The sequence below is a fragment of the Sebastes fasciatus genome, chromosome 6 (assembly GCF_043250625.1).
Source record: "Sebastes fasciatus isolate fSebFas1 chromosome 6, fSebFas1.pri, whole genome shotgun sequence".
Taxonomy (NCBI): domain Eukaryota; kingdom Metazoa; phylum Chordata; class Actinopteri; order Perciformes; family Sebastidae; genus Sebastes; species Sebastes fasciatus.
The window spans coordinates 9,055,655-9,199,833 of NC_133800.1; the positions used below are offsets into that span (position 1 = coordinate 9,055,655).

The 144,179-nt window shown below is 40.0% G+C and overlaps 4 protein-coding genes and 1 long non-coding RNA gene across 6 annotated transcripts; 2 read left to right on the plus strand and 3 right to left on the minus strand.

Moving 5' to 3' along the window:
• The first annotated feature begins 1,016 nt into the window (after positions 1-1,016).
• LOC141768956 (uncharacterized) lies at positions 1,017-2,940 on the plus strand. Of its 2 annotated transcripts, XR_012594232.1 has the most exons (4): positions 1,017-1,163; positions 1,266-1,343; positions 2,428-2,573; positions 2,693-2,940. It is a non-coding gene; the product is annotated as an uncharacterized LOC141768956 (long non-coding RNA). The 2 variants fall into 2 exon arrangements; XR_012594231.1 differs by lacking the exon at positions 1,017-1,163 and having other exon boundaries at positions 1,192-1,343.
• Positions 2,941-7,297: 4,357 nt separating this feature from the next.
• Positions 7,298-29,287, minus strand: npr3 (natriuretic peptide receptor 3). The gene is made up of 8 exons (XM_074637512.1): positions 28,318-29,287; positions 14,510-14,632; positions 13,986-14,161; positions 11,946-12,081; positions 10,701-10,795; positions 10,470-10,587; positions 10,268-10,352; positions 7,298-9,218 (listed from the first exon to the last, which is right to left on the minus strand). Exons 1-8 carry the CDS (start codon positions 28,964-28,966, stop codon positions 9,107-9,109), a joined length of 1,494 nt encoding a protein of 497 aa, XP_074493613.1. The 5' UTR covers positions 28,967-29,287; the 3' UTR covers positions 7,298-9,106.
• Positions 29,288-37,800: 8,513 nt separating this feature from the next.
• pdzd2 (PDZ domain containing 2) lies at positions 37,801-84,739 on the minus strand. Its single transcript, XM_074637513.1, is given in 27 exon segments — positions 37,801-38,146; positions 38,149-38,295; positions 39,462-39,596; positions 39,947-40,217; positions 42,075-42,176; positions 42,328-42,445; positions 43,515-46,134; positions 48,991-49,135; positions 49,260-50,170; positions 50,826-50,991; positions 51,828-51,931; positions 52,106-52,193; positions 52,500-52,632; positions 53,112-53,229; positions 53,592-53,814; positions 54,196-54,269; positions 54,399-54,513; positions 54,924-55,043; positions 56,528-56,676; positions 57,046-57,145; positions 57,927-58,079; positions 59,596-59,728; positions 60,538-60,683; positions 64,063-64,579; positions 66,151-66,629; positions 68,001-68,352; positions 84,037-84,739. Coding segments are annotated over 26 exon segments (7,413 nt in total). The 5' UTR covers positions 68,121-68,352; positions 84,037-84,739; the 3' UTR covers positions 37,801-38,120.
• A 2,836-nt stretch (positions 84,740-87,575) lies between these two features.
• golph3a (golgi phosphoprotein 3a) lies at positions 87,576-97,565 on the plus strand. The gene is made up of 4 exons (XM_074637515.1): positions 87,576-88,034; positions 90,748-90,879; positions 92,151-92,265; positions 93,485-97,565. The coding sequence occupies exons 1-4, from the start codon at positions 87,825-87,827 to the stop codon at positions 93,907-93,909; spliced, it is 882 nt and encodes a 293-aa protein (XP_074493616.1). The 5' UTR covers positions 87,576-87,824; the 3' UTR covers positions 93,910-97,565.
• A 1,812-nt stretch (positions 97,566-99,377) lies between these two features.
• LOC141768958 (E3 ubiquitin-protein ligase DTX3L) lies at positions 99,378-105,830 on the minus strand. The gene is made up of 5 exons (XM_074637514.1): positions 105,701-105,830; positions 103,484-104,485; positions 101,596-101,813; positions 99,951-101,453; positions 99,378-99,759 (listed from the first exon to the last, which is right to left on the minus strand). Exons 1-4 carry the CDS (start codon positions 105,809-105,811, stop codon positions 101,384-101,386), a joined length of 1,401 nt encoding a protein of 466 aa, XP_074493615.1. The 5' UTR covers positions 105,812-105,830; the 3' UTR covers positions 99,378-99,759; positions 99,951-101,383.
• Positions 105,831-144,179: the final 38,349 nt, after the last annotated feature.

Genomic DNA, 144,179 nt, shown 5'->3' on the forward strand with positions numbered 1-144,179 from the left:
TTGAAGCCTGGGGAGTATAAAAATATGCAACTGGCTATTAAAGTGGCAGTAGGCAGTGCATTTTTGGCATCATTGGGCAAACCTTTCGGCATATTGTAATTCAAGTGTTCTGAGAGATAACTACACTTCTGCACCTCCTCATGGCTCTGTTTTCAGGCTTTAAAAAATCTTTGACCAATCACGGGTCATTTCAGAGAGAGAGCGTTCCTATTGGCTGTGCTCCGGTCATGTGACCAGAACTTGGCGTTCCTTCAACAGATTTTACAATGGCGGCATCACAAACTTTCTCATTTTTACAGCTAAACTGTGCACTACAAGATTATTCTGAAAACATTTGAGGCGAGAAAAAGGCTAATGCCTTCATTAAATATGAATCAGTATTATGTTACGTTAATACGTAACATAATATTGATTCATATTTGATCAGCGCTGCCTAGTTTGACCGTTTGGTTGGAGTTCACGAGTGATTGACAGCCGGCTCTCATAGACAGCAGACCTCAGATCAGCTTTTACAGCTTGTTTTCCTCCGGTCTGTGAAATCATGCAGATGCCGTTAGGAGTACCGGTTCCAGGTTTCCAGGTTACCTGTTTCATGTACTACTGTCACGATATAGCGACCGTTTTATAAAAATAACTTTTTTGAATCATATTTGCTCCAATCTCGCCTACTTCAGCTTTAAGCTCTTGAATAACTGTGCAATAACACAGCAATACTGTAAAAAAACAATATGGATGTCTGCTGTTTGAACAGGTGGTCGAGCTCTCACACCAAAACAATGCACACATCACAGACTCACATCATGAATGAGATTCACATTATCCCACCTCTATTTTTAGACGTTTCACAGTTCACCTATATAGCTTCTTCTGCTACGATAACACTACTGATTAATGTGAACTTGTGTGAGTAAATCTCTCCTGGGAGCATGATTCCACTCCAGGTGACCCCTTCCAAGTGGTTGTAAATGGTTTTGTTAGAGAACCAATAGCTGTGGTTACGTTGTAAGCAGATGTGCAGATGTTTAGCAGATTTCACTGCTTTTATGAAGATTGCTACATTTGAACATTAAGGACCCTTTCTCAAACTGCTCTCCCTCACTGGCACTTAACTACGGAGTATCTCTCCACATGAAACTACCGTCACAGCTGTGGATTGTTAAGGGGTGGGTATAAATAAACAAGTAAATTGTGGGATACACTCACCGCTCTCAGGAAACATCCATTACCACGGATACTGATAGACGCCTTGCTTCTGTTCCTGTCAGCTCCTGAGCCCAGCTGTTGTGTAATATGTTGTTTTTGCTGTTTCCCTGCAAATGAAGAATGTCTCCAAAACACTGAAGGTATGTTGTAAACTTTTTTAAATGCATGCATGCATAATAACCTTGACCCTTGTAACAAAACTACAAAACTGATGGTTGCACGTAAATTAGGGAGGCAACAAGCTGGATCAGTGCAGAAATGGTTTACATTGGGATGATGGTTTAATGTGAATGAATGCAAACTAAACATAGACAGGAGAATAGGAGAAGCCTAGAGCAGTAGAGGAAGGAATATTTTAATTTTCTGTAGTTTTATAAAAGACAAGAAAGGTGAGAAGGATAAGGAGAGAATTAAAAAAAAATTAAACCTGCTGTAATTCAGCAGCACAGGTTGCCCAGGGACGTGCAGGAAGTCCTTGAATTTTTATGTACTTCACTACTTTCCTTGTAGAGGAGATGTTCAGCAATTTAATATATTCTTGTAAATATCTCCTTACTTACGCACCCTCACTCTTCTTTTCTGTTCTCCCCCATACTGTTTTTGTTAGTTCCCCTCGTTTCCCCTCCTCTGACTCACTTTATTGCTCCACTTTCCTCCCCAACAAGGATTTACAGGATTATTCTGCACCCACAGCCTCAATGTGGCAAAACCAAGCCTCTATGGAACAGCTTTGCGTTGTGAGGTGATTTTGGCATAGTGGCCACACTCTGTATAGCAGCATCATGTGACAGGACAAAAAAAGCCTTTTACCCATACACAATCATTAGAAAACGAGCAACTGACAGTTCATACTTTTTTTTCCGAACATCGCAAATACAGCGACATGATTGTCAAATGACAATTTGATTTGATTTGGTCCAATAAAAGGAGGTCAGCCGGAGTAATGTGAATGCTCTCAATCGGCTTGGCCAGAGAATGACCAGTACACAAGCTCTATGGGTAAAAAATGTTGAAGCCTAAAATTTTCCGTGCATCTGCCTAGTGAACAACTGTTGTAGGAATGAATGGGGCACCATCTTGGAACGCGCTATTCAGTTCCTTTTAGTACATCAGTGGGCAAAACCTACACAGGAACAGGAAACAGGATTTTGTGATAATTTGGGTTGGTTTTGTGTGATTCTATTTTTTTTTGTTTTTATTGGTTGCTGTTTGGCATCCTCTTAGTGCCAAACATGCATCCCCCACTAAAAACCACTGATCCACACCAGAAAAGAGCAGCAGGATGCGGGAGGGTGCACACAGAGCTGACAAGAGCAGAGCAACAGATGGGAAATCCGGGAGGAGGGAACCCAGGAGACAGCGTCTAACAGGTGACTGACACACTGACAAAGGCACTAGCCCAAGGGGCTGAAAGGCAAGTGCTACCTAACATACCATATTGACTAGAAATGCTGCACTTCTGTCTTCTCTCCCTTTCTCTTTGTTCCAGAGATGGCGTAGGAGAAGGCATCGACAGCAGCCGCCAATCCTTAGCTCAGCTGGAGTGGCATTGGGGATCCACCCCCACAAGGAAACAAAGACAGAAGATCACTTCACTTTAGAAGTGAGATCTATCAAAAATAAACATCCATAAACAAACTAAAATATAAATCCAACACATAGATAATCCCAGCGTTTCATCATCGTGTCCGGTTAACTGTTTCATCTCATAATAAAATTGTATTATTGTTCCATAAAGGTGCTTGAGGGGTTTTGAATATGTGTATTATCCTTTAATTTCTGTGCCAAGGGCTCTAAAGCATTCACAAATAATCCCAGTCTTAAAGTGGCAGTAGGCAGTATATTTTTGGCATCATTGGGCAAAAATTCCATTATAACCTTTCAGCATATTGTAATTCAAGTGTTCTGAGAGATAACTAGACTTCTGCACCTCCTCATGGCTCTGTTTTCAGACCTTGGAATATCTAGCCTGTGACAGGAGACTTTGACCAATCACAGGTCATTTCATTGAGAGAGCGTTTCTATTGGCTGTGCTCCGGTCATGTGACCGGTACTTGGCATTCCTTCACCAGATTTCAGAATGGCGGCGGCATCACAAACTTTCTCATTTTACAGCTAAACCGTGCACTACAAGATGATTCTGAAAACATTTGAGGCGAGAAATAGTGATTAACGTAACATAATATTGATTCATATTTGATCAGCGCGGCCTAGTTTGACCGTTTGGTCGGAGTTCATGAGGGATTGACAGCCGGCTCTCATAGACGGCAGCTGGACAGGAGACCTCAGATCAGCTCTTACTGCTTGTTTTCCTCCGGTCTGTGAAATCTTGCAGATGCCGTAAGGAGCACCGGAGGACACAGAGGAACATGATTTTTTTCAGGTTACCTGTTTCATGTACTACTGTCACGATATAGCGACCGTTTTATAAATATAACTTTTTCTAATCATATTTGCTCCAATCTCGCCTACTTCAGCTTTAAAGGGCAGCCTTGTTTTGTAGATCTGTGCAACTGGAATTAATCAGATATGAGGCCATGTTAAAACACAACTATAACGGGTGTCATATAAAGTTCTAATCCATGTAACATTTTTTTGTTGTGTTTTGAAGAGGTAACTCAATTCCACACAATCAAATGCTTTGGCAGATTGTAATGACAAAGCGATTGTTGCAAAAACAGAGTCATGTACAAAGTATTGTAAATTTACCTGTCTTCTAATAGTATCAACTATTTGGGATGAAGCCAGACGGTCTATGAAGATTATGCTTCCAATGACCAATGACAAACGGTTTGCGAGAAAACTTTGCTAGAATCTTTTGGTCATATGGGTTGATGATGTTCTCCAGTATACACTATTTGTTATATTGGTTGAAATGGTCTTTACACCCCGACAGCGATCCATTACTGATGAGCTCTGAAAAAGGACCGGGAAAGAGCCGTCATCTGTAGCTGCTGTAATCCTGTAAAGATGTCAACCAATCACTGCCTCGTGGTCCGCTTGGAAAGAACCAATCAGATGCCTCCCTGCCTCCCTGCTCATACTCTACCCTTGGCGTGATCATTCACAGTGAATGAGAGATATAACCACAGTGTGCCTGGAATGTGATAGGGAGCCAGACACAAATGCATCATTATATACCTCAAGCAATAAAAGACAAATAATATCTTCAACAGTTCTAATTGGAAGGCCATCTAACCTGAGGCATACGTTTATTCACCTGAGGAATTTCAGCGTAGTTTAAAGAGGACTGCATACCGGCACTCAAGAGTGCCTTGTGCGGCGGTATTGAACGCTGACGGCCATGACAAAGCATCAGTATTTGATGCAAAGCATCAGTATTTGATGCCCTAGAAATGCGAATGGGCTGGCTGAGCACTCAACCCTGGGGGGCTCCGATGTTCAACACTTGAGTGGAGGAGGTGTGACCTGTGTGTCTGTTTGTGAGGAAGTCCAATATCTAGTTGCAGAGTATAGCCCAGAGTACTACGTTTGTCAGTTTGTAAGTCTATCCGTTTCATGGGGCTGATTGTGTTTAAAACTAAAATCACTAAACAGCATTCTGATGTAGGTGTTGTTATTTCAACATGTGTGAGGGCTGAGTGGAGATGGTATCCTGTGTGGATCTGTTGGCTCTGAATGCAAACTGGTGAAGATTCAGGCTGGCTTGGATGTTGCTTTTGATGGGCTGGAGCACTTTATCAGAAAGCAGTTCATCAGAATGGTGGTGAGTAATTGTTGTTTAGACTAGACACTGCAGACGTTTTAGGGACAGGGACGATGGTGGCTGTCTTGATGCAGGTGGGAACACTCTCCTATGACAGTGAATTGTAGAAAATGTCAGGAATGGCAAAGTCTAGCTTGGCATGTGTTCGTAGAACACGACTAGGGATGTTATCAGGCCCAGCAGCTTTACTCACATTCACTCTCAGCAGGGTTCCTCTCACAGCTGCTGTGAATACTGAGAGTGGTACTCTGGAGGCGGGGGAGGCTTGACAGCTCCGTCTTCGTTGAAGAGATCAACGTGAGCAAAGAAGATGACGAGCTCATCTGGCAATGTGGTCTCACACATGATGGAGGCGCGCCTGCTTTTCTTGCCTTTTTCCACAATGACAACAAGATGATAACTAAATAAAATAAACATTTGTAAAAAAAATAAAGAAATAAGATAAAGTGTGGTATGTGATAACATTTTGTTTTAGAAAATAAAGAATAATGTTAAATGTGGACAAATGACTAATCTAACTATCTAACTATAAAGCAAGGAATCTGTCTGTCTGTCTGTCTTCCTCTGTGTTTTTCACATATCTCGAGAACCGTTCATCCGATCCCATTGACTTCACACTTTGGCGGGTGTATTGCTGGGGACTCAAGGGCGTGCACTGTCGAATTTGGTGCAATTTGGACACGTAACGCGTTTAATATTATAAAACTGAATAAACAAGCACACAGCGCTCGGTGTAGCTATGGGGGGGCTTCAAGGCTCTGCAGACTGAGACGAGCATGTCGTCAACAGCACATTCATGCATGCTCCGAGCGGGTGCATGCATGCATGCACAGCCCTGCAATTTTATCATCACAGTTTTTGACGTATACTATGAATTCTTTTTGACATACCAAAATTTTCGACACACTATACTATGGCTTTTATCAACATACTATGGCTTTTTTCGACATACTACAAGATTACTTTTTCAACATACTATATCATGACTTTTTTTTCATGGAAATTATCAACATACTATACTATGACTTATTTTCATGAATTTTTTTGACACTATACAATGTTTTTTTTTCATCAGTTTTCCACATACCACACTATGTTTATTTTCAGCATACTATACTATAACTTTTTTTCATGAAAATGTTCGACACACTATACTATGGCTTTTTTTCATCACAGTTTTTGACATATTATACTATGACCTTTTCTCGACAAACTATACAATGACTTTTTTTTAACATACTATAAGATTACTTTTTTCGACATATTATACAATGACTTTTTTCATGAAAATATTTTGACATATGACTTTTTTTTTTTCATGAAATTGTCGACATATTTTACTATAACCACGTTTTCATGACAGTTTTCAACATATTATACTATTGCCTCGTTTTCATGAAAATTTTCGACACATTATAGTATGGTTGTTTTTCATGAAAATTTTCGACACACTATACTATGGCTTTTTTCATCACATGCAATTGCATTACATGCAACCCTGACTCAGACATAGTGTGATGTCATAGTGTGAAGTGGTAGTTTCCCCGAACAGTAAGCTCACCAAGATAGCGATTTGCCCTTGGTGTCAGAGGTTGTGAGTGCGAGACCTGATTGAGGCAAAAAGAACATGCTAATGCGTAAAGGATTAATGACGATGGATCATCCTGTACTTCTCACTTGTCTTCCTCCTCCTCTAATTGCCCGGCCCCAACCCACAGCTGCACAGCGGCTATAATCTTTCTTTTGATATACTGACTGCTATACAAATGAAATATTAAGGAAATATCACTGCTTCCAAAATTCATTTTAAAAGCTTGACAGAGAGTAGCAGAGTATGTAATGATTGGAAATTTAAAATTGAAACGGTCTTCAGTTTTTGTAGGATAAAACAAACCCTAATGATTAAAATATAGATTCTAATTAAACCAAAAAACTATAATAAAAACAAAATCCATTGCCGAAATTTGACACTGGCTATTATACAAATCAAACAGACTCTACACTAATATTATAGCTGGCGAAAGTTGGGCAAGAGTGGGTGAAATTTAAGATATGATGGAGAAATCATGATATGAAGAAACCAAATAGGATGGAGTTTAATAAAATATTACACTATAAATTCAATATTGAGACATATTTTAAAATATTGATGTTAAATAACATGTAATAATTTAAATACATTAAGGTCACCGTGAAGTCACTATTCCCTACCAGATACCAGAGTTATCATAGAAATATTATACAGAGCTTTAAATAAAGCAAGTTAATGTGGTGCTCCAGAATAAAACTGTTTTTGAAACCGAATACAATAAATGTATTTACTCTCAGAATATTTTCCCAACACACAAACTGAACCAGCAGGCTGGGTAGACTATTTACCAAGTTCACTGTCTTTATTTTGTGTCTATAAAAAAAAAAAAGTCTTTAAATCCTGCATGAATAATGCAACCCAAATGACAGAGAGTTAGCTAGAAACTAAAGGTCACTAACGCAGAGTGAAATACTTTTTTCATGCAGTCACTACTGTTTATGGAAAGCATCTCACACTGCCTTTATAACACAGAAATATAATTATCTATTATGACTATCACAATTAATTAGGATTTCAGTACCACTTTCTGATAAGGAATACTTTATAAAGGGTTTATCATTTGGAACCTATGTCTTTGGTAATGCTGATAAATCATTTAATAATGAATGCGTCAGTAATAAGCCATCATTAAAAACCTTTGTGTGTACTAACTTAACTTGCTTTGTGTTTTTAGATGGCTCTATAAATCTTTTCTATTTTTCACTACTATTTACTCATCGGTTTGATCGGTTATGATAACATTGTACTCAGCAACATATTGGTGCAAACTCAGAACACAGTTATTTTGCTATAACAGGGGGACAAACTTGAGCACATAGAAGATCAGACAGGTCAGATAATCAAAACTGATCGAATCAAAGGCCAGAGCGACAAAAATAAAAAACAAGTTGTAATAAATTGTACTTTTCCTTTAATTCATTGGGAGGACGGTTCGCTGTTAAGCCAAAGCGACCACAACCCTAGTTGTTCTTACTACTGGCGTATTACTGATCTATGAAGCATTAGTGAATCATTTATTAACCATTAATAAAGTATACTTTGTAAAGTACGCCTAATCAGAAAGTAGTACCGCAAATGTCTTATGCAGGTAGCAATTTGAATCTTTTAAAATGGACAAATTTAAAAAAGGAAATAGTGTATAAATGAGCCAATCTAAAGGTGTAGATGTACTCAAGACGATATGTGACCCAGTGTTTCTCATTTTAAGAGCAATGTGCTTAGGAATGAGGACTTGTATGGAGGATGCTGGATCTCAGCAAGGTTATGGTGAACTGAAAACCTTACAATATCAGTAGCTTAATATCAGTAGCTTATAGCCTATAGATATAGATCGAGCCTATATCCTTTTTAGTCGGTTAGCTCCGGCTGTATCATCTCTTAAAAGATTTGCTCTGCCATTATTGTTTACCAACCTTAAAGGAGCTATATGCAACATTCAGAGTCTGGGCCGGGATTGCCTGCACATGGCTCTCATCACAAGCAAACATGGAGCCAAAATGGCGGCAGTGCTAATGGTGCCAACAGTGCTGAGGGAGCTAACGGTGTTCATCTGGAACCCTTAGGAACACTTAGGAAACGGCAATCAGCGGTAACCACCGTATGAGCACAGTGCAGCGGTGGCAATTAGCTAGCCAGTGGGGCATGAAGGGAGCGACTCACGTGCACTAACGTGCACACACGGCCGGCCCGACTACTAAAACAAAGAAGCTCTGATTACAAGACACACAGAGGGAGTGTGACTTCATTCTCTGCTCAGGCAGACATTAGCCTACTCTATCTTTACATAGCAAACAGTTGTTTGCTGCTATATTAATGTTCTGAATGTTGTATATAGAACCTTCAAAGAATATTATGGCCTAAGTGTTCTATACACCAATACAATCATATACCTTTTGTATGGAGGATAAAGTGGTGCTTTGTGACTGTTACAACTGTCCTGAGTTACAATAAGTCAAAACATTTAAGGATACAAACACAAAATGTCTCATTTTTTAACAGCATTGGCTCCACTGACAACCATTGCAAAAGTCTTTGGTCACATTCAGATGTGTGATTTTCTTTGAAGGCACTGCCGCTGCTGCCGATCATGCTGCCGAGAAGTTCGATCTGATGGAGTCCTCTCGTAACTGGCGGTGCTTCCCAGTATCGCACTCTTCACTTTGTGTGCGACGCTCAATGGTAATCCTGTAGTTTTTTCTGCAGAGGAATGGATCACATTAAAGGAAAAATCTTGTTTTTCAACAAAAAAACAAATAGCCTATTCATTTCAGTTATCAACACCAAAATCACTGAGAGTTAGAGAAGCAGCGGCTAAAACAGAGTCTTATTACTTATTTGGTGATGAAAACTTGAAAATCTTTATCTAAACTATGTTGTAAAAGTCCATTACATTTTGCAAAGTGACTCTTTCAGCTTTAGCCTATTGCACATGTACTGTACTTAGATAAACACGGTACTTTTTCTTTGCAATAAAAATGTCTGCGGTGTCACTGCATAGATAGTCAAAACTACGAAAACAAGACCTAAATTGTAAAATCACATTAGTCAAGTTATCCATTTATACAGTCAAAAATCATATTAAAGAACATTTTTAATTGATTTCTAATTTCTTATTCAAAGGCATAAAAGTATGGTGGCCCTGAAGTGCAAAACACAACAGCAAAACAGAAAATACAATGGCAAAAGAGCATGAAAGCAACTTCTGTTTGTTGTACTGCAATATAACCCTGCCCATGAGAGGCAGCAATGTGCCGCAAGTCTGCTGGATATCCAAAGGAGGAGAAGTACTTCCGTTTCTCGCAGACTGCCAGACAGTGCATCCAAACATCGACGAGGAATCATTGTCCAATACGTACCTACCTATTCCGAATTTGAGTCTCACCAAATGCCGTTGCATTTTCTTTTTTGCTGTCGTGTTTTGTGAATTGCTGTTGTCTTTTGTGAATTGCCGTTGTCTTTTGCGAATTGCCGTTGTCTTTTGCGAACTGCCGTTGTCTTTTGCGAACTGCCGTTGTGTTCTGTGAATTGCCGTTGTCTTTTGTGAATTGCTTTTGTGTTTCGGAATTGCTGTTGTATTTTGTGAATTGCTGTTGTATTTTGTACTTCAGGGCCACCATATAAAAGAGTCTCTTGGCCTTTGAGTGGGAGGGCAGGTGGACATGTATAATTGACGGCTGAGCCACTTGACAGTACTTGAACACAACAGTATTAGTATACATGAGCAGATTAATATCACCTATTGTTACCTGAAAAAGTAGAATGCTATAAGCATTGCCGTTCCCAGAAGAGCTCCCACTATGACTCCAGTCAAAGCTGATACTCCTAGTCCACCTGTTTGGAAAAGCAGTTACTGGTAAAAAAAAAAACATGTACTCCATCATGCTGTAGATAACATACAAATTCCAAGTCAGATTTCACAGGTGTCGGTGAACAGTGGTGTTCATTTACATGGTTTATCCGCGACCTCCGTGTGTGCTTTATGTCTTCCTCTCAGGGTGAAATGGTCAGTATTGAAGGCAGGCAGCACCTGAAAAGTTCCATTTTCACCAAAGTAGTTGGCCACCACCTGTAAGTTAGTATACGATATTATCATCCAGTTGAAATCCCACAAGCACATTAACCATCTTCTACCTGTCAAGAAAGATATCACAAGGTTGGACATGTTTTGCTTCTTCTTACCTCATAGGTTCCTGCCTCAACATCTGTCATGGCCATCAAAGAGAAATCCCCATTTCTGTCACCATTGACATCCATAGATACCTGGCCAGCGATTCCTGTCGACCACCATGAAAACGATGAGAACATCACTTAGCTACACTCCCAAGAAAATATAGGAAAAGAATATTTCTTCTTTGTTGTTCTTGATTACTCATCTAACGTGCTATTGTCCTATGTCAGTCACTGTGGGTGTATGTGTGTTAATGTCCCAGCCACAAGATGGCAATAGCTACATTAGAAGTACAGTATGGGAACCATGCAAGTCACTGAATTTTCCAAAACATGTTCCTGCTAAATATTTCACAATAAAAGCCATGTTAGGAAATTAGGGGATTCTCCCCACTGAAATGCTTCAGGGCTTTTAATTTGGAATGTATGCTGGAAGTATCGAGTGTGTATTATGGAGTATGTATTAGTATGGCGCTTCTGCAACATGATAAATTGAAACAACATTTTAAAATATTAGAGTAGCAAATTTAGACCTTGCTAAAGTATGCACTCTGTGTGTTTTCTACTTAGCTGCTGCCTTTTTCAAAATCAGAAGCTTAAAGACATTGTGATTAAAAATGAGTGCAAACTAGAAAAGGTTAGTGTCGAAAACACTCAAATGTTGAATATTAAGTCTTGTTAACACTACTCTGAGAGTCACAAAATTGAAATTTGAGGCAAAGCAAATGAACACGTGGTTTACGTTGAGCGCTCCAGAGTTGCAGCGGCTGTTGGATGTAGGCTATAAGTTTAAAAGGAGTTGAAATGTCTCAGTTGAAGTGTAACCCTGGAAAGGATTTAAAAGTGTCGCTTCACAAAATAGGGTCAACGGTTTTGCCCTTTTGGAACTAATGGAATTAGTCTATTGAGCACAATGTAGCTTGTTATTAGCTCACCTTCCTCAAGTCCAGGGTGGCCAGAATTTTTGGGCAACCTGGACTTCTAACCTCAAAAGGCACAACTAGACTACACTGTCAACCATCATACCAAATTTGAAGTTCCTAAGTTAAATAGTTTCCGAGTTCTGCTCCAGAAACAAAATTGTGACATGCGAACGGACGGAAGGACAGACAGACAAACGGATGGAAGGACGGACACGCGGAGCGCTATATACCCCCGACTACGTTGTTGCGGGGGTATAATAACTCTACTTAGATTTTCACCACACCACACTAGTAACATAACACATAGTAATCATAGTGGTGTAGTGTGTTTTACCTTCAAAGGTTCTGTTCCACATGCGTGAGGTGATCTCTGTTCCGTTCTTCTTACTGTATCCATTTTTCATGGCTTCATGCAAGGCGATGGCGTACAGCAACATGGCATCATGGAATCCCTCAACAAACATGTTGACCTAAAATGGAACAAATAGTCTGATTGAAATTTCGATGATGATGCACAACAGTCACAATGTCTTCTTAAGACCATTTTTTACAACTTATGCTTTTTAAAGTATCAATCAACAAAAGTGAAAAAAACAAAAGTACATCTGTAACTAGCGCTGTGGCGGTACTGAGTTCCCTAGACTTTAGTTGTTCAGTCAGAAGACTGAAAAACAGTTCCCATCCACATAATAATATAAAATAAAATGCCTTCTTAATAATAATAATGAACAAATGCCTCTTCGCTAATGAACAAATGCCTCTATATTAACAAACAATTAAGGAAACTGAAATATTGGTTTGTGTTTTTCCTTTTACCCTCCTTTAAAGTTTTCCCAAATAAAATACACTAAAAGAAATGGGTATAAAGGGTTTCATTGAAAATCAACAAATGAATAGAATACAAAAATACAGCCTGCAGGCGTTAGGCTATTGTAAGGCAAGCCAGATCGTTGCACAAATAGTACCTAAACGTCCCAGTGCAGGTAACCTAATTGGTTGGCACTTAACTTGTTTCCCCAACTAGGAGTCAACACTCTCAACAAACAAAACACAAAGATCACAGAATCCCAAAAGGGCCCAAAACAGACCAGAGTTTCTGGTAAAGCTGATAATACATGTTGCATTGAGTGAAGGAGAGATCAGAATGACACTGGGTGTGCAATTTCCCTCCTCTTTTAAGCCCTACAGAAAGGGCGTCGTTACACCCTGATTGGCCAAGAGGGGAATGCACCAAGCTGCTCTCAACTATCATTTAAGAGCCAGTCCCCACACCCTGCGCAACAGGTGAACTGAATAACCCTCTAATCACTCAGCATCTCAACCAAAAAAACACCAGGGAAAAGGGAAACAACAGCAAGCACCAGAGAATTGGCAGCTGCCACAGCGCTAATAGTCAATGTACACAGCATCTGGCTGCGTTGCATTGCCCTGTCACGGCTGCCGGATGATCCGTTGCCATTCTAGTGCGTGTGCATCCACCGGCTCAGTGTCCATGCAGCACATCTAACACGTGGCTCTATTCCCTGCTCTCTTTGTATGACTGGTCTACTTTTGCTGGAGCAGCTCATGTCTCTGAAACATGAAATTCACTTGTGAATGTATATAAATAACTGCATTTGGTAAAATGACTGAAAATGTATTTCTAATGATGCATTTCTCTTGTTTCTGACTTTGTCCTCACACATACACAGCAAACTAGTTCTTCCTGTTTGTAGTTAGTAAGAGGGAGAAAAAAGGAGAAAAGCAAGGGAGGGAGGGAGACAGTCCGTTAAACCTCCGTTCAGTCCCCTCCTCCTCCCCCATCCTCCGTGGCTTATAAATACTATGTTGACCAGCACTCATTTCCAAGCTACCAAGCTGCTGATAAAATCATTATTTTAGGATCATGACATTGTAAGACAAAATAAACAAAAATACAGTTTAATGACGGTAGCTGTGCTGTGAGATCGGCTATATTGACATTTAAATTAAGTGACGGTTAGAAGCAATAAAGGGTCGTCATATTCAAGTAGAGTAGAAAGCATCTTTTCTTGAGGACAGTCAGAGGACAGAGACCCTCAAACAGTTGTCCTAGTGAATACAGAGGGTGAAGAGTCCCTCCAAACCAAACAGCCATTTCTCATTCCCAGGGCATCAAATACCGAATGCTTTTTCACGGCCGTCGGCCTTAGATACCGACTCACAAAGCACCGTTGAGCGTTGGTATAAGAAGCCCCGAGCTTACCATTAACTACGATGTAAGCCCATCCGTTTCAATATTAAACGCTCGGGATGATTAAGTTCTGTCTTCTGTTACCACTTATCAGCATCTGCAAATTCATCATACAATCAGTCACTAATACATTCCATATATAGGATAAACAGATATACGTACACTTTCGCAGTCTTTGCAGTCAGGAAACCCGGCTTTTTCGATGGACTTTTTCATTTCCACGGAGAAGTTTTCAAACTCGGGCTTGACAGTCCTGAGCAGTGTCACAGTGTTCAGAGCAGCAAAGGCTTGCCTCGCGTCGTTATCATATTTATCTCCTCTCTTCCACGAGCCATTGCCTAGAATTTCAATTATAAAAGCACAGAACAAGGAAAATGTTCCAAACATTATCGTTAAAACAACAAAAATCAATTTTCAAAATACCCCCTATCTGTGTGTAACATCCTCACTCACATAGTCATGATTCAAATGTACCAGATGTCACGGTCACAGATTTCAGAGTACAGAGCCAAAACAACAGAACATGTGTCACTGTACAAATATTTATGGACTGCACTGTAGATAAATAGAAAGCTTATTCACACATTAAGACTGCGGAATATGTAAAATAATTCAGTTGAATTTTCACAATTTCTTCAGTTTGTAAAAAAAACACATATTTAAAAGTAACGTGACGTTAACTTTACCATAAGAAGAGGCATTGAAGAGTTCAACATTAAAGAACATATAATTGCCATTGGTCAACCGTCGTCTGTGTGCAGCCAGCATGATCTCTCGTATTTTGTCTGCTCCCATGCACATGATCACCACTGCAGGAAAATGACACAGAGACAAATACAGTTATAGTCACATAGCCAGAGTCAGCAGTTTGCATGAATACCATAAAATACAAGTCTACAACAACATTATGTTCATTAGGTCATTGAGGGAAATTTTATTAGAATTATCTTCCGTTCATTACTGACATCTGGGGAAGTTACGCCACTTTTGAGAAAAATCCTTCAACAAGGTGTTAGATAGGATCGATGGGCAAAAGTGAAACTCCTTACTGATGTATAAAGACGCCAACAGAATCACAATCTGAACACTGACTACTACTCAGTTGGATTCTGGCAGAGTGGCTTGCAAAGATAATCATTATTATTTATTAATTCCAGATCAAAACTGATTTAATCACAAAGAAAAAATTAGCAGAACATAAGACAATAAACATTGTAGATTACTTGAAAGAACCAAATACACACATACTATGAATTTTTTTGTTTGATTCAGTTCTCACTTGGCATTTATCAGTATCATTCATCGCAAAATAATTAACTTTGATATATTTTGTTCTCATTTTGAAAGATAAATTAAAGAAATATTGAGTGTGTTTAGAACACACACACACACACACACACACACACACACACACACACACACTAAATTAAGAAAGAAAGGAGTCTATTAAAGCAGTATATTTTTGGCATCATTGGGCAAAAATTCCATTATAACCTTTCAGCATATTGTAATTCGAGTGTTCTAAGAGATTAACTAGACTTCTGCACCTCCTCATGGCTCTGTTTTCAGGCTTTAAAAAATCTAGCCCGTGAGAGAGTGGTCCTATTGGCTGTGCTCCGGTCATGTAAACAAAACTTGGCGTTCCTTCACAAGATTTCCCAATGGCGGCGGCGTCACAAACTTTCTCATTTTACAGCTAAACAGTGCACTACAAGATGATTCTGAAAACATTTGAGTAGAGAAATAGGCATTACAGTAACATAATATTGATTCATATTTGATTAACGCGGCCTAGTTTGACCGTTTCGTCGGAGTTCGCGAGTGATTGACAGCCGGCTCTCATAGATGGCAGCTGGACAGCAGACCTCAGATCAGCTCTTACTGCTTGTTTTCCTCCGGTCTGTGAAATCTTGCAGATGCCGTTAGGAGCACCGGAGGACACAGAGGCACATGATTTTTTTCAGGTTACCTGTCTCATGTACTACTGTCATGATATAGCGACCGTTTTATAAAAATAACTTTTTTTAATCATATTTGCTCCAATCTCGCCTACTTCAGCTTTAATCGTTTAAGTCAAAATAAGTTACAGTTTGACGGCATGAACAAAAAATGAATAAAATTTAATTTTATTAGTCATGTCAGCAAAACCTATCAGTAGTTTAACTTGCTTGTTCTGTTGTGTTGTGAGCTTCTTGCAGCACATTTCTGTATTTGGTTGTGTTTTCTCTATTTGTGTTTTTTCTAAATGCTGCACATGTTTTGTCACATTGATGAAGATGTTTTCTTAATTTGCCTGTGTTTTGTCTATTTGCATGTTTTCTTAATTTGAAGTTCGTTGAGCTCTCAATGCCACCGTATCTATTTGTATAATTCTCACTTGAAGTATCTCCTGCTGCTCACATTTTTGCAGACAAGAACACTTAAGAGTGAGTCGATGACAATGAGGGAAAAGGAGTTACAGCACCAATACCCTCCAAAGTTAATATATATATAACTCTCCCTTTACAGTATTTAGCCACGTGCTTCCAAAAAGGTCTCAGGCAGAGTGACTATATCAGTGATACACTTCCAACTGTGTCACCAGTGATGGAAATCCCGCAGTGGAGAAGCTATTCTCATTTGGAGAATGTTCAATCATTGAAAGTAAAGTAGTGAGCAAAGAGTTTGCCAAAAAAAAATATCAAATGAAAAAAATCTTTCACTGGGGTTGATATAAACTTTTCCTTTGGTGTCCCAGTGATTAAAAATAAATAAACCAATAAACAAGTAGCTCCACGAACAAGGGTTGCGATTGAAAACACAGTAACCCCAGCGTCCCTGTTAATAAGGAAGATTCAGAGACTTGCTGGAACATTCCTCACAACTCTGTCACTTAAACACACCTCCTGAAATATCCCTTGAGTCAGTGGGACAAACTTCACCTCAGTCCTGCCAGCACTATAGCACCCTTTAATTACACTGGGCTCTACACACACTACTGGCCCTGTGTATGCTCTGCAAGCCATTCCATGGGGCAGTGCTTGCAGCCAGCAATATTTCAAAACTTCTGGATTTTCCTTTTTGCTAGGGCACTGATGCTAGTTACAAATTAACTCAGGAATGGGACAGCACATGGCGCACTTACTGAGTGCCCACAGTGTATTTTCAAGTGCCCTGTGTTGGCCGTAAACTTCTAAAGCGAGAGCATATGCAAATAGGGGGGCTGTTGTGCAAATTTGTAATGCCATTACTCCAAAAACAAGGATTCATGTTGTTGGATCCGTCTGTCAGAGAGGTGAACAGGATAAAGAAAAGAGAGTAAGGTGGAGCAAGCTCATTTTTAAAATGAATCTCAGTTGGATGGAGACAACATGATACATCCGTTTATAAACACGGATGATTACCAAACTGACTGAACGACTGCTGGATAAGATGACTGATGACTTCCCTGTTGTTGTCCTTTGCCCTTTTCAGGCTGACCCTTAAGACATTTGTGGTTGTACAGTAAAAGCGAGCCATTGCCTTACAACTATGCTGGAGTCCAAGGGGAGTTCTCTCCAAACACAAAGACTTCATACAGACTCAGGATGGGAGTGCATGTCTCAGGAGGATTAGCATCAGAAATGGACCAATCACGCGAGAGGTGCTTCATTTTCCCCTCCTAAGTGTTTGTTACATGTTGTAATATTGTGCAGCCAATGGTACAGAAAGCTGCAACAAATTGGTGAGGGGATTTCTTTTACAAGCAAAGCATGAGGTGCTGGTAAAATGATACAAGTAAGAATGATGAATGAAAATGTTAGTTTGTGTTATTCATTACAATGGGAAGGAACAGGCAGGTAATGTGTAATGTTTTTTACTTCATATCTTCTCTCAGTCATACAACCCCGCACATTATTATACAAGAGCATGAAAACAATGAGGGAGGGTGAAGGTTTTTATCATCAGTAGGCAATTGTCGTTAAATAATCTATTCCTCAATAAATCATACAATATTTGCCTCATTGTAGTGGTTTTCCAGAAGCAGAAGAATCCAAAACTTAAATAAACTTATACAATTAATATAATCAATCTCTAAAAAATATGATTTGTCATTAATTCTGAGGCTGAACTCTCACTCGTGAAAGGAGCATAACCATGGCTACAAACTGAATGGATGAAAACTGCCTTTTTGCTTGTGGTAGTGTTCATGGTGTGAGCGCGATAATCCACCCGAGTTGTCCTGATTTAAAAAAATAATGATGTTGTGGATGGAATGTATTATTTGCCTGCCTTCTACTCGTCTGCTATTTTTGTTTATCTATTTTTGTACACTTTGTGTATATATACACACACACACACACACACACACACAAGTATACATATATATATATTTTATGCATTTAAGTCACAAATCATCACATTCTTTTCTGCACAGCATATGTACATGACACCCTCTATCTTAAGACTCTTGAATCGGATAAGGATAATGTCTATAAAAATAAAAATTTTCAATAACAAATATTATTTCCAGTCCCACCGGTGCCCAGTTTAACTGAAACTGATTCTGCTCTATCACATCATGTTGTTCATCTCAGCCACAGGTCTACCTGTAATGCAATTATAAATGCACAGCCTCAGGCGCTACTTTTGCCAGACCTGTTGGACAGAAGCTGATGACGTACCAACAACCAACCGCCTTTGGTAAACTGTGTTTTCCATCGAGGACACAGAGAGAAGAACAGAGAGTGCTGAGGATTTTTATTGCTGTAAAGAAAGGAGAGCTCTTCAAACGTAAACAATAGTTCTGCTTTATTACAACTTTGGTCTTATTTTTGTAGTTATCGCCATCATTCCTAGAGGTTACGATGTTCTAAATAACTTTATTTGGTGGTAAAAAACATGAAAGTGAGCGTAAGTGAAATGTTGGTTATAAAACAGAAAACTGTGTGCAAGTACAAAGGTAGGTAGGTCAAAGGTGAAGCAAGACGTGAGACCTTAAAAGTGATGGATGTTTACAACAGACAGTGTGGGTAATAATTTTACCATTTTCCGTCTCAGACGGAACACAGAACACTTCACTGTGCAGAGGAGTAATGGTCTGAAATATACACTCAGTGATAAGAACCACACTTGGAGCAGTTTAGGGCTCGGTTCGAATAGCTGGTTCTGTTTTGGATCTAATTCCAGGTTGATAAAATATCTCGATTTGTTAAGTTGGGACTAAAAGCTCTCTTATTGAATATTTTACTCAGGTAAGTAGGAGCCTAAACCGGCTCTGAACGTCATTACCTCATTAAATGACAGACCTCACTGCCGACATGATGACATCAGTTGCAGATACTTTAACGTTAATGCCATAGATGGTGGGGTTAACATGCTGTCTGCAAGCCAGCATCTATACTCGGTCAAAGATCACAAGTTAAAGAGAGCTAACATTACTTCAGTCAAGAGAAGACGATGCGTTTTTGTTGTGCACAAAGTAGTGAGTCGTCTCTGATCTCACGGCTTCACATCGATTTCAAAAGTTGGAATCTCCTAGTAAAAGTAAAAGCTCGAAATTTGGGAAATATGCCTATTGGATTTCTGGCAGAGAGTTCGAGGAGAAGATCGATCAAATATGAAGCTACATTCAGCAGCTGGGTAGCTTAGCTTAGCACAAAGACTGGAAACAGGATGAAAACCAAAAGGTGCCTATACCAGCAACTTTACCGCTCACTAATTAACACATTACATCTTGTTTGTTTCATGTATACGAAAAACTAAAGTATAAAAACGTCAATTGACCATTTTACAGCAGCAGTGATGTGCATACATAGTGGCTAAAGTGACTACAGCCGTGGCCCCTTTTACCTCTTTGGCTGAAGAGCCCCTCTGGGCCAAATTAATAAATATATATTACCAGTTGCAAGTTGCTACGAGAAGCTTGTGCTCATGCCTGCCCATTATGTTTTGCGTGTTTTCTGGATTTCTACGGTTCACTGAAATGATTTCCCAAAGCAAAGAGCAACTTGTGTGTGAAGGAGACATCACCTCATCCTAAAATACATAGTACAGTGACAATCAGGAAACACGCAATGGTCTTTAGGTATTTTCTTCTTTTGTGGTCGGATTCGAGGTCTTGTCATAATGTAATATTAACCCTAACGCAATAAATTGCATCCTTTAGCTTGTACTTGCATTGCTGGAGGTGTATGTCATTGCCTTCACTGGTGGACTCAGTGGGCCCTGGTGCCCCCATTATGAGGAAAAATTAAAAAAATTAATTAATAAAATGCCAAAAATGCTAAAGTGCCTTATGGTAGATAAAACATGATAAAGTGCCCTCTATGGTAGCCCAATGTGCAAGAAAACATGATGAAGTGCCTTCTAGTGTGTCCTTCCAGTGGAGAAAACATGATTAATTGCCCTCTAGGGCACAATTAATCAAAATTGAATCAAAATCGCAATATAGCCTATTGCAATTTTCTAAATCGCAGGAGGCGCAATATTTGTTAAAGGCAAAAAGTGTGTCAAAAGACCATTTGAGCTAAAATATTGTCCTGCTGCAGAGATGTCCTGGCCTACACATCATATTGTACAGACTTAAGAAATCTTTGTGCGGTCTAGAGCCCCGCAAAAATCAGTAATCAAGTATCAGTAAGTATCAGAAAAGTAATTGTGTATTATTAAAATACTCAAAATATGCTCGACATAATAATGGTACTGATTTACAGCAAATAGTTTTATATATATATATATATAAACCTAATAATAATAATAGCTTCCGTTCGCTACACTCAATGATGAAGAAAGATTCAGGACATAGTGCAAGATGTCTCCACAGAGTTAAATCAGGATTGCTTAAAGACAACTTAAGTTATGAGCCAATATGTGATAGACCAAACCAACATGCCCCAATCAATATGAAACTTCAGATTTTGGTCAATAATTGCACCGAGAGCATGTGCACCAATATTGGGGAAATACATGTTTTTGGCATTTGTGGGGCCCCCCATGGACTCAAAATGCTCTCGCACGATTATTCTCAACTTGATTAACTACTTACAACAAATCAATATCTTGGAAATCTCCCAGAATCTGGTTTATCAAGCATACAGATTGCACAGGGGTCCTGAACTCTAATCCTGACTAACTCTGCATCAACAGATACCAACAAATAAAAATGCTGTTGCTTATCCATCCAAAACAAGCCAGGAAGGATATGATTCTAATTCTTAAACATATTATACTTGACATTACATCGAAATTAGGGGCCCAACGTATCAATGATACATGAACAGAAAAACAAATAACCAAACAAACAAAAGCAAGGAGAGACTGGAATATTCAATCGCCAGGAAATTATTAGTGTGTTTCTGAGCTCGGGGCTGATTACATTTGGCAATTTGGCACTTTAGTAGTTTTCCTAAAGCCGTCATTATTTATGCTATGAAATGACATGTTTCGCACAGTGGAAATAGAATTACTGACATTTATCGTTGTTTCACCAAATGTCAGGAACATCATTTAAATACTAAACCTTAGTAAAATGAACATGCACAACACATTGCAATACATGCATTTAGGATAATCATATCAGAAATAGGTCCTATGACACTTAAGGCAGAGTGCGCCACCTTGAAGACCGTCCCAAAGCGCTTATTTCTGCTTGGAGGAGCGAGGAGGGATTTCTGAGGAGCGATGAGCGAGGATAAACAAGAGCAGCCTTCATGGAAGTCTTTTACCGACCGACAGGCCCCCTTATTGGTTATCAGTTATTGATTGATTGATTGATTGATTGATTGATCGGACTGGTCTGATAACATTACATCACTGGAGTTTCATACCGGAAGAAATAACAGATTCAAAGTTTTATATTTTAGTTGTCTTCTGTTTCACCATCTAGTTAAAATCTGTGTTAACTGTAGGTGTGAACAACAGACGGACCATGTTGATGGTAAAGTGTTCCAGTAGCAGAAGGACCTGCAGTATCTCTCCTTCTCACACAGCGGCTGACAGAGCCCGTCACTGAAAGAGCTTTATAACAAGCTGACAACGAACGTTTCCAAACAACTTTCCTCATTTATTAGAGAGAGTTTTCTTTTTATGATCTGTTATTTCCCCCATTAACTTTATTAAGGATACAATTAAAGTCAGAGAGAAGGAGAGTCTGTCTGTCAGCAACAACAACTTTTTTACATCATTTATCGTCGTTTCTATTCAGTCACATGTGAGGCTGATAATTCCTGAGTGTCGGGTTTGATATGAGTTACATAATTTACATTTTCCCTGAAACATTTAGCCTAATAAATTATTTCTTTAGCCTAATAAATAACGTCTCATGTCTCTAAAAACACATCTCCTTGTTTCTTCTGTCCTTGCATGGTTTCCTTGCGTCTCTCAATGCATCCCAGGTGGGAGGGACTAAGACGCAAGTGCGGGAAACGTGAATGCAATTAAGAGATGCACCCTTGGGAGTCTCTGTCACTTGGTTTTATGGCGGTGGACTGGCACCAAGGAATGCTTTTGATGGTTCATGTGTGTTATCAGATGTTGTTTTTGTCTTTTACACACACACACACACACACACACACACACACACACACACACACACACACACACACACACACACACACACACCAGCATCCTGTGGGTCACTTGCAATGAGAGCAGAGGTCAAGAGGTTAGAGATCGGGTTCAGGGGGGAGCAGGAGAAGCAGGCTGTATGCACTTCAGACCACGGCCCAGCTGAGGGCGGCATGGTAAAAACAAGAGGTTATGACAATATGTGTTCCTCCGTGCAGGCCTATATCTCACTATAATGGAAACATTTTAAAACTAAAGTGCAAATTTGAGGACCAACCAGACTCCTGCACAGGTCCTGTTTGCAAACCAGTACCCATCCGCAAGGCTCAACGCCAGAACAGACTGTTACCCTCAATTATCTAAAAATCAATTCTGGATCTGACCCGACCTCTTAGTATACAGTAGCTAAGACACACACAGCCCGTGATCAGATGGACTCAGAGCTGCTGCTGCTGTTCCGAATAAGGGAAAGCTCAGAACGCCAGCATGCTGTATCGGAGCACTACAGCCAGGGGAAATAAATATAAATTATATAAATAGATTTTAAAAAAAAAACACGGTGATATGTGCAGATTGTGGATGTTTTCAATGGCTTTGACACGACAGACAGTACAATAGTAGCTATGCAGAATGGCTGTAATAAGACTGTGCTGTTGAAGGATGCCAGTGCCAGGCCAAGGACACTGTTTACAAGATCATTTTGGCAGTTGCACGTGTGCTCAATTTTCATGTTCGTGGAAACCCAGGTTTCTGGTCTTGAATCTGGCCAATGTTTTCTGTAAATTGTGTATGTGACAGCATGATTGACTTCAGTGTGCAGGATAGTCACAGCCAATCTAAAATGTCAGAGAACTGGAAGCTGTGTGCCTGAGTACTGTTGGAAAAAGCTGAGAAATGCAACAGCACCATCAATATGAAATCTTCACATCATGTTATATCTAGATTTGTTGGTATGCATTTATACACAGGTGAATCCCCTATATGACGTTCCGAAGCGAGCGGATGACGTCCTGCCTCTCCCCTCTAGCACGGCTGCTGAAAAGCTGTACAATCTCTGCCTGAAACCCTTCAAACCTCCCAGTTAAGCACCTGACATGCCAGGAATACTAATTTCTTGCCATCAGGTGCACTTTCGTGGCTCTGCAGCATTTAGCATGTATAATATATGCTAATTTATACAACAGCCACTTCTGTAAAATGAGGTGATGTAATCAGTAAGTGTTATGACCAGTGGATTGTAGCCAACAAGCTGCTTATCATAGCGCTAAAAACAGCCTTGGCACACATATATTCTCATTTGGTTTGACTTTAAGGGTGAAAAGTGACACCAAATCAACAGGACTAGTGTAGTCATTGGGCTTTAACACGGCAAGTATATTATAATACACTAGTGCAGTAGCCTAGTTTTTATACTGTACGTCTCATGTAGAAAAAGATAACAGTCCTGCTGCTACTAATTCATGTTGTTAGGTAGTAAGTTAAATATTCAAAATTAGTGTTATGTTCATGGAAAAAGCAATTTTGTTAGCCTGGGTCTCACGTTTTTCCCAAAAGAATGTTATGCCAATTTGTTCTGACGGTCATGTGGATACATCATATCTTTTATATGTCTGGGATTCTCAATTGGAAAGCTCATGGAACATTTTAAACTGGCTTATTTTCTACCCAAGAACAATTTATTTTACTCATAAATATCTCACTAGCCCATCTGTCCTGAAATGGTGCAGAATAAGACAATGGCAGTGTTTAAGGTATTACAGTACGTGACTGTAAGGCCTCTTTATAGGCCACATATGGAGAGGGGGCATCCAATTTTGGATACTTGCTTTCTGTCTGCCAATTCCAAAGTCCTCTGAACATTTTCAAGCAACTAACCCATGTAGAGCTCATCTCTTCAGTCTGTAGCGGGGATGCACGATGATATCGGCACGTCATCATCATCGACAGATAAAATTAGATATCGGCATCAGCCGGGAATTAACATATCCTCCGATATGACAGGCCGATAAGATGACACATATGTGCACGTGACGTGAACCGTTGACGAAGTGGGTGGGGGGGCTAATCACCTTAACAATACTACAGTATTAGCTTAAGGCATTATGGCATTTTACACTGCATAAATTGGACTTTTCTTCACTCATAGCGCTTCTACTCTTATTTGGTTTAAGTCTCTGCATCTCCTGACAGAACAAGACCACGGTTGAATTTTCAGCCTGCATACACGCTTTTTTCAGCCAAACATTGTCGAAACAGAGCAGCTAATATTGGTAGCGAGAGCAACAAGTTAGTGGACTGTCGAGCGTTTGAGTGCCGTCTCTCTGCCCCGCATTCTATGAAACACAGAGGTCAGAGGAAAGGAGAGAAACTATAACCCAACAGTAAATGACAGCAAAACGCAGTAAAGACTCTCACACTGAGCACATAAATTAGGTTAACAACATATTTTGTTTCTTTCTTTTGGGGGTGGGGTGGGGAGGAGGTCTGCCTGGCAATGGTAGGGGAAACACTGTGTAACCTGTAAAGTTGAAGTAGTTTACTTATTTTGCACAGGTAATGAGTATATTTCGAAAAGCATTGTATTTTATGTCTGCATCTGCCAGTGGGCCATCATGAAAACACTAGGCATAACAATATGTTGATTCCACAACAGGAGAGACTTGATGTTCTCTGCAATTAGGTGGGGGGAAAAATGCATATTGGTATCGGCATATAGGCAAAAATCCAATATCGTGCATCCCTAGTCTGTAGACATAAGATGGTGTTCCATGCCAACAGCACACGGGACGTTACGTAAATCTGTGATGAAGGATGGGGGTGGGGTGAGGACAAATAAAAACACAGATGCTCATCACAGTGTTCTCCTCAGTGTCAGCTCCTACATGAGGGATGGATGAAGTGGCTTTACTCGGCTCTGCAGGGGATCAGGAGCTGAGGAGGTGGGCAGTCGGGCTGCAGCTAAGGATTGTTATTAACCTATCAAAATATTTATTTCAATCATTTATTAAGCTGTGACAAATGTCCAATCACCATCATGGCCCAAAGTGACATCTTCACATTAATTTATTACATTCCTGTTTACATTATAGTTTATACATTTTTGCAATTACTGTCTACCACAAATATCTTTTATTTTATATATGTTATATTTTATCCCTGTATTTTAACTTTGCGCTATTTCATGTGTTAAATTCCCATTTTACACGTGTGATTTTCATTTTATACATATTTAATGAGCATTGTTAAAGGGAGCCTGCGATTTAAGATTGTCACTGCCAGCGACTAATTCTCTATAATTGCTGTGCACATGACAATAAAAGACTTGAAACTTTGCTTATTTTGACTATTCTGACGGACAATTCATTATTTATTTCATTGTGAATCAAAAATGCCAAACATAGATTCACATTTCTGTGAACCTGTGTAGTGATTTATGTCCATGCTTCTTCCCTGAATAGATCCCTTCCTCTCGCGATTTTAATCTAAGTGATGCGGGGGGACAAAATCCACAGACCTTGTTCAGGGTAAAAATGCATGGTAAAGTTCAGCTGAAGCTAATATTAGACTTCAGCAGTCTGAGTTAAACATTACAAAGTTGGTCTGTTTAATGCAATGTTCCCTCTATGTTTCCCTGGACAGTGTTTACATGATAAGCTGCAGTGGAGGGATAGTAACACAAAAAGGGAGTTTGGTATTAAAAGACTGTAACTCTGGAAGATATCCGCTTTATTTTTCTAACAGCCTCATATAAGCGTTGGCTAAACTTTATAGAACAAAAACTGCGATATGCTTGGCTTGCTTTGGCATTTTGTACCAAACGTTGAAAGAATAGTAGGCAGATTGAATGATAGTGATTGAAATAATAATAAAAACTCATCATTTAATTGAATTCACTGGTAACTATGACCCATACAAGCAATCAAATCTTGGTGTTTGAGATACCAAACGTGGCTACAGGTTGATTATCAAACCTGTAACTAATTACAGTTATTTACTTTGGATTGATGATCTGTCAATATTTTCAGCTCTAGTGGGCAGATCAGTTGATAAATGAAGCCAACAGTGGCATATACGCCAGCTGACACTACAGGTGAATAGGGTAACATTTTTAACTAACAGATACCACAATGAAACTTCCCCAATTGATTACTTCCATTAAGGCAATTGTTTTTAGTTTTTTTTGTGTATTTCAAGTTTTCTATAATGTTTTCTTTAAATTTGCAAAGAAGGGATTATCTTATTAAATATGTGCTGATTTGAATACATTTCCAGAACAGAAATCTGAACATTGGATAAAGCCAGGTTCAAAAGTATTGTTTCATTCCGTTGACATATCAGAGTCAAAGGTTTTTACAGCGGGAACGTTGGATATCTCTTTGTATCACTCAATAAATCACAAAACAAAAAAAATCTATTTTCATTATGTTTTTAGGAATAAAATGTTCTATAAATCAGGCTATGAATGATACATTGACAAACCTCTCAGTAAAAACCTTCAGAATATAGATAGGGATGAAACTGGGAAAGTTTGGTGTACGTATAAATGCTGCTGAAGTGGAGATTTCTGAGAAAATAATAATTTTGAGAAAACAGTTTTTAAAGATATGGATTGTAAAATGTCACACTACAGGTATATAGAGTAAACATGTTTAAGTAATAGATATCACCATGAAACTGAAGACAATTATTTTTTGTATTACAAGTTTTCTGAAATGTTTAAATATGCAAATGAGGCATTATCTATAATGCTAACTTTTGGTGAATTTAGGAAAAATCTACAGACACAAATAGACTAAGTGTAATCAAATTAACACCCAAATGTGTATTTTGGATGTTTTCTTTCCACTAGTCTGAAAGAAGAAGACATGTTATGGAAGCAAAATAGCCCAACATCTAAAAAAAAATGGACCAGTGCATGCAAAAAATATGTTTTTGCCCCTTAAATGTAAAAGTGACACAAAATAAACTGACATGTGATGCCAAATTAGTCAAAATATCAACCCTGACATGTTACTTGGTTTTACGGATGACTTATCTAATGATTTATAAGATTATTTAAAGGTCCAATATTATGCTCATTTTCAGGTTCATACTTGTATTTTGTGTTTCTACTAGAACATGTTTACATGCTGTAATGTTCAAAAAACACTTTTCTTTGGACCAGTGCATGAAAAAAGAGGTTTTTGCCCCTTAAAATGTAAAAGTGACACATAAACTGACATGTGATGCCAAATTAGTCAAAACATCAACCCTGACATGTACCTTGGTTTTTACAGGGGACTTATCTAATGCTTTATAAGGTTACTTATCTAATTCATTTAAAACCACAAAGGTTTGTAGTGGAAAAAAACATGCATTTACCTTCAATGTCCTGGATGTAAAATAAACACCTGAATGTGTATTTTGGATGTTTTCTTGTCTGAAAGAAGACGTGTTACGGAAGGAAAATAGCCCAAAATCGAAAGAAAATGGACCAGTGCATGAAAAAAGATGTTTTGCCCCTTGAAATGTAAAAGTGACACATAAACTGACAACTCTAGACAATTATTTTTTTTGTATTACAACTTTTCTGAAATTGAACGTTTAAATATGCAAACAAGGCATTATCTATAATGCTAACTTTTGGTGAGTTTGGGAGAAATCTACAGACAAAAATAGACAAAGTGGAATAAAATACATACCTAAATGTGTATTTTGGATGTTTTCTTTCAACTAGTCTGACAGGAGACAGCCAAATAGACCAAAATCTCAAAATGGATCAGTGCATGAAAAAAGAAGTTTATGCTGTTTAAAATGTAAAAGTGACACATAACCTGACATGTGATGCCAAATTAGTCAAAATATCAACCCTGACATGCAACTTGTTTTTAACAGGTGACTTATCTGATGATCTATAAGGTTACTTATAGTGTCTAAACATCTAATTCATTTAAAACCACAAAGGTTTGTAGTGAAAACATGCATCTACCTTCAGTGTCCTGGATGTTCTGCAGGATGTCATCAGTGTCCAGTCGATCCTCTGGAGAAAACGCGTAGGTCTTGAAGTTGAAGTCAGCCATCAGGTGGTAGACTCCCTCCAGAGTGAAGTAGCAGTTCCTCTCCTCCTTGTCGTCTTCGTACACCAGCAGCGCGGTCTTCCACGTGAAGTGCTCGAACATCGCCGTGAAGGTCTCTGCCATCTTCACGTAGGACGGCGCGATACGCGTCAGGTGGGAGTACTCGCTGTCCTTGTTGCTGAAGCCGGTTGCCAGGGCACCTGCCGAGATCACCGGGACGTCCCAGTGCGACGCCAGCCTCACCACCGCAGCAGCCTCGTACTCGCACACCGGACCCAGGATCAGATCCGGCTTCTGCCCGCAGGACCGGTCCACCAGCATGAACAGAGCGCCATTCAGACAGTCCGAGGTCTCGAACTGGATGTTGAAGCGGAAGCCGGAGTACCGTCCTGTCTGCAGCCACCGCTGCGCGTAACGGATCGCCGGCTCGACGCGTGTGCGCGAAAAAGGGTAGGAATTATTTTGTGGTAAAAACACCAACACGTCTATGTCCTCGGTGAGTGTCACAACTGGGTTCAGGACTATTAAAAAGTACACACACAGTGTGCTGGAGTATGACATGATGCGTTTTCCCAAAGTTCAGAGAAATGGCAAAGTGTTGGAGAGATTCTTCAAATGTTCCTCAAGTTGGCTCCACTTGGCAGAAAACAGAAAGCCCTCCTTAATGGTAAATATGTGTCTTTTTAAAGAATCGAATGTGCCTGACTGTGTGTGTTTTATTCTGCATTTGAGAGTTTCCTCCTCGATGGTCTCCTTGAACCTGCTCAAAGTCTATTCTTTCTCCCTCTCTACAGCTGCTGATCTGATCCCTCTGCCAGGCTCGGAGAGATCCTTTCCAGCTCAGCTCAGCCAGCAGTCAGTCAGCACACACACGCTGGCTCCGGCCTGGAGTTTTGAAGCATCTTTTTCACGATGATTCCTGCGTCATCGGAGCTGCTGCCCACCTCCTTCTTAAAGCGACACTGCAATGCTGCCGAGCTCCACAATGAGCCACTTCAACACCGAGCACCAGTTTAATGGAGTTAATGGGGAATTATGGTTGTGGGAAAGCCTGAAACAACAAACAACATGCACAACTTTTCCTGTGTTTTTTTTTTTTTTTTTTTTTCTTTTTTTCTTTTTTTTCCAGAGATGCAGTTTATTCTTGATGCACATCTATCAGGGGTCAAAAGGTCATGTGTTATTAAACCTTAAATAGATGATGTATTTCATTTTAGGGGTCCTTAAAGCACTTGGGGCAATCTTTCAAATTTCAGTCGTTCCTCTCTTTTTGTGAGGTTATATTTGTGGTTTAAATGAATTAGATGTATAGAAACTACACTTAAATAACCTTATACATTATTAGATAAGTCGCCCGTAAAAAACAAGTTACACGTCAGGGTTGATATTTTCACATTGTGATTTGGCATCACATGTCAGTTTATGTGTGATTATTACATTTAAGGGGGAAAAATATATTTTTTCATGCACTGGTCTATTTTGAGATTTTGAGGCTATTTTGCTTCCATAACACGTCTTCTATCAGACTAGACCAGGGGTCAGCGACCTTTACTATCAAAAGAGCCATTTTAGGCAAAAAAAGAGAAGAAAATCTGTCTGGAGCTGCAAAACATTTGAGCATTGTGATGAAGGTAACACAGTTTATAGTCGAAGTATAAAGTATATAAGTCTAATGCAGTGAGGGCCAAAGAGCAAATGTACTACGGAGTATTAGGGCCACATTGAAGGAAAAGAAATCGGAGATTTCCAGAATAAAGTTGTAATATTACGAGAAAAAGGTAGTAACATTATGAGAATAAGGTCATAACTTTATGAGAAAAAAAGAAATTACTTTATAATGTTATGACTTTATTCTCATAGTATTATGACTTTATTCTGGAAAACTCAGATTTTTTTTTTTCCCTCAATGTGGCCCTAATACTCCGTCGTACCATAGACCTACAACAATGATAAATAAAAACGAAAATGCAAACAAAAAAACAGTTATTCATTTCCATTTTTAAAAATCCACAGGGAGCCACTGGAGAGGGACTAAAGAGCTGCATGATTACAGAGGTTGCAGACCCCTGCACTAATGGAAAGAAATCATACAAAATACACATTCAGGTGTTTATTTTATTACACTTTGTCTATTTGTGTCTGAAGATTTTTCCTAAATTCACCAAAATTTAGCATTAGATAATGCCTCATTTGTATATTTAAACATAACATTTAAGAAAACTTGTAATACAAAAAAATACTTGTCATGTCATCATATTGTCGTGACTTTTCCATCAGGGTTGATTTGGCACACAGCGAGTGCTGTTTAGTACTACAGCCAACACTCCTTCAGCAAATACTTTGTCAGAAGTACAACAGACGAGCAGCTGGTTTAGTCCTATTTGTTTACTGCACAACTAAACAAACTCACGTTGTAGGTACGTTGCTGGGCAATTTGAAGCCAGGTCGGGGATGGCGGACTCTGCCACTAACAATAAAAACGACTGTATAGAAAGGTCATTACAGGATCAAATCAAATCAAATCAAATCAATTTATTTTTGTATAGCGTCAAATCACAACAGAAGTTATCTCAAGACGCTTTATATGTAGAGCAGGTCTATGACCGTACACCATAGTTTTGAGACCCAACAGGATCCACCAAGCGCACTGTGGCCAGGAAAAACTCCCCGGATGTGAATACATTGAATAGCTAATGCGGAGAAAGCTGCATCAAAAATAATAGAAACGTACGCACACACACACACACAGACGGCTGATGGAGGCTATTGTTTTTTTGAGAATACCTGGAGTATAGAAGTCTGGAGTTTTAAGTGCTTTGTACAAGGATGAATTTTGCAAAATGTCAAGTAATTAAACCACCGGACCAAAAAGATGCCCCCATGGCAGAAAAAGCTGCATGCAATGTATTTAACATATAAATGTTGTCCCCACAACTATAATGGTGTTGTTGTATAAATAGATTCTACAGATACTGTTGTTTTCTTGAACCAGCTTCACATTCGGAGGTGAAACACCTGAAATGCTCCACAACTGCTTAGTGTCCTTGTCATGGCCTCAAGACACTAACTGATATTAATCTAAGCAGTTTTTCCTCTACCAATGAAGCAAAGATGACTAAATAACGTTGCGCCTTGTTCTTGTTGCGCCTGGTGGCTTTCAGTCATTCTTTAGCACTCAGCACCATATAGAAGGACAGATAGTACACAGCTGTTGTTTAACTTTATCTTGGTGTTTCTACTTATATGTGTCGACTTCCAGATGTTTCCAAGTCTTCGAAATGCTGTCCTTGCTTTCCCTTATCTGGACATAATGTCTTGGTTAGCTCCACCATCTGATGTTACCCGGCTTCCGAGGAATGTGAAAGATGACGTACATGTCAGTTGTTGTCCATTTAGCTCTATGACAGGTGGTTCTTTCATGTTGAGGGGCATGACTTCTGTTTTCTTGATGTTAATCTTAAATTCCAGCATGGTTGCGAACAACCCTAAACAACTCAAACACTGGCATCAGATGGACCCTCTTTTCCAATTTAGAGGACTATGCTGACGACCTCGCTCTCCTATCTCATGTACCAAGTCACATGCAAGACAAAACATCTAGACTACAGAAGAATGCAAGCATGCTGGGACTTAAGATGATTTTATTAATGTCAAGCAATTATAAAAAAAAAAAGGAAAAAAGTTTTGACCGAAAAGGTTTAGGCTGAAACTTAAACTTATTATACATACCCTTTTTACTTAGCGTATTCTAATAGGCAATTCATTACTTCGCTACTTAAGTTGTTGAAGTAAAAAGGAAAAGTTTATAGATAACAACAGGAAGTGGACTAACAATAGATAGATAATGTAATATACCAATAAATACAATACATAGAAACCATGAAGAATAGGCTTGCTGCACCAAAAACTCACCTTTGCACCAATTTCAAACTAACTGGTATTTATTTAAGCATTTTCTGCAAGAGGAAGTTTGAGCAACCTGTTTTGTGTATGCCTCACTTGTCAAATGTGGAGAACAAATCACAGCTGTGTCTGTCTCGGTGATTATAATTCACTTTCAGCACACAGTAATGCATGTGGAGTTCATGATCAAATGATTTGAGTCCCTTATACCACCACATTCTTCATGATTTGACCAGCAACAACAACCTATTTTAAATAATAGACAGATGTGATTCTGTGAACTGAATTGTCCTTAAAAGCCTCTTTAACAAACACTGCAGCTCAACCCAAAACTTCACCAGGTGATATGTTATTAAGACGTGTAACATACATGGTGCCATGGTACCAAGTAGTATCATAATACTTCATAATTGCTGGTCACACTGACATTTCTTTGAAAGTATCATAGTGTACTATAATTCCCATAGTTGTAATACATTATAATATTTTTTACAACGCATTATAATTACTGTTATAATGCATTATAATGGGATTATTCTAAGTGGTCAGTGTTTGCTTTAAGTAAAGTGAAAAAAAGTCATTAAATATATGCAAGAATAACATACACAAAATGTCAATGAATGACCATCAGTTATGAAGTATTATGATAATCGACCTTATAAGCCATTATACAATGTTTTAGAATGTGTTACGGTTATTGTTATAAAGCATTATGGATATTTTTGAGTGCCTATAACTATAATTATACAGTGCACATTATAATGTATTATGTTTATAATACATTATAGACAAGGGCGTCATAGAAAGAGTTACCAATCTTTTTTGGCAGTAGGACAGGGTGACATGTTCCTTTATCACCATGAACTCACACAGTGTAATTTATTTTGACTCAATCCCCCATACACCGTCCTGCTGCCCCAAATACTCACTAGAGCACCAAATGTGGATTAATCCGCCACTGAAAATAGTCCCCGACAAATGCACTATTACTAAGGAATGTTATCAGTGACCAGCTGTTTTACTGAGGCTTTTTTTTTTTTTTAAAAAGGTGCTCATTACTGAATTGTACAAACAGTGCAAACAACGGCAACAGTGCTTACAGAGCTAACAGTATTTATCCGGGGGGGGTGGCGCGTTCCGTTTCCATGGCGATGCTGTGGGTCGGGACGGCGTTATTAGTGGTCACGGCCGAATGAGAGCAGTGCAGAGTGGCGGCCGTGAACTAGCCAGTGGGGCACAACAGAGAGACTAATGTGCACCAAAAAGCACGCGTAGCCGGCCCGGCTATGTAAACAAAGCATAGAGAAGCTCGGATTACAACTCAGGTAGACATTACTTCACTATATCTTTACATAGCAAACAGTTGTTTGCTACTATATTAATGCTCTGGATATCAAATTTATCTACTATTTATCTTTAACTTTTTGTGAGCCGACGGGGTAGGGAAGTTAGAAACTACTGCGAGACAGACTGACACATTATTGGTGTTGGTCTTGTCACAAGATTTGTTGACAATAAACAAAATATAGAATAACCAATTTTATCATTTAAGAACATGGTATGGCAATCAAGGATTATGTACCATCTCTGCTGAAGAGGAATTGAATCCTCTCTCTCTTTTGCTACATTATATTGCGTAATCTACATTGTATTCACAATACACCAAGTTTGTATCTGGACCATCTGAATGAGGATGTAAGGAGAATCTCGGAAATCTAAACCAATTCAACCAGGATGAAATCATCACACACAGTAATTGTTGCTGCACGATTTGGATTAATTCTGACATGTCACAGACAGCCTCTGGCTTTGTTTGACAGGTACATAATTGTCTTTTTCAGTGGTGGAGGAAGTCATAATTGAATAGCCTGTTCAAGGCGAGAATGTTGTGCTGTTATTCCGCCTCGCTGTTCTGTATGAAAGGTACGGAGACGGAATTGTGGGCAGAGTTGATCCGCCGCTGAGCCGGCAGCGGAGGTAGTCACAGAGCCGAGCCGATGTCTGTGTGAAAGGGACTGCCGGTAGGCGGGAATACACGCACAAACACACAAGACGCCGACGCTGTTGTGTTCAAGGCCCCTTTTGCCCCTTTCCCGCAATTCCTAAGTTAGTTACATTCCACCACTGGTCTCTTTGTATGTCTTTTACCAACAGTACTTGTTCTGACTTTATGGAGAACACAAAATAATGTTTCTATACAACACAGAGGTTCAGTCTTACAGAGTGACTGACTTCTGTTCAGTTCCACGACGACAAAATTACATTAACTTGAGCTCAAGTCCTCCGCTCAAGCAACAGCCGTGCACTTATCGTGGCTCATTAGCATGTGTCACTAATGACTCAACAACCAAGCCTCTCAGAAGACACATTTTGTTTGCTGGCAAGTGCAGTGGAATTTGCTGACGTACATGCCAATGTTTTCCACAGCTCTCATTACACTTAAAATCATTAAATCATTACATGAAAAGGTAAAGTATTATACAGAATGTGAGGCTCAATTCTGTGCTATCTTTGTCTGAAAATGTCCAAATTACACCAATGAGCACCACTTGGAGATATTCTGCAATTATGGTCGTTAAGCTGAACTCACCACCTTGTCATGTAAGGACATCTTTTAGCTGTGGATTCAGCTTAGTCTGTAGGAACTCAGTCTGATCATTGCTAGAGAATTTTCCAGGATATGAGACGACATCCTGCTGCTCAATACCTGCAGGCCTCTGAGCAGACTGGCCACTAATGTCGTATTCTTTTTTCTTTTCTGGCATAAAGACTACACCATTTTCATATTTAGTGCAGTGTGCATGTATACTATATAATCAAAAGCCAGCTCCATAAAGAAATGTTTTTCCCAGTTTGGTGTGGAAGAACTTGATTAGCCAGCACAGAGCCCTGACCTCAACCCCATTCAACACCTTTCATATGAACTGGAACACCAACTGTGAGCCACACTTGGGCCTCTCTAATGCTCTTGTGTCAGGATGGGAGATAATTCCAGCATCTGATGGAAAGCCTGTTAATAATCAGCAGATTAATACCTATGGTGTTGGAATCATGTCCAACCATCACATATGGCTGGAATGTCCACATAGTTTTAGCCATGTAGTATAGCTGTGGTCGTCCTTTGCTTTGTATTTTACTTTAAGAATCTGTATTAATTATTGAGCTGAAACAAGTGGCCATTTAAGAAAATGAACTACTTCAATTTTGATAATTGATATTTCAATTCAAACACTGATATTTTTGGTCATTAATCAAATAAAAATACCCAACATGTGCTTGTTACAGTCTCTAAAATGTGAGATCCCTGATGGTCTCCTGCAGGTATGTCCAGACATCCAGCATTCTTTGTGTCTGATCATGAGGCTGGTGGTCAGAAACTTTCCATCTCCTTGAGGAAAAGAATTCCTCTGTCGGGTTGAGGAATGGAGGGTAAGGTGGAAGGAAAAGTGACACCATTCTGGGATGACCTGAACCACTGGGAGAGAATAGTGAAACAAGATCCCACACAATTATAAAATGCCCCCTCTCCTCTAACCTAACCCGCCATGGTTTGTTACACAGAACCATCTGAGAAGCCGTCATTGGAAACTGTTTGGAAAAGAGATAAAAAAATACTTGGCAGGTGATTGGATGAACCATCTGTCAATCAAACTCGGCGAGTCGGACTCGGGAGAAGAGCGAAACATTTTTTCTTTGGATTCTGTGGCGAAGTGCGGACAAACAAAAGTTGGGAAAAGTTGAACTTTTAGCGGCAAAGTCCGGCCAGAGAGGACCCGCAGCCGATCAGTAAACAGATCCTGTGACTCCTGTGACATGTTGACCTATGTTACAAAGAATTTCTTCCTGCCTGAAACACATGAATACGCCTCCTGGACGCGGAAAATAATTATTGCCACGAGCCGTGCTTCGCTGCTGCCTGGTGTGAGTTCAGTGTAAGCGAGGCCCCTACTGTAGCTGCAGCAGCAGCAGTATAGGTCTGGCTTGCCAGACACAAACACATTACTTGAAGCCTGATAACATGGATTTTTGTGTGATATGTGATCCCGAGACTCTCGCGTGATCTCATGTCATCGCAAGAATCCAACTACCGCGCAAGGTTACCTCTCCTCACCTGGCACGAGTCTTTCATAGAGGTCATCAAGGATTGAAAATAGGTGCTCACTGTTGTTTGTAGACGTAGCAGAATGTAGAAAATTGCAGTCTAATTTACAGTTTACAGTTTTTACAATAGCATGTAAACGTGTGAAAAAAATGGAGTGTAAATACACAAAGGTTTGGTGGTGGTTGACTCTGAGTGAGAACACTGTTCATGAATTTTGAAAGACGTGGTCATTGAGTGCATTTTGTGTCACAGCAATGAAAAGTTATCCACAGTTCGGTCCAAAAAAAAGATAAAAAAACAAAACAAAACCTGTAACATTCAACAGGAACAGTAACACACTGACATCCTTAAGTTACAGTGGCTCCTTACCCATTTGTGTGCTTTTACTGACATCTAGTGGCCATTTTCTTACATTTGGACACGTTCATTGTAACTATTTTTAAGGTGTGTGTGGTCTGCTGTAACATGTTTGATATTTACTGCTCCTAAAATGCCTAGGATGGGTTAAATTCAGATGACAGATTTTGTGTATGTATCTGTATGTACAGTTTATGACAGATGAAATAAAGTTTAAGTTAAGTTTAAGTGATCAACTGGTTATTTATTAGAAATATAATGATGTAATGATATAGTTAGAGGCTTCCTAAGGGAAAAGTGAAGACAGAGAATTAATAAAAGTGATTTGTGTGCTTAAGAGAGAAAGAAGGATTAGGTTAAGATACATTCTCTTATAAATTAGCCTAACTTTTCATGCATTGGGTTAAAAGTGATTTGGATCGAGTAAAAATAGTTCCTATCAATATACTGTATGATAAACATTAAGTTAATTGTTTGAGTTATGGAGAAGGCGTAGGACCATATAAGTGTATACTTCTTGTACTACTACTACTACTCTTCGGACATGTAATATTTTTTTTACGTTATTTATTTATACTGTTTACGTGAATATGTATATAAAGAGTTTGCTTTATGTTTACCGTTCATTTTATTTAGTTTTTATTTTTGACTCCTTTGTTACACGTTCGAAATAAATTTATAAAATGCAAATTCAAGGGAGGTTTGGAGTCAGATTGATAAAATGAAAAAAAAAAGGAGTATCCATTGGCAAGAAACCAGTATGCTGTAAAAACTGGTTTGATCATGTGAGTAGAATCTGGTTCATTTAACAATCTGTCTCAAACTCTTAAGTTGATCTTGGAACAGTTCTTTAAAGGGTTTAATCCAAAAATATATATATATTTTTTTATTGTTTGCAGACAGTTACCGAAGCTGGAAGTTCATATATGTTCAACCTAATACGTTGTTGAGCTACTTTTTACCCCGTTTGTGGTTCTTAACGATTGTTATCTCACAAGTTAGCATGAATGATGTAACCACAACCAGCCACGGATCTTTTCACATTATGACTTTATTAAAAAAAAAAACTGTTTTCTTTAGTGTTCCAAAGTTAATCTATTGTAAACAAACTGCACTTCCCATCTGAAATAAATCATAATTCAGCAATGTACACCACAATAGTTAGTGGTCCATCCAATTTCACCTATTTCTAAGTACAAACACATATAACAAGACAAAACACAAAATCTCAAATGAAGTCCATCAGAAAATGTGTAAAAAGTGGGAAATTGCCCGTCCTCGTTTCTACTGCTCGTCCACACACTGTTTTAGAAGGCGGTTTCACATTTGTCCTTCTCAGGAGCTTCCTGTTTCCTAGTTCATTATAGTCAGGTACTGGGCTTGCGGATGAGGAGGTGGTTCGGCCCTTCGTTAGTGGCTTTGATGATTTTCCAGGCATCATGGTGCATGAGGCCCTCCAGAGAACAGCCGTTGATAGACACAACTTCATCCCCAACTTGGATAAACCCGGACAGCTCTGCGGCGCCCCCTATTGCAGGAGCACAGCAATTCAAGTTAAAGATACACTGCCTGATTCCTTTCAGCTCACTATTGATATTTGATAACGCATACACTGCTGTGAAGGATAGAAGAAGCCACAGAAGAATAGAAACCTGAAAGTGTGTTCAGATGAAATATGTTACTGTATCATACCAAGTTATAAAAGGTCTTACTGATTATTTCCAGCAGCATCCACAGTTTTCCACAGAATACTAGAATTACCACCTCGCGGTTGTATGCCTCCGCCAACTAGTCAAGTTGCAGTTTACATCCATGTCTGTCCAAAATGTCATCACTTCATAATTTTATCCTGTTAGACATTTGTGTTAAATTATCATAATTACCTACGCCAAGGCAAAAGGCTTGAATAACAAGCTGACCACCTCACAGTACCGCCAGCTGTGAGCTGTGATCTGTTTTTAAAATCACGCACCTTGACGGAGGTCTGCGTTCTCCGAGTGCCATTCTAGTTAGCTTATGAATTATTGAGTTTTGACCGTGTTTTGTGAGGTCACAGTGACCTTTTACCACCAAATTCTAATCAGTTCATCCTTGAGTCCAAGTGGACATTTGTGCCAAATTTGACGAAATTCCGTCCAGGCGTTTCTGAGGTAGACATGCAGACATACGTTTGGATGGAAAGATGGCCAACCCAAAACATAATGTCTCTGGCCACCGCTGTCTCCGGCCAAGGCTGTCGCCAGCGCGGAGGCATAAAAAAGAGGCTACCCCAAAATACTCACAAGGGCAATTTACATTGGGCTATTGGACAGGTTCCTATTTGTCTTATTTGATTGGTTGGCAATCTCAAGAGGGCGGGTTTTACCTAGTATGAGCCTCCCAGAGGGCAGACGCCAGGGTTTATCCTTTCTTTTTTATTCATTTTGCGGCTTAGTGGTCATTAATCCCAGACTAAATAACAAATCATTTTACCAGTACTACCAGTGCCATGACACTATTATCACATGTGTTTACAGATTAAAGACTTGGCAGATTTGTACAAGTTTACACGGACAAATCTTTCATTATCATAGGAGGACCGCAGGTCCAGTCTGAATAGGCCCAGACAACACTACAATGTCACTTAATCGGATTCTAGATTAATATTTAGCTTTACCATGTACTTTCTGAGAGACTTATAGAAAATAAGGTCACCTTGAAAGATGCGTTTGACAATGAGAGGCCTGTCTCCATGGCTTGAGGACTTCCCCCCTTCCAGACTGAAACCCAGGCCGGCAGAAGACTTGTGTAGCTCCACCGTTAAAGCACCGTCTGGACCCACATCCACCACTGAGAAATATTCAACACCCAGAGTTACAAAGTGAAATATTAACACAGGTAATTTATAAGAAGTTGCTACCGCCTACTTTTAAGTTAATTTATTGCCAGTTGATGACAGCTAACATTGCAACAGCAACGGCTGTTTAAGGGGTTAATGCTATAGTGCTAATGTGAAATTATTTTCTTAGGTGACAAGTATACAAACGCAACATTACTGAACAGGTTAATGGTAACAAAGACAGGTAAGGTAAAGCTTAATAAGGCTAAAACATAACAGTAATGGGAGGGATAAACTACTTCACCCTCATGAAGACGAGCAGGTTTGTCTATATTGTCACAGGCTTAAGCCGAGGCCTTACCTGCTCCAGCTTCCGAAGACTTCTTTCTGGCAGAACACATCCTCTTTGGCTGGCCAGCCGAGTCATGTGTGTCAGAGACAATCAGTTCACCGTCCTTGTCTCTCCAGATGACGACTAAGGCTTGATCGGATAGCCTGGCTTGATGAAGGCAAGACACAGCCTCTCCATGGGTTTTACCCCCCAGACTTGTGCCATTTATGGATAAAATGCTGTCACCTCTCTGGATTGTGCCTTCGTGGCTAGCTGTTCCTTTGGTGAAGACCCGATGAACCTGGACACAAAGGTATAATATGTGTTGTAGTATTAACACTTTCAACACGACACAAGTCTGATTGAATGCCATCAGATTAACATAAATTCAACATGCACAGAGAGAGAAATGCACGTCTTGGCAATGAAAATCTTATAAATTAATCATCTATTATGCACAAAATTTGTTTAGAAAACTATGAAGCACTGTACAAAAAAATCCCTCGTACAACCACAGTAATAATCTCTCTCTATCTTCCATATTTTCATTCATGCTTTCTGTTGAGTAAAGGAATATCCAACACAATTATTTACATACACAACTTAACATCCTGTCACTTAATGCGTGTGCATGTTTAAAACAGGCAGCAGGATTCACTCTCTCGCTCTTAAATGATGAAACTGATACGAAAATGAGAGAGAGAGTGACTCATGAGGGTCAGCAAAGCTTCAGCTGCAATTAATTTCCATAAATGTCCTGTCACATCTGAATGAAGCTGTAGGGAACATTAATATAAACGTCAATAATGTCTAAATGAAAAAAAAAATCATCACTTGATGAAGATGAAATTATTCAGCTAAATGAAGCCAGCAATGTTACTTATTCCATGTCTGAAAAGGGCTTCAGACATGGAATAAGACCTTGTCCCATCCTCATCCCAACCAGAAACTCCTACTATCATCCCTGTGAGTGCTTTGAGTGCCACTAACCCAACCAAACACGAAAATCCACAGAAAAAACACTGTAAAGCAACATAACATCTTGATCATTTTAAATCAAACCTGTCAATTGATTAAAATATTTAAGCGTGATTAATCACATAATTATCTATAGTTAATCGCTGAATCGCACAATTTTTATCTGTTCAAAATGTACCTTCAAGTATTTAATACTCTTATCATCATGGGAATAGGCAAATACGCTTGCTTTATGCAAATGTATGTATATATTTATTATTGGAAATCAATTAACGACACAAAAAAATTACAGATATTGTCCAGAAACCCTCACAGGTACTGCATTTAACGTAAAAAATATGCTCAAATCATAAACTCAAGCCCAACAGGCAACAACAGCTGTCAGTGTGTCAGTGTGCTGACTTGACTATGACTTGCCCCATACTGCATGTGATTATCATAAAGTGGGCATGTCTGTAAAGGGGAGACTCGTCGGTACCCATAGAACCCATTTTCATTCACATATCTTGGAGGTCAGAGGTCAAGGACCCCTTTGATATTGGCCGTGCCAGTTTTTCCTCGCCAAAATGGAGTGCAACTTTGTAGCGTTATTTAGCCTCCTTTGGACAAGCTGGTATGACATGGTTGGTATCAATTTATTCCTTGGGTCTTCTGGTTTCAGATGATACCAGTATCTTCACCTTTAGCTGTAAAACTGAGCCCGCTACAACCTCTGAAAGATCGAATTGCATTAAAGAAATTAGTGACGTTAAAATGAATTGCGTTAATGCGTTATAATCGCATTAACTTTGACAGCCCTATTTTAAGTATTTTGATAACATACAATATGCATCTAGATCTTTATACATTATCTCTCAAATGGTCTATGGTTTTTTTTCTAAAATTCACATTTAGAGTCAAAATAACTACTGTTGATGTTACAGTATCTAATGGGGATCTAAACAAACAAACAAATCTCATCAAGATCTCTTTTTTTCAAGAGAGACCTGAGCTCAGCAACGACAACATAGACGGACAAAACAAAAGGACAAATACAGCTTAAGTTAAAAGTGCCTACAGTATGTGTAGGATTTGAAAATTCTCCCCTCTGTTAACCCCCAGTGGTAGTATCAAGAAAGACCATGGCAGCTTACACTGCATTTGAACAGCAAGTTCCTGAGCCTCGACATACTGTACTTACTGTTACTGCCTTCTGCTCAAGGTCGACTCCACCAGCAACACTGAAACCAAGCCCCGAGCCTTCTTCTTTACTCAGGACCACGAGGTGAGTATTATCGTTAACCTGCAGAGAGTTCAGACACAGAGTCAATGTGACAAACAAAATTCATACAGAAAGTAGGACTGAAGCCATGTAGTCTATGGAATGTGTACGATAATAAACTGCATGTGAAATGGGTGTTGCAAATATCAGTATATCAGCAGTATAGCGTTACCTCTAAGAGGGCCTCGGCCTCCTGAAGCAGGGCAGACACATATGATTTCACCGTCTGGGAGGACAGCAGTGTCTGCAGCTTACGCTGACTCGCAGGAGAAGCAGCCAGCTCCTTTAAACTGAAGACAAAAGGAGTCAATATGTTTTTTCCCCTGATTACGATTTCAAACAACATCAAACATGATTTTATTGGTAACTTTAACAAAAATAACTTTCAAATTTGCTCACTATATCCTGACAGTACATGAATCTGTGAAAACAAATCTGCTTCCTCTGCCTCCTCGTATAGTGCTCATAATGGCATTTGCAACCGTGCTGAAGAAAAACAACCAATCAGAGACGAGGAGGAGTGAAGCTTGTGATCAAACTGTCAAACTAGGCAGCACTGATCAAATATTTAATAATAAATAGTGCTGTCAAACGATTAAAATATTTAATTGCGATTAATCGCATGATTGTCCATAGTTAGTTGGCAAATTAATCGCACATTTTTAATCTGTTCAAAATGTACCTTAAAGGGAGATTTGTCAAGTATTTAATACTCTTATCAACATGGACTCCCATGGGCAAATATGCTTGCTTTATGCAAATGTATATGTTTTTACATTTTTCTCTTAAATACAGTTTGCAGGCAGTAATCTTTTTTAAAAAACAATAAACATTTTATTTATTATTTAATATGTATTAATTTTGTTAAATTATTGGTATATGTTTTATTTATTTACGACTGTCTGACTTATTAAATGAAGGTGAAATTGGTTCACTGAAAGGTCGCTTTTATTTCGAAGTCGGTTCTTACATGCTCTTACCTTAATGCCTGGTATATACTACAGATGAGTAGTCTAATATATTCTTACAAAGACTGAACATTATAATCCTTTAGATATAATTAGGACTGTCAATTCAAATAGTTAATCACAATTAATTGCAAATTTATAACACATTTTGTATCTGTTCAAAATGTACCTTAAAGGTAAATTTGTCAAGTATTTAATACTCTTATCAACATGGGAGTGGACAATATGCTGCTTTTATGCAAACGTATCTATATATATTTATTATTGGAAATCAATTAACAACACAAAAGAATGACCCCAAGAGTTCCTCTAATCTCTCATAGCTTCACTGCAGTCTGCTATAGTGTCTTGATGCAACCACTGGGGGCACCAAAGTCAGACATCTCCCCACCTGATTGACCAGCCAGGCTGTTGTCCATCGGCCTCTGGGGTTCCTTGAGGGGTCTCTTCAGTGGATCCAAGGTCACCTTGGCTCACCCTGTTGACATCCACTTTTGTCGGGGTTGCAGAGGGTGGCAAGCTCTTAGTCGCCGTGTCTTCCGTAAGTATAATAGGATAGCTGGCAGGCTCAGTTGTATCTACATCTGTACCGTGGTGGCCCGCGGTAAAGTCCTCTGTGCATAGTTTTTCCAATTCAGGCATACTGAGAGCCCTGAGCTGCCGCAGCCTGCTGCGGTGAAGTTTGCTGTGTTTCCTCCGCAGCACCTCAGGGGTCTGTGGTGCGTACCCGTATGGAGCTCTTTGAACTTGAGCCTCAGTTGGGAGAGCTGCATTACAGCTCGAATGTGGAAGCTCGAGGTTTATCAGTGTAATGCTAGATGGAGATTTACCAAGAAGAGGTGAGCAGGGTGTGGTAGGGATAAGATTGTCCACGTAAGAACTGAAACTCCTTTGCCGTGCCCGGCAGTCAATAGAATTAACCACGCCCATATAACCAGCAATCCTTTGGTTAAGCGAGGCTCTATATGCCACAGCATAAGACTGTATGTCGCTGTTTTTAGCCACCGGCTTGTCAAAGTTAGCCAGGTTTTCAAAGGACTTGATCTTATGTCGGACAGAGAAGGGATTGTAGTCGGCGGTGTCTGTGGTGAAGCTTCGCCTTTCCATTGTCTTTATGTACAGTCTGGATGTGCTAGTCTTCAGGGTCTCACTTGTCTCCACAGTAGTACTGAGTTTTGAGCCATTACTTGTGGTTGAATTAGTTTCTTTAGAAGAACACAGTGAATTAAATACTGTGTTGCTGACCGTGCCGTTGTTTTTTACTACTGTGGAGTTGGCAGGAGAAAGCACGGGTGCTAATCTCGCATCTGTGCTTCTCTGAGTGAGTTTAAAGTCTTTTGAAATCACTGTTTCGCTGTGTGCCATAACTGGTGGCGATGAAACAGATAAGGAAGTCAGTCGAACTTCTATAAACGTTCTCTGAGTGGCAGGGGTGTGTGCGGGGCTTTGTGATTTGGCTGGCGCTTTGGAGCCTAAATGGATGTCCTTCTGTTTGGCCAGTTGTACAGTTTGTAATGCATTACCTGAAGGCCCACTTACTTTGGGCAAATGAAGGCAATTGTTCATATCCGGCAGGTTATTGGTCTTCAAAAAGCAGGACATGGTTGCTGTTGGTGGTGATTTTGTTGCCGGCTTCAAGGAAGCATTGGTGGTTACAGGAACTGGACTTTTGCAGAGAGGCTCCTCCTGTGGTTTGTTCTTATTCTTAATGCTAAGGCCCTTCAATTTGGGAGCACTAGTGTTAAGTTTGATTTGACTTTCAACCTGGAGTTTAAAGCTACTCCATACAAGATGGTCTGAATTATCAAGGAGCTTTAGCCCAGAGGTCTTCTTAAGCACGGAGCTAGCAAGGGGGGTTAAACTAGTTCTACAGTCCAAGGCTTTTTCTTTGTTTATCATCGATGCAGACACTCTTGTATCTGATCTGCCGATGCTTGAACCTGAGGTTTCTTCTGATTCCACTGAAGGTAAACGGGGTGCTGAGGTCAACGAGCTATCTGCATGCAAATTTGCAGTAGTACCCTGAGTGACACCGTGGGTGTCTGATGGGGAGGGGCTGCTGGAAGTGCTTAGACTTCCAGGACTGGATGCCACACATGCTTTAACTTTGACGGGTTCAGTGGCACGATTAATGTGGCACTCTGCAGAATACACAGGTATTGTGCTGTTGGAAGATTGGCACGGTTGTTCTGTAGAGGAGACCCCTAATACCTGAGAGAGCAGCGGCTGTTTTTGTTGCTGGGCTGTTGTAACAGAGTCTTCTTTGTTTGTCAGTGAAACATCAGCGGAGACCTGCAACACGTCTGAGGTCTGATCCAGGTTTGTATTTTGACTGCTGGCATGCTGAAAAGATGAAGATCCATTTGGCGACTGGCTTAAATGAGAGAGTCCACCAGCAGCAGGTTGCTGGGCGTCACCTGAACAAAACTCCACTTCCTCCTCATCTGAGGAGAGCTCATGAAGACTACCGCCACTGCCGGCCTTCATATTGACCATTACATTGCTGTCTGTGGTGGAGTTACTGTTTGAATCACTGTCATCTCCTGTGGGGTACATGGACTTAGAACCAGCTTCAGGCAGTTCGGGACGTGATCCATTGAGTTGTGTTGTCTCCACAGGGGGTATGGCACCTTTGTCACTTCCTGCATCCAAGATGGAACAGTCCAAGGTACCCGACTGTACTGGAACCTGAATGGCAGCTTTCTCAGACAGAGTTACTGTGTGTTGGCTTGAATAGCAAGATACAGGCTCTTTAGATAACGTTTTGTCAGGGGATTTGGTGTGTGTATTTTTATCACTGCAGAGGCTCACTTCTGATAAAATGTCATCTATATTGGTGATGGGTATTTGAAAGTCGTGGTCTGTTTCGGTTGTGTGGTTGGAATTCCCCACATTTGCACTCGTTACTTGTCCTTCATGAGATGTCCCCTGGACAGATCTGGCTGTGTTCAGTGTAGTGGCTCCATCACTGCTCCCTGATGACATTATCAAACTGGACAATCGATCTACAGCTGGGACCAAAAATAAAACATTTATAGTCAGGACTGGATGAGGGAGAAGGGTTGAGTTAGTCGTTTGACATATCATATGAATGTTTTCTCCAAAATGGTAACTGGACTGCACTTACAGAGCGCTTTTCTACATTAACGGACAAAGAGCTTTCTCACTTGGCCTCTTGTTCACCCATTCACACACAAAAAACACTCTCTCTAAAAACTAACAATGCTATTTTATCTTGCAGCACAGTGCCGAGTGATGGATTTCAGTAACGATATGTCAATCTGATCTTGGAGACCTCTCCACTGAACAATTCTTTCACTTACACCCTTCGATATCCAGAGCATTTAGAATCCCCAAATCTGGTTGTTCTATGGTATACTATATAGTTGTGGTTCACCTCCAGGTCAGTCACAAAATTAAATTATTTAGAATTTCGATTTCATTAAAATGTATCTGTACACCAAAGTCCATGAAAAAGTCGTAAGGTCTGTGAGATATCTTGATGATAAGCAAAAATGTATGAGGTACTGATCCATAGGCAGTGTGTTACCTACAGTAGATTGTCGGCGCAGCCCAAGCTTGGAGAAACAGACAGGAGTACCAGCACGGGAGCAAAGCAATGTACTACTGTGGACGGGGGCAAAACATGATTTAGCCTAAAAGAAAGGCTCACATAAAAAAAAAATAAAAATCAATATCAGTGTACGCTATTTTAGAATATTTTTTGACGGGGAAGTGAACTGAAAGTGAAACGTATCTATACTATTTTTGTCAACACAGAGTCTGGTGGCTTTGAAGAGAACATAGATTCAGTTTTCAGTTCAGTTCCCCGCTGGAAAGGGCTGCCTGACGGCAAGATAAAGCGGTGAAAATATTCTAAATATAGCGTACACTTAAACAGATATTGATTATTTTTATGTGAGCCTTTCTTTTAGGTGTCTAAAATATATTTCGCTGCTGCCCCCGTCCACAGCAGTACATTGCTTTGCTCCTGTGCCGGTACTCCTGTCTGTACATCCAAACTGGGGACGTACCGACCGCCACCTACTGTACGTAATACACTGTCAAAACATCCAAACTTTCCCTGTTGAGGAAGCAACAGATTTTTTTTTAACTCTAAACATAATATTTCGAAATCAGAGTCTAGAAATATTATACCAATACCAATAACAAACACAATTCAACTCACAGATAGAAATACCTCAAGTTGAATGAAAGCTTTGGCATGACATATTTGCGTTCCATGGCAATGTAACTATAGTTCAGCTAAGACTAAATACAACAAAGAAAAGTTATTTACAATTATTAGATTACTTAAATTGTTATAAAACAATAACTGAACTGTCAGATTATATAGGGGATTCACAAAATAAGGAGAGGCCATGCCTGCAGTCATATTGTAGAACACAGTAACTACATACTATACGTTGCATCAGAGGTGTTAGGTAATTATTAATCTATGGCTAGGTAGACAGAAATCAATTAATTGATTAGGTGCAAGAGACATTGCTGTGGTCGCTCCAGGATGTTACCCGAGTAGTTCTTCTGTTGCTTAGCTATCAGCTGGAAGACATAAAGAAGACTAAAGGTCTCATCTTTTCACAGGAGTAATACATCTGGAAAAGTTTGAGTCACAGGAGTGATATTTGATATATTTCTTCTATTTCTTTTATCATATAAATCTGCAATCAAATTCCTATTAAATTAAATACAACAGCAATCCGAAGATTTTGTAATTGATGGCTATATGTTGAAAATCTTGACAAAAAGATTGTAATCTAATAAAAAGCACCCGTTTGAAGATCCCTTGAATAATGACATGGTAATAAAACTCTCTTTTGGTGACCAAGAAGCAGTGATCCACAGCAATGTCTGGGCTATGCTAAACTAAGTTTTACACTACTATTTACTATACTATACTCTACTATACAAACTGAGACACAGAAAGCATACAGGGAGTTAAGCTACGGGGTAAATGCAGTATTGGTAAAGAAAGGTAAAATATACTGTATGAGATAGTCACCATGGATAGAAAGCCAGATGCTTGCAGGTTGCTTTGGGGAAGTAAGTGAGGGAGGGTTGATCCTACATCTTAGGTCGGCATTAAAGGGAAAGAAATGGTGCTCTATTTAAAGGCAAGCTGAGTAGCATTTGTACTAATGGCTTGTAAACACTAATTAGAAGAAGCGCAATACACATATAATACATATATAATATACACCACCACATCACATGGAGGGGCAACATCGATGAAAAGAAAAACATCAAACCACAAATTTATTTAAAGTCCAACTGAAAGCACATTTAGTCATCCCTAGTGTGCAGTCAAAAATGTGTCAACGGGTTTTTAAAATATATTTCTAATAGTTTTTTATCATTAAAAGAAAGAAAAAACATTGTACCTCTATGGGTCGAGTGAACTTTGCACTTGCCACCTTCATTGTAGAGATTTATGGAAACAATGTCTTGCGCAAAACAAAGAATATCGGTGCAGCTGCATGAGCCTCCTACAGCTTTCCAGTTTACACAATTTGAGGCCAGACACACAGCCAGCCAACGTTAAAGTTCAAAGTAATTACTCTACTAATATTGACCGTCATCAATGTCTATGTAATCGGTAACATTGGTGTTACAAGTTTATAAACCGATGGGAAACTTTCCGTGACCTCCCTATAGTTGAAATATTTCGGAATTTCATAATTTCATGTGCGGTCACTACTGATTAGCTAACGAAGACGACATAACATTGCATTGCGGCAAAATGCTGGCAGGAACCCTGTTACTTAAAAAGATCAAATGTGGGGTCTTAAGGTATAGCACTGATGTTGGATGATCTATAACTCACGATTCATATATCAAGGTCTTACCTGAAACCGGTCTCTTAATTTCCAAGGACAGTGTAATGGGAAGGTTGTGCATGAGCTCACAGATTTCCTGGTAAGTAGAGGAGCGCACTGATTTTTCTCCAATTTTGACAATCTCGTCTCCGGGACACAGCTTACCCGTAGATTCCTGGATGTACGATTAAATAAAAGAGATCAAATTTAGCTGGTCACTGAGCAGCAGAATCATCAGTGCTAAAGCCACAAATACCAATAAATGTCAAATCAAAAACCATGAAACCAATCAGACATACCCTTTCAGCTGCTCCTCCGGGCCTTAGCGCAGAAATGACGACTTTCAGAGGAGATGACATAATCTCCAGGTCAAGACCGAATGACTCGTCCTCGCTTCTCCTCAGGGTCACAGTGTCGATGGTAAAAACGCCCACAAGCTCACTGGCATCTTCCTTCTTACAGTGCTGATGGGGTACCAACCCACCAGCAGTCTTGGGGTTTCTTCCAGACTGTGTGGTGTGGGAAGGGGGCTGGGATGGTCCCGAGCCTGGAGAGGGATCATCAACCTTGGACTTAAGCTGCTGGGGCAGGTTTGGTGCTTCAATGCTCATCATACTTTTGACCCGTGTCACTGCTTTATGCTCAAGCTTGGGGGAGCGCTTTGACTCCAACTGTCCATCATCTTGACTTGTATAGTTCTCACTATTGATGATCAAATTAGTGGGCCCAGAGCCCATACTGCTTGCCCCCCCTGCTTTGCGGATAGGCATGAGGGGTGACTCAGAACCAAGTGAGTCAGACTTATTGGTAATACCCTCCTCACACTGTGAGAAACTACCATAGAGTGGTGTTGGCACATCATGGCTTCCACACCTCTGCAAATCCCCACCATCTTCACTGTTTCCATTTATATCCAATGATGATGCAGCGGTCGCAACTGCTGAATCAGTTTTGGTAATTCCGGATGCTCGGGCATCGCTGAAGTTCACAGGGTCAGATTTTGTTGGCCTGTGGAAGAGCCCAGTGTTTCTAGTATTGTCAGAGTCCTCGTCATCACTGAGCTCATCCTCAAAGCACATCACCCGTCGCTGACGGAGTAGTGGGCTTCGCACTGAGGCGGGGCTGGAGACAGCAATGGGCTGGCAGACTGCCTCGACATGGTGATGAAGAGGAGCAGGGGTCTTGTCTTGTGATGAGCTACTCTCCACTTCTGTTAGAGAGTGATTGGAATAAGATACAGGTAACATCAATTAACAGGTTAACAGTCATTTTCATAGCCAAATAAAAACAGACGAAAATGACATTATGGGCCGTCTCCTGGATGGGGTTTGAATTAAATCAAGAGTAGGTCCGGCTTTAAAATTGGCTTTCTGAAACTAGTGATGCACAGATCCGACTTTTCCAATCCCGATACCGATAGCAATACCTGGGCTTTGGTTATCAGCCGATCCCGAGTACCGATCCGATACCAGTGTTTAATTAATAAGCTGTATGTCTAACTGAATGGAAGTGACTGAGATCATTCATTTATGTGTGAGTCAACATCAGGCTTGAGTTAAACATTACTTTCCTAACTTTGTAAAACAAAATGTCACCAATAAATACATAGATATACATTTATTTAATTGTTATTTATTATTAAAATCATAAATCGTACACCAGCAGCTTGGTAAAAAAATCTTCAAAATTTAACAAGAATTACAACTTAAGTGTAAACATTTTTAATGCAGCAACAAATTGGTCAAAATTAAACATGAATTAAAATTACAATACTATTACTCTAGAGCTAGCCTAGGTTTAATCCCCATCCAGGGAACCGGTCCTAAAACCTTTCCATGGTATTTATAAATGGGTGACATATTTACCATGTGGCCGTGATGAGTTGTCCTCCATGGAAGTACTGCAGCTCTGCTGGTGGAGCGCCTCATCGCTGTTGGAGCCCATCAGTATGGATTCAGACAAGAAGGAGTTGCTGGAAACGTCCTGGGAGAAGTATTGAGATAACTCTGTCTCTGAGCTCAGAGAGCCCTGCTACACAATTGTGAAAAGGAAAGAAGAACACAAGATGAAAAACACAACCACACAAGTAGTTCTCCACAATAAGCTATGGCAAAGTAAATGTTCCAACAGTGTCTGATTTATTAAACAACAGCCTTGTAACTGAAAAACACTTAAATGCTACATTTCCAACATTACTGACAGTATTTTGTTGACTCTGTTCTTTCTTTTTCACTTATTTCTCTGTGTTTTCAGCTGTATTGCTGCTATGTTTCAACCACAAATTCATTTTCTTGATTTTCATCTGTCATTCTGTCGAAACTGGCTTCCTGGTCACACCGAACGAACATTATTGTGAATGTGATTGCATTCACGGCAGTTGGCAGTTTACGGCACTAAATGATTGCACTGAAAATAGGAATACTGAATATAGAATGTGGTTTATAAAACTTACATTCACATTGTTTTATTGAAGTTATTATAGTATAATTATTTTAGGAATTATGCATGACTGATATTTTTTAAATTAATGTTTTAAAAAAGATCTCAAGTACCCCCTGCAGTACTCCAAAGTACCCCTAAGGGTACTCATACCCCCATTTGAGCATTTGAGAGACACTGCTCTATTTCACTGATCAACAGTTGTTGGTGGTGACACAGCAAGAAACTTGATGCATGCAAACTTGAATGAGAAGAAGACTACTATCTGACGGATGTATGAACATGTTAAATAAAAATCGGCTTTGCAAATGTTTCATATGGAGAAAATCCTTCAAACATGTTTGTCAGGCCTAAAGGATACAAAAGTGAACCCAGCAAATATGTGTGTGTACGAGCTAAGAAATAATGAATACTGGATGAAAACTTACTCTGCTGGCCGGCTCAAGGAATCTCTTCATGGTCCAGCTGAGAGTAGGGGAGCCGTCTCCCTGCCTGTCCTTCATCGTTGGGTTGGGGCTCTTACAGGACAAACCTACACAGTTAAACCCAGATCAGATCAGATCAGATCAGATACCCAGAGCCTGTTGTTAAGCTTCCTTTAGTTGATCTATAGTACTTGTATTGTAACATCTGTCAAATGATTGCAGTGCAGGATTAAATAAAAGAAGAGGAAAGACAAATGTAAATGTAGGTAAAGATAACGGACCTTGGGAGTGAGAGGAGTGTCTGTTTTTGTTCATTTTGTCCCTGTGTGTGGATCGAGCAATAATTTGATCCATCTCCTGTTCTGAAACCTGAGAGAACACAATGAGATGCAAGAGTTTTATCACAACTGGAACAACTAAGAACAACACTTCGTTGGCAACTAATAGAAAATAAACACAACAGTAAAGAAGGCATCATATGGACTGTTAAATAAAAATGTATATAATGAAAGGTATAGGAATGCATGCCTGCATTCATGTATGAGTACCAACATTGAATTTTGAATGGAGACCCTCAAGAGTTGACGCTGTTCTACAGATCGTAGGGCTCTTACACAGTGCTAGATGGATGTTGAATATCTTAAAAGAGATAAACAGAGACAGACATCCTCTTACCTTGGGGTTAGGATGCCTGCTTATGATGAGACTGACAGGTCCAGGGCCACATTCACTGAGGATGGCATAGGCCTCGCTGAGAGCAGCATGACGAAGACTGACTGAGTCCACCTCCAGTATCTGATCGCCACGACTGCACGGAGGAGCACAGGCGTCGTTACAACACTGTCACCCACCTCTCTTTTGTACATACCCCAAATTAAATGCACACATGTACATTCATATGTAAGCATTATATGAACAATACATTATTTGTGAATACACTTCTAAGGGAGCCCTGAGAGGCAAGTAAGAAAGAAAAGTTTTTGCCAGGATAATCGTTAAAAGTTGCTTACATTTCTTTTTTTTCATCTATGAAAGGTGGGGAAACGTGTTTATTGTATCACTCCAGGTGAATTTTAATGTCTCCACACACTCTAAACACAAGGTACATACAAAATACACCTTCCAAAACTTTGTCACTTGCCTCTCGGGGCTTCCGTACTTTTCGATCAATGAGCTCGTGTGAAAGTACGCTGCTCATTTGGTATCTTTGCATCAGTGCGACTACATATTAACTTCTCCCTGCGTCCATCAGTTTCCAATTCTGTGAGATGACCCTGAAGTTTTTACCTGAGCCTGCTGTCCATCTTAGCCACAGATCCCAGTGCCAGGCTGTGGATGTAGATGCCAGGAGCAGAGTTCTCCAGGGTCAGACAGCAAACTCCAATCCCAAGACCAACACCAGACTCTGAAAAACATTAACATTCATCATCAGAAAAGAAGTGTTCAAAAAACAAGTTAGCCATCACTGAAAAAATAGCACGAGATCTCCCTCTAAAGTATGACAGCTAGCCCGAATATGTAATATGTACACTATACAAGAGTATGAGGACATACTGTCCTGTTACTTTAGTATATTTTTGGTCCGGGTCTTTTTTTCCTGGTTCTCTTTAAGGTACATTTTGAACAGATAAGAAAATGTGTGATTAATTTGCGATTAATCGCGATTAAATATTTTAATCGTTTGACAGCCCTAAGATATAGAAGTGAAAAGAAAACCAGGAGGTGGTATCTGAATCTGTCTCTGGGTTCTCCATCAAGTCAGCTAACCTTTATTAAGTGTGACCTCCATGATGATGCAGTCCTTTGGACCAGGACCAGGGCCCCTGTGGGCGTCAGCCTCTTCCACCCCTGAGGGGACAGGTGTCCCCCCGCTGGCAATGGAGTTGGGTGAGCTAGAGCGGCTGAGGAGGGTGGGGGTTGGACAGGGTGTCAGGCTGGGACTGCGTAGACGGGTTCGAATCGTCAGCGTCACTACACCTTTCTTCAGTTGCTGTTGGAAGAATAGAAATGAGGTTCAAAATTAAGGAAGAAGAGATGGAAATTGTTTTAGCTTTTACCTTCTGACTGAGCTTCAGACAAATTAAAAAATTATGATTTTTTCCAAAAACAACAACAACAAAAAAGTGCTTTTTAACAAGTCCTTGGTCTCTTCAACAAAACATGTGCTCAAGTCAGTTTACTTGCCATAAAGCATAAAATTACACTTTAGTCAAAGACTTTCTTTTGTCTGAAGGAAAAACATATTTGGTCACAAACATTTTAGAAAATAAAAAAGTTCAAACAGTTCAAAAAGTTCTTCAGCTTTTCATGTCTGATTGAACTTTTTTCAACGACACTGTTAGACAGAACCTATTGTAATCATGCAGTCCACCTTGAAGGTCTGGATGGCCTGTTGGTGTGTGAGTCCTTGGAGAGACTCTCCGTTCACTTCCAGAATCTCATCTCCTGCACAGGGAAGCATAACATTAGTCTGAGATGGGTGTAAATGTAGATCACTGATTCTCTCATACAATACATTTTACTTTCCTATATACTCTCCCAATTCAGTAAGACAGGGTGAAAAGGAATGGTTACCCTCTTTCAGTCGTCCATCAGCTGCTGCAGCTCCATGAGGGAAAATAGTTTTGACAAAAATCCCCATCTGACCACGTGCTGAGTCCTGCCCACCAACAATACTGAATCCTAGGCCCTAGAAAAGTTAGATCTCAATGAATGCCGGAAAGGACTAACAAAGACACAGTAGTCAGTGGTCATTGAATGAAAAAAAGAGTGTTGCTCAGCAGCTGGGCTGGTTGTGATGTGTTGAGAAGGCTGGAGAAGGCTTGGACGTGTGTGCCAAATTTGAAGAAATTTTCACAAGAATGGTACTTGAGCTATTTTCTCAGAATATTACCCTCCGCCGGCTCCGTAATTATATATATTTTTTTACCTACAATGGCCCTAATATGTGTAAAAGTAAATCATGTCAGGATACATTAGAACCCGACTGTGGTTGTACAAACACAAAGATGCATCTGTTATTGTTTACATATACATTTAGTGCTTGGAGTTCATTCTCTGAGCTTTATTCATGCGTTCATGTCAAAGGGGTGCACTCACCTTGCCCTGGCCTTTCATCAGCACTATGCTGGAGATAATGGACGGCTGTGCCAGTCGCCATGGAGACTCCACTTGAATGGTGCTCAGGGAGCGGGCTGATTTCTTAATGATCTGATATTCCTAAAAAAACAAAAAACAGTCAGCTATTTATACTTTGATGAGATTTTTCCTGTTTATTCTAACGGTATATTTTCATTATTCCCCCCTTTTTTAAGACAAAATCTGTGTTTATGTGTATCTTGATGACTTAACTTAGCTCTGTGAATGTTGTCCCCTTCTATTTTATTTCCTTTTCTCAATGAACCTCTCATTAACACAGCAGTTAGTGCAGCTCTCCTTCTCATTGTTGTCATGACAGTCGGGGCAGAGTAAGTGACCAGGCTTTGATCTGGCTCTGTGTACATGTGTGTGTGTAAGGGGGGGTGATTGAGTCATTGAAATACACGTGTGCGGCATGAATGTACATCCATCTGCTTCCATTTTTATCAACATACGTGTGATTCACGCACGTGTGACTGAATATTTCACATCAGGAGGTTGGTGGTTTGTTTCCACACAGGGTGTTTTACTCATTACTTTATTCAGAAAGTTGTTTCATTCAGGATCACATCTCTTTTACAAAGACAGTCCATACAACACCACGTCTGCACTGTGATGACTAGCCATAGTTACATTAAACATTAAATAAAACATACTAAATCAATTAAACAAAAGTATCATAGTTTATTAAGGGTGCTTTCACACCTAACCTGTTTGGTTCGGTTAAAACAAACTCAGGTCTGTTTGCCCGGTTAGTACGGTTTGTTTGGGCTGGTGTGAAAGCTGTCAATCTGGTCCGGACCAAACAACCAAACAACCAGACCGCTTTTATGAAAGCAGACATGTGATTTTAGCATGATTTAAAAAAAGCTAAACTACTAATAAATCCATCTGTGGTGTGCACCAAGTGGTACCAATGCATCCCTACCTGACTGTATTAACTTTGTGTTTACCCCCCCTTGGTTCATATGTAAAAAATTGTTCCCCTTGGTCCGGAAGATATAATGTTCAGCAACTTAGAACATATAGCTTTCAGTCACTAATGTTGATATAATATTTCTAAAATATTTCAGCTGAGGATATTTTTATATGTTGTCATATTTCTTGGCTTTATCTATCCTTATTTGTGATAGGATATGATTATAATATGCATTATGGTAACAAGATTGAAGTCGAACTCATCTTTCTTCCATATTATGTCATGATAATCAATCAACAATCAACATTTATTTGTATAGCCCTTTACAACAACCAAAAGGTACCCAAAGTGCTTTACATTAACATCAAGAAATAAAAGAAATAAAAACATAACATATCATAAAAATGGAAAAAGGTACATAAAAAAATGGAAAATGTCACCGCGCTACTAGGTATTAAAAGCCAATCTAAATAAAAAAGTCTTGAGCTTAGATTTAAAAAGTACTAGGTCAGTAATAGTGTGTATCAGGGGGTAACTTGGTCCATAGATAAAATATATAATTCAGGGTACGATGTATGCACTTTATGAACATTTTAACATCAGATGTATTTGGTTATATAAAGACTAAGGTGAGGTGTTCACTGACCTGTCTCACTCCAACAGTATCTAGTTGTTGAGGTAAGGAGTGTTTACGTCGACCAGGTGGAGGCTTCTCCACCACTTCACAGCTGCTCACACCGTTCTCCACAAACAGCTCATCGTCCTCACCCACCGACTCCAGACGACTGCTGCCCCCTGAGCCAGGAAAAACAATCTTTCTATTCCTCTGCACAGAAGTAGCCATTTCAGTTTTTCATGGTCTATTTTTTTTTTTCTAAATAACTTCAAATAAACTTTAAACTGAATGCATCCTGTTTTAAGAACAAAATTACGGGCAAAGCAAATATCAAGGTCAGGAAGATACCAAACTCTGTGAGCACTGGCTGGATCACCTCATTTAATGAGTCTATCTATTTATCTATCTATCAACATGAATAGATGTGTGAATGTAATGATTATTCTAGTTTATATTACTGTTAAAAAAAAGCTTACGCTGCATGCGTTGTTTCTATTCTAAAAAACATTTTGGTGTTAATGAAAGACCTGTCTCTGTGAAGTACCAACCCTGAGATCGACTGCAGAGCTTCTTGGGTGTGGGGCTGCAGCAGGATCCTTTGGGTGCTTCTCCCGGACTCTGTCCTTCTAGTTTCTCCAAGTTAGTGAACTGTAAGCACAAAAACACAGAGATATTCAGTTCATCTCCTCTTAAACAACTATGACATCTGGTACAACAATTAAACCACACAAAATTAACTATTAACAAAAAATATTGCCAAATGAACACTTTATTGCTGCTCTGTTGTACTGTGTGATCAGGATGCGTCCTGACTCCTCCATCTGGAGGTAATCTGGATGTGTTCAACTGCGAGTAGAGCCCAGGGTGCTAAATTACAAATCCTGCTACGACGAAGGCATGACCTGCCCTACTCTGCCTCTGATTGGCTAGTACCAAAGGGGCAACCTCCCGGGCTGAAAAGTGAAGCCAATGTGGAAGTGCCTTGGTTGCAAAAAGAAGTCTGATTGTATAGAAGTTTATGAGAAAATGACCCTACTTCTCACTTGAGTTATTACCTCAGTGACAGGTTGCTACCACGATGTTGTCTGGGTGTTGTCCGTGTTTTCGTCTTAGACGTTTAACCCTTTCACAGTGGGTTTTCAGTTCATCAAAGTTAATTGTAACATTTTGGTCGCCTAAAAATGCCTTATTCAGCATTCAGGTGTACTTAGCTCCACTCTCTCGTGTCACCTCTGGTTCCAAAAGATGGCGACAGCCAAGGCTTCAAAACCGTTGTCCGCCACAACCTTTGCCCACATAACTAACTGCCCTCCCATTAGCTAGTAATTCTGCTTTGTGAGACAGGTTGCCGACTTGGCAGACTTAGCTAAGTACTACAAAGACACACTCATCAAACACACAAAAACATCTAGTACATATCTATGTGTACCAGGAAGGGGTTGTGTAAACTGGTGCTACAGTTGGAGGTCTGTGGGGAGCGAGAGGGAGCAGTCTGAGACAGGGAGGACAAGGAACTGCAGGTGCTGACCAGGTCCGGCAGACTGGTGGACGGGAAGCGCTCAAAACCCACGTCTGACTCCTCCTGCAGGGACAGAAAGAAAGTTAAGATAGCGCGTGTGAGACGTTATCTTCATTCATGTGTATTTGGTATTTTAATTATGCACACTGAACTTCAATATAAACGTAACGCTTTTGTTTTTGCTCCCATTTTTCAGGAGTCAAAATAAAAGATCAAATACTTTTTCTATGAATAAAAATGGGAGCAAAAACAAGTGTTGCGTTTCGATTTTTGTTCAGTGTAGCTCTGAGAGAGGAGAAAGTGACGTGTTGTATGGTAAAAAAATGCATGTTGATGTTTGTACATTGGTCATTTCCAACAGGAACATTATAAAATACTTTAGCTGCATCATGTAACACAGCTGTTATCACAGCAGGAGTCTCTATGTGTTTGACCTTTACCTGAAACTTGGCAAAAGCTGTCCTTATTACGGCCCTAGGCCTGTCAGGATAATTACGTTATCCACTTTATCTTACGTCATATGGACAGGACCTCGATCATTTTTACGTTATCAACTTATTGTACGATATATGGACATGACCTCGATCATTTTAGCTGACCTCGATATTTCCCATTGTGTTGATATGCATGTTTGTTTACATAAGAAAGTCATTCCAGCCAACATGATGCCAGAATAAACATCAGGGTTTTCCCAACCATTAGAAGACTTGGGCATTGCGCGGATGCATCTTTGTTACCAGAGCCCGAGAGTCCATTTTATTTATTGTTTTGGTTATGTGGTTTTATTTTATTTATGTTTTATTTATTTAGTATATTTTAAAAACAATGTCACATTCCAATTCCAATGTCTGAATATTCTTAAGAATTAAAAATGCATTTCTCTTTGAAAGGGTGTATTTGCATTATTATGCTATTATATTATCATGATATCAGTGGCATAAAATGGTCTTAAAATTACAATAATATTGTTTATCGCAATTATTTCTGGAACAATAAAAGTAGTTATCGTGACATGGCTCTTTTCTTTCAGTGGCTTCCCACACGGATCAGGAGAAAAACAAAAATTTGGACTCAAATTTCTTCCCACAGCAAGGACAAAAAGTTTTGGAGTTAAAAAACTCTGGAGTTATGAAGATGTGGAGTGTTTGGATTTGTCTTCAGTGGGTCCATTGCTGTCTTGACCGCTGTCCAGGGTGCTGATCCTGGAGCTGTCCTGAGTGTTCCCCGACCTTTACACTGAAATCCCCCTGGCAGGGATTGATGGTATATGTACAAGTTCTTTGAGTCTGAAATTGCACATGTACAGTATCGGGTTCTCTGCACTTGGAGGCAGCTTTTATGCAATCTTTTCTTAAAATCCCTCTTATGATTTTTTGCATGTAGCAGCCTTGTTTTTGTAGCATCACTGCCATGTGTCCAGTTGCACAAGTGTAAAACTGACATCTTACCTAAACTCTCTTATTCTCACAGCATTTTGTTCACTGTTGCTGAACTTTGCACCTTAGAGCTACGGTCATATTTAGTTAGAAGAAGCCAAATTTATTTTCAAAAGACAGTGTGTGCGTGTGTGTGTACCTACCCTGCTGGCCACCACCAGCTGGACCAGACCAGAAGTGGAGCGGAGGATACTAACAGCCTCCTGATGAGTGAGACCCACCAGAGACTGACCATTAATCATCAGCAACTCATCACCAGCATGAAGACGACCGTCCCTGAAACACACACACATACGCATTTAGACAGAAACACTTACACATACTATACATTTACACACACACACACAAACTACAGCTGAACTATTCTCCACCACTTAAAACATGCGAGAGGACCTGTATCTTGATCCGGATTAGCAATGAAATAGACATAGTGAGTGACAACTGTGGGATACGTACTCCAGATTTGTTTGATTTAAAAAAGTGTAGCAGCTAAAGTACTACAAATATTGCAAAAAAAATTCAAAAAATGACAAAAAAATTACACCAAATATCTGTTAACACATTTTGAGATATTAACTAACAAACAAAACTGAAAACATAAGCTTCTTGGTGAGGGATAAAATAATCAGGACCATCAGATTAATAAATTAGTAATTGTAATAAAGGTTTGAACATATAAAAGCAAACTTTATAGCAAATTTGAAGACAGTCGGCATTTTTCAACCTGGACCCTATTTTCTCATGTGTTTGTGTCTAAGTGACTATTGGGGACAAAAATTTTTGAAATTGCGGCTGCAGCGTTCTCCCTCAGTACTTGACCAATTTAAAAAAAAATGTTGTCCCCATTAGTCACTTAAACACATAAATATGGGAAAATGAAAAGGTTGAAAAATACCAAAGTTACCCTTTAATAATTCAAACAAGAACACAGATTATTAATGTACTGTAGGGAGGTCCTCATATAGTGTAAACCTTGACAGTATTCTAAAGATTCTCTGAGGAGTCCAGAGATAATGAGCTACACCTACAACAACATAGTACCAAAGCAAGTACATTTTTGCTGCGTTTATCAGGACTTACTGTACCTGTAAATGGCACCAGCCTTCTCTATATGAGCGATAATGATCCCATGAGGCGAGCGCTTGGAGCCACGCCCTCCTGTTATCTGTATGCCCAGGCCCTCCTCGCCCTTCACCATATGCATCTTCCAGATGTAGCTGCCCTCTCTGGGCTACGAAGGAGCACAAACAAACACACATCAAACAATATATCAAATCAGGGATAAGATACAAATAATATACATACAAATAACATCAAATCAACCATGTGACCATATTGACTTCAAAATTGGCAAAATGTGGCAACCAACGAATCCTACGAATAGAAAACTACGAATCCAAAGTTCAAGAGTCTAACCCTTCGATGATATTTTTTTTATATGCGACTATGGTATTCGAGAGCACTCGAAAGTATCTAAGCATGGACACTTTTGTGAGGACCTACACTCAACACTGCCTGAACGCACGCATCCTGTGCAGACACTGATGGAGGACTGGAGCTGCTACTGCTGCTCTGCCCATGTGCTGCTTTCACTACGTAGACATTGTGTAAGAGCCAAAGTTTGACCGGAGGGTGGGTGTTACGCTTCCGAGACAGTACCGTCAGTCGGAATGGCGTAATCAGCTGTAACCGCCATGCACCATCATGCACTAAAAGGCACGCGCGGCCAGCTGGGATTACAACACATACAGAGTGAGAGTGACTTCATTTTCTGCTCAGGTAGACTTTACTCCACTATATCTTTACATAGCAAATAGTTGTTTGATGCTATATTAATGCTCTGGATATTGTATAGAGCACCTTTAATTGTAACATTTTGTAACATTCTAAAAATGTCTTGTTCAGATTCGGTTGTACTTAGCGCCACCCACAAACCAATGAGTTATATCACGGTGACTACGTCCACTTGTTATATACAGTCTATGGTTTGGTTTTTAGTGAAATATCTTGACAACTCTTGAATGAATTGCCATGAAATTTGATACACATGTATCACGTGTATTTATTAATCACCACACCCAATTCATATCCCACTTCAGCCAGCCCTTTTGCACCTTGCGCTTCTGTACACACATGAACAATAGCAGTTGTGCTTGGAGGTGCCCACACAGTCCGTGCGCCCAAGACCTATACCATGTTGTGCTAGTCATTGCGCTTGTGCGATTAAAACAGGGCCCTTAGTCTTGCTTAACCTCTGCACTGCCACTGCTCACAGCTTTATCAGCCATTTTGACGACTTGCAGACCTAAAAGGATTTATGTAAGAGAGGTCATCTCCATCTAGGGCACAAACACGCTGGTGACAGACATTATACCTCATTTACAAATCCTCTGATGTGCTCTCTGTCTCAATCCTCTGACACACATGTTAAACCACTATCCCCATCACTCTCTGGTTTCCTCAGACCAGCTGTTATAGGGTGGTGATCCTATTTATCCTTTCAGACATCTGGACACAGATCTGTGGACCACTGAACACCTGGCTGCTGGGCCTGCACCAGGGACCCCAACTTTGATCATTTTGAAATAGTAATTGTTTTTGAGATGATTGCAGGCGTTTTCTCTTTTTGTGACAAAGTGGTATGATGACTGTTTCTCCATTGAGCACAATGGTGACTTTTTTTCCCACCAGGAGTCATTTAGTTTCCAGAGCTCCACACCAATCTCTACTGACACAGGTTGTCATGGGTTTATTAAAGCGATATTCGTCAACCTGTTCCAACAGCTGTCTCAGGTTAATCTCTGCTTGTCACTGTTGGCAGAGACTCTAGTTATGAATTACATCCGCCAGTGGCCAACTGCAAAAAACACGGATTGACTTTATAAAAGAGACGAGTGTAAAACTCTTGACACGATTCCTCAAACAGCAGTTATTGCAATCATTTCAAACCATCAAGATTTGATAGAAAAGCTATATTTAAGTGTGTTCCTTCACCTCAAAGTGTTTGTTCTATGGGCAGAGCCGGGGTACAGCATGTGCAGTGGGCCACACAACACATAATCAAAGCAGGGGGAGAGAGAGAAGTGCCCTTTATGACCAACTTGCATTTGCATGAAGAGGCGCCATCAACAGTCGGTGATTGATTGTTGGGTGACAGATTGATGCTTCGAGGTGCTTGAATACTCTGCCAGGTTGTATTGGACATACTACAACATTCACATTGGTGAAAAAATGTTTGTCTCCTTTCATTTGATTAGTTTTGTTTTATGGTTTTGTTCTTAATTGAAATTTAGTGGCAGTTGAGTTGCTTTTAATTGCTGCAGGTTGTCGTACCTTAATGCCATACCTTTATGTTCTTTATTTTCTGTGAAGCTTATTTTATTTTCCTTGGCATTAGATGTGATATAGAACATGTTGCGTTCCTGACAGTTTACAAAAAAAGAAAAAAACACACCAAATACATTATTTAAACAATATGTTTTTGGTTATAGATATGGATCTTGGTACCACAACAGGAAATTATTATATTAGCAGTCCCGCTGCTAATAGAGCCGTCGTCATCCCACTCCCCCTCCTGTTGCACTCCTACATCCACAATGCTGCTGACTACTCAGCACACACAACAGCTCCGTCCTTAAAAGAAAACAGAGAGCAGCACTCTGACGCTAATCTATTCCAAGTGTCAAACGAGGCCGAGGAAGCTTTGATGCTTGGGATCAGCTTCATTACCAATTTGCCTAGAAGGTGGTAGAGTTACGTAACATGAGAAGTGGATATAAGAACAGATTGAGAGATTTTTCTTTAATAGAATTGTTTAGAACTGTATTGATTCATTTCGGCCACTACGGGGCAGAAAAACATTACAACAAATACCAACCACGTCTGCTGTAAAATTATATTCATACACAACCAACTCACATTAGAAAATATGTTTTCAAGTAAATACTATGTTGCCCCCCCAGCTGCCCCATGGCAGGTTTTTAATTGAAAAGACTGATTTTGTGTTGCCATTGTGCACACAGGCCTACTTATATATAAGACGTATTGTCTTATAGTGATGACTTTCATAATCTCTTTATTGATTAGGAGGGCACTTATTTAATATTTTGTCACTGTCCATTGACGGATGATTCTGAATTAAAGTTGCCATGACCTATTGTGAAGGGAGGGGAGGGCCTTCAAAACATCCGTGGCCCCGGGGGCCTCAAGTCATATTAGGGCGCCCCTGGAAAGCAGCGGCGAATGTGTGTGAGCGAACAAGTGCGACCAAGGAACGATCTTGCGTTTGAGCAAGAATGGAAATTGAGTCGACTAATTTTAACTCGCCATATATATCTTTTATCAAATTGCTCCCAAAGGCTGAGCCATCAAGGTGTGAATGAGTATTTAGATTAGTATTTAGTATTTAGTCCATTTGCCAGTTAAGAAGAAGAGAAAACTTTATTTGTCATATACATACCTCTGCATATAACCCATCCTAACTATTTTAGGAGCTGTGGGCTGCTGTAAGTGTCTCGCTCAAGAATAACAAATTCAGAATAAAACCCCAACTCTTGTCCCTTGTGTTTGTGCTTTAAGTTAGAGCCATGTATGTCAGCAGCAAGTCTTACCTGGCTTGAATTTTCACTGCTGAAAGAATCCATTTTGCACTCCAGCAGCTGACTGTGACACCTTGCAGGCAGGGTGGCAGTGCTTCCTCTGAGTAGATGTTGGGGAATAGTTCTCACCTGAGGACAGGTGTCTTTGCTTTCCTCTGTGGGTGTGTGTGTGGAGACGATGCAACCTGAGTCATCTGCTGGAGGACTGACTCCTGCATCAGCGGCAGTGGAGGAGCCATTGCAGCCGTTGTAACAGCTCTGGAGTTCGGAGTCGGTGCTGTCCCTGTTGTCTCGGTTAAAGGACGATCGCGATATGACACCGAACTTGCGTGTGCGTTTGCAGTTTGCCGAGCTGTCCGAGGGCTCAGAGGCCGCTCTGGCCCGCTGCTGGTCTTCACAGCTGTTGCTGCTGACGGGGGTACCGACGCCGCCGTTGATGTTACAGGGAGGGAGAGGAGCCTTCCGCTTGACTCGCCGCAGCATGATCAGGTAGATACAGCCTCCATTCCAGCACTGGTCAGCCAGGTAACTGTACAAAAGCATTGACGGGATAATGCTGTCATTACATCCAGGTTCAAATATCATAAGGAAAACTACAGTCCTTAAGTGTCCTCACATTTCCACCTCTATGGGTGGAGGTAGTCTCTTCATGCATTCTGTACAGGTTTTATATTAAAGCTACTACAAAGTGCTTTCATTTTGTCAAACACAGCCAGACAACATGACCCTTTTTTAACATTACTATCATATCTGTAGGGATATCAGTCCACTGTTTTGTTGCAGTAACTGAAAAAGCAGTTTGTGTAAGACAGCAATTATGTCGAGCAATGTTTTTTATATTTACAGTCTCCACTCGTTGATGATCCTGCTTGTCATATTTTCCCATGATAAAATAAATAGTTTAAGGGCTGGTGGAGCTAAACCTGCAGAATCTTATAAAGTAAACAAACAAAAAAAAGTTCAATAAGTTACATTTTGCGATAATATTGCAATTTTTCTCCAGTGCTTTAAGAGCTGGTGTAAAGGCTAAAGCCTTGCCTAGCATACTACAAAATAAATTGATTTAACAGTTTCATACTGCATACTACTGAGGAACACAGTAGTAGTATGTAGTAGGCGGTCTCAAATACAGCCATAGGCTTTCATTAGCTCCGCTAAATTTAGAATTTTATGCATTTTTCATGTATTTTATGCAAACCTTTTCAAACTCCTTTTATCGGTTTATCAGATTCATTTCAAATGTGGTTGGTATGACCCTCCAACTAAAGCTTTGTACCTCAAACAATTTTAGGCACTTTAAGCACTTGTAAAGGTATGAAACTTTTCAAAACGAGGATTCAACAGATCCATCTCAAATTTGGTCACAGAATCTCAAGACCTTAACGATGCCAAATTGTGAAGCTCATGTGTTTTCGTGGAACGGCGTTGGAGTCTAATCTGTCCCAGATTTCACATGATGGAGAAGAGTCCAAGTCTGAAGACATCTACACGCCCATGTTGAGTCATAATCATAGCGCCACCTACTGACAACAGGAAGTCAGCCCTATCTGACAAAGATCATCGGATTTACATGAAATTGACACAGTATACAGCAACATGACGTATATTTAATGTGTGGTCTTTAGCGCCACATAGTGGACGCAGTTTTGCGATACGTCATTTCCAGCTCCAAATAACGTTGTGCGCAAAGTGTCCGACGGTTGCGGAAATTCACGGCTGGGCTGCATCAACGGACGTCCCGCCAGTACTCCGATGTGCGGGAAGGTGCGAGGGCCCGTTTAGCACAGCTTGCAGCTTTAATTGTTTCTTTATTTTTTCCAAATAGTGGCTGTAATATTCTTGCAGAAATTTTTGGAATAGTACAATATGAATTGTGTTTTTTTTAAAAAGAATATTTTAGTTTTTGAGTAGTTTCACTATTTTTACCTTCTGTATTTAACGATGAGTATATTTCATATTTCAGCTATCATTTCACAGCTGCCTCTTGGATTTCAGAGTAGGGCTAGGCAATGATGTGATGGCATGATATGATGATATAAACTGTGAGACAATAGACATTTGTCTGGTTCATGGTTTCAGTTTCCATTAAAGTCGTCTTACCTGGCCCCACTGACATCCACTCCCACCATCAGCTGTCCGTTGAGTGACAGCAGTTCGTCTCTCAGTTTGATCCCCCCACAGCGGGCTGCTGGGCTCCTCTTCCTCACCTCTGTGACCCAGATGCAGCCCACATCCATGATGGGGCCCTGGTCCCTCCTCCTCCTCGGGCCTCCCTTCTTTCTCCCGTCAGGATCCCCAAAAATAGGGATGTTACCGAAGCTGAGGCCAAACTCAGCGGTGTCCCCACCGTCTTTACTGAGGGAGACAGCGTGAACCTCAACGTCTAACCCCTCCCTGCAGGAGAACGGGCTGACCGACGGAGCGGTGTCAGCATCCATGAAGTTAAAGTTAATGTACTCCATCAGTTTCTGAATGGCAGCCAGACACAGGGCCATGTCCTCCACACTAACACTGTTAACACTGCTGCTACTGCACACACTGTCCCCTTCCCCATTCTGGTAGGAGTCCTGATCCACCTGCTGGATGAAGAAGAAGAATGATCCATCAGTGAATGGAGCTGGATGATAACATCTGGTGTAAAGCCTTTAACAACTAAACCTGCATTTCCTACAAAGTAATAATCATTTGTTTTAACATTCTGAAACGCTGCACGCAGTTTCTTTGACCAGAAAAATGAGATCAGTTCATTTTAATGCAGTTGTTGTAATCTCAGCTCACCAAGGCGGTGTCACAGTCACAGAGTTCATATTGGAGAATTTTGACATGATGGAGAGCCATTGAGTCATTGAGGGAGGAAGGATCATATTAGCTGCTCTATATAACCCTGCTCTGCCGGAGTATAACTTGATCTGCAATCAGTCATCAGACGGGAATGGGTGGTACAAATACATCCGCTTGAATTAACCGTGTTAACTTGCTGCTCTGTCAGCTACAGAGAGAGCAAGCGGTCACTGCGCCACCAAGCTTCCAGCCCCACTTATTTAACCAGGACACACAAATGAATTTCACGGTGTCACTTGACTGGCCATTTGTACGTTGACAGTGATCTTTTTACCCACAATCATCCTATATTCCTTCTCCACCAAAAGCACAACTGAAATAGATGCAGTGGACATTGGAATTCATAACTGCTGTGAATTCAAGCTAACTACAGCTCGAGCCCTTTCAAGCCTATACAGGGGATGAGTGTTGATACTTAAGCCAGAATTAGCGTCTCAAGGTTGTATGCCTCCGCATCCATGCCAGTCCAAAATGTCATCACTTCATAATTTTATCCTGTTAGACATTTGTGTGAAATTGACATAATTAGCATATGAATTCAAAATGTGTCCACCAAATTCTAATCAGTTCCTCCTTGAGTCCAGGTAGATGTTTGTGCCAGATGTAATGAAAATCCCTCCAGGCGGGACATGTTCGCAACTCTGTAGTCCATTAATCTGGACCGTTGACGATGATAATAGAAGCACTTTGAGGGCATTTTGTAGGTTATTGCAGAGTATATCTGAGTTAGAATATGTTTTATATCTAAACATCAAAGTATATCTATGGCTTTTAGGGGCCTCTTTTAGTTGGGGGGCCCCAGGCCTACATACCTTGCATAATGGTAAAGTCCACACGAGTATTAGATCAATCAAATAATGATATAATATAGTTCTAATTATGTACCCTGGATGAACATATCATCGATTATCTGAAAGTCTGACCACCAAATTGAATAAGTTGGTATAAAATAAGTCATAATAACATGACAAATATCTTGTTATAATGTGAAAAGGAGAAAGGTTTCTCGTTATAATAAGAAACTGAGCACCTTTTTTTGGCAGCAATACACTGCCGTAATGTTGTATTTGAGATTCTATATTTAAGTAGAAGCATGGGGGATGAAATACCTTGTAGCCAGCATTGTCCTGATTCAGGTTGTGGTCCTGCTGTGATCTTGTGGTCTGAGCCCCGTGCCAGTTCTCCAGCAGTGGGAGGATGCTGAGGGCGTTGTCCTGAGTGATGGGCATCCTGGCATCCTGGGCCTGTTGGGGGTCCCTCACCAACAGACACTCTGATGCTTCCAACAGACACAGGAACCAGTGTGGGCCGACAGCCCCAAATCCATCTCTGAAAGAGGAGGGGGGGCTGCAGAGAAACTGGACAAACTCTACTCCGAGATTTCCAGATGAGCCACGGTGGAAAATATCAGATTACTGGCAGGATATGTCTGCTGTGGCGTCTGCAGCATCAGGCCATTTCCTAAAAGAGAACACAATCACATGTCACATTGTTGTAGTCGATAAAAAGGTAAAGAAAAAAAAGAGAATAATGAAAATATGTTTTTGTTTGTTGACAGCAGCTACAGTACAAGCCTTACACTGGGGAACTCTGCAAGGTTGTCCTTGACACTAACTGCTGCTGACCTGTGTTACAGACAGTCAACGCTTGGTTTCATGACCAAAATCTTTCCGAAAGCCAAAAACATGTTATTCCGATTATGGCATTTATTTCCAGAGAGACAGAATGAGGATTAATGAGTAGCTCTTCAAAAACACAGAACATTCTGTGCTTATGTGCACGTCAAACTTGTTGTTTTGAGTAATACTTCTGCAGTTTCTGATGCAAATCAACTGGCATGTTGGGGACGAACGCATTGAAAACGCAGAGTTCCATGAAAAATCATCGCTCAGTAAAAGTTGTTCCTCTCCCGGTGTCTCCATCCAAAACACCGGAGAACCGAACCAGGACAACGGCTGCGTGCCATTTTAATTTTTTTGAAAAATGACTGTCTGGAGCTCCACAGTTTTAATATCAACAGAGGGAGACGTGTGGCTGTGATGAGCAACATGTTGTTAGAGAGATTGTTCGGTGTGTGTGTGTGTGTTCCCAGAAACAAAAGTAAAAAATCCTATTACATTTGTGGATCATTATGTTTATGTTGCAGTATGAAGATTAAAGAGGCTACCTATCTTCTTGTTCTCAGCAACTATTTAAGTAAAACAGTCAAATCCAACTGAATCACACTTTAAGAATAATAATTAAAAAAAATACAACATGCAAAAGATTTGACCATATTTTAAATTATTTCATTTTATATATGGCCTTGTGATGACACAAGGAGGAAGCATTTTGTCTTTAGGCCTGTTGGAGATGAGCCAGGCCTGCGCAGAATCGATCACCGGCGATCGCCGCACACAATGCATGCCGGTTAGATTCGTGTCCGACTTGATCTGATCTTGCTCTGATGTCATGAACACGTGGGCAACGATAACCTCACGAGATCGAGCTGGCTGCAGTTGTGCCTGATTGGCTCTTAGTTTTGAGAACGAACACTATCCAAAATCCAAAATCCAAAATTTCTGTGTATTTGTAATATTTAACACTAGATTGTAACCCATTAGTCTCACATTGTGCAATGAAGGATCTGTTATCTTGTGTGGTTGATAATAATAATAATATTAATGAAGGTTATTTATCTAGTACTTATGAGCTTTACAAGGCAGACAAAAATAATAAAGGATAGAATCCAAGGCCAGATACACCCACATTTCCACATATATTTACAAACAAATCTGTCCGCAAACTACAAGTAGCCTATAGATCAGATCTAACAGGATGTAACTTTTCCTGTGACTTCCTGTAAATTCTATGAAGGATGTTGGAAACAGCTGGAAACTCTTGACAGCAGCTTTTTGTCTCCACCCCCTGCTGCTGCTGCCTGATCATGTCTGTTTTCCAGGCGAGGCGCAGTTCTTCTCCAACGAGCCTTTTTACGTATCACAAATACCTTTGTTAGTCTGCAGACAACAGTCGTGATGTAGTACGACGAGCAAACGCAGAGCAGGTGACGTAGTATATCGAGCGACTGTGAATGAAAGTTACGTTGAATATTAACGGGTCGTGTCTAGAAGAAAGCCCCAAACTGCGAATTCTGATCCGAAATCTGCAAAAACTTGCAAAAACTCTCGCGAGACTCGCTGTCCAATGAACTATCCTAACCTTTACCATTCAAGGTCGATGCCTAACCTTAAGAATCTCACGAGAGTTTCCTCAGTTTGCGGGCCCCCTTCTAGCCACTACCATAATAACATGATGGAATAATAACTGGTATAACAAGCGAGAAAGTCCACTACTGGTGGTTCGTGGGTGGATGGGTGGGTCCAACAAACACCGGACTTACCCCCAGGAGACCGCCGTTTGTGTCCTATGTGCAATGAAGTCATTTTAAGCCAAACCATAATGTTTTTTAACCAAATCTAACAGTTTATTTATGCTAAATCTTACCATTTATAGTAATGTACAACATCCGGAAATACACCAAAACTAAAAAGTGACTGGTCTCACCCCACTTTCCCCTACTGAAATAAATGAAAACATACGACTGCCTGGATGATAAAAATATATCCATAAGCATATGCTTAACTTCTATAACTTATAAAGTTATGGTTTGTGAATGGCTGACAGTGATGTTAAGTTTATGTAAAATATGGTCTGGGACACACCGAGCCAACGGAGTCCTTCAGGGGCCCCATTCGCACAGTGAAGGGCTCCTATGTGAAGTGAGGAATCTGGGTTGACCCTTCATCTACACGCTTAACTACAGACAGAGAGCTGAGTGCAGCCACATCTGTGGCAGATATAGACAAAAACGCAGGCTACCATGAGACCACACTTTAATGACTATGCAGAGCTTGGGCTTCAAATAAACTGTTGGGCTTTGTGGTACCATCTGCCTCTACTATTCCTGTACACTCCAACTGAAGGCAAACAGGGCCTGCCCCAGTTCTGGCCTGAGCTGAACCACGGACTGGAATAGGAGGTGTAGGTTTACATGGAAGTAGTGGAGGTGAGGGCATAGTAGAACCTCAGGGGGGTGAAGCTTTCAAAATGTGATATCAGGAGGCAAAGAAGACATCTACAGTTGCATATTAGATGACTAATGGGAGGAAGCTCCGCGAAATGAACGGGAGCTTTTCTGGGTTCAGCTAAACATGCAGAGTTCTTAAAGAGAAGCTCCTCCTGTTTGGAGGGAGTTCAGCCAACGGCTGTATGTTACGCACAGAGTCTGTTATTGTTTTTTTTGCTGTCTGTGGTTTTTGTAACTCTGCCAGGAGATTATGTATTCAGTCGTGTGTCTGTCTGTCTGTCCACGGCTCACGGTTCACATACTGCTGGACCCACCAGCATAATATTTTTTGTGCTAATTTTTTGACTGTATGCTCAAGGATCTCTCATGGTTGCGGTGGTTCACACTTTTTGAAAACATATTTTTTTGACAACATATTATATTGACTGTTTTATTCCTTCTGTCATTGACTGCTGACTCCTCACTACTGTTCCGGTAGGGGCCACAAGTCATCAACAAATGCTTCAGTTTGGACTCTTGTTTCCATATGGATTATCAATTGTTCCTCGTGCTGTATGTATGCAGCCTATGTATGTATGTATAACTATCGCTTAGCAAATGACAAACTGAACCGAGTGCTATAACAACGGACTGCGTCTTCTCATCTTGGTGGGAGTAAATGGTAAATGGACTTGCATTTATATAGTGCCTTTCTAGTCTTCCGACCACTCAAAGCGCTTTAAACTACATGTCAGCATACACCCATTCACACACACACATTCATACACTGATGGCAGAGGCTGCCATGCAAGGTGCCAACCTGCCCATCAGGATCCAATCGAAATACTCATTCACACACCGATGGCACAGCCTTCGGGAGCAATTTTAGGGGTTCAGTATCTTGCTCAAGGACACTTCAACAGGTGGACTGGAGGAACCGGGGATGCAACCGCTGACCTTCCGAGTTGTGGGCGACCCGCTCTACCTCTGAGCCACAGCCGAGGCTGGACCGAGGGCTGGGAGGCGGGGTTAAAGGAAACGCTATGGGCCCAATAGATGTGGAAGATGGCCGGAAGGTCCAGGTAATTTTATACTTGGAAGTCGAGCTTTCATGCCACTGAACATCTTTCATAGGAATGAATGGGTCTCCGACGCTGTATCCAGTTCTCTTTAAACATTCTTTGGATGATTTTTGCCATTTTATTTTGCTAATTTAATGGTCTGCCTCTGAAGAACGAGAGCCGCTGGTTTTATGTTATTCTCATTTCTTATCTTTGTTTCGCTGGTGATTTTTCTTTGGTGCCAAAAGTTTGTCTACGCAGTAAATACCCTGCATTCACCAGCTTGAACTTGCAAGAAGCTCACAGCAACACTGAAAAGTGATGAACATGGCTGCGACATGCTTATTGTCTTATGAATCTATTAAAGTCAGCTATGTCAGTGGTGTTGGAAAATCACATAAAATGTAAGTTATTATTTTGACATTGTGATCCCATGAGTCAGATATTATTGCAGATTGCAGATCTGCTGTCAACCTCGCGTTAGCCTTGAGCTTATCATTAGACTGTGATAAGGCCTTATATGATTTTCTAAAATCAGGCGATTCCCTAGAGGCACTTGTTCTTTCAGATGACTGCTGTTTCAAGGAGTGTTTCAGGTTTAACAGCTCAGTTTAACTGTGTGCTGGCAGGCTGTTATGGGCCGCCATCATAATAAATCTATAGCTGTTTGGGGCCCTTTTAGTTGGAGGCAGTTGCCTACTTTGCCCAACGGTAAAGTCTGCCCCTGGCCACAGGCCAAGCATTCAGCCTGTTCTGAACAGGCATGTTTTGAACAGGCACAGCACTAATATAATTCAACTGATGACACTGCCCTGCCTCTGTTCACACTATACCTATTATTCCACCAAAATCTTTTTTTAAAGAAGTGAACTCACTTCTTTCTGGTCTAATAAAGCTCACAGATTAAGTGGAGATTATATCCTTATCCTCGAGGGGAGGGGCGGCCTAAACCTTCCCAATTTGGAGTTTTATCACAACACAACTCAAATGTTATATATTGACCATATAATCAACGATACAAATGACGAATAGATATAGATAGGATAAGGATAGCTAATGGAAATCATCAGTTACAACCTTATAGCTTACTTCTAGCTCTTTTCTCCAAGCAAAAAATTAAAACTGCAAATTTTTGAATTAATAGTACATTAAACGCTTGGAAAAAATAGAAAAAATACTTAAACGTATACAACTTTGCAACAACCCATCAATAACTCTCCAAAACGCCGAACCACACGTGTATAAATTGTGGAATTCATTGGATATTACAAACCACAATTCAGTATTTTCATTTCAGGAAATAAATAATACATATAAACTAAAAGAAATAGATTTTTTTAAAGTAAAAACTGGAGTTTCTACTGAGAAAAAAAAGGATAAAAAGAAATGATTGACAAGATTATACTACAGTAGAGACAAAATGGGGGGTGAGGGTGATAAGCATGTATATGTCTGTGTGGGTGAGGCTGCAATATTATCTGTGATGACAACCGTAAAAATCATGAAATGTGATTTCTTGAAGAAAGGAGTATTATGTAATATGTTGAACCCTTAATCAATACAAAAATATTAAAAAATAAAAATAAAAAAAACCTGATGACACTGCCATACTTGGACTACTCAATGGCAATAACTGATGATACAGCCTATCAAAACTCTATTTCTCACTTCACACAACGATGCACTGATCACTACCTGCAGCTGAACGTGGACGTAACAAAAGAACTGGTCATTAGCACATCAAACACACCCATCATTGGACGGTAGCTCAACTCAGTTTTGATCAACTCATCACTTCTATACATAAACAACCCCCCTGATGCCCCCACCCGTTGTTGCTTTAAAAAGCATAATCCAACCCGTGGTGCTGTACCATTCCCCCTGCTACTTCACCATGTTAATAGGGGTGTAACGATACAATTTTACAACAATACAATACGATACGATTTCCATGGTTCCGATACAATGCAAGGAAGATATTTGGCTCATCTAGAGTGATACGATACGATTCAATGATTTGAAATCGATACAGTAACTTTTTTTGCCAATAATTCAATCAGTGTGACTGTGAAATAAATAGCTGTATATAGTAGTAAGTAGAAATAGTTTTTCTTGTAAGGGAATCGAGGATAAATTAATTACAGATATAATCAAGTAAACAACGATTAATGGCAAATACATACACCTTTTATTAGAAAATAATAAAATGTGCAACTGCAGGCCCTGCGGCTTCAGTTCTCAAGATACAAGGCAGTGCAATATTTAACAAAAAATATAATAAACCAACTTCTATTCACGTTAAATGAACAGTGGTTTAACCTGCTGTTCTGTCCTAAACGGTAGAGCAATAATACAGTGATCAACCGCTTATAGTGGTCAAACGGCTTGGGACACTAATCATTCCTACACAAACGCTGTTTAAATAATCTGCTTATAGTAATCAAGTAGTCCACTTACAGTGTTCATTTGGTTTTTTTTTCATACATGAAAACATACGGAAAAACATTTTAAAACTATGTTAGACTGATGTTAGTTGAATTTCTGTTTTGTTTTTTTACTTTACTCCTGAGATAATTTGATTCGCAGACCGTCTGCTTTCCAGCTGGATACGTGAGGCTGATGCTGCGTGGACATAGATATCATGACGGGGAAAGCTCTAAATGAAAAAAAACAACAGCGCCTGTGGCCGCTACCGGGTGAGAGAGCGAGGAGTCTAGTGTGCCATTCGTCTGCATGCATGCCAAGGATGCATGCTCACGCTGCAGAGGGCAGAGCTGGCAAGCTGGCGCATGTCTGGAGAGTGAACCGGAGTAACGTTTAACATTTCTTTACTGATAAAAGTGCTTAAAAACACTTTCATATAACCTTTGTCGTCCTGAAAGACAAGGTACAAATCCTTAGTATCGACTTTTGCGTTTTAAATCGATTTTATATCGATATACATCTCCCGTGAAGGACAACTTGCCGAGTACCTATCGATGTAGTTGGATCGTAGGAATATGAAACAATACATCGATGTAGTAGATGAATAGTCACAACCCTACATGTTAACCGTCTCCAACAAAAACAAACTTACCCGCATCACCCACACTGCTTCCAAAATCATCTGCCTACCCACACCCCAATCTCTCAGACATCAACCACAGAGCCATCACACGCCTAACACTCACAATAGCAAATAACACTGATCACCCTTTCAATCAACACTTGACATTACTACCATCTGGCCGGAAGTACAGGACTCTAGATGGGGTTCAGCAGGAGTTCGGTGTCAAACTGCCTCGCTGACACTGTTGTGAGCTATAGGATGTATGAAGATTTTATGTATTGTCTATATCTGCAGATTTCTGGGTTGTACTGGCAGCGAAAACAAATCTCCCTCTGGGACAATAAATATAAATCTCACCCTTTCTGAATTATTGAAATCACAATAGGCGGTCCATATAAACATTTGGCGCTCATTCGGTCTGCATACAACAACTCTGAGCCGTCTTCTCGCTGCTATACACTGCTTCCTGCTTCAGGCCCCGACACACCACGCCAGCGGTCGGCCGTCGGACACTTTGGCGCTCATCAAATCCACAGAGCCTGCTAATGTACAGAATCCAGAATGGGCGGATCAGATAAGCTATCAGATAGCAAAACAGCTAAGTGTAAATGCAATCAGGACACATTAGGGACAGACAGAAATTTGAGTGCACTGCACGAGACGCACTCTACTGGAGAATTGTAAATGCAAGAGGCTTACGTGAGCTTTGCTCCTCCTGTGTGTGACTAGACCAGTAAGTGGTCTGTGGTCCGTGTCCTGTGATAATGGCAGCTAAATTACACTGAAAGTAACCATAATTCTCCCTCCAACGGGAAGATTTCGACACATACAGTCATACAGAAGACGTAATTAAATGGCGGAGCAGTCATCTGTATGAGTAAGGGAGCAGCGTGAGAGCCTGACAAAACTTAACTGGCTTCACGTGAGTCATCCAGTGTTTCTGTGTTAGCTGATGGATGGCTGATAGCTATCTAGCTAAACTGTTATTGTTGTAACTAAACTGCGAAATTGCACAAGGGTTAGGAGAACAAAGATGGAGGCAATCTGATTTGTGATCTGGCCAACAGAGACACATATGTACAGTATGGCTAAGTGTGAATGAATGTGTCTTAATTGGCATCTGGACTTCTGTCAAGATATGACAAACTTGAAACCACAGTGTGTGAATGAGGCCTTTTCATAGAGGCTTTAAATTGTAATCTTCAGACAGACAGACAGACTGACAGACAGAGGAGACAGAGGAGACAGAAGCAGAATCAGTTCAACTGTTGACACACATCACTTAAATAACAACAGTATTAACATGACATTTCCAGTAATGACCTAAATCCCTCTAAATGGAGCCCTTCCCCCCTCTGGACATAATCTCTGTCCCACTGCTCGACACTTACCTACAGTCTATATTGATACAGATTTACAGCAGGACTTGTTCACTGCCTCGTCTCATCCCTGACTGTTATCCATCCATCCATCCATCCATTATCTGTGGGGGTTGGAGCCTAAACCCAGCTGACACTGGGTTAGAGGCAGGCAAACACAGGGCTGACCCATAGCGCTGCTAGACAGACAACCATTCACGGTCACGTTCACACCCACGGGCAATTTATAGTCAACAATTGAGCTAACCTGCATGTCTTTGGACTGTGGGAGGAAGGAAACTAACACGCTAACACGGGGAGAGAACATGCAAACTCCACACAGAAAGGCCCCTAACTGGCCAGCAGGTTCAAGATCAGATCACTGTTCCTGTGCAGCGACAGAGCTAACAGCACTATTTATCGATTTCAAATACATTTGTTGTTGGAAACAATGGTAAAATGCTTTGAATCGTGGTTAATAGTCCATCTGTTATTTGTGTGAAACAGTATAAACCCTGGAGGAAAGGAACAATAAAGCAAAGCACACATTTTGATTGGTAGTGATCCTTCCCTACGCTATTATTATTATTATTACTGTATGGAAAGCTGATCAGAAGACACAGTTTATGTATTTAACCTCTTCTACTCCTTGTGGATGCCGGCGTCCTCGGCCAACTTTACGGTCTTTCAGAGGTTGTCCTATGCTAGGGTGAAGATATCATATGAAACTAGAAAACCTAAGGAATCCATTGGTACCAATGTCATGCTAGCCTATCAGAACTTAGTTAACTTGTGCTTATGTCATATAGGCTCCGCCGTAGCCTCCTCCGTCCCTATTATTGCGTCTACAAACCGGTGGATAAATTGTTTTGAGCGTCACAACCCCTGCGAAATGATTAGAATTTGATCGATTCGGTCCAATAACATTTGGAAAGTCTAGAAGAGCCGCACGATTGAATTATTCCATCCCCGTTCAAGTTAACATAGGGCTGAACCAGAAGTCTCTCTTAACAATCTGCAAAAGTAGCAGCAGACACGCCCCCAGCATTTCAGAGCTTATTTTTTCATGATTTAGATACCTAATTTTATATACTTGGCAATTTCTTTTAATCATTCAAATTTGTCTGGGTGGTTAATAACAGTTTTTTTCTGTGGTGTGACAAACTCATCTATATCTACACAGATTTATTTTTGCTTTACCTGGACTTTAAGTCCAGTTTCAAATCAGACACAGAGATACTGTAAAGCAGTTTATACTTCAGGTTTTACAACTTTTGGAAAGTAATCACAGTAGCTATACAGTGTCATATGCAAAAGTAGGTTTCTGCTTCCCTCCTATCTCTAATATTGTCCTTCAGACTTATGGAGTACCTTCCAGAACTCCCTAAATTTGATGCTACACCATACCGCACCTCTTTATATTCACTAATACACAGACAACCATCCTCGGACTTAAAAGCCTCAACGTGTTTCTCAAGGTGTGCACACTCAGATGGTGGTTTGTTTTGTTGGGTGAACAAATTTCTCTACTTTACAGTTTAACAAAACGGATTAGTCCCCTACTTATTGTTCTGTGTTTCAGGCTGACCTACATGTCTCATCCTACCCCTCCCCCTCTACGCTGCTCTTACCCAAGGCGCCATATGGCCAAGGATTACAAAAAGTCCCATTTCCGTACATCCGAAATGTCACATTGTTACAGAATAAAGGGTGAAACACCATTAATGGGATCCACTATGGACCCTTCAATCAGCTGGTGACTGACTATCAAAACTGAACTATTTTAAACCCACCATAACAGGATAGTTTCACTTTTAAAACAAAAACATCATCATTCCGAGCAAAGATGTTTTACCTGTTATTATTGCTATGAATGACCAGAGCCATTTTGTGATATATTTCCTAACTTCCTTTTTACCTGATTTTAGTTTTAGCGTTCAAGTAAAAACAAAAAGATTTACTTATTAAGTAAATGTGAGCAGTAGGTGAGCACTTCTGTCATATTCAGTAGTCAGTCTGTCCACCCCTCCAAGAAAGGCCACCTTATCATGGTGGAGGGGTTTGTGCGTGGGAGCTGTGTTGTCGGGGGGAATAGCTCCTGGTAGGGTCTCCTAAGGCAAATGTCGCGGTCACCGAAGCAAAAATTTGGGTGTGGGAGGTGTTCTTGGAGCCTATGAAGGACTTTCCGTTGACCTCAAGGAAGTTCTGGTAAACTGTCAGATGATTCAGGAGGAGAAAGCAGGGTTTGGCTCAGGCTGTGTTCAGCAGGAGAGGAGAACTGCTGAGCCTGAGGGGTCATGGTAGTTTGCCCATTCAGTCTATGTGTTGTGGACTTGGAGAAGGCTAAAGATCGTGTCTCCCAGGTCCTCCCAGTGTCTTGTGTGGGGGTAATGCTGGAGTATGGGGTACCGGGCCATCCGGTCCTTATATAACCGGAGTGAGAACTGTGTCCATGATTAGCCATGTCTAGGCATGAAGTCAAACATGTTTTCAGTGGGTATTGGACAGGATCTCAAGGCGCAGCTGGGGAGAGGAGAGTGTCCGGTTTGGGGACCTCAGAATTGCTTCTCTTTGCAGATGATGTGGTTCTGTTGGCTTCATCAGACCGCTAGGGATGGGCGATAAATCAAATTTTGGCTTCCAACAATTTACGAAAACAACAATTATGAATGAGGGAGTTCTTGAGCGAATTGCTGCCCCAAGTGAAGGAGTCTAAATATCTCGGGGTCCTGTTCACGAGTGAGGGTAAACTGGAGCGTGAGATCGACGGGTGGATTGGGACAGCGTCTGCGGTACTGACAGAGGGAGCTGAACTGGAAGACACCTGTAGTCATGAGCTTTGGGTTGTGACCGAAAAGAATGAGATTGCGGATTCAAGCAGCCGAAATGCGTTTCCTCTATAGGACGGCTGGGCTCAGCCATAGAGATAGGGTAAAGAGCTCGGAGTAGAGCCGCTGCACCTTTGTGTCAAAAGGAGCCACTTGAGGTGGTTCAGGCATTTGATCAGGATGCCTCCTGGGCGCCTTCCTTTGTAGTTTTTTGGAGACCCCTGGGTAGACCGAGAACACGCCGGAGAGATCCACCTCGAGATCCCCCAGAAGGAGCTGGAAAAGTTGCTGGCAAGAGGGATGTCTTGACGACCTTGCTTAGCCTGCTGCCGCTGCGACCCAACCCTGGATAAGTAGCTGAAAACAGATGGATGGACAGCCTGTCCAGCTGATAACCAGGAATTTGAATGTGGATAAAGGTAGCGCTTCCTTAGAGGCTATAACACTTCATAAAACAAATTGTTATATTGCATTAGGTTCAAAATGGCTTATTAGCGGTCCAAACACCAGTCTATCAATTCTAGTGGTATGTGCCCCAGTTTTACCAACCAAAATTTGGTGCAAAACCAATAATAGTTGATATTGTCACAACATTTTAATTATACCGTTTGCTATTTTTTTATAATTTGTGGGGAAAAAATAGCAAATTGGTATTAAAATACTCTGCCTTTAAGCAGTGTTGGAAACCCTATACTAACACAAATAATTGCCACACTATTCTGTCCAAAATCTCAAGTAATTAGGCTTTTACTGTTTTATTTTGCAATAAAATGTGGTATTCCCAAAACTTGCCATTCTGGGAAAAAGAACTTGACTGCTTGAAACAATATTCTTTAGTCTTAACACAGAACAGTTCATTTATTTCTACGTAAATGTGAGCAGTTGGTGAGCTGTCAATACATGTCATTAGTCCTGCCCTTCACAGTTCACACTCTCCATCTGCCTCAACAAAACACATTTTTCTCTACCTCCCCTGAAATAGAGACCACCATCCCCATTGTCAGAATAAATCTAAATAATTAAATGTAACATTAACCGTCAGGGGAAAGACGAGGCCCCTCAGCATCTGTCTGAATCAGCTCAGCAGGTGACAATCACATCTTACGTACACTTTATGGGATTAAAGTAACAGCTCAAATCAATTAAAATCAGGTGAGTTGAGAAACACTCACCACACAAGCAGAGAAGCGCAACCAGCGCTGCAGGTCAAACAGGCTGAAGTAAGTCTAACACATTATTTTACCCAGAGCGTCTGCATCAGGATGATGTTAGTTTAAAGTTATTACGCAGCATTTCCTTTCTTCTCTTTAACAAGTTGTTGACGTTGTTATAAACCATGTCCAATAGGACGTGGTTTGTTTGGGGGTGAAACTGATTCAGGGCTCTGAGGCTGGACAAGGGAACTGGAACATGCCAGGGATTAGAGATATTTATTGTTTCAGGCCGTGGTGAGCTGCTGTCAGCAGTTTATGTGAGCGGTGTGCAGAGGCAGAGCAGAGCAGGCTGATTCGGTCTTGAACTGGAGTGGACAATTTTCACCTCGCTGTATTGGTGTGAATATTACCACATCAGTCTTTCTGTATAGTGTGCATCTTGTACACACCAACTCTGTGTGTGTGTGTGTGTGTGTGTGTGTGTGTGTGTGTGTGTGTGTGTGTGTGTGTGTGTGTGTGTGTGCATGTCTGGCTGATAGTATAATTTAAAAACTATAGCATCTACAGGTGTGTCCCTTATTTTGCTCCAGGCCATCTTGTTTTGCTTCTGACTGTTCATCAGGTGGAGTCATACAGCTACGGAGTTGAAACAAGTTGAATCAAGTTCAAACTGAAACAATTTCACCTTGAGCTGCTGCGTCTTCAACTGAATTTATGTTACTAGAGGCGAATCTATATCTGAATCTGTATTTACATTCAGGAGTGCTACTGAATCTGGGGACCAACACGTAGAAACGTGGGTTGGTGGGAGTGCAAAGATTACAGAATCTGTAACCTATATTGAGGCCATAGACAGAAATGCAGGTCCCTGATGAATACCTGTTCTAAAAGAATCCTCTCTACTGTTAACAGAATGCTCCAAACTAACTGATATGATTGCTTATGAATGTATGAAAAAAAAAATCATTTAAGGAATATGTTTATCCGCTTATAAGAGAGGTGGGTCATGTACTACCTTTAAAGCACTGTGTGTACTTGTAAAAACTTGCTTTCTGGCAACCAGTGTTCCTCCAGTCTCAGCTCTGCTGGCCCCATCTGAACAAATGCCTCCTTAAGTACTAGACACGCCTTTCATTTAAAGGATAAGTTCACATACCCACATGCCCTTGTGTATATTGATACAGGTTTTGTTTGCTGTAATCATTCCTCCTGTTCATACTGGTGTCTAATGCAATTTCAGTGTTAGTAATTGGATACGCACCCCCATCACTTTCATTGGAAGCATGTTAGGAAGGTATATCCTATAATGACAATGTTTATATGGACACCTGACTAACTGGGTTTTGGACAGACATGAAAAAATAAATCAATCATTTAAGCCCACACTGAACCCAGGCCAAGTCATTCAGCTCCAGCCTGGTCCTGACAACTAAAACTTTTCACCAGAACCCGTCCAACTTGTGGCCAATGTTTTAATATCACAACTCTCCTCCCTCACTTTCCATTTCTGTCTGTCTGTCTCTCTCACACACACACACACACACACACACACACACACACACCAAGCGTAACCCAGCCAAAGCCTGAAAACACATTCAGTAATGTGGAACACCAATGCCAAAACTCGATGAAGAGAAAACAAACTATTTTCCTTCTTAATACTTCTCATTATTGTGTGTTTCTCAGGATCATTGTGGAGCTGTCTCAGCCTGCAATGTACACAAAGCTTTAAAGTGGAACTGAAGCAATTAACCAAGTTGAGCTGTTTAGTAAATGGACTTCCACTCTAATGAACAACTATATGACAAACGTGACAAAAGTAAGCATTTAAAAGAAAAAAAACGTTACGTCACGAAGTTGGTTGGCTCGGCTGAGTTACACAGATACAACGGTAGAGACGATGAAATACGAAGACTGAGGGGCCACAGGACAGAAGAAGATAAAAGGGGGAACAATATTGTAATGTTCCTGGATGTTAAGATGAGTTTTACAATGTTAAAACTAAGGACAAAACAGTCCATTTCATAAACTGCCACTGAAATGGAGAACAGTACTGCAGTGCTCCCCCACATCCATTGCTTTGGTTTTGAAATCCTCCCTATTTTTACGGTCTCAAGGTTGGCAAGTATGCTATAATATGTGGGCTTAAGAATCAGATAGTGCTTTCTGCATTTATTTTCTTAGCGACCCTGTCTTTGAACAATCTGAATGAGACAGCAGAGGAGGAGAGACAGGTGATCAGAGAGGGGAGAGGACAGGAAATGGGGAGACAGAGTCGGTTGCAGTTGGAGCCAGTGTATCGGAGAGCTCTTCCTCTTTAGTGCCACTAGCCAGCACTGCAGTAGCCTACTGCTCTCCGTTTCACTAGTAGTTGGATTGTTTCGTCCTTTGCTTTAATATTGTAAAACACATCTTTATATCCAGGAACAATATATGATACTGTCCCCCCTTTTGTCTTCTTCTGACCTGTGTCTCCTTAGTCTCCGTCTTTCACTCTTTCACTTTAGCAGCTAAAGAGACAGATATTTTTCTCAGGAGTTGGTGGAGACCAACCCAGAGCAAAATGGTCTTCCCCAAGCTGATGTGACAGCAGAATTGTACTTGACAAAAATAGTTCTCAAGAGGCTCTTTAAAAGGAGTATACAGGACGAAAACAATGTTGTTTTTAGTTATCGATCCATTGATCTTAATCTGCATATAGTGAAACCGGCAAGCTCAAAGGGACACTGGTAGGCCTTGATCAATCATTATAGCCACCATTAATAAGTTTACAACATAAAAAAACAGCGAGAGATTTGTGCGATTTAAACAGCTGTCAGTGGAAATTCTGTCTGGTTCTGGTTCTGTCTGGTTCCTGAAGGTGGTAGGCTGGGAATGATCAGAGCAGCCTGGATGGCAGCCTCTAGATGTAAAAGCTATCACATTATTTCATAGTGAAGTCATGTTGAAGCTGTGGCCAAAAGAAAAGCTTGAGAAAAACACTGAATGGAGTTACAGAGAGCAGAGATTTCCTCTGCAGGAATGCACAAGTTATACCAATCCAAAAAAAAAAGAAATTCACCTATACTTCATTTGAATCATGACACAAACACAAAGGGAACATCAGATTTTAAGTGTATAGGCACCAAAGAGGAGTTTTTATTTTTCTATCTTTAAATGTCTGTCAAATTGGTGCATTTCATACCTTCTGTTATTTGCCTTCACATAACTGTAGCTAAACTCTAACTGAATGTATTGATACAAAGCAGACTCCCTTAAGAGAAACACAGATGTGGTCAAGGGAGAAAAACCCCTGGCTGCATGCTGACATGACAAACACAACTAGTTCTAAGAGGTTTTTCAAGCTATAAAGTCATAGTGTCCTCCACAATAGGTTACAATTTAATTTCAGCCAGTTCTCACATTTTAATGTTCTGATTTTAATACAGTCAAGAGAGCCAGTATAGGCCACTATAAAGCTGAATGGAACCAACAAGACTTTGTTTTTATTCCTATCTTTTTATATTGTATCCTAACCATCTGTCTCTGTGAAAAACACGCACTTTTAACACACTCAGATGGGGAAATAGTTAAGCTGCACTAGCTTCACTATTATTGCAATATGGTCAGACTGCATGATAAAGTCATTAAATGATAATACACGGTACCTTTGGGCTACATGGCCATGCACTCCGATGGCTCCCAGTTCCAGGTTAAAAACATTAGGAGATTCCAAGTTTTCAGGTTTAAAAAAATAAATAAAAAAAGATACCGAGGTTATCTGGTCCTCCCAAAACTACACATTTACTATTTCTAAACGGTTAAATCCGTGCAGGAATAAAGTAGCGGTACGTTGAATGCTTGGAGAAAAAAAAAAGTGTGGCTTCAGAATCCCGAAACTCCATTCAACAGATATCCACCGCAGGAAAAACCCCATCCGAGAAGCGAGGAAAAGTGTCTTTAATGACAGTCATTAATGCGCTGCGTTAGTCGTGAATCTCCTCAGGTATGGATGATATGCTTTAGGGGAGTATAGATGAGCTCTCATTCGGCCGCCCTGCTCCTCTGGCTGCAGGCGGAGGGAGGAGTCAACATGTCCACATTTTGTTGAGACGGCTGTTTTTGCTCTGAACTCCTCCTCCTCTCCGGCACCACTTCCGTCCACACTGAATGCTGCTTCTATTATCTACTCTTTGCTGCTGTGCAAGCAGATCAGACCCCCGTGGACAGAGAGTGATGTGGCGGAGCCTAGTGGAGGCCTCTGGCACTATAACAACCATCACACATTCACACTAGTGATGGGAAGTCAGGCTCTTTTTAGTGAGCCAGATCATTTGGCTCAGCTCACCTAGAAGAGCCAGTTCTTTCGGCTCCCAAACGGCTCTTCGTTTTTACCACTTCTGCCTTTTATAATTCAGCCAAATTTAGCACTGTTTTGACCTATGATTAGTACCCAGCCAACATTTGTATGTGGGTAATAAATGGGCTGAAAAATGGGCCCTACATGGGATTGTCCGCGGGTTCCATAATGACCCAATGTCAATTGCCCACATGGATTCCATGCAGGATTACATGGGTGTTATGTGGGCCCCAACTGGGCAACATACCCAAGACCCATCTTGGTCCCAGCTTTAAGTTCTATGTGGGTACTACATGGGGACTCCATGGGCAGAAATATGGGTTGTAAGTGGGTTTGTCCACAGTTTCTATGTTGGCCCCAATTAAGACCCACACAGGAAGCCCACATGGGGAGCCCATTTGGGGCCAACTTAGTTGACCCAAGTGGGCCCCATTTGTGTTGCCCATTCTGAGCCCATGCACAAATTTCCCATTAGTGACCCAACTAAGACCCACTTGGGTAACCCACATGGGGAGCCCATGTGGTACCAACTTAGTTGATCCAAGTGGGCCCCAGATAAGATGCCCATTTTTCAGCCCATATCCACTTGGTACTCAGGTACCCCCAGCATGTTGACTGGGTATGTGTGCACATTATATCACTTAAATGATTCAATATAATTATACAAAACCTTATAATTTCCAGAATACCATCATTTTACATGCTGCTTCGTTTCCGACTGTCACTCTCATCTTGTCTGCTATTCGCGCACCGCACTCCTCTCTCTCTTTCTCTCCTCCTCTCCTTCCTGCTTTGTACCTGTAGACCGTCAGCGCGAGGCGCACCCCCAGCCTGCCCTGCTTGATGGTATGATCCTTGTCTGTCATCACCTGATTGTTCATCATTGGACATCATTAACACAACATTCAGTCACAGTCAGTGCATGGAGTGCCCGTGTCGCGGAGAAGATCGTCCTATCATTCTGCCTTGAATTAATTAAAGAACAAAAAAAAAAAACGGCTCTCGGACGGGAGCTGGCTTTTATCGTTCACTTAAAAGAGCCGGCTCTTTGAACCAACTCGTTCGCGCCGACACATCACTAATTCACACAAAATTATCATAACATCCTCCTAAAACCCAGCAATTCATTTGTGTCCCTTGCAGGGGACAGTGGAACTTGGGGGACAGTGGAACTTGGGGGACAGTGGGACTTGCTTCTACTCATTTTCAACCATCTCCATAGCCAGAGATTTTTTTTAATTATTGAGGGAGAGTCAGACATTGAGCTGTCTAGAGATGAGGAGGAAGCGAGCCAGACAATAGAGCAGGTTTTAACATGTGTATTATGTTTGTTTCCAATATTCATCAAATGAGAATTATTATTATTATACACCAAGCTGTACCTTCATTTTACTATTATTATTACTAACTAATACCATTATTAAAGGGGAACACCACCTAAATGAATAATTCCAATATATTATTTCCATGGCTTAGGAAAATTTAATTTGTGAACATGAGCTACCGTCTCTCGAAGCCAGAAACCAGAGAAGTAAGTCTCAAACTTGTGATGTCATCCAGTATAAAGTGTGGAGCTGCTCCATAAACAATGAATGGGAGACGGATTTTGTGGACGCACAGAATGTTTGTTTTCATTCACTCACTCATATTGCAAAATAACATTATACTGAATTTTCTTTTTCTTAAATTAAAGCTGTAGTAGGCGAGATTGGAGCAAATATGATTAAAAAAAGTTATTTTTATAAAACGGTCGCTATATCTTGACAGTAGTACATGAAACGGGTAACCTGAAAAAAATCATGTGCCTCTGTGTCCTCCGGTGCTCATAACGGCATCTGCAAGATTTCACAGACCGGGAGTAAGAGCTGATCTGAGGTCTGCTGTCCAGCTGCCCTCTATGAGAGCCGGCTGTCAATCACTCGCGAACTCTGACCAATCGGTCAAATAGGCCCACTGATCAAATATGAATCAATATTATGTTACGTTAATGCCTATTTCTCTCCTCAAATGTTTTCAGAATCATCTTGTAGTGCAAGGTTTAGCTGTAAAATGAGAAAGTTTGTGACGCCACCGCCATTGTGAAATCTGGTGAAGGAACGCCAAGTTCCGGTCACATGACCGGAGCAGAGCCAATAAGAAAGCTCTCTCAATGCAATGACCTGTGATTGGTCAAAGTCTCCCGTCACGGGCTAGATTTTCTAAAGCCTGAAAACAGAGCCATGAGGAGGTGCAGAAGTCTAGTTTTCTCTCAGAACACTTGAATTACAATATGATGAAAGGTTATTATGGAATTTTTGCTCAATGATGCCAAAAATATACTGCCTACTGCCACTTTAAATTACAATATTCAACCTACAGAACAACTATGGAGTGCACAGGAGAAATAGTAACAGTATATAGTAGTACTGTCATCAGTACAGGACATCTCTGAAGACACATTCATCTTGAATTCCAGATGGTGATTTGCTAAATGTCAGAGACAGATTCTCCAAAAGTTTTTTAGGACAGTTTTGGGTGACCTAAGGGAATAATAGTAGTACATGATTAACTCAACGTGAATTTAAGTTCTTTGGCTGTATTGCATAATTAGCCTATAAGATGGAGTTTATTGCTGAAATAATGAATTGCCTACCTGATGATGCTAGGGGTTCTATTAAAGATACACTTAATAATAGGTTCATATAGAAGTGTGCAACATGATGCATACTACAATTATTATAATAGTGTGATATTATAGCTATATTTGTTTATGAAATTATAGCTGGTAATTTAAAGTTATACTCTGATGATCCTGTTATAGGTGATCTCGGTCTCTACCTGCTGGATAAGTTGGGTAGCACATTCACCACACGGCGCCATATTAGATAGACATTACAGTGCTGCGAACGAAGGGAAGGAAGGAGAGAGAGAGAGCAGTACTCCAGATGAGAAGAGGGTGCTCAGGCCGCAGTAGTCGACTCGCTAAACACTCGAGGTAACTGCTTTATGGTCGACGACAAGTACCAGAGGTAAACATCTCGGGCAGCGCAGTCCGAGGCGTGTTGTTTTCTCGTCGTTGTTTCGCTGAGTTGCCGGCAGACAGACACACAGACAGTCATGACTTCCTTGGTTCAGCGGAGCTCGGGCCTTGTGCAGCGGCGGACCGAAGCCTCGCGCAACGCCGCCGACAAGGAGCGTCCGCCGGGCGAGGAGGAGCTCGAGCTGCGGCGGGGAGACGAGCTGGACGAGGAGGACACCGGGGACAGCAAGGAGACACGGCTCACCCTGATGGAGGAGGTGCTGCTGCTGGGACTCAAGGACCGAGAGGTAATAGCAGATACACCCTGGTCTGTAACGCTGTAACATGAAGGTAAATATTAACGTTTAGACGGTGTTACACGAAGCTAACGTTAGCTGTACTCACCTAGCCGACACAGCTGGAGCTAACGTTAGCAGCCTTGTTAGCTATGATGCTAGCTGCAGCTAACAACAATAATGGGCCTCAAGAGCTGCAGGCCGAGCTGGTTCGCGTGTTTTTGGCGAAACACGGGTTATGTGGAGAAGGGATCTTTTTACTTTTGCTCAATGGTCCGTGAGTTTGACATTGTCTTGTGACAGACTTGTTTGTGCTTCTCGGTAACGTTACACTAGATCAGGGGTCAGCAACCTTTACTATCAAAAGAGCCATTCTAGTCAAAATAATAATGATTAAAAAAATCTGTCAGGAGCCGCAAAACATTTGAGCATTGTGATGAAGGTAACACAGTTTATAGTCTAAGTATATAGTGTATAAGTCTAATGCAGTGAGGGCCAAAGTGCAAATGTACTACTGAGTATTAGGGCCACATTGAGAAAAAAAAAATCTGAGATTACCAGAATAACGAGAATAAAGTCATAACTTTACGAGAAAAAAGTCGTAATATTACGAGAATAAAGTCATAACTGTACGAGAAAAAAATCGTAATATTACGAGAATAAAGTCATAACTTTACGAGAAAAAAGTCGTAATATTACTAGGATAAAGTCATAACTTTACAAGAACAAAATTCGTAATATTACGAGAATAAAGTCATAACTTTACGAGAAAACAAGGAAATAACTTTATTTATCATAAATAATACTAAGACTTTTTTCTCTTACACTTATGACTTTATTCTCGTAATATTACAACTTTTTTTCTCATCAACTTTTGACTTTTTTCTCGATATATTATGACTTTATTCTCTTTTTTCCCTCAATGTGGCCCTAATACCCCGTCTTACTGTCGTACCATAGACCTACAACAATGATAAATAAAAATGAAAATGTAAACAATAAACAGTTATTCATTTCCATTTTTAAAAATCCACAGGGAGCCACTGGAGAGGGGCTGAAGAGCCGCATGTGGCTCTCGAGCCACAGGTTGCAGACCCCTGCACTAAGGCTAGTGAGTTAGCTTAGCGATATACACAGAACACCATTACAAACAGTGGTCATTGACACTCAAACAGATGGGTTAATGATCTGTTGGTATAAATGTAAGTTCCCAGGAATGTTGCACATTGGAGCTATTTTGCTGTTATTGGGTCATTCTCTGCTGTGACCTTATCACTGATTTAACAGGACACTAGAGATAGAGATAAGAGGGGTAACGTTTCACATCCAACAAAAAAGATATATTGCATCCCCTTGCACCATTTCCTTCTGATATTTGTTTTGGTTATTGTTTTGTTTTTTACCACATCGTATCCCAGTGGAGGGTTTGTTGACACTGATCAACAGGAAAAAAAAAAACAAGTGAAAACCAGTATTTACAAATTAATCTAAAACGCATCTAAATGATCACCAGTGCACTCAGTGATTTATAGAACTTTCATTAACATCTGAATGGAGATCATCTTTGTCTAAGCAAGGTGAGGCAAGTGATACTGTATACATATGTGTCTTGAAGTTTCAACAGGTGGCTAGTCCATTTCCTTTCCAAACCAGTAAAATAAACACTACAACATGAAGACAAATAAACATTCAAAACAAATCTGTGACAAGTCACTGCAAATTACCAATCAAGGAAGATTTTTTTTTTTTTTATCAATGTCAAAATATTGTGATGAATCCCTCTATATTAAATTTTGACTGACACATTTAAATCTTACAGCCAACACTGATAACAGTACTCGAGAGAAAACACCTGACGCTGCTCATCATAACAATGTACATACCGTACCTAAGTAACCAGCATATTTGCATTTTACATCAAGATGTCTCCTTGCTTGCGCAACAACGCATGGTCACAACACTGCTGGATGTTTGTTGAGTAGAGACGCAGAGCAATACTGTGATTAGCTCTGGTTTGTTATGCTGCATCAACACAAAACGTAATAGATTGATTAGAAGGTTGCTGTCCTGTTGATGTGTATATAAGGCTGAATCAAACTTACTTTTCAGATTTCCTCTTGTTTTAATTAGGCTGCTACATGTGTGCCAGACATGGCCTCACAAGGTACTGAGGCAGTGCCTCCAGATTTGAGTACAAATCACTATTTACCATAGTATCATTATGTCATACCAACAATTGTCATATTCATATACAACCTATTGGCAATTTGTCAGTATCAAAGATGAGGGTTTTTAAGCCATTCACTAATGGCCATGACTTGCTTTCTAACTTGCAGTAGTCTATCTCAGTTTTAAATTCAGTCTGTAGTCAGACGCCTGAAGGAACACACATGCATTTAAACAGGTGATGTTGTCAAAATGTAATGCCAGCTATAATGTTTGGGCCAGTGAGTAAAGATTTGGTGCCATACTTCTGATGCCAAAAGGTTGTACTGTAACATCATCTGAGGGTGCTTAAAATATTTGTAACTGACAGAACCTGAAAGTGTTGTTTTAGATTTGTATCTGTTCCATTTAGCATGCTTACTCACTGGGTTTATTAGCATGACCAACAGGAATTCTCCTGACAGCCAATCTGGGTCTAGTGAGCTCTCTTGCTCACTGGACTGTTGTGATTGCATGGTAACCTTTTGACAAACCCGGACACCGTGTTTCCATGATGCAGGGCTACACCTCGTTCTGGAATGACTGCATTTCATCAGGGTTGCGAGGCTGCATGCTGATTGAACTGGCCCTGCGAGGACGTCTTCAGCTGGAGGCTTGTGGCATGAGGAGGAAAGGTCTGCTGGCCAGGAAGGTAGGAGACGTATTTCTGCTGGCGTTATTGCTAAATAAATGGTTCTGCTGGTGCTCTTTTTTTGCCTCACCTTAGCTCATGTGCGTGTAGCATCAACATGTACAGTAAGCTGCACAGTTATTTTTAAAAAGGCATGACCAACTCCAACAAACTCCTAATGACTACCTCTACTTGGGTTGCAAAGGGTCGGTAAATTTCTGGAAAGTTTCCAAGGGAAGTTAAGCTCAGGAATTTTGCACACTTTTGTACCTTTTTAATAGTGAACTTGTTTTAAAATACACATAGAAATCAATACTAGGTTTTATGGCATCTCCTATCACATGTGCAGCGCACACTATTGGCATCACTACTGCACTGTCTGGCCAAAGGCCTACATGCTTTCATGTAAGTTTTGATTCTATTACTGGAGTTAACGCTGTATGAGTGCAGAGTGGCGGCTGTGAAGATAGCCAGTGGGGCATGCTGACATGCATGAATATGCACTAAAAGCACGCACGGCCAGCCTGGCGATGTCAACAAAGCAAGGAGAAGCTCTGATTACAACACACACAGAGGGAGGGCGACTTCATTCTCTGCTCAAACATTACTCCTCTATATCTTTACATAGCAAATAGTTGTTTGATGCTATATTAATGCTCTGGATATCGGATTTAGCATCTTTAACTGTCCCATATTCCTTCATCAATATGGGCTACATAAAACTTAATTGCAGAGTGAAAGTGAATGAGGGACTTTGCAAAGTAGTATCCCATTTATTTTCATAATGTTGCAGACCAATTAATTGATATACAACAGTTGTTTGTTTTTTGAATTTAATCAAGCAAAACATGTCCCACATTCTTTGGTTGTAACTTCTGCAATGTGAGGAGGATTTTTTGCTTTTCTCTGTTTGACATTGTGAACTGAATAACTTTGGGTTTTGGGCTGTTGGTTGGACAGGACAATACATTTAAATATGTCAACCTGGGTTTCTAGGAAACTGCATTTTTCACAATCTTCACTTGTTTATAGACCAAACAATTAATCAGAAAAAGTAATTAACAAATAAATCAATAATGACAGTTGATTACAGTTGTAGTTGAGCAAGTGACCAGCAAAGCACACAGAATACAAATTAGCAGTTTCAGTGTGTGATGTGACAGTGAACGTCACTCAGTGATGTGAGCAGAGCCTTGAGGAATCAAAAGAAAAGGGAAATTCTGTGCCTTATTTCAGTGACTGTCCTCTGGTAACTACACCTTGTAACTGGCTGTCATCGTTCTGATTGGCAGGTGATATGTAAGTCAGATGCTCCAACAGGTGATGTGCTCCTGGATGAAGCCCTAAAACACATCAAAGACACCCAACCACCAGAGACTGTGCAGAGCTGGATCGAACTGCTCAGTGGTGAGTTCAGCTGCTTCGTCGGCACCAGCCCCACACTGGTTGTGTATGTGTAAAGAGACAATGCTGTCAGACTTTGTGGTGATTCTCAACTTGATGCAACAACTATAAAACCCTTTGTGACCAAATAATATCTGACTGATGAAGGATTAAAAATCTTAAATTTAAAAACACAACAAAATGGGTGTTTCTGTGCAGTTTCCAGAACAGAAGTGCTCGCCATCCAATCGCTGAAAAATGCAATTCTTGTAGAAATCTCCAAATGTCGAAAGTTTTTGAAACCAAATCACAGCATGAATTTTTCTATGGTGTTCCTCAAGGTTTTGGTGTCTTAATGTGGTCTTCTGGAGGGATTCTTAAACATTTGTATCAATTTGAGTGGTCAAAAATGTTTAGACACAATTGAGATACAATTGAGCATGGGAATGACATATACTTTAAGGATGCACTGTGATATCGGCACGTCATGGGTATTGGCACATAAAGTCTTAAATTTGAAACATCGGCCATAAATGAATATTTCCTTCAATATGACAGGCCGATATGTTACATACAAATACATATGGCATGTTTTACAGGGCTTCAGAGTGTGACTAAACATTTTCATTGGTTTCACCGGTGTGCCTGACATCTGACAGGTCTGTATGCACACCAGTGCAACCAATGTAAAACATTCGTCTGGAGCCCTGTTTTTAAGTAGTTTTCTTATTTTGCCCAGTAGGCCTACATTTTGAAAAGCATTGTATTTTATGTCTGCATCTGCCAGTGGGCCATCACGATATCAGTAGGCATAATGATATGTTAATTCCACTACAGGCGAAACTTGATGTTCTCTGCAATTTGGTGGAAAAAATATGTGCGTATATCGGCATCAGCCATCGGCCAAAATGAGTTGGAAAATATCTGCAAAAATCCAGTATCATGCATTCCTATAATACTTCCATCATAATGTTCTAAGCTCTTATACATTCTAAACTATCAACATTTCAATAGCAATAGCAAAACACAGTATGTATTACAGATTCATGACTAGAAACACTTGAAACTACGTGCTGAGCCACATCTCATATTAATCTTCCGATTCCCAGTTTTTAGATGATGTACACCACTTCTACGTGACATATACCGTTGAGCTGCCATCTCCCCTGTACCCCCCGAAAAAGATAAACGAGTCTATGTGGGTCTCCTAACTGTCTGTTGTTTTATCGGCTCCTCTTTATAGGAGAGACGTGGAACCCCCTGAAGCTTCATTATCAACTGCGAAACGTCCGTGAGCGGCTGGCAAAAAACTTGGTGGAAAAAGGCGTCCTCACTACCGAGAAGCAGAACTTCCTGCTTTTCGACATGACCACACATCCTCTGACCAACAACAACATTAAGCAACGCCTCATCAAGAAGGTCCAGGAGGCCGTACTGGACAAGTGGGTGAATGACCCACAGCGAATGGACAAGCGGCTGCTTGGGCTCATCTACTTAGCCCATTCCTCTGATGTCCTGGAAAATGCCTTCGCCCCGCTGCTAGACGACCAATACGACCTGGCCATGAAGAGAGTGCGGCAGCTGCTCGAACTGGAGCCCGAGGGGGAGAGCATGAAGGCCAACGCCAACGAGCTGTTATGGTCCGTGGTGGCAGCCTTCACCAAATGAGGCTACCACAAAGAGGACAGCAAGCAGTTGTGGCATTCAAGTGGCATTGTACTTTGGGGTAGGAATCAGAGTACTGACCCCAACATGGTGACTTGACTGAATTACAGTTTACCCCTGCCTGGACTTTTGGAATGGGCTGCCCTCTTTCCTCATCCCTCTCCCTCCGTCATTTTCTTTTCCTTCCAGAGAACTATCCACATCGATCCTTCATGGCCCCGTTCCCCCCCTTCCCCTCCATGTGTCGTTTTTGTTCACTTTTACTAAAAATAATAACTCTCATGGAACTTTGGATGTGGTTGGTGATGATATGGGTGAGGCCGAAGTCAAGATGTCGATTCATATCCTTTTTATTTTCTATTGGGTCTATCCTTGGAACTGTTTCTAAAAGGTACAGTATGTATGGCACGGGTTACTGAAGGTAGCATCCTGGCACACCTAAGCATAAAATAACCAACCGTGATGTACATGTACAGATCCATGTACAGGGCAGAGATGCTGTATAGGAACGAAAGGTTAGCTGATATTCCTGTCAAGTCTTCTACCAACTGTGATTTGAAGTGTATGGATATGATGTATTTGGTGTCACAGCATTCTATGACTTTCAAATCAAGGACTGGGAGAAAACTAACGTCGTCAGATCTGAAAGTCTGAGTAGACTGATGCCTCTTAATCCATCCATTATATATACAGTACACCTGCTCATCCTGTGCAGGGACGCAGGGGGCTGGAGTCTGTCCCAGTTCACACTGGTCAACCCTGGACATGTCAGCAGTATATCGTAGGGCTGACCGTTCACACCTGCAGGTAATTCAGAGTTTCCAGTTCACTTGACCTGCTGCATGTCTTTGGACTGTGGGGGTAAAGCCCATGCAGGCACTTGGAGAAAACCCTAACTCCGCACAACTGCCTGCTGGATTTGTACTGAAGACGCTCTCGGTATGAGGCCACCACGCTAACCACCGAGCCACCGTGCCGCCCTACATTCCATCCCCTCTGGCCTAAAGTTGTGTGGAAGATCATTCGTTCGTCAACAGGGCAATAAGCCTACGCATGCATGGACACATGCAGTCCCGGGAACATGGAGTGCCGACTTGTGTGACTTATCAGTTACCTAGACATCAGTCACATTAAATATTTTGGGGAAAATTTTTTTTAAAATGAAAAGACAAAATCTGGAGAACATCATTAGACAGTCTCGTTTAGGGCATTGGGGAAAAATAGTGCTGGAATAATACAAATTTTTAAGTTCTGAAAACATGTAGAATCGATGGGGCTATGATGGCAACGTATGGTGATGGAAGGAAAAATAAAAATATTAATGAACCTTTCTGTCATATTTAAGTGAATATAGGTTGTACTGTATTTAATATCCTCTGGCCAGTAGTTTGTTTGTTTTTTAATTGAGAATAAAACATGACTTTTAGTGGAGGACTCGGATTGTATCTCCTCTAGATGCACTGTCAAAATGTATGCATGTCATATATAAACAAAATTACATTCAGGTTTACACCATGTAATATCTGAATGGTAACAGTTGAAAGCAAACACATCTTTGTCCGGGTTCAATGTCATCTGCTTGATAAAACAAATGGGTTTTAAAAATGTAATTTCTGGGATTTGATGGTATCAGCTATCACAGCTTTAACTGTTAGCTGATACTGAATGGGGTAAAAAAAAAAAAAAAAACTCTTTGCATTGGTGGCTGTTGAAGATCAAATTGAAAAAGTTTAGTGGCAGAAAGAAACTCAGGAAAGCATACCCAGTCAATGTCTGCTGCCTTTGTTAGCAAAATTCAAATAGACATATATTTCACTTATTAGTGAATTTAAATATAATCACAAATTAAGTAATCGACAGGTCTTATTGCAGAATAAATGCATTTATGATGATCTTCTCCTCAGCTTTTGGGTTTGCGTATGCTACCTGGACTTGATTTTTAGAAACAAAACGCCGGCTTCAAGCCATTTTGTGAAAAAATATGCTTATGAATGTGAAGACAAATATGAATTTCAGCTCTCCTCCAGTACAGAAAGAGGTTCAGGACATGTTAACTCACATTAAAACAGACTGGATCACACATATACTGCCACCATAGCTCCCTCAAACATGAAAATTAAGTCTTGCACTTTCCAAAACTGTCTCAATTACGTGATTTGATATAAAATATTGGCTGTATTTAAACATACAGGAACATAAAATGACATGTTTTTAGGGAACTATTTCTTAGCCAACACCCTCTGTGTGCAGTGAACACAGCATCCCAAAAGTTGTGTCCTCATTGTGGAGGTTAGCACCTTGTCTACTACTGTCAACAAACTAATCCTTGAGTCAACTGGTTGACTAGCTAACACACAGTATATATAATATGTAAATCAGAGAGCTTCAGAGTTGTTGAAAGGTGTATTTTTTCAATTAAAGGGGACATATCAGGAAAAACTCACCTTGTCAGTGCTTGTGCACATCCATTTGGGTATCTGGAGTGTCTACCAACCCACAAACTGAAATATACCGCCCCCCGTCCGAGTATCTCCACCCACAGCTTGAGAACTACCTTTGCAAAGGTGCACCATATTTATCTTGCAAGCCAATCAGAGCAGACTGGCCTTTTCAGGATGGGGGTGGGCTTAAAGAGACACTAAAATGGTTTCAGACAGAGGGTGAATACAGGTACATTCAGACTGACGGTATGAGAAAGATAAAGTGTTTTTTGAACGTTAAAGAATGTAAACATGTTCTAGTGGAAACCCAAATATACAAGTACGAACCTGAAAATGAGCATGATATGTCCCCTTTAATGGAGCTAGGCTAGCAATTTCCCCCTGCTTCCAGTCTGTTAAGTTTGGCTAAACATATTCTAGACCTATCAAGCTCTTGGATGCACAGATCTGAAATAGATATTTGGATCTTCTCATGTACTGTAAGCGCGGGCTTGGTTGGAAAAACGAGTGCATTTGCTAAACTGCCAGCGATGCTTAAATGTGTGCAGACAGTCTTACTTTGCAGTTAAACTTGTGAATGCTCTAAAAATAAATCCACTGTATTTACTAAACTTCAAAAAAATTATGGAATGACAGATTATCTAACACTGCTCACCAAAGTCTAATCAGAAGAATCAAAAGATGGGCACACATTCCAGATGTTGATGTATATACTTGTGTGTTTGTATCGGGGCACAAACTCAAAAGGACATGTCACATGTTGCACTGTCAGCTTTCCAAAGTCTATCATGGTTCAGCTGGTCGGACATTGTGCTCTAAAAGATTCATCGACGCCTTTTTCACCACGAACCATACCTTGCTCTTAATTTCATATTGCCTCAATTTTATGACTTTTATTTTCTGCATCTGTTTTTTGACTGTTCTCTGTTTTAACACAACTTTTTGCTACTCAACCTCATGGATCTTGTGAAAGACATTGCTTTATTACAGATAAGCCTCCCTTCTGATATTGTATGTAGCAAACGGCTGGGAGTGATCAGTCAGTGATCGTGTGGGAGAAGAGAAGAGGTGACCGAGAGGTTTATGCATCAGGAAATCACCTCAAATTGTGGAGTGAATATGAGATTATATATGTTATCTAAATAAAGGGACCTCTAGTCTGTGTACTTTCTTTGACCCTAGAAAATAAAACCAAGAGCTTGGAAGTGCCTAATTATACAACTGATTTTAAGTTTTATTTGAAGCTTGTGAACACAACTTCTTTGTCCCATGTGAGGACTCAGGTTTAGCTCATGCCAATTTACTGATTTTATGAGGTCATAGACTATAATCTATGTGCAGTTGTGTGTGTGTGTGGGGGGGGGGGTGCATGTGTGCGTGTGACTGAAGTGTTTTCCTGAGTTTCACCTGCAACATATTAACCAGTTGGACCCATTAATTTCACTGTGGAATACAAATCAACTAGGCTATGCTCTACTGAGAGTGATTCACACTCACCTTGGCACATGATGTGATACCTTTCCTGCCATAACAGACTTTTAATGCTTTTAAATTTTGCTTTTTTATAAAAATATATATAAACAGTATATAACTCATTGAATCCCAGTGGATATAATTAGAATTTATGAAAACAAACCTATACAAATTGACCATTAATTCAATCGCAGATATAAAACACAAGATACGTGATTGCATGTTCGCCCATGTTACTGTGACACGAGAGTTCATGTCATAAAGTGTGACGAGTCATTTTAAGTACAAACACTCGTGTGTGGAATGTCAAACAGCTGGTTGGTGAAGTGAACATTCCAAACATTCAACAGTCAACAAGCCATTCAGATTTGGCTCCCCGTCCTTTGTCACATGCGGAATATATCACCTGCAGCTTGAGAACTACCTTTGCAAAGGTGCAGCATATTTTTCTCGCAAGCCAATCAGAGCACACTGGGCTTTTTCTGGAGGCGGGGCTAACAGCGGGTTCACAGGGAACTGCGCTATGTTAATTGTTGCACAATCTGAAGCCTGGCTGCTCACATCTGAAACTTATTTCTCTGCGCCGGTCAACAAGCGATTCTCCTCCTCTGCTGTTTACTGTAGAGCTCTCTCTTTCTCTCTGTCTATCTCTCTCTCTGTGTGTCTGTCTGCTTGTGTGTGTGTGTCGGCTCATCTCTCTGTTTAGACATGACTGACCAATATGTGGAATAAGTATGTAATTTAAAAGCCATGATCACAAACAGCAGTGACACTAGGCTATTTCTAATAAATATAGGGGATACATTTTGAAATGTGATTGGGGGGAGGGACTGGGAGGGAATTGGTGGAATTAAAACTCAGAGAGAACAGCAGGGTGAGAGGGGAGGGAAGTCAAAGGCGTTCATGGGTTGCATATTTTGTCATCTTATCAGAATCAGATAATTTATATCACATATATCATTTATATAGTTCACAGTAGATTATCATGTGTGTGTTTTCTTGGCAGATTCGCGCACGGCACGTGGAGAAAATAGACCAGAACTAGAACTATCATTGAAGGTTGCGATTCGGCCGCAGAGCTCCAGCGCGGTGCGTCCTTTGTGAACAGCCAAAAATGTACATGGGTGCCGGGCAACGCTTCTCCGCAGCCTACGTGAACCCGCCGTTAGAGAGACCGGGGCTAAAACAGAGCGTTTCAGAGAGAGGGTGAATACCGGTATATTCAGACAGACAGTATGAGAAAAATAATGTATTTTTTGAACGTTAAAGCATGTAAACATGTTCTAGTAGAATCCCAAAATACAAGTATGAACCTGAGAACGAGCATGATATGTCCCCTTTAAAAGTGGCAATAAGGACAACACTCCGCTGAGTACAGTAAGGTAATTTATTTATTTATATTTTCAAAATGCTGCAGCAGTAAATCTGAATGAAAGTAATTCATAGAAGGGGTTCATAGTGGGTAAGGTTGATTTACTGATATGCACTCAGTTCAACACACGACACCAATATGTTAAATTAGTCAGACAAAAGAAAAAAGAAGAATAAAACAAGATGTTTTTTACGCAATAAAAGGTTTAATCCTTTGTGCCATATAAATTGACATGCAGAATACAGTTCTACAGTGCACTGAAGTGACAATGTGGCAACTGTGAGTAAAAAAATGTTACACTGCAATTTCAAAGTTCCTCCTCAGTCTAGTCTATCACTTTCCAGTTCCAGTGCAGTGATGTATAGCGAACTAGGAACACACATCGGGGAATTGAATTCACAAGCATGCATCAACTCCTTCAGCCAACACTCGGCTGTCTATCGTACATCTTAGATCCCCTTTAAACCTGGCATTAAAATGCGTCTCCACATACGTCTCCAGTGACCACTTGTGATCCGATCTCACTTCCCTGCTCTGTATGCAAATAAACACGCAGTAAACACATGGCTAATACAGCAGACATGTACATGTACTTACATGAATGTCAGTAGTAATATCCTACATATTCGTGATGTGAATTTGGGTCCATTTTATTAACATCAAAATAAAAGGTACCGGCGGTCCCAGAGGACCTCCGCGCTGCAACAGCGGAGTACAGAGCTCCAGAGAGCCGAGGAGGAGAGCGAGCGTGTGTCAGCTCCGTGCAGACCAGCGTAATAGAAACACAGACACATCTGCGACAGATTGATAACAATGCACTTTGCGTGCCTAGTCTGATAGTCTGTAGATATGTAGCCTATAGATAAGATATATTTGAATAAAATACAGTTGTACCTACAGGATACAGTAGAGCACAGAGGCCGCTTCCATGCTGCGTGGCAGACGAGCACTCGCGTCTGCCTGTCTGTTCACCTGAGGAGTGCAGAGACCCCGCTGATCCCAGCGGGACGTCAGAGAGATCGGATCTCAATCTGTCCTCAATGCGTCTTGAGTGCTTTCACACCTGTACTAGAACTGTCCACTTGTGATTGGATCACTCAGGACGCATGTTAATACCAGGTCTGAATAGGGCCTCAGTGAATGGAAGTGAAGAAATATGACATTAGTTATTACATTAGTTATCAAAAGAATATCACGTGTATGATTTGGTTAAATAAATAGTTCAGAGATACAGTAGTTTAATGGAATTTTACTGTATTTCAGAGACTAATAAAGGCCTTAGGACAGACCTTGTTTATGTATTTGGTGTAGTCTGAAGGCTCAATTGTTGAGTGTCTATGTGATTAAATAACATAATCATGATCTCATAGGCATCAAGGAATTGAGTTTGGCTACATAAGGTACTGGATATGTAAAATACAAAATACTATATAACAAGATAGCCCAGTGAGCTCTTTGCCTCGCCACAAAATTAGACTGCTTACACATCATTCAAGTTCAAAGAACTTTTAACAGACCAATATGAATTGACTTATCCTTCACATGTCAGTTTTCCCACAAGATTATTTCAAACATAAACAAAACAAAATAAATCAACAAACAATATTCGAGGAATGAGGAATAAACAAATGATAAAAGACAACTAAAAAAAATGACAGTTGAAGCCAGGCATGGCACGATATGAAAATGTCATGTCATGATTACCCTGGCCAAAATAATTGCGATTCCCGATATTATCCAGATAATTATCAAAATATGCTTAAATCTCTTAAAATGGCCCTTTAATATACTGGAATGACATTACCTTACATTTTGTTAAGAAACAACAATATTCAACCCCCCCCCCCATGCATCAATAAAGGATACAAAAAATCAGCAACATCGTATGAGTTTGTTATTTATTACATGCTAATTCCTGTATTTTTAAAACAGGCTCTATTTTTCATCTCTTTACCATGATTGAATAGGAATGAATAGGAATCTACATGGTCCCATCCCTAGTTGAAGCTATGTTTGACTAATGTGAGTATGTATCATTATTTAGAGAACATTACAGTGACATTAATGGTCCCTCCTGGTTTGTAGTCCTCTGTGCCATAATCCCTTCCCTGTTCCTGTTTGTACATAGCGTGTGGAATTGAATAGGTCATCTTAGCCTCTACATTTATTTGTTGACAAACCTTAAAGTGACTCATTCAATTCCCTTGGCTTTCAGCTCATCTCGCACTCGTCTGAGATAATCAGGATCTGGGTACCCATAGCTGCAAACACAGTAACAGACATTTTAGGTCACATGCATAAGTTTCTCTTGCCATAATTACATAGATGTAAAAAAAAAAAGGAATGAATGCACACCAATTCATTGTCATGCACATCAATAAAATGCTAAATAAGAGTCCTTACTTAGTTGGTCCTCCATGTGTTGACGTTTTGTGGTGAATATCGTTCCACGTGACCATATTGTTAATGCCACTGGTGGTGGACCGGCCAACGGTGAAGACGAGTCTCTGATTGAAGGCTCGCTTCAGCAGTTTCATGATGCTTTTGCCCTCTGAGGAGTCTGGGAGGTAGCCTGTACGGGATGCGCCTTCATATGGTTGACCGGGGTTCGGATGCTCCTCCTGCAGACACACAGTAGTAAACGTTTCTCTGCTTAATGATGTCCTGTCAAGTGACTCGGGGTCCACAGCTCTTAGGCAACAGTAGCTTTTTTGTGACCAATTATTTATTGAATTTTAAAAGATGGACACACCATAAAGGAAACATTAACACACACACACACATAGCCTGAAATAAGCACAACAATCGAAAAAGGCCAATTCACCCCAAAACATGATGGCCTCTAGTTTAAAGTTAACGTGAGGAACCTTTAACTGGTTATGAAACAGTCTCAATGTAATACTGCTGACTCTATATGACCTACATAAGTAAACGAGACCATCAGCGAGAGTTATTTTCAATGCTTGTCTTCGGTGCCACCGGGTCTGATTCCGCGCAAAATCAGACAAAATCATGCAGGTTCGCCACAAACTCCCTCAGCTGACACTCCAGCGGGGCTTCCGGCAGCAACCAGCTCGCTACGGACAGACCCGAGGCCGTATTTATGGACCCGAGGGAGGGAAAGGAGGCATGGAGGAACCAGAACCAGGACTGCGCAAGGCAGACTGTCAGACCCTGCTGCAGTTATATGAGAGGTTTTCCAAAGGGACTTTGGTGCTCGGAAACACTACCGCTTTTGTCCACAGGGACCGCCAAATCCAACACAAAATGAAAGTTCCTCATAGTAGCTTTAAGGTCAACTGGTGAAATTGGCCTATAATACAGCAGCGGTGTGTGATCAATCTGGTCTTAACAAAATCGCCCATTTGCACTGGTCAGCGTTTTATGTTGCCACCTTGGTCAGGTCTCCTTTGCAAAACAAGTTTCCAACCTGGTGGAAGTGGACATCTTGGCAATAAAAATGTTTCTTTGCTTTCAATGACCTTTTGAAGGTGTGCTAATCCCAAACATACACAAGAGCTGAAGTTGTTGTGGAATGCTGAAAGAAATATTGTTGCTTCTTTTTTTTTTTTTTAAAAGCTATGCTTGGTAATCTTGAGAATTACCAACACTCAGCATTTCCAAATATTCTATCTTGCCGTTAGGAGCTTCAGTGCATACGGAAAGAGACTTTTTTTCAGCTTCTAGGGATCTTACATGTATGTACCAACCTTAATTAAAGTAGCTGCATGTAAACTAACAGGTTGGACTGCAAAGCTCACATTGTTCAATATTTTGAACAAACAAAATATACTCAAGGTTCACTTACTTTAACTTTTTCTGGAGCTATCGACCACATCTCAGTCTTCATCAATGAAAGGAGTTGACTCAGTTGTCATCACGTCGCCTTAGGGCCTGATCAGACAGATTGTGTTTTGCAGATGGAAAACGTGATACGGAGCGTTTTCTGCAGTTTGGTGCGTCTATCTTTATTATTATTGTTGCTAGGCAACCAACGAATGAGTGCTAATGTTAGCTTAACACAAACCTTGAACTGTACGCTACCTAATAGTTAATAGTACAGCTTAAAATGAATGAAAACAACTTATCCGAAATCTCAAGCCTAGCGCACTAATTTGCCTCTGGGCCTTCTGTTTTGTGCTCAGATCATGATAACGACGGTTGGTAAAGAAAGTTATAAAGCTCCGGGTTTTGATTGGTTTTTGACAAGTGTTGACTCTTCAAGACTTTGGCTAGATACTCTGACAGTCCCAGTTGACGGTGTTGTTCAGTGTTGTGTCTGTAGTCTTACCTTTTGGATGCCACTTGGAATGTAATAATGGATCTTTATTGTTCCGTATTTGTCATATCCAGGCAAAGATGAAGAGTTTTGGGTGACTTTCATTTCGCCTCCATCAGGTTGTGTCCCTGTCAAAACGCCGTATAACGCTCCACACGTCGGGCATACGGGTTTGTATTTAAAAGCTTGTTGCAGACAGCTTTTGCAGAATGAGTGCTTGCACCGCAGAGTCTCTTTCTCCCAGGTGACTATCGGCTCCATACAGATCGCACATGATTCTTCTTCTTCAGGATCTTTGCTGCGTGTAGGTGACGGACCCGAGGTTCTGCTGCTGGGAGTGTCTGCTGGACCTTTGTTCACTGGACTCTTGCTTGAGCTTGGCGCATTTTGTGAAAGGAACTCTTTGAATTTAGCAATGTGCACAAAAGGCCCGGTCACCATCACTTCACGTCTGTTGGGGCTTGGTTTGAAAAGGAGCTGAGGAAATGTCCTCTGCAGGTCTTTGTGGTCGTGTGGACTCACAGGGACAGACGTGACCTGCAGGTCGGAGGCGGCTCTCTGGTAGAATGTGATGAATCGCTGTCTGACAAAGTCAGCACGAACAGGGTAGGAGGAGACATGGAGTGGTCTGAAAGTCACCCGTACCGTGCCACCGGGTTTATTGTGTGCTGTGTCAGGCTGTGTTTCAATGGCAAAACTGTTCCCTTGAATCTTCTTAAGTTCTCTTGCACATTTTTGCTCAATGTAGGCCATAAAAACCCCAGACACATCCACAGGTTTGACACGAGGTGAAGCATGTCCATCTGGCTGACTAGTTGGTCCGTGTGTGACAGGACTGGAGTGATGCCTCGCTGCTGACAGTCGGACTGAAAGTTTCTCCAGCTCCTCATAGGTTCCTTTCACTCTGTAGCTCGAAGCTTTTTTCTCAGGACTGTAAGATTCAAGAATCTCCTTTAATTTTCGAAGGTCTTTGTAATCCGCTTCAACAATGGTGACAGTGATGTCTGTGATGAACTGAAAAAGAAAGAAGAAGAAGAAGAAAGGCACTTTATTAATCCCCAAGGGGAAATTCAGTTTTTTCACTCTGTTATTTTACATAGTACACACATGCACAAACAGGACCTATATACATGCATTAATGGAGAGATGTCAGAGCAAGGGGGCTGCCCCGGACAGGCGCCGCGAGCAGTTGGGGGTTTGGTGCCTTGCTCAAGGGCACCTCGGCGGTGCCCAAGAGGCAAACTGGCATCTCTCCAACTACCAGTTCACACTCAGTACTTGGTCCATGCGGGGACTTGAATCGGCGACGCTCCAGTTTCCAAGCCAAGTCCCTATGGACTGAACTACTGCCGCCCTAACCCTAACCCTGCAACAGGACAGCTAAAGTTAGCTAATTTAGCTACATACCTCAATCTAAATGATCAAATCTAATTTTTTCTCGTAAAGTTATGACTTTATTCTCGTAATATTACAACTTTTTTTCTCGTAAAGTTATGACTATATTCTCGTAATATTTACGACTTTTCTTTCTCGTAAAGTTATGACTTTATTCTCATTATATTACATCTTTTTTTCTTGTAAAGTTACGACTTTATTCTGGAAATCTCAGATGTTTTTACCCTCAATGTGGCCCTGATACTATGTAGTACATTTGCACTTTGGCCCTCACTGCATTAGACTTATATACTATAAACTTAGACTATAAACTGTGTTACCTTCATCACAATGCTCAAATGTTTTGCGGCTCCAAACAGATTTTTTCCTCTCTTTTTTGTTGCCTAAAATGGCTCTTTTTATAATAAAGGTTGCTGACCTCTGCTTTAACACACGATTGGCAACATAACATTGCATGAGGGGAACGGTTAATTAGTGGAGTATTCATTTGAATTGACGAGCTTTTATTTTGAAGGTCAGACGTCGAAACCGGAAACGTTCTATTTCATAGTTTTTTGACCAACTCGGAGCACTTCTCACTTCTCACTTCTCACCGTAGAAAAACAAACATGCTGCAGCAGTTTGCGACAGAATCAAATAGAGAGATTAACTCGCAGCCATTGTCTACGTCTTTTTCTTTAAATCAACAGTGACTAACAGCGACAGAGACTAACTCTCAGATGGTTGGGTGAAACCAAACCTTCTCCGACTATAAAGTGTGTTTTGTGCTTTCATACCTCCTCTTCCTTTAGCCTGCTTTAAACTAGTCTAAATGTAGGCTGATACTGGACCTACCTCCATCCTGCAGAGTTCCTCTAAAGCTGGGGCAGCAGCGTGTTGTCGTCTCTCTGAGCAACACAGTCTGAAACTGAGGCTGCTGGTTGCTGCTTTCACTTTCAGGTTCATCACGTGACCTTCAGTGACCCCTGTCGGTGAGCAGGTGAATAACATCCAACATAAAATATTCAGTTGTTCTGCACACAGTGGATAAAACTAAGTATTTCATCATCATCATCATCATCAACATTTATTTGTATAGCCCTTTACAATAACCAAAAGGTACCCAAGGTGCTTTACATTAACATCAAGAAATAACAGGAATAAAAACATAACATATCATAAAATCATAAAAAGGTACATAAAAAGCACAGGAAAAATGTCACAGCGCTGCAGCCAATCTAAATAAAAAAAGTCCTGAGCTAACATTTAAAAAGTACTAGGCCAGTGACAGTTTGTATATCAATATATCTAACTAGTACTTTGTATTAGTAGGCTATTTCCATCTTAAGCTACAGTATTTTATAGCCTACTTCTATATTTCAGAGGGTAGAAGTTGACAGTAACCTGCATTTGTTTTTTTAGAAATACATGCATCTCCACCTTCACCTGCTGTTTCTCGCAGACAGCTGCCATCCGAACCTCCACCAACAGCCTTTTCCATCAACCTACAGATTCTTGCATACAGCTGCAACCAGAAACCTCCACCTACAGCATTTTCCAACAACCTGCACCACCAAGAGATTCTGCACTGCTGCCTCAACCTGCAGATACTGGCAGACGGTTGCATCCAGAACCTCCACCTACAGCCTCTACCGACAACCTTCACAGCTGCCTCCACCTGCAGATTCTTGCAGACAGTATAGCCCGAGCCTCTACCTACCTACAGCCTTTTCCAGCAATCTACACCATCCCTCCACATGCAGATTCTGCCGAACACAATTCAGGATTCAGCCTCATCCAGAGCCTCCACCTACATCGTAAATCCACCATACTGCACCTTCTCCTCCACCTGCAGATTCTTTCACCGACCTGCCATCCAATCATCCACTTCCCCATTCTGGCGGGTAGCTGCAAACAGCAGTCCCATTTCCAGCACCTCCACCTATACTTCTTTTCCCGTCACCTCCACCTACTGCCAGGGCCACCTGAAGACTCTGCCAGAAAGTCGCAGCCCGAACCTGCACCTATACAGCCTCTACCAGCAACCTTCACCGCTGCCTCCACCTGCAGATCCTTGCAGACAGCAGCAGCCTGAACCTCCAACTATAGCCATCAACCTGCACCTGCACCTCCACCTGAAGACTGAGATTGAAAGAATGGAGGGTTTCCACAAACTGGCATCCCAAAACGTATTCTTATTAATGGCTTATAAATTATCTTTAAAGAAACCGTAAAATACCTATTAACCATTAATAAAGCCATTAATTAAGGCTTATAAAAGGATGTCTCATCAGAAAGTGGTACCCTAAAACGTATGCCATCAGTATATTTAGAAAGATGTTATACAATATCAACCATTTAAAATGTAAGAAAACATGTCTGGAGCAGATTCATTATCAACCAAACAATCCAGGAAAAACAAAGTTTGATTTTCGACCTCATGTTGCAGGAGTTATCAGCCAGAATATAAGGCGCTTTGTAAATGGCCACATGGTGGTGCTATCACATCAAAAATCACCTCTTCCCTTGTTCATGCCCTATAACTTTCCACCAAATGTCACTCAAGTCTGTTATGTTGTTTTTGAGATATCTTCGTAAACAACAGACAGACAAACAAACAGGAACAAATAGCCTACATGTACCTCATGTGGCTGAATGTGAAATAAACATTTTGACAGCTTGGAGCCAAAGGGGCTGCTGGGTGAATATGAGTATTCATGTATATCAAATGAAAGCTCTCAGTGATATCTTTTCCAAAAGTACACAACTGAAATGATGAGCCATAAGTAATAATTAAAAGAAAACTGAAAGGCGCAACAGTAAAAGTGGGGTCTTGGTCTGTGACAAAAGTGCACAATGTGTTTACGCCCTTTTGGCACTGAACAAAGCATTATGGGAAAATCAAACACTTTGGTTTGGAGCCAGAGGGGTATAAATAAAAATGTTGATCAAACTTGAATCTATACTGTTGCCATGCACTGAACACAATATTTAATCTTTTTGTGTTATCAGATTGAGCATCACTTAAAAAATAATACTGCAACAGATTAAGTTGAAAAATATTCACTAAACATTTTAAAAATGGCAACAGAGTGAGATACGCCTTTTTGGCACAAACCTTTTCCCATTAGACTAATGCAGAATAAGGGCGTATGCAAGTAAACAATTGTAAACTCACATTCATTTTAATTAAAATGTATCAATTAAACTTCAATCAACACTGAAAAAAAAAGATAAGAAGGAGTATCTTCATCTTGAAGTTATGCCCAGACACTTTCACCAAGGCTTTTAAAATATAGGCGACAAGGAAAGTATCAAATCTGTCAGAGAGAGCAGAGCAGGTGGACCCAAATACAGGAGATCACTGACAACAGGAACTTGGTTTTAATTCAATCTCCAATGCAGGCAAGGCAAAACTGAAACTCTCATAACAAATCAAGGATCCAACAAAGACTGAACTGAAAACCAGGACTTAAATATGAACTGATCTGATGAGAGGATGAAGTGCAGGTGGAGAGATGGGTGGAGAAGCTCAGGTGAGAGGAATGAGGTGAATAGGCCGAGGAATGGGCAGGGAGCTGATTGGCTGGGGGAAAAACACTGGGAACAAGAAAGGAGCTGATTGGTTGGTAAGAACTAACATGGCTGATTCAGAGCAGGTGTGTAGATGGGCAAAGGAGGGAAAACACAGTAGATGGACTGGTAAATCAAGAGCTTCGCCTTCTGGCTCAGCTCCCTCTTCACCACAACGGTCCGGTACAGCGCCCGTATAACTGCAGACGCCGCACCGAATCGCCTGTCCCATCTCCCGCTCCATTTTGGCCTCACTCATGAACAAGACCCCGAGATACTTAAACTCCTTCGCGTGGGGCAAAAACTTACTACCCACCCAGAGGGTGCAATCCACTGTTTTCCGGCAGAGAACCATGGCCTCAGACTTGGAGGTACTCACTCTCATCCCAACCGCTTCACACTCGGTTGCAAATCGCCCCAGTGCGTGCTGCAGGTCACGGTTCGATGAAGCCAACAGAACCGCATCATCGGCAAAGAGCAGAGATGCAATTCTGAGGTCCCTGAACCGGACACTCTCCTCCCCTTGGCTGCACCTTGAGATCTTGTCCATGAAAATCACAAACAGGATCGGTGACAAGGGAAAATCCTGGCGGAGGCCAACCCCCACTGGAAATGTGTTTGACTTTGTGCCTAGTATCACACTGCTGTTACAGAAATATTGGCGTTTATTTGGCATAAAAAAACAACACACAAGTTAGAAGACTATATGAGACATAAGGGGCCTAAATTGCATTAATCTGAGCACCCAGCCATGGTAATCTATCCTAAATGGTTATCATCCAAGATGTTGAGAAAGAAAATCATGGCCTCTTAACTGTAAAGGTGAAATTTCCGAGCAGCACTAAAGGGCAGCATCTCTGCTCACGTTGCAGTACCAGTGTTTGTCCAGCAGATGTCAGTGCAGCTCCACACTCAGTAGACCCACAGCAGTGTGACGCTGCTGCCGGCCACCATGTGACCGTCCCGACAGACGCAACACCACCACCAGCAGCAGCAGCAGCTGGGCACATCCTGTTGACTTAACGCTGCGCCTTCTCTTTTCATTCATTTTGACTCTCAGCTGGCAGAGACTACAGGGAGCTGGCTGGGTCTTCTGGTCGGTTCTTGAGAGGTGATGCTGTCCTGTTGCTGTCTCACCGCCACCGGGGAGACTTTTCACCAGCAGCTTCAGTCCAGCCGGTACAGACTGTCGGTCTCCCGGTCTCCCGGTCTCAGCACAGTATGTACGGACAGAGAGAGGAGAGCAGTCACACACATGACAGATGGTTGGATCAAGAGTTGAAGCTGTAGAACTGTTAATTTGCCTCTCTGCTGTTTATATATAGGCCTTCTTATATTATGTTCTGTATAGATTTTGAACAGTATATTAGACAAGTTGTGTTTGAACAATATTAATTGATATGTGAAATATCCCTTTTAACAATTTGTTAATTTCCATCTTTTCACCATCATAAATTTTCCTATATAGACCTATAATGCTGACAAAAAAATGTTAGGATATATACCTTTATAAAATATAGCCTTTTTTTATTGATTTATTGTTTGATGGTTAATTATTATGGGTATAAGGGAATGAATTTGTGCAACAAATGAGCGTGATATTATTGTAGTAATTCAGCAATGTGTCTTTATAGACTTTAAATGCTGAAATAATTAAATATTAAATAATAATAATAATATAATATAATATAAAAAAATTTAAAAGATTAAAAAAAAGATGTCATCAACCAATCCTAAAATAGGATTCAAATACATAAATATTTCACTTTTTTTTTTTTAAACATTTTTTAAAAATCTCTTCCGCACGTTATTAATCAGATTTCCTCTTTTCTCAAGGTTTATCATAATTTATAGATTTTATCATATAGCGCTCCAAATATTAACAACCGGAGATGAGAAAAAAAAAATTGTATGACCCGAATTTGTGTCTGTTGTGTATGAACCTGTTTCCGCCCTCAGTCTTTAGATAATATCCACAGAGAGAGAGCTGGAACAGCAGTGAAAGTAACAGGCGGGTCGGATGGACGAGTTTTAGACATCTGTCACATTCAGCCAATAGAATATACATTAGTAATATTGAAAAAAAAAAAGGCGCTGTGGGGCAGCGGAGATTAAGTCCAGTTTCTAATCTGATCACACAAGTCAGATGGAAGCAAAACAACGCCTCCAAAGCGTCATGGATATAGCAGGACAAGATCACCGTGTGACGCGTCTTCACACTCTTCAGGAGTACATTAGAGGAGAGGAGAGAGGAAAGTGATTTCATTTCATTTAATCACGTTTGAATTAAAATATAGACTGTTGAATTATAGTGCAGTGATAGTGCGGCCTTTATATAGCAGCTCTGGTTGACTGTGTGTGTCAGACATCATCATCATCCTCTCATCTGAAGGTCACTGTCACTGCTGTCCGATGGAAACCATATAGGTCCAGCTTTGGTCATTTTTTTTCTTTTCGATTTTGCAGGTCAAAAGTTTAAAAACAAGTTTGTTTTCTTACTTACTGAAAAAAAACATTTAATTGTATTATTTCTCTTGTTCATCCGTGCAGCCTATAATCAGCTGATCTGATGCTGCTTTGGGCTGCAAATCACAAATTAGGGCATAATTAAGTATTATTGTTTAACATTTAGATAGGCCTGTATAAGATCTTTTCTTTTTAGGTATAAATAAATAAAGTGACATTTAACCAGATTTGTCAGTGTACTTGAGATGTACTTTTTTATTTAGCCTTTTTTTTTAGTAAAACATCAATACAATTTGACTATTTAAGCCAAACATGAGTTTAAATTTTACCTGATGATTTGGAGTACTTTAGCTTAATGTCAATAATGAGAGATAATTCACCGTCAGGCTCTTTGGCCTGTGTGCTCTCTGAACTGTGGCCATGGAGCTCCAAATGATGGGTAATAGTTTTCAATATTGATTTATTATTTACTATCTCCCTACTGTTGAGCCTTTCAGGCCGCGGCTCCTGTTAATTCAAACCTTATTGCATCCCTGTACATCATTTCATTTCTAAAATTCAACAATTATTTGCTCATATTTCTGTGCGTATAGCTTTTTTTTTTTTTTTGGTTTTGTCTTGTATTTTGACCTTGTTGTTGTTATTGTTCTGTATTATTGGACCTTCCTCATTATGGATCAGGGCTCAGTGGTGTGTCCACACTTGTTTGACTGGGGCCAAGTGGAGCACTGACTGGTGGCATGAAGTGCTTGCACGCATACACACACACACACGTCAGAATATCATTAATTTACAATTTCTGTCGCCACTACTCACATCTACTTTCATTTAACATTACAGTATCTTACAGTTTCTTTCATTCCTGTGTTTAAAATTTGAATATAAAGGATAAATAAACCTGCCAATCAAAACACATCAGAGTGACACCATACAAATGTAACAGAAAGCTTCCATAGTTTATTTCTTCAAAAAGAGATTCTGAATTCACAGATAACTAAACGGCTAAACAGGTTATTGTGTAGCTTATTATAAAACATGGATGACTCTTTTTTTTGCCTTTTGGTGAGCGAGGTGCATAAGAACCATAACACACGAAGGGGATGCCACACTACAAATCATTGTCTGCTATTAGCTTACATTGTGACAGAGCTCCACCGGTCTCCACTGATATTAAAAGTGAGAGGGCAAAACTGCACTGCATGTAATCCAGTTGTTTTCAAAAGCATTTTATTATTAGTCCATGATGTACGAGACGTTTCTCCTCCCGTAAAGGAACGTTCCTTCAGCTTATCTGATAAAAGTCAAAACACCAAACTTGGAGATACATGGTTTTCACTGGACAGTGATGAAAAGTACTTGCAGAAGATTTCTAAGATTAATTAATTGACATTATTCAATTATATATGAAGGGGGAAAAAAACCCATAAATATATTATATGTTTTGGAAGAAAACATCTCGAACATGCTGCTGTTTCATAAGGCACTATCTCAATTATGAATTATTATTAGAGAATGTATACGTGTGCATATGTATATAACAATATTCTTCGTCGCTAACTGTCATACTAGTAATTATGTAACAGTTTTCTTTTTTGTTTTTGGTCAGTAACAACGGAGACAGGGTGACTAACAGGCTGCTGTTTGTTGCTGCAGGCAGCAGCCATTATTCTGAAGTGTGGCTGTACTCTTTCACTCAGAGCTGCTCATTAACTCATATTCATAGTGCACTAATTGATGCTGTATGGGTATTTGTTTGCACGTTTATGGCAGAGGCTGATTCCAGATATGCTGTGTGAGGTGAAGCTCATCACCTCCATGGACTGAAATACTAAAAAGGCCTGCATGCGCTGAACAAATGGAGCATCTGTCCTCGTATAGAGATATAATCCTCTAACTTGTAAACTGATGCAAGTGGTACAATGGTTTTTAGGACATTTACTGGGTTTAAAGCCCAACTGAAATCACATTTAGTCATCCCCTATTTGCTGTCAAAAAAACGTCAGTGTTATTTTGAATTTGTTGTCAATAGTTTTTTTTTGTTAAGGAAGAAAAAAGATCTTGGGGAAATATCAGAAATGCTAATTTTCCCCTCAGCAGCTGGAGGGGCGTGGCAGTGTCTGTGTTTGATTGACAGCTGCTGGCAGGCTGAGCCCCAGCAGGGGAGGGTCGTGTCTAGATGGTTACCCTAGATTTGCAAAAAACGTACGAAAACTCTTGCAAGACTCGCTGCCCGACGACGTATCTTAGCCTTAACCATTCAAGGTCAATGCCTAACCTTAGCCATTTTGCGAGAGTTGTGCAAATCGAGGGTTACCGTCGAGACACGACCTCAAGGGAAGGAGAAACAAAGTAAACAAGCTTGTACTGTAGCTAACAAGTTATTGGGTGGAAAGTGTGTTGTTAGCAGTGGAAGTTGAAGAGTAAGGATGTCACCAGCATCTAAATGGACCAAAGTGATACTTTATTTGTGTAGCAGTCTGCCTGTCAGTGTCAGAGCTTTTGCCAATTATAGAATGCAGACATTACCGTTTTATGAAAATATGGTTTAAATATCGATATTTGATTGACCGATATACACAAGTTCTCAGTCTACGTAGACGAAGAGCTAATGGTATTCCCACAAATTAATGCAGAAACCCTAAACCCTAACCCTAACCCTAACCCTAACCCTAACCCATGAAAACAAAAAATATAGAATATTAATTTCTCTCATTTGTTGTCTGATTTTTTTTCTCAAAGGCGGACACGGGACAAGTGATTTACAGAGAAGATATGTGCGCTGTAGCAGACAAAAACATGCAATTTAATTTCAGTTAAGTTAAGAGACGGTACATATAATGTGTGGACGGACAGAAAGCCTTCACCTGTAAGCCTTCTGCCCATCACAATACTGTTGAGTAGGGCTGTACCAAACCTGGATTATTAAATGGGCAAAGCTGGCGACTGCCCCGGGGCCCCAGACCCTCGGGGATCTGGAGGACTCCAGGTTCACTGTGTAGCAATTAGTTTGTGGTAATTTAATTGTTTTCAAATTTATCTGTAAATACTGTATGCACCACAAAATCACAATATGAACTGGAATGAATGTTGCCGGGGTATGGGGCCACAATGCAACACCTATTATTGCCTGTTCTTGAGGTCCCATCTTGTAGTGGAGCCACTAGTTGGAATGTAATTTTAAGGCTTCTATTGTGTCACTATATATTGTGCTTACACATATTGTTTCAGAGTGTAGAGGAGGCGCAGGGGCAAAGTACTTGCCCACTACTGTAGCCATGCTTGGCTGCGGTGGTTGTGTTTTTTTTTGGATTGATTGGCCATGGTGCAATCCAAAGAACACAAGATCACGGACGGGAAACAGATGAAGGTTTATATCCTAAACCTAGCGTCTGTTAGGGGTGTAAAGTCTGTAGTCACCATGCATGAATCTTTATGTGCTACCAGTTAGAGTCACTCAAAACTAAGATGAAAACTTTGTTTCAATGACCACTTCAAAGAGATTGTATGAGATTGAGACATTGTAAAACAAAGTATTACAGTAAAGAGTATCTGGAGGACACTACTGTTTTGGGTGTGGCGAACCGACTAAGCATAAAGCCCCAGCTGCGCCGCAACAGAAAATGTTTCTATATGATAAACTCAATAAAAGATAAAGTTGGATAAATCAAGCCAACAGGGATTAGGAATATTTTCAAATACCGTATTAGTGATATTAGAAATTAGATAATTTAAAGTGTGTTGAAGTTGGTGAAATCTGCACGACACTTACAGTATACATCTTTATAGGAATATAATATAATTTTTGCAGCAGCATAATACAATGTCATCCGACATGTTGCATTGGCCAATCAAGCACATATTTGTGGTAGAACATGAATGACATCATTGTTTGCCTGTTGACTGTCTAGGATAAAATGATTGAAGTTTAAAATGCTGTCCCACAGTACTATCATCTGCTGTAAAATGTTTCAAATGTTTGCATCTGTTACTCAAGCTGGACTTCATGGATCATAGGAAGCAACATGCCCCAACACAGTGGCCAGAAAAAACATTGGCATTGTACGTTTCTGCAAACCACAAGATACTGTACGTTGAATGTCGATGTTTCTGAACCAAAAATATGATTCATATCAGCCTCATATCAAGCTTGCAGAAACGCACAATGACATGTGATTAACATTGTGAAACGATTGGTTAGGTTTAGACAACAAAACTACGTACAACATAACAAAGTCACTAACATAAATAAAAAACAACCACCCTTAGGGTAACATTTTGTAACACACTTAAAAATGTTATATAACAAGCCTAAACTCAAAGTTTATTTTTGTTTTCACATGGGACACAAACAGCGGTGTCCTGTGGTGAAAGTTTGTTTGTTTGTTTGAGTTTCAGTCTGAATGTAACCATGTACTGTGGGTAGCATGGATATTGCAGGAATTGGCAATTAAAACAAAATGTTTGCAGTGAATATAATATAAAATATAATCTGGGTTTGTGAAATCTCTTCCAGTCTCAGCGTTGTGTTTGGAGGGTGGGTTAGATTGATGAATAGCAACCTTGTCTCCTACATGACCTTTATACACTCTACTAATTTGTTTACCCAATCACGTTGTGATGAGAAACACGATCACTGCCTGGATTGGGTTCAACTTTGCAGTTTTGTCGATTGAATGAGCTGCTACATTTATGTACCGAACAGACGTTGTAGGGAGGTGGTTGAGGTGGATGGTGGGCATGCAGGACTTTTAGCCCTAAAGATTAGGGCTGTCCTGCATGGACTATAGGTTTACGCCAGAAAAGCTCCTTGGCTAAGGTTAGGGAAATATCGTGGTTTCAATAAATTTTCGCCAACATATGCAAGCGAAGGGGCAAATAAAACATTTGCTTCCAGTGACAAAGCAAATTCAAATCTTGGGGAGTTCAACTTTGGTGAACTCTGAATTCGAAGTTGCAGCCCTCAACCAATAGCAAAGATGTGTGTGTGTTGTTTGACCCACTAGGAACTGCCCATATTTAGCACGAATATCGCCTCGGTAGGCGATGGTCACTCGCCTGCATTCGCGCAAATGTATTTGTGTATTAATCTTGAGTAAAATCTTTTAAAAAACAACCTATAGTGTGGTTTCCCTCTGTATTCAACCAGTAGATAAAATGTATAGATGTATTGACCCCCAGGGCTGGGTAAAGTTTAAAAACATTACGATACCAGTACCAATACCAATACCCTTAAAGTGATACCGATTCCAATATAGTACAGCGTACTATGCACAGCGTTCATAGCGGTATCGTTTGACTGGAGAAGTTTCTATACTGCCTGGTACTTGTTGATACCGATACCCAGCCCTATACCAGCCGTACAGCGAGAGGAAAAAAAGCCTCCCTGTTTGATCACATCTTGAGGCTGCTGAATAACCTTTAACCACATAGGATTATTATAGTTAACTATAATAATGATATGCCTTACTGTCCCATAAACATTGGATTTATTAACCACAACACAGCGTGACCTGTTGAGGCTCCTGCTGATTTTTCATCGGGCTGAGATGTGAAAGCTAATGGAGTTTATATTCTGCAGAACTCTGCTGCAGGAAACGGAGCAGTGAAACAAGCAGCTGCAGTGGAAGTGGGTGGGCCAAGTGGGCTGAACACATTCTGCTGATTGGAGCTTCGCTGGAAGTCGGGAGCTGAGAGATCGCCTCTTGTCTGGTTAATGAGTCAACATGATGTTAATTAACACTGGTTCAACACAAATAAACAGCCCCTGTCTGGCTTGTTGTTCTTCTAATGAAGCAATGACCAGTTATTACTCCGTCTACACAAACAAATCACACAAATGACTTCAGCAGGTACAGCGGGGCTTACATGTGATACAGCAGCACTTTCAGGATTTGGCACTTTGACCAACGCACATGAGATTTAGGGCTATTCAATACATAGATATATAGATGTACACACAAGATTACATCAAACACAATGCAGTAAATAATATTTAGATAGCAAAGAAAAACATTTAATATAAACTGTTTGTTTAACCAAGCCATAAAATTGAGCCACGTGGCTTTTTCAGCATGTTCAACGTATGAATTACACATAATTTCCAGTGCCTTCTAAAACAGTTCAGGTCTGATCTGCCACCTCTATGGTCAACATTTTAGTGGTCTAACCTGAAAATTAAATGAAATTGGTCCAGTATTGAGGGACAACGGTGTAACCGGCACACGGGTGGGCCACCCGAAGAGGCAGCTGGCACACCCAAAAATGATATGCAGCATTAAAGATGGAGTCTGTGATGCCTATCCAATACACTTTTTGTCAAATTCAGCGAATAAAACTTCTCGGTCACGGTCTGCTGGCTGTCAGTTCTGTGTTCGCGCTAAAAAACAAACAGGTTTTTTTTTTACGTTCAAAGCTTCTATTGAGGTTTTCGAATGAAGCCTATTTGTTAGGAAATGTGTCAGGATGACTCCACGAGTATTTACTCCTCATGTGGGCGGTGCTCAGCATCTCCTCTTGTCATCCCTCTGTGTGCGCGAGTGGAGACGTACCTCAAAGTCACGTTTGCAGGCCCTCTCACCCTAAACAGCGACGTTTTGAGGCTTGTCTCAGTGAATTACACATCGCCTCTCTGGCAGTGCCGGGCTGCAACCCCGTGCGTAACGCAGCCATTCGGACCGAGCCCCCCCATGGGTTGCATCGGAGAAGGCTCCGACATAAGCAACGGCGGCTCTGGCTCTGGCTTGTCTCCTTGACATGACTCGCAGTTGGGACACTTGTATCGACACCAAGAGAACCTTCCATTACTCACAGCCTACATGAATAGTAATGAAAATAATTTGACCCCTGAACAGATACACATGTCTGCTAACAATTTATCAAGTTTTTAGAGCCAAACCCAAACGTGAAAGGCACAATTTTGTTAAATGTACAAGGAGTGCATTTTCTCAGAATTTCTGCCTCCCCGGGACAGTTGGGACAGTGGGTAGGGTCGGTTGGGACACCTTGTTCTGGGCTAAGAAAATGTAATTTAAAATAAAAAAATAAAAAAATGCTAATAAATTTGAACACCTTATATTTACAATATCACTTGATCACACATTTTTTTTTATAGAAAAAGAAAATATTTATAAAATTATTATATTTTCATAAATTACTGAGATATGGAATTTGGCAAATTTGGTTTCTGACTGGCTGCCACTTGAGTCAGTGACTTCACAGTGAGTCTTATTCAATTAGGAAGAGCCTTTGTCTTGTTTTTGTCTGCTGTTTGTTGTTTTTTTAAGAAGGTATAGGAACTAAAAACAATGCTGTCCCAGCCGCCCCCGGGTAGCTGTCCCAATCTGTCCCAGGGCTACCAACAAAAATTCATACAGCTAACACTAGAATCAACTGAAAATAAGCTTTCAACAATATGTTTTTTGTGTGTGGCATGACTGCAGTTATGCAGTAGGGTAGAATAAAAAACAACAAAAGAGCCAAAATGTTCTTACATGCTATATATTTCAAAGCCGTGAATAAAATGTGAGGAATAGTAGGAAGGACTGAGTGTGAGCATGGTGAATGACATAGTTGCTTTCTAACTCGCTAAAAAGACACTGTCCCGACTGTCCTCATGTCCCAACCGACCCCGCTCTCCCCTACCATTTAACCATATTTTATCCTTTTTGACTGACATGCATGTGTTTTTTTTTATTTATGTTGGTCCTTATGTCGATGTCCTTGGCCTGTTTGTTGTGTAATTTGTTGATGTATGCACTACATTTGTGTGCTTCTACTGTTTTATATGTACTGTAGGACATCCTTGTAAAAGAAAGCTTGCTCTCAATGGCCTTCCCTGTTTAAATAAAGGTTATAATAATAATAATAATTTACCACATCTGTACTGACCGTAACCACATCTTTCCCTAACCTTAAACATCCCATAATTTCCATGTGCCGACCCTAACCCTAGCTTTCAGACTCCATCTAGTTTTGACACTAAACAGACGTGTCATCACTTACTGCAGGGTTTCCCCCAGCCTAAAGAGAAGCCATTCTTCATGAGCACTAAGCCTCTGCCTGAGGAAACTTGAAGGCATCACTTAAAGGTGGCAAAATGACAATCTGACAGATGCCCTGTTTAGACTACCGGCCAGTATGCACTGATACACATTTCCTTAACAGGCAGAAGATACAGTTACTAATGGACCTCTGTCAGGTGACTGCTTTTGCAAAGACCAAGGAGATAGTTACCATGGAAACAGGCATAAATTAAACCCCTTAAACGAGCAGGGGGGTGTCCTTGTCCTTTATGCTCTACTTGTTTCCCCTCTAAAAGGTACAAAATTTATGACGGTCAAACAGAGGAAGTAACTTTTCAAGCAACATTTGACGTTTCGGGCTCGGGTAGTGTATAAAGATGCCAAGATTGACAAATTGAGACAACAGCCAGTGCAGACCTTGAGGAAAGCCTCAAACATGGCCCTGCACTCTCTGCCATTTTTCATCTCAACAAACACTGTGAGAGCTCAAGAGCCCTTTAGAAACCGCAACAGATAAAATAGGAAGTTTTGAGAATAGTGTAAATAGCTCTCATTATCAAGTCCATGCTCCCTGCCAAAAGGGCAAATAGTGCTTTGTGTGAGAGAAGAGAACATTGTTTACATGAAAGCTGTCAGCCGATGGTGTTAATCATCGCTCTGTAAGCAGCAGGATGTGCATGTTTGAATGTATCGAGGTGTTTTTACAACGTCGACACGGAGAGGAATCTGCTAACTGCTAACTTTCAGTAAGTACGATGGTGTATTAGGGCCATTGTATAGGTAAAAGAATAGGTAAATAAAAATGATGGAGCCGGGGGAAGGGTGTAATGTTTTGAGAAAATAATTCAGAGTTTTTGAGATTATAGTGGTAAATTTACGAGAAATAAAAATCACAAATTTACGAGAAATATTTAAATATTCTCTGAAATTATAAAGTCATAAATTTGTGGAAAAAAAATAAAAAATTGTGCAAAACCGTGGTAACGCCAGCCGCCACCTGGATTTCATTACTCCTAAGGTAGTGTTCTTATGGTAAGGATGGCAGGCTTGCAAAGTGAAGCGTAGTGGTTCTTTGACAGAAAAAAAACAAACACTTTCATGCTTAGTTGTTTCTGGCAAAACTTAAAAATCTCAGAGAATATTCTGGGTTTCTTTCTCGTTAATGTACTACTTTAATCTCAGAGAATATTCAGATATTTACGCATATATTTGCGAATTATTTCTCATAAATTTACCACTTTTGGAAATCCTGATCTTTTTTCTTAGAATATTAACCCCCTCCACGGCTCTGTCATTTTTTTTTTTTTACCTGCAATGGCCTTAATATGCCGTCATACAATTAATTTCATTTTCATTTAATTTCAAAATTTATTTCGAACATGTAAAATAAAAAAAAATAAAAATAAAAAAAGAGAATGATCATACAAACAAGTGGACAGCCAGAAAAAAGTAATATTTACATACAATGAAAAGCATAAGCAAAAGAAATTGTCAAACACTTGATGCCTTGGTTTACATATTCAAAAAGGTATGAGAAGAAGTACAAACTTATTTTATCCCACCCTTTCTCCGTAAGTCATTCATTGATAATTAACCAGCTTCCTTACTGAGCTAAACATATACTCTAATTAATTTTATCCGTCATATTCTGTCATACAGTACTATAAATTAATTAATTAATTACTGATATAATTATCCCTATCAAAATATAAATTCATTATCCATCAAGAATACCAATTCATTACTTATAAATGTATCTTAATAAAAATACAAATTCATTACTTACATATTTATCCTAATCATATTGACTAGTTGTTATCTTTTAGTATATGCGTATATTATTATTTATAACATACAATATGCACATGTAATACAATATGCAATATATATATATACAATACACAGCATCTGACCGTGCATATAAAATACAATATAAAATATGATGATTATACATTATTCTTATACACATACATATATATACACATACACAAACAGATATACAAATACATATACTGTATATATATATATATATATATATACACATATACATACACACCTACTGCATACTGCACATACACATACATACAACTACAAGACACTTTATAAAAAAGCAAGAGTCAAGTCAAGTCAAGAGAAGATTGTGATGCCATCAATTATGTTTTATTTTAGTTTTTATTCATGAATAATATCTAAATAATGGCCTATTCAGTTTAATTTGCATCATTAGTCCCTACATCTTTTGTGAATATTTCCTCAAAATATATATTGTTTCCAATTAATTTGTTTTCACATAAAGATTTTTAGAATCTTATGCCGAAAAGACACTTTTACATCAGCCCATTGTTATTTCTGACTAAAAACACACATATAGATTTGACCGTCTTACGGCATTTTTGAATTTGGAGTGAAGTACAAGCTTGTTTCAATTATAAGCTGAATTACATTTGAGTTTATTTAAAACATATATGAGGTTTCAAGTGCTGTACTATCCTGACTAGTAGAGCATTTATACTAAAATAATCATTTATCACTGATAAATAAAACAATCTCAGCATATTCTTACCAACAGGTCCTCTTGCTAGATTATATTTAGTACAAAATGACATCATTGAGGACATGATGAGGAGGATGAGATTGTTCAGCCTTGATGGAGTTGTGCGAGTTCTGGTTAATAATAATCATTAATGAATTAATAACAATCTCTGACTGGAGACCACTGAGGATTTAGATTTTGGTCACTTTGTAACAATATTGATGAATATCAAATCAGATGTTAAGAATGGGTTTAAAAATGGAAAATATTTTTTTTTTGCAAACTGAAAATAATCTTGATAGAACTTTAAACATTATATTAGAGCAAACAGCAGGGCTTCTTCCTCTGCTCATTGTCTTTAGAGCTGCTCACGTTGGGATTCAGCAGTTTGTATTCCTAACATACAAATTCTAGATGAGAGCAGAGTGAACTCCAGAGAAGTGAATCATTATCTTTTTAATCGTCTAAGAAATGTCAAGCTATACTTCTCGGTGTCCTTTGTCAGCTTTTTCATCGGCCTAAAAGACTTTAACTGTGAAAACAATATCACGGAGGGCAACCTCTGCTGGAGACACCGCCATGCAGAGCTGACCTGCACCTCCTCAAAAGTGGAACATGTATCTGGGCTACGGGGGGCTGCGGATACATGTGGAGACTACGTCAGCTGTCACTGATACCAGCATAGATTGATGATAGTAAAGACAACATAAAGGATGTTGAAGAAAGTCTCTCCTCCTGTATATTTTGTAACCATTTCCAGTGCAAACCTCCTCCTCACTGTGACCATTGATCCCTATTAATGAAAGAATGTTAACATATTCACTCTGGGTATAATGTAGAATAATGGACATTTGTATTTTGTGATTTATACTTTGGTGATATTTGCTTTTTATTTTTATATTCCGAGTAATCCTTAATTTTCTTTGTTTGCTGTCCAAATGCATGCATATATTGCTCCTATATAACACAGTGAGTTAAATGTGAACAAAAGTGGCAGAAGAATGTAAACTGCTTTTCTAATGGGTGGAATTCCCTCCAGATGTTTACCATATCACATTCTTTCAGCATTTTCCTTACATGTAATGTTTCTGGGTTTATCTTTTTGGTCAGGGTGGTGGAGTCTAAGATAGGTTGCGGTTGGAAATTCCAGTGTCCTCCACCAATGAGAATACCAGAAATGTCTGTGGCTATTATGTCAATTATTGTTTTGATAAACATCAATCATTTTTATTATTTGAAATAATCCAGATGAATAAAATGTGTTTCTAAATTCCAGAGTTTTCAATTTATCATGTTCAACACGTGAGAGGTAAGCTTCCTGCCAGAAGATTATGTATATGTTGACTTAGCTTAACTCTTTTGATTGGATTTTGTATCCCATTAGCATTACATGTAATTCTATACTCTTGTAACATTTATCCCAAAACATTTGTATGCTTACACTTGAACGTTTTGTACGACAACACAGAGCACACATTTAATAGAAATCACTTCTATAATCGTTTTTCATGAGGAAGGAAAACCTTCAGATCACAAAAAGCTTCTCCAGGTGCAAGTATAGAGAACAAAGTCTTCCTATTCAGTACGACCCCAAATCAAGAAACTAAATGCAAGCAGGGGCAAACACTGTAAACCTGACTGATCTGTAAATGTGTGGACCGAAACATATGCATATTTCCATTTAGTGTAGTCACTTATTTCAAACACAGTATAATGAGGATAAAATCAGGATATTTCTAGAAACTTGTCATTCAGAAATCCAGTGAAGCCACTAGAGACAAAAACAGTAGAAACATGCATCAATACAGCAACAACAACAAAAGATTAGCCCCCACTATTAGAAACCTGGATACTGTTAGAATAAAGTAAACCTCAAAACCGGGACCCTTAAGTGTACCCCACCTTCATGCACGTCGACCTGTATGCACTTATGCACACACTTAAAGCTGGAGTAGGCGAGATTGGAGCAAATATGATTATAAAAAGTTATTTTTATAAAACGGTTGCTATATCGTGACAGTAGTGCATGAAACAGGTAACCTGAAAAAAATCATGTGTCTCTGTTTCCTCCGGTGTCCTTGCTCCTGTGCTCCTAACGGCATCTGCAAGATTTCACAGACCGGAGGAAAACAAGCAGTCAGAGCTGATCTGAGGTCTGCTGTCTATGAGAGCCAGCTGTCAATCACTTGCGAACTCCGACCAAATGGTCAAACTAGGCAGCGCTGATCAAACATGAATATATATTATGTTACTGTCATGCCTATTTCTCGCCTCAAACGTTTTCAGAATCATCTTGTAGTGCACGGTTTAGCTGTAAAATGAGCCATTGTGAAATCTGTTGAAGGAACGCCAAGTTCCGGTCACATGACCGGAGCACAGCCAATAGGAACACTCTCTCCCCCTGAAATGACCTGTGATTGGTCAAAATCTGCCGTCACGGGCTAGATTTTCTAAAGCCTGAAAACAGAGCCATTAGGAGGAGCAGAAGTCTAGTTATCTCTCAGAACACTTGAATTACAATATGCTCAAAGGTTATTATGGAATCTTTGCCCAATGATGCCAAAAATATACTGCCTTCTGCAGCTTTAAGACATTTTCATCAAGATGAGGGACAATTATTTCAGCATTTAGCATACCTACCAAGCTCACGTTTCAACACCATGGACAGCACCTCAGCAGACAAATATCCACCAAACACACTTTATTTGAAAACAGTATAATAACACTATTAAACACAGAACACAAGGATTGCATGACTGAAATATAATTAATGATTGTCAGATACCTTTTAAAACTAAACACAAGGTATTTGTCATTGTGCACAAGCGCAGGCTGTTGGCTAAATGGCCGACTGTGACACATTCTCTGCCAGCTATTGTATATTGCTACCTGGCCGTCTTAATGTGATCTTTTATATTTCCACTGTGTGACAATCTACTCTTGTGTGTATGTGTGTGTGTGTGCAGAACGCAGCATTTTCATTGCTGGTTACTTTACAGAGGAAGGTGTAGGCTAAGCCTCCTCGGGCTCCTTAGAAAAGATTGACTTTCTCTTCGGCATGACAGCTAACTGTTAGCGCGCTGTCAGGTTCTGTCAGAAAGTGCAGGCGTCATAGCAACAGCCTTAACGACACATTGATTGATTGACAAAAATACAGACATATCAGTGTTGAATTCAGACGCGTGGTGCATTGTTTATGTTTTTATATTGATAATGAGTGAGACAGAACATGATAAATGTCTATGTAATCGTTGAAAACAAGTATAATATCATTATTATTATTTTTTCAATTGTGGACATTTGAGTGTTTCAAAGACATTTGTAGGTACACGGGTCACCCAGTTTGAAACTGGGACAATCCCGGACAAACTGGGACGGCTGGTCACCGTATTTTAGAATCATTTACACAATATAATATTATCAAAACTAGTGTGCATGTTTACATACTCTTTAGCTTTCAAATCATGACTTTAATTATCTCCGCCAAAATATTATGTATTCGGTTGTGTGGATACGTGCATGCATGAATGTGTGTGCGTCGCCGTGTCTGTCCATGGCTGATCTCACATACTACGCCCATCAGCCTAATATTTTGTGTGCTCATTTATGACTTTATGCTCAAGGACCTCTCATAGTTGCAGTGATTTACATATTTTATTGACTTTTATTATAGGCTATTTTCATTGACTGCTGACTGCTGGGCCGCAACTGCTTCACTTCGGACTCTTGTTTCCGCTATGGATTACGAATGGTTCCTCTCGTTGATTTGCACGCCTTGTAAGACAATTGTACGTTAGTATGTATAACTTTGTTAACAATCTTAACAAATGACAATCTGAACAGAGCGCTGACTACAACGGAACGCGTCTTCTCATGTTAGCCGTGTGTTTGGCACACGGCTAACAGAGCTAACAGCTAACAAAACTAGACAAACAGCAGGACTGATCGTTTCTGTTCAGAGGAGCCGGTGCAGACAGCTGCATAGAATAAAATGAAAGCGTATGAATCGAGTGAAAACCGCGTCTGATAAGCTTGCGGTAATTGTTTATTTTATTCATTCAATCAAACAGTACAGCAGTGGTCGTTGCGGACACACCTGGCAGAGATCTGCACAATGCACTTTTCTAGTTTGTTTTATTTGCTAACTCAATAGTTTTGTTATGAATTTAATCCCATACAATATCTTGTGATATCTGTGGTTGTTTCACTCTGAAGGTCTCACAACTAAAAATGTGTGTGAGTTCATCAGCTTTTCCTGTTTAATGGATACGTTTTCTCGGGGATAACAGATGACATGTTTTATTTCACAGTTACCGTGAAACATGATGACATTTTTTTAAATTTTTTTTACCAGCATTAGTGTAGAATGTCTTACAGCTAACAGTAGCCCCTCACTGGCTCCGCAGCTTTGTTCAGCAGCTTTGACTTGTCCCAGCTCGTGAATAAGCTTGCCCTCGGTAACAGTGAAGTCTGCTCCGAAGGAGAAAGCAGCCTTGGCCAGCTGCCCTCAGCCTTTCACATGGACATGTTGCGGTGATCCCTAACTGGAGGCAGCAGAGCAAGACACTGCATCTATTCAGCAGGGAGCCGGGCTTTTGATTTGGTTCACGGGGATCACTTCTAACTGCAGACAAGCATTAACACTGAGTGGGTCGTCATCTTTGACTTGATCAACCAATGATAGGGGAGCAGCGGCGCTCGGGCTTTAAAATGAGCTGAAGTAAAAAGGGTCTCTGTGCCACCAGCGCCCGGCTGAATCAAAATGTTGTCTTTTATTCCAAACCCATTAGCAACCTCCCGACACATGCTATAATAAAAATACACATTTATTTTGGTCAGAATGGGATGAAAACAGCACTTCAAAGCTCTTGGAGATTGAAGTAGCAATTTGGATGTTTCATTTTTTTTCCCCCTCTCTCATTGCATTGGTGTGGTTTCGGTCATGAGGAGACCTATTCACAAAGCCTGGGATTGTCCATTCAGAAAGACGATTCTTTAATGAAGAGATATCATTTCTCCTATTAATGTACAGACTCGTGTGGGTGTACTCCTGTGTGTGTGTGTCTGAAAGTAGGCTAATGGAGGTTCAGGCTGCTAGACTCTCATTATGAACTCATTTCACCAAAAAACAGCGCACACACACACACAAAAAAAACTTTTTTCAAAAGGAGAACTGTACTGTGTAACTTGTAGAAATGATTTTCACAAGTAAGAATCAATACTGAAATAATTTAGTCACACACGGGCAACATTGAAATAAGCAAAAATACAACACATTCTCACTGCCAACTCGTCAAATACCGCCGTTTGGTCAGTGCCCAGTACACGGGGTGGCCCTCTTGCGTTACTTTTGGACGTGTCAGGAACAGCGTGTCAATATACGCTTGTTACATACAGTACATAGTGTCCTTTCAAAATAAACTTCAAAATAACCGTTTTCACAAGACCCCTCTGCCTCGCCCTGTCGGGGTTTATTTCACAACAATTACCAGTACTAGACCCCAAATCTCCAAATTCCCACCACGTTAAAACATATTTAAAGGTACGGTGTGTAGGATCTGGCGGCATCTAGTGGTGAAGATGTGGGTTGCAACCACCTGAAACTTAAGAACTACGGTGGCCAATGCGAAAATGCGAATGGCCCCATCTAGAGCCAGTTGACGTAGGTCATTTGGAGAGCAGCAGAGCCAGTGCGTAGAGTGTGTGTGTTCTTGGGACGTGACCTTGGCACACGGTAGAAGTTTCAGTTGGTTGCAATCTACAATCTCACCGATAGATGTCACCAATTCCTACACACTGCACCTTTCGCTAATCTGAATCGTCAGCTTTTTTGGTCCCAATGTAGGCTATTATCCATCTAATAAGACACTGATCTGTGCTCTCACATGTTCGGTCAAATGTGTTTTGAATTTGGCTGAAAACCCGGAGAAAGGTCTGTAAGTAACCTCCTTCCTATTTCCTTCTTTAGTGTGTTTTCATGGAATTTACTTTACTGATCATCAGTTATTTCTTTATTGTAACAGCAATACTTGATGGAAGCAATGTGTACTGCATCCCTGGGTAGAACATGACAATTGCCCCAAAATTTGGAGTTGGAGGTTTTCCCCTACCAGCAGCTGTATGCATGTGTGGATCTCCTTGGAGCCGCAGTTCTAGTGCACTGCTAGTGCATACCTTTGAGTCCTGGTGTAAAGCCATTTTAACAGCATCAGGGTGATGTTAGCGTATGTAGCTTCAAATCCCAGTGGGTCTAATTCAACACTTGTTTGTGGCACGGTGGCACCTGGAGACCAGCAGTCTGATGTCTGACATGCTGTTGCCCATGGCTGCTTTCCAGCTCAGCATCAATCGGGGATCAGCAGCCGTGTAAAACAGGCCCACGCGACCTGAAACTTTAATGCCGACACAAAGGCTACCGGGATCTTACTCATCCCCCCATCCTGATGTGCTGAGGGACTTCCTCCACGTCGGTAACAGTAATCAGCATCCCCAGACCTGTGTGATACAAGTCGTGGGTGGGGGTTGGGGGTGGGTCCCACCTTAGCCTTCATCAGAGGGACATGGTAATGAACACATGGGATTAATTTTCAAATGTCGCAACAAGTAATCATGTGAGGGGTGTATTCAATGTTACCACCTCCCTCATCCCCCCCACACACACACACGGCGCTCATGCTGCACACACACCCTGCTCCTAGCTTCTGCCTGACTTCCTCCACCACACCACCGGCACTCTGCGAGCAGCATGCAGTTAATTATTGAGCACCTGAAGAGCAGCACAGCTCTCAGCCTGCTGCTGTCTGGGTTGTTTAAAATAGCTCTCCACGCAGCACACACTGTGCCGTGTGCAGCTCCACGGCACTGTTTACACCAAATCACATATGATGCTGCATTTTCACCATATGTCACTCGCTGTTCTTTGTCGGCCAGAGTAGAAGCAGCCGCTTCTATTCAACTCGCATCCATACTAATAACAGCAATTATCAACATCATAATTCGCAACTCAGATGAAATATCAAATCACAAATCCCTTTTCAGCATTTTCACTCTATGCATGCCAAAGTAAGTGGAGTATAATGAAAGATTACCATGACACGTGCGTTATGTGTTGCTGGACATTTGTTTTGAAAGTGTACTAAAAATATGTTGTTGAAAGTCGTGCTGAGCGCCACGAAAAAAGGGAATTTATGTCTATGTACACGAATCAAATAGATTAAATTTCGTGACTATTTCACGAACTGCCGTGAGACTGTGTTGATTTATTTTATCTGCACTCATTTTTCTTCAGTATGGATAAGCATTTTCAAAGCATAGTGCCAACTGGTCAGTATAGAGGTCACTGGCAGTGTCGGACACCAGGTCCATAAAGGAAGAAATGATCAGTGTGACAGTGTTTAAGCTGGTATCGACTCTGTTCTGACCGTACCCTGCAGATACTTCACTATCACTACGATAATTAGCTCATTTTTGCTAGTAATTCATGGTCGTCCAACACAGGACTCAGCTTTATACTTCAAAAACAGGCTGAGGGCCACTGTTTGGGATAAACAGCCATGGAGCCTGATCAATAACATCACCATTCTCATATTCTCCTTCATGTATTATAGAGAGAACCATAAGAAACTGTTAAATGGTGTCCAACATGTCATGTCTTTGAGCTCCTCTTGATGATGCTGCACAACAACACCAACAAAGAAGAAACAACATATGTATTTCAACTCACAGATTTTCTTATTAGATATATTTGTTTTCCAAAACATCAAATTTGATAGTAGTGAGTTAAAAAATAAATAAATAAATAAATAAATAAATATAGTTTTTAGGGAAACTTTCTGGATAAACACAGATTAAAAAAATAAAACATGAAATTTTGATGAATAATATAATTAATTAAAAAAAATCTTTTACTATTCACTATGAATCAGAGCATGACAGATGTATTATGCTGTTTATTTACACCAATATTTGACTGTTTATAGCTAACCAATAAAGCTGGAAATATGCTTATTCAAAGATACATGTATATTTCTCTGCAAACTTTTGCAGAAAAGGGTATTATGGGAAATCTGTACAACATGTCGTGCAGACTTGCGCTTCAGGCATGCTGATTGGTTGATTCAACTCCTGTTGAGAGGTTGGTCCAAAAAAAACAACACAAAACTTAATCCAGCTTTACCCCTTTGTTTCCCATCTTCATTTATTGCGGAATAAAACAAAAAAAAAAATAACTGCAAAATTCCAAACAAACACAGGACTTTCACCCAGGAGGCCGCTGTTCGTGTCCCGTGTGAAACCAAAAGTCAATGTTGACTTGTTACGGTAAGAAAGTCCGCCAAGTGCGGTTGTTATTTATTTACTGTAGTTCAGCCCGGTCTCACCAAATGGTGCATGACTTGACAATTTGTAAGTAATTTCATGTGAAAAAACAACTGTTTTTGCTTTTCATGTGTCAATTGAATATGCTACGCTTAGAGCTAGTGACGTGGAATAAAATGTGAGAATGAATGCTAATTGTGGATGGGTCAAACAAACACAGATCTTTCAACCAGGAGACCGGTGTTCGTGTCCCAAGTGAAGTTATTGATGTTTGTGACGTGTTTTCCGTACTTATGTTATGTTGTTTACGCACATATTTGATGTAGTTTACGTTCCTATTTAAACCCATCCATGATGTTTTTTTCCTAAACCTACCTAAGTGGTTTTGTTGCCTAACCATAACAACGACGTGGTGTTAAATGACACGCAAAAAGCCATTTCACAACGTTGACCCCGGGCCATGAAATTACATGCTTAAAATGTTGTGCTATTTGTACAGCTTCCCATCCATGAGATCAGGTTGGGTAGTTATACGTTATTATTTTAACACAAATCATAATCTTTTCTCTGACCTTAACTAAGTAGTTTTGTTGCCTATAACCAAAAAGTTTCCCTAGGTTACCCATGTGGCATTGTTTGTTTCTGCAAGCGTGATACGAGGCTGATATGGAACGTATTTATGAAACATATTTTCCCCGTGGTTTGCAGAAACGTACAATGCAAAAAAAAATTTTTTCTGATGGGTTGGCTAACCAGACAATGAATATGATGTATAGAGGTCCAGGACAGCAGTGTGTGTGTTCGCTGCATGCTCTTTTGTGTTTTCTTATTTGTTTCCAGGATCATCTGTGTACAAGCGTGTGTGTGTGTGTGTTTGTGTGTTTGCCTCTGAGGGCGGTGCTGTCTGTCTCATGTTTTAACTAGATATGACACCCAGTCTATTCCAATCAGTGTTTTCATGAGCTACTCTACTGAGATCTGAGCAGATGCCTCATGCAACACGATTCTGCTTTTGATTTGCATATGTGTGTATATATATATATATATATAGTGATAAAAGGACAGCATCATGCATGCAGCCTCCAAAAGGAAAGAGGATCTTTAATGTTGCATTTAGAGTAAATCAGGCAGGCAGAGAAACAGACAGACGCTCCCCAGTGACCTGAATGGGGAGTCACGAGAGAATACCCATATGAGCTGCTCTCCGCTAAATGCACTCTCATATTAATATTTTATAACCACCCATAATGCTGCTGGAGAAAAGAAAAAAAAGAAAAGAGGAGAGATCCAGAAAGAGGAGGAGGAGACATACATCAATTTGCCCAAGGTCCTCACTCCAGGAACTTGAAATAGAGGGATATTTTGCCATTAGATGAAATAGTTCATTGTGCCGGCTTCTCGGGAGCATATAAACCACCACTCCACCCTCTCTCTCTCTCTTTCTCTCACTCACACAATGCAGAGACATGCATTATCTGCCACGGCTCAATGAGGAGCCGAGCCACACCTTGGTGTGAGAAGGAAAACACTGGGCTGCTCATCAGAACACAGGAAAGTCATGGTTCAAACTCCTTCTACGTTGTGTATTCACATGATCGAGGGATAAATCATTTGTGATGCTGACATAAAATGCTTTGTTTCACGATCAGGAAATATTTCTCTTACAATCTCAACACACCTGTGTATGTGTTTTCTTGTGCTCATTAGTTAAAAAAATATTCTGAAGTGGTAATCATCACAGATCATGACTGCAGGCTGCTCACATTAAAACACCGTCAGATGTAACAGGCTATTGCAGCTGTCCTTGTGACATTTCTATAATATTTCTATATAATACTCCTATGAAAACTGATAGTGCTCTTGTGGCCATTATGACTCCAGGAGTTACACAGCTGTCAAGATGTCATGAATACTTTTGTATGCTTTTTTTTTTTTCTTATATAACAGTAGGAACATCATCTACACACTCAGAATACTCACTGAAGTAAAGAATTAAGAAACAAATATTGCTGTGTGTGGATGATTAAGTATTTTTGCATGAAGAGTACATCTCCAACTCCACAGTTGACAAACTGGGTTTACAGTGTAATGACCAAATGAGACATACGGCCCTGCCCAACCCTGTCTTCTAAAAATATCATTTTATGTCCTAATAAAAGATTTTTTTTATTTCAAAGCACAATACATAAGTTTAAAGGGGACATATCACGCTCATACCTGTATTTTGGGTTTCTAGTAGAACATGTTTACATGTTTTTATGTTAAAAAAACATTATTTTTTTAAAATATGGTGCACCTTTGCAAAGGTATAGTTCTCAAGCTGTGGGTGATATATTCTAATGAGTCTGTATGTGACATCGGAAGGGGAGCTAAATCAGAATGGCTTGTTTAATCACATGTTTTCTGATCTACAGTAGACAGCTCACTAAAAACTGACTGGGTTGTCTTATTTCACAGTTTGTGGGTTGGTAGACGCTCCAGATACCCAGATGTATTTTTGTAGTTTTTCATGATATCTCCCCTTTAAGCTACTAAAACACATTAGGTTATGTGAAGTTCAGGGTTAAACAAAGAAAATTCTAATTTAATTAAAATTATTATAAAAGTAAACATATCCCTTATCGAGTCAGAGCTGACTTTTTTTTTTTTTTTAATCAAAACTCCAACTACTCCTACTCCTCTATGCATGAGTGCCTGGAGTTTGCTCTTTTGCACGTGTCTGACTCTGTCAATGTTAAATCAAGACCATCTTATTTCCCCAAAGCTTAAACAAATGCTTTGAGTTGCCTAAAAAGAACTTTTGAAAAGAAAATTTTGATTTCACTTTAATCAGAGCGGACACTGAATCAACACATTGACAGTGAACAATTTGCAGACATGTGAAAATGATTATGTTAAGGGGAGATACCCCGGGTGAATAGGGTAAAACAAATGTAACTATATAGATATCACCGTGAAACGTCCCCAGTTGATTACTGACATTAAGACAATTCTTTTTTTGTATTTCAAGTTGAAATATGTAAATGAACATTATCTTATTACATATGTACTGATTTGCAAACATTTTCCAGAACAAAAATCTGAACATTGGATAAAGCCAGGTTCAAAATTCTTGTTTCATTTTGCTGACAAATTAAAGTGGAAATATATTTGTATCACTCCATAGATCAGAAAATAGCTACTGTCAACAGCCTTTAAACAAACAAAAAAAAAATCACCATGTTTTTATGAATAAAATGTTCTGTAAATCAGGCTATGAATGATATATGAACAAACCCCACTGTAAAAACCTCCAGTATATATATATATATATATATACATACATATAAGTGCTGCTGAAGTGGAGATTTGTGGCTCAGAGTCTAAGAGAAAAATCTCATTTTGAGAAAACGGCCTTTAAAGATATGGATTGTGAAATTCTATACATTTGAAAGACACTACAGGGTAATTAATAACTAATAAATATCACCATAAAACCTCCCCAGTTGATTACTGACATTAAGACAATTATTTTTTGTATTAAAAGTTTACTTAAATGTTATGATTAAATATGCAAATGATATGAAAATTGATAAATGTGTTATGTTCCTTTATTAATGTATGTCAAATTAGAAATAAGCATATTTTCAGGAGACAGGGTTACCCATTGATATCCCTGTCAACAGTTACTTAAATCTATTATATTCATTATTATTATGATAATGATAATTCAGTGTCAGTGACACTGCACTTCAAACCAAGGGCACCACTTTTTATTTTAGCTAAGCCCTAGCTCTGTCACCTGCATCTGAATGTTGGAATAAGCAATAGTAATAAAAGCCAGTATATTAATTACGGTAATAATGGTTATTATTATTATTATTATAGCAACTGCTAATGCTAAAAAAGAATGCTTGAAAAGATCCAGGCCAACTAAAGGAAACCAAAGTGTCTGGTCCTCTCAGTGTGTTGGCCCTCCATCCATCACCTTTCTGGATAGTTACTTTTACACATGTTTCATGTGAAATTCATTAGCATATCGTTGACGGTGACCGTAATTGTTTAATGAGTCGTTAATAAGTAACACAGTAATTAGCATCAGTGGCATAATTATGTGTAGTGGGTACGGCATTTTTGTTTGGAATAATTATCACCATTGACAGCCTTTTCCACCAACAAGCAGAACCCTGAGAGGGCGGTGGAGGGTGTACACAAACTGCTGATGGAAACACAAACAACACACTCCATCTGCAAAGCAACATGACTAAACATATCACACAAATAAAACAGCAATCACAAACATGCTGAGCCCAGTTCAGCGTCACGAGTCCCGACCCAGCAGCCTCCCCCCTTTGCTGACTACTTTCACCAGAACCAAACATTTTTTTCTTTTTTTCTTTATAATTTTCTCTTTCATTCTAGGATTGCATTTTTTTCTGTACAATTTATTAATCATTTAAATATAGCGACAACAAAAAATATCCTCAGTTCTATTATGTTATGCATGCATTTAAAAATTTAGTCAGTATGAAAAATATCAGCCTTTACAGTAAAATACTGACTCCATGTCACTTTAGATTATAGGGTGTAAACTGCTCCTAAACCCATCATATTTCCCTAATAAATTGAAAAATATGTATGTCCATGTATGTTTCGTATATTTTCGGTGGCTCTTGTGATTTTCTGTATTTCAAAATTAACACATATTGCTTTTCCAGTGTTGTAGTACTGGAGGATTTCTAGATTTCTACTGGAGTAGATGCTTTCTTCAGTTCTGTTTTAATATATGTAATGGCATTACATTTACATGTGATATGCACAATTAAGGAAAGACAATAATCTTATGAATTCAGATACAAAATGTATAAAATTTGTCATCGCCTGAACTCATTTGGAAATGGTATGTATTTGAGATCTACACTGCTTATAACGCAACATTTTGAAGCTATTATGATTATCATATTTGGTATATGGTTTTAATTTTCTTTCTGATTAATTTATTGGATTTAAATTGTTTTTCTGTTGTAAACACCTTTTAGCCTATCAATCACTTCTTACTAATATGTTCAATGTCATATATTGTTTTGGGTATAATTTTTGCATTATATGTCCTTTCCTGTCTGTTTAGTGATGGACATCTTTCATTGTGAATTGGGACCTGCTAATCCTGGTAGTGCACCTTTTATACCCTACTTATGTGTTTTATTTTTTATTTTTATTTAATTTATTTATGTCTTACATGTGTATGTATGTATGTAATCTGACAATGTATGATATTTTATTATGTATCTCACTGTGTAAACCTGAAAGACCACATGAATGAATCGTAAAAAAATATTCTGGTATTGCACTTGGCTCCATATAAATAAAAGATGATAAGTATATTTTGACCATATGGGATGAGAGAAAGAAAAAAAAATTTTTTTTATTTGCCATGTGATCATATTGAAAACATTAACTTAGATTTAGTTGGTGTCTAGTGTTGAGCAAATCTACCTGTACGCAAGTATCTATGTGCACTCAAACATATGCATAGCCCCACGGATAATAAACATGCATTCAATGGATTATAATTGTTGTCCACTGTAGTCTGTGCATTAAAGGGCCTGTTCATAAATTTGCGACTAATGAGCATTGCAGCAGCTTGTGTTTTGGTGGTGGGGCTACTATTTTCTTTTGTCCTAATGACTGTGCCTTTAAAGAGACTGGAAGCAGCCTTGTGTTCACAATGATGAAGCAAATGTAGCTGAAAACATTGGGTGGGTGGGTGAGGGGGAATAAATGTGATAGAAGCCCTGCGTAGCCTGGTTTATTTCAATGGGCCTGCGGCTCTGTGAATGTGAAATTTATTGACTGTCCACAAAAGCATTTCTTGGAAAATAAAAAAAAGACATTTAGTGAAGGAAGGCCCTACTGTAGACGCATGAATACAAACACCAGGATGTTGGCTGAGCAGACAAAGACATTGGAAACATTCTATAAAACCCACAGCACTTCAGCTCAGTCTGTCTGCTATCTGCCTCCTCTCCTTTGAAACACAATTATGTGACCATTGGCAAACACCGGCGCCAAACACAGCCATTTTTCCCTCCTTGCCACCAGATGGTTCCATTGAGAATAGATGCACGGCCACTGTTTGTCTTCTACTTAGAGCTGTGGTCGTAATGGAGTTGCTAATGATTATAAAACACCTGCTCTGAAAATAAAACAAACAGAAACACTGGCCAGAGCCGAGAGCTAAATACCTATGTGATCAGGTTGAAAAGGTGCTGGGCTCGTGCTCGGCTGGTACTTATCCAGGGACACAAACCCTCAGCAGATGTCCCACCTATAGAGGTAAGAGGCTGCAACCTCATCCACAAAAAAAAAAAAAAGCAGACGCACGCGTATCCTCGCAGTCAGTCTCCATAATAGCTAATTGGCTGTTTGCTCAATGGAGAGAAAGGCTTGTTTCCACAAAGGGGTCATGTCTGTGATGGTCTGTGGTCTCTTCGGATGCCAGGCTATAGGGTTTCATGTGGTTTGGAGGTTATCAGTGCCCCCAAAGCTGCCTTACAATGGAGATGTTTGTACAGTGGTATGACAAGCGCGAGACGGCTGTCGTGAGGGGACACGACTTGTAACAACAAGCAGGAGGGCTGAGCAATAAAAAGTGACGTGTTGCAACCAACGACGGTTTCATATTCAGCGATCTAGTTGTTGTTTTTATAATGTTGCGTTAATCTTTGCAACATGGTCTCATAGCCAGCGAATTCTCATTTCAAACTATGTCAATTCCATTTAGTTCACGTAATAAGTGAAGAGTTTATAGCCGCGTTGTCGAAGAGGCTCCAAGCCATTTGCAATTGTGATCGGATGCAAAACATACACAATTCCACCTATAACATAATCTATTCAATTACACATGTGAATGTAACTGCAATTTCTATGGTCAAAAAAATACTAATTATCATATAAAATATATAGTTTAAAGGCACAATCCATAATTCAGAAAGTAAAGTAAAAAGTTTGGCCCCAGCACCTGAAACCTACGTCCAGTCCCAAATTAATTAAGAGCTTTTTTTTTTATACACAAGGCAATGACACAAGGTAAACACCAAATATATAAATACATTAAGAAAAATTATTGTTGATACTGTAACAGAGTAACAACACCGAGCTGAAAGGAATATTTCACTGAAGTTTCTGTTGCGCCTGTGACGCCCTTCGGTGATGTCACAGTGTGCAGACACAACCTGGAGAACACCTCTGCACCACCGCAGCAAGATGGGAGCAAAAACAATATCAGATTTTCACTACAGGTTTATTGTGGCTCAAAGAATTCACGATAACGATATTATCGCAATATCTATAGAATTTTTTAAAACTTTGTTAACTGTGCGTTTCTGGCAAATGAATGACTCAAGACAAAAGTGTGGGGAGATGAAGACAGCGTCTGTAACTTATAACTGTACGTATAAAATGATTTAAGAGGCGCTGGATTATTTACACAATATTATCATATGTGTATTATTAACATAATATCAATATTTCATTTTTTAAATATCACAATTATCATTAATACCGGTATATCACAACCCCTATTAAGTTAAGATATTAAGTTGCTCTTATAGGTTGTTTACATTAGTAATGATAATAGTTATTTTCAGTTATGATTAAAAAAAGAAACACACACATTGCTCGTTCTCTATGTGTAACTCTTCAGTTCAGGTCTATACACATTAACCTTACATGTAAATAAAATAAAAATCTAGATCATATCCCTGTTCATATTGTGCACTTATTTAACAAATATCCCCCAAAAAATGACAAAAAACTTGTGTTTTTATATCAAAATCCAATCATCTTTTCTTCCTGTGAAACAAAATATGAAGTGTGCTTACGTAAGCTAGTACCAACCAATTTCAACGAATAATATCATGACATCCATCGATCTGCAACTTTTAGCAACAATATTCTAAGCCTGCCCACTTTTACTTTTTACTTCTACTACTGCTACTTTTACTTATTCTAATATACTTATTATAACAAACTATGCAGTCCACTCTTTGTCACACATATCAGATAAAAAACTTGCAATTATTTATTATTATTAACCAAAATTATGAGTTATTCTTTAAATCATTTCACAGATGTTTTAGTTGATTCATATATTCTGTATAAAATACTTATTTATTTCATATTATCTTGTTTATTAATTTACATTTCAAAGGTTAATTCAATCATTGTTAACACAGTGGAGGAGTCTGGACTTATGATTTCTAAAAACCTGGCCCTGGCTGCACTTGATTATGTACAGTACGTACATTATGATATGATTTAGAGTTATTGGTAAATTCTCACCAGCGCTAACTAGATGAATGAATGAAGATCAATATGCCACCATTTAAAATCATCAGTACATGACATTTATTTCTCAGAAAAGAAAAGAGGAAACACATTCCCTTTGAATATCTTTTGTGGCTGAAAACAAAGCCTCCCCGGTGTCTGTAACCATGAAACATACAGATTAACAGGCAGCAAATCTGCATGCGGGTGGGGGGTGAGGTGGTTGCTGGAGCTTCCCCTCCCCTCTGGTCTTCAACATCTCAATCACGTCTCCCGGGCCCCGCCCCTTTGTATTAGCCCCCAGAAAGTGATGGACATCCTTTCACTGGCTGCCTGACCTCTAGTAATCCTGTTTCACAGACCAGCTCCCTGCTGAAGCCAACACAATGGCAGGCGCTCAGCCTCCTCCCAGTCGATATTCCGACAGACTTGATCGAGCAAATTAGTATCCTTTGGTAAGGGCATGACCAAAGACCTTTTCAACACCCTACGAGAATCAATAAAGACCAGTGAACAGCATGTTTCTTTCTTTTTTGTCCTTTTACTTCCCTCCCTTGCCACTGTGTGTGACTTCTATCCAGGGTTCAAGCTCCTGTGTGTGTTTCCTACAAAACTGCCTCCGCTGCTGGGTGGAGATCAAAGGTTACAATTGCTGCCGATCGGTGTGTAATCAAGATTTCACCCCTGCTTGTGGTAAAAGAGTTGTTACATGATGTATGCCTGAGGCTGGTGAATGGCCAAACAAAGAAAAGAAAAGAAAAGAATGAAATGAGAGGTGAAATTAGAGATGTCTTGAGGACCGGTAACTGCAGAATATACTGTGCATATGCTTTTTATTTGAAGTTTCTATAAGTCTGGGGATTTTTTAAAAATTATTATTATAAAAGGTGAAATCCTGCAATAAATTGATCCTTCAGGGAATTGAATGCATATAGTGTATCTAAAGCCTGATATACATTCTTCCTCTGTGCCATAAAGCTGCATTGTTGTTAAAACACATCAATGAGCCACACTGTTGCACTTTATTTTGACTCCTGCTGCCCCTCTCAATAGCACCAAATGGGGATTAATCCGCTGCTGATAATAATCCCCAACAAATGCACTATTTCCTCCAGTTTTAGCTTTAACTATACAGTGACCAGCTGTTTTAATGAATTACTGAGCCTTTTTATTTTTTATTAAGCTATAACTGGATTTGTTGACAATAATAAAAATAAAACATTTACCAGTTGAGAAAGGGAGTACAAAACATAAATTGAAGTCATTTTAAACACTGTTTTCTAAATAATAATAATAATAATAATAATAATAATAATAATAATAATAATAATAATAATAATAATAATAGAAAATAATCATTATACTGTAGAACAGGGGTCTTCAATGTTTTTCAGTCCAAGGACCTCTTAGCTGAAAGAGAGACAGAGCAGGGACCCCTATGCTACTACATATGTTTAAAATTGAGTTGCATATGAGACTGGGCCGACACAAACTTATCTAAATATGGTGCATTATACAACACAAACTATTAAAATAATAAAACGTAGCTACTAGTTCGCCGTGGATAGGTGTCACACAGGGATTTAGCATTAGTTAACTCTCATGACTGCACAATAATTCATGGGTAGATTATCATCAAAATTGTGGAAATTATTATTATTATTTTTTAAACGAATGTGCTGATTTACAGATCCATGCTGTAGAACATGTGCATTGCCTATTCTTTAAAATGTCACTGATTTAAAGTTTAAGATAATTTAAATGGCCAATGTATAATGTGTATTCTTTGTCTGTGTTCATGTGTTCCTATGCACACGCACATACAGTATATGCATTATATTTTGATACATATGCATTGTTCAAGTGCACTTTGGTATCTGTATATGTATATATACAGTATGATACATGTACATATACATACTGTACATGGAGTCTATCTTGTGTGTATAAGTATGCAAGTATTTCCATTCTTGTAGTATCAATCAAATACACATATAGAAGTCTGTCTCACTCACACACTGTGGTTTGAATTTAAATAAAGATATTATGAAAGGACAGAGAGGTGTCATAATGTCAAGCAGTATTTGTGTTGAGTTATTATTACTCTTTTTTGTGAACTCAAAGACTAAAATAAAGACCAAGATCTAAATAAATCTAAATATTTTTCAGATAATCAAACGATCAAATACAGTGTGATGTTCCTCCAGTCGTTCATGAATTAAATTCCAAGTTGTTTCAGGTGGAAACAAAACCAATGAGGTGGCTTTCCCTTCTTTTTCTGTTTACATATATAAAAGTGATGTCTTTGTAATGACACAGTACTAAAATCCTTTCTCAATATACTGTAATTGCTGTGTCAAGCTTCCACTATGAGGTTTTATAACATTATAGAACTCATTATTTCTATCAGGATTTTTCTGGCTTCATTATAGACAAAGCTGGAAAGCCATCTTACTCTGGCCCAAGGCCTATGGAAAGGAGGCTGGGTCACGCGTCATCAACGCATCATATCTTTGGGGGTAGAACACATGCGCAGTAAAATCTGCCTGCACTCGCCCAAATTGAGCCAATCACAACCCACGACTGCAGCTTCAGTTACACTGCGCATGTGTTATACCCCATACCCAAGACCCATGTCCGCCCGTGACCCAGCCTCCTTTCCATAGGCCTTGCTCTGGCCCTTATACACTGTGAAAGGAACGGCCATTTTCAAAACATTGATATTATTCTGGAGGCTATATAACATGTTGGAAAAATACTGCAACTTGCTCGTGTATGTGCATATTGCGAGGGCGCGCTGGAAAACCACAAAGTGGCAACGTCATCACGGCAAACAGTAACTGCCTGTCAGTGGCCATATGAATCTAGTAAAGTAGTTATAGTTAAATGCAAGTGTAATAAAGTAATCCATGACATGGTTTCAGCGCATGTTGCAACAGGCACGGCATATCGGTAGCTAGCTAGTTGGATAGTAAAATAAATTTAGCTCTAGCTATTTCCATAAATACAGTACTAGACTTTTGTTGACCACGTATAGCACGGTTATACGAATAATCTGAGATGCCTTACTGGTGTTCTGTTCCTCACTATGGAAACTACAAGCTAGCTGCTGCCCAAATCCTGTCATGGATCTCTCCGTTCCAGTGGACACGTAGCACTTGAGTTTGGGCCTTGAGATTGACACATGTGCTGTAAGTTATTAATAACTAACTCGGAACGCTGCTTTGCCACTTTTTGACCGGCCCGCCTGAACCCACAATATTTTCTAGTAAGCTCACCCGAACCCGCCCGACCCGGTCCCGCGGGTTGGGGCTGTATGGGACAAATAAACTACATGATTAAAGGTCTTTTACTTTTATTTTTTTATTAAATGTCCCACACAACCATTGAGTTTTCATATTCAGACTTGTGAAACAGGCTATATACTTGTAGAAATAATTAAAGATTCATGATTTTTCTTTTACAGTACATCAGGATGTATTTAGTTTTATTAAATGCTCCACACAAACATTGAGTTGTTATGTTCAGGCCTTCGTTGTGAGCTGGCTGTAAGGTAGCCAACTTGTTAACATGCAATAAGAATGCATTATTTTGCTTGACTAAATGCTGGACATCTTTTTTGTACACTTTATTAGGGCCTAAATTGTGGACCAAATTGTAGGCTATGTGAGAAGGTCATATGGGACATGCAACAATATAATCAAAGACATTATTAGTATTTTTTTTATTAATAAAAGCATGTCAATAAACTCCTCATTTCCCCTTTGTGGTTCTTAGTCAAATTGAGATTGACACTACTGTTTTAGACACAATAAATAGTCTGTCAAACTATTTATTCAGCCAACAGTAATTATTATTTAGTGTATTGCTAATTAACTGTAATATTAAAAAAATGAAATATTGATATCATGTTAATAAAACACACATATGATAATATTGTGTAAATAATCCAACACCTCTTAAATCATTTTACATGTACAGTTATGGTTACAGACTCTCTCTCCACCTCCCTACACTTTTTTTTTGAGTGTAATTCATTTGCCAGAAAAAAAGAGTCAAAATACACAATAAACAAAGTTAAAGATGATTTTGACTGATTGGCATTGTTTTTTATTTTTATTTTCTATAGATCTTGCAATAATATCATTATCGTGAATTCTTTTGGCAACGATAGCTGTGTTGTGAAAATCTGATATCCGCCCTATTACTAATCATGTAAACCTTAAAAATTGCAAACTGTTTTTATATTGTCAATATTTGCCAAATGACCAAACACGTGTATGATAATTAAAATCCAACAAAATGCTAATGTGACCTGATAGCAGTCAAGTTTGTTGGCATTTATAGTTGTTGTCATCATTTAGCATTCATCAACAAAAACAAGAATAGATCACACGCTGCATGAAAACATGAACTGAAATGAGCCGCATAAACTGACATAGGCAAATTAATCGCATCACTACAGTAAGAAGTTCTTAGAGCATAGACAGATCTACCAGGTGAGAGCTGATTGTTTCACTTTCCCTGCAGCCTACAACAACAACAGCAACAAAAAACTAGTTCCACTTGAAAATGATGTGATTTCCTGCTATTGTGTTAATGTGCCTGTGTTACATATGTAGCACACACACTGTCCTCTGTGTGGGCTAATCCATTTCACACCCAACTTTTTATGGACAAATCTAACCCTGCGTAAATTAACTGTGCCTGATGTAAATTATCATTATTATCATTTATAAATTCTGCTTATCACCACCGTTTTCCTTGGCAGGGACGCGTCTCTCTGCCATTTTAAGTAACATTAATTACATCGAGCCTATGTAACCAACACAACCTCTTCAGCATTACCACCGAGCTATAATTGTACATTTTTAAGTGTAGTGCATGCATAATTTTACTCCGTGTGGTAAATAGCACTCTATCAGTGAAGCCACAGCTGTTGTTGCAAAAAATGTTCCAGCGTTAATTAACACTCTGAACCAGTCAACATGCATCGGTTATCGTGTGCAGACAAAAGGTCTTCAGCATTTTATGAGAGAGATGGTGAGGTGATACAATGCAGCAAAGACCAAAACATGTTTCTGATGGTGTTTCAGCACAAAGATTTTCATTGTTGACATAAAACAGAGATAGGAAAAGAGAGACAGGTGTCATAGTGTAGTTTTGGTGCTGTTGAATCAAATATTCATCAGAAATGTGACTGACCTCTATAAATAATATATCTTCAAACGGCAGCACGAATCATACATTGTGTGATGTTCTGCTTGTTTGTGAGTCAAAGTCCAAATCATCATCATTTCATGTGGGAAAAAAATACTTTCATGTTTTAATATGCAAGTGATATTTTTCCATTTTAAATGACCCTATGGCTGCTTTTACATTTTAAAGTCCTGTGTATATATATATATCTATATATATATAGATATATAGATATATATATCTATATATATATATTAGGGCTGTCAAAGTTAACACGACAATAACGTGTTAACGCAAATTTGTGTTAACACGTTATATACTGTGTATGTATTTAGAGTCCACACTATTTCCTGGATTTGCACTGAATGTTTCCATTGGATGCAAATTGAGCACTGCAGAATTGACCACTGTGAACATAATTGTTAGGACACTGGAATGTCAATGGTCTGCAATAATACAAAAAAACAAAGATCTTTCAATATGAGCAAAAACATACACTTTTCTTGGATAAAGGAGTCCTGGTAGAAACAAGTTTTCAAAACTAATGATGGTTCCAGGGTGACCAATTACACGTACTTTGGGAACCCTGACACATTTATGACACTGAGAACCTCCCCTCCCGTTGTTCATCTCTTTTGTCCCTTGAGGAATGTCTCTCGATTGTCAATATCCAATAATCACCAGCAGGGCAGGACGGCAGATGTTAGGACACTCCGCAGGTCACTAGCTCGCTCTGTCAGGCTGTCCTCTGCTGAGCACCGTGTTCAACCCTGCAGCTCCACCAGGCCCTAACCCTCCAAATAGAAAGCTCAGACACTGGAAGAATACGCGTGTGGTAGAACCCCGAGAGCCAAGGGTTTCATTTCCGCTTTTATTATAAAGTCTCTCTAAACAGCATCCTCTCTGTCCAGCTGCTAAA

Bases quoted from the DNA above. Each gene is read 5' to 3' on its own strand.
- npr3 (XM_074637512.1), bottom strand. From the start codon at position 28,966: ATGTCATACTCCAGCACACTGTGTGTGTACTTTTTAATAGTCCTGAAC. The intron at 14,162-14,509 runs GTAAAGTTAACG...TTGAAATTCTAG, and splicing joins CTTCAATGCCTCTTCTTATG to GCAATGGCTCGTGGAAGAGA. The intron at 10,588-10,700 runs GTAAGAAGAAGC...ACTAACTTACAG, and splicing joins TTGAGGCAGGAACCTATGAG to GTGGTGGCCAACTACTTTGG.
- LOC141768958 (XM_074637514.1), bottom strand. From the start codon at position 105,811: ATGAACCTGAAAGTGAAAGCAGCAACCAGCAGCCTCAGTTTCAGACTG. The intron at 101,814-103,483 runs GTAAGACTACAG...GTGTGTCTGCAG, and splicing joins TTCCAAGTGGCATCCAAAAG to GAGGAGCATCCGAACCCCGG. The intron at 101,454-101,595 runs GTAAGGACTCTT...CTGTGTTTGCAG, and splicing joins ACACATGGAGGACCAACTAA to CTATGGGTACCCAGATCCTG.
- golph3a (XM_074637515.1), top strand. From the start codon at position 87,825: ATGACTTCCTTGGTTCAGCGGAGCTCGGGCCTTGTGCAGCGGCGGACC. The intron at 90,880-92,150 runs GTAGGAGACGTA...TCTGATTGGCAG, and splicing joins AAGGTCTGCTGGCCAGGAAG to GTGATATGTAAGTCAGATGC. The intron at 92,266-93,484 runs GTGAGTTCAGCT...TCCTCTTTATAG, and splicing joins CTGGATCGAACTGCTCAGTG to GAGAGACGTGGAACCCCCTG.